General features: G+C 33.6%; 1 protein-coding gene across 2 annotated transcripts; it reads right to left on the reverse strand.

Moving 5' to 3' along the window:
* Nucleotides 1-55,715: 55,715 nt before the first annotated feature.
* LOC128990190 (tyrosine-protein kinase Dnt-like) lies at nucleotides 55,716-115,648 on the reverse strand. Of its 2 annotated transcripts, none has more exons than XM_054412476.1 (12): nucleotides 115,552-115,648; nucleotides 76,151-76,278; nucleotides 74,443-74,535; nucleotides 73,474-73,618; nucleotides 71,957-72,143; nucleotides 65,638-65,890; nucleotides 64,593-64,752; nucleotides 63,738-63,897; nucleotides 58,602-58,751; nucleotides 57,790-57,949; nucleotides 57,110-57,246; nucleotides 55,716-55,961 (listed from the first exon to the last, which is right to left on the reverse strand). In XM_054412476.1, the coding sequence occupies exons 1-12, from the start codon at nucleotides 115,613-115,615 to the stop codon at nucleotides 55,850-55,852; spliced, it is 1,749 nt and encodes a 582-aa protein (XP_054268451.1). In that variant the 5' UTR covers nucleotides 115,616-115,648; the 3' UTR covers nucleotides 55,716-55,849. The 2 variants fall into 2 exon arrangements, with proteins under 2 accessions (XP_054268451.1, XP_054268452.1); XM_054412477.1 differs by lacking the exon at nucleotides 115,552-115,648 and adding an exon at nucleotides 110,639-110,711.
* Nucleotides 115,649-144,179: the final 28,531 nt, after the last annotated feature.

A 144,179-nucleotide genomic window follows, 5' to 3' on the forward strand; every position in this document is an offset into this window, starting at 1 on the left:
AAGTTTAGATGTATGGATGTATGTATGGATGTATGTTTGTGACAAGTGAACGCATTAACCACTTGACGGATTTTGCTGAAATTTGGCATGATGATAGCTCACATTCCCGATTAACATATAGGCATATTCTTATCTCAAAAATCCTATCGGGCTCCGCCCCAGTGGCTCTATAGTTCCCCATGTTCACCTTATGAGTATTCATAGTAAAAGGGAATTAAATAATTTCGTCAGCTGTTTCAACTAAAAAGTTGATTCTATGATATGCAAAAGCATTAAAAACTTACAAGGATTACCAACAGGGTGCAGCACTATTATTTTATTGTTTTTTATCTATGAGAACAGCTAATTTGCAACCAAAAGGTGAGTGAGCGTAGCGAACGAACTTCATCCTGGAGGCGAGTTAGCGTAGCGAACGAGCTAACCTGAAGGCAAGTGAGCGCAGCGAACGAGCTCCAACCTAAAGGTGAGTGAGCGTAGCGAACGAACTTCAACCAGGACGTGATTGAGCCATGCGAACGAGCTCACTTATGAAGTAAAACGGGGCAAAGCCCGCGGGTATAGCTGAGTGAGCGTAGCGAACAAACTTCAACCTGGAGGCGAGTTAGCGTAGCGAACGAGCTAATCTGAAGGCAAGTGAGCGCAGCGAACGAGCTCCATTCTAAAGGTGAGTGAGCGTAGCGAACGAACTTCAACAAGGACGTGATTGAGCCATGCGAACGAGCTCACTTATGAAGTAAAACGGGACAAAGCCCGCGGGAACAGCTAGTGTTGTATAATTCTGGTTGTTGAAAATTGAAATAGTTATCAAAAGAATAACAGATTCTTGTTTGTTTACGTCGGCAAAGTAAAAAAGGATAGTACACATTACTTTTGCATAGTTAACATTATTTTCCCGTAGTAAACAATGTAATGATGAATGTTAGCAGGTTATCAACGTGTAACTAAAACAGGTCATTTCACAGTAGTGTAGCGAAAACGTATTATTTACCATATTTCATACAATCATTCGACCTTTTTTTTAATTTTGCAACGAAGAGTAAAATACGTTATCAGGTGGCGACATATGGCACAACGTGTGACGCAAAGTTGATTAACTTTATTGTGAGGCTAACTTGCGTTGAAAATTCAACTGGACACAGCTGTTTGTTTAATTAAGAGGACGGTTCTGTTGTATGTTTAAATTTTGCATTGCAGAACAAATATGCGCATTTAAAATTTCTGAAAGAAATTTAACATATTCGTAATACAACAAACTGAACAGGAATCTGTGTAACAATGTTAGAAGATTATTTTTGTAGTGTTTGTGTGTTGAACATTTTTATAAAAAGGAACGAGCTCGATCTTTTGAAAATCAATATCCATTGTTATTTTAAGTTGTCGATGAAATCTTCCAGTTACAGAAACTCGACGTACAAAACTGTTGATTTCTACGGCTACATCATATGATTTATAGTATGTGTACGTATAATAAGTATATACAACTAATTGAGCGGAGCGAGCGAAGCGAGCGAAGCTCTTATACGTCGACTTTTATGCATTTCGTAATACGCAAACTCCTCCTAGACGGCTGAATCAATCGATTTCAAATTTTGCATGGTGATAAAGACCATATCGGTGAGTGCCAACATCTATATGGCGTTACAAAAGTCTCTCAGGAATCCGCCCCACTGGGTCTCAAAGTTTCTATGTAATCCTTATGGAAGCAGTATTTGACACATAAACAACAACATATGATCAGCTGTTAACTTTTGAATGCAGTAGATAAAGAAATAGCTGATAGCATTATTCCACAGATATTAGAACAGAAACGGTATGGTTCATAAATATAATCAAATGACGACACTAGCTTGAGTTCCGTGACGTAGGAAGTGGTGCGAGCAGTCTGGAATGTGGAAACTGTTTACGACGATTATATTAAGGTATCTGCATTCCTAAAATTCTATGGGAAGGGAAGAAAACAGTTCCGTGACGTAGGAAGTGGTGAAGGAAGTAGTGAAGGCGAGCTGTTCGGGGTGTGGGATCTGTTTATGACCATTAGATTAAGGCATTTGCAATCTTTTAATGCTATGGGAAGGGAGGAAAACAGGTCCTTGACGTAGGAAGTGGTGAAGGAAGTAGTCAAGGCAAGCAGTCCGGACTGTGGAAACTGTTTGTGACGATTAGATTAAGGTATCTGCAATCCTAAAATGCTATGGGAAGGGAGGAAAAAAGGTCCGCGACGTAGGAGGTGGTGAAGGAAGTAGTCAAGGCGAGCTGTCCGGAGTGTAGGAACTGTTTATGACGATTGGATTAAGGCATATGCAATCCTAAAATGGTATTGGAAGGGAAGGAAACAGGTCCGCGACGTAGGAAGTGGTGAAGGGAGTAGTCAAGACGAGCTGTCCGGAGTGTGGGAACTGTTTATGACCATTAGATTAAGGCATTTGCAATCCTATGATGCTATGGGAAGGGAGGAAAACAGGTCCGTGACGTAGGAAGTGGTGAAGGAAGTAGTATAGGCAACAAGTCCGGACCGTGGGAACTGTTTGTGACGATTAGATAAAGGTATCTGTAATCCTAAAATGCTATGGGAAGGGAGGAAAACAGGTCTGCGACGTGGGAAGTGGTGAAGGAAGTAGTCAAGGCGAGCTGTCTGGAGTATGGAAACTGTTTCTGACGATAAGATTAAGGTATCTGCAATCCTAAAGTTCTATGGGAAAGGAGGAAAACAGGTCCACGACGTAGGAAATGGTGAAGGAAGTAGTCAAGGCGGGCTGTCCGGAGTGTGGGAACTGTTTACGACGATTAGATTAAGGCATATGCAATCCTAAAATGCTATTGGAATGGAGGGAAACAGGTCCGCGACGTAGGAAGTGGTGAAGGAAGTAGTCAAGACGAGCTGTCCGGAGTGTGGGAACTGTTTATGACCATTAGATTAAGGCATTTGCAATCCTATGATGCTATGGGAAGGGAGGAAAACAGGTCCGTGACGTAGGAAGTGGTGAAGGAAGTAGTATAGGCAACAAGTCCGGACAGTGGGAACTGTTTGTGACGATTATATAAAGGTATCTGTAATCCTAAAATGCTATGGGAAGGGAGGAAAACAGGTCTGCGACGTGGGAAGTGGTGAAGGAAGTAGTCAAGGCGAGCTGTCTGGAGTATGGAAACTGTTTCTGACGATAAGATTAAGGTATCTGCAATCCTAAAGTTCTATGGGAAAGGAGGAAAACAGGTCCACGACGTAGGAAATGGTGAAGGAAGTAGTCAAGGCGGGCTGTTCGGAGTGTGGGAACTGTTTACGACGATTAGATTAAGGTATCTGCAATCCTAAAATGCTATGGGAAGGGAGGGAAACAGGTCCGCGACGTAGGAAGTGGTGAAGGAAGTAGTCAAGGCGAGCTGTCTGGAGTGTGGGAACTCTTTATGACGATTAGATTAAGGTATCTGCAATCCTAAAATTCTATGGGAAGGGAGGAAAACTGGTCCGCGACGTAAGAAATGGTGAAGGAAGTAGTCAAGGCGGGCTGTTCAGAGTGTGGGAACTGTTTATGACCATTAGATTAAGGCATTTGCAATCCTATGATGCTATAGGCAGGGAAGAAAACAGGTCCGTGACGTAGGAAGTGTTGAAGGAATTAGTAAAGGCGAGCTGTTCGGGGTGTGGGATCTGTTTATGACCATTAGATTAAGGTATTTCCAATCCTACGATGCTATTGGAAGAGAGGGAAACAGGTCCGCGACGTAGGAAGAGGTGAAGGAAGTATTAAGGTGAGCAGTGTGGAGTGTGGGAACTGGAAAGCGTTTGTAGCAGTTAGATTAATGTATCCGTAATGCTGAAATGCTATGAGAAGGGATGGAAGCATGCCCACGACAAAGGAAACAGTGAAAGAAGTAGTAAAGGCCTGCAGTGTGGAGTGTGGGGAATGTTTGTGGCAATTAGATGATCGTATCTAAAATACTAAAATGCTATGGAAAGTGATGTAAACGGGTCCACGCCGTAGGACGTGGCTTAAAAAGTCGTAAAGTATGAGTATAGTGTGAAAACCGTCTGTGGCAGTTAGATTAATGTATCTTCAATCCTAAAATGCTATGAGAAGGGAAGGAAACATGTCTATGTCGTAGGAAATGGTGAAGGAAGTAGTAAGGCTGGCATTGTAGAGTGCGAGAACTGTGTTTGGCAATTACATTGATGTATCTGCAATCCTAAAATGTTATGGGAAGAGAGGGAAACAGGTCCACGACGTAGGGGTTGGTGAAGGAAGTCGTAAAGGTGAGCAGTGTTGAGTGTGTGAATGGATTAATGTATCTGCAATGCTAAAATGCTATAGGAAGAGACTGTAGACTGTAGGTTAAAATTATAACGATGCACGAATCGATACATATTTCCGATACATGCAATCACTTACAATCAAAATTTACAACTAAGTTGACAACAGCTGATTTTTACTCCATAGAGGCTAAAAACGATTTTTACTCCTTAAAGAGTCAATATGCTACTTTAGACCCGCAACGCATGCATTAAAAACGACAAAAAACAATATGATATGAACCCTTGATGACTCCGCTCAATTTTGTGGATGCCTCTGCGAACGCCACCTAGTATAAATTATTGGTGAGCTTTGATTTGTCAATTATGAATACACAATGCACGACCTGACATTCTGTAGTTTGTTCCTTAATGAAAATTGTTTATTATTTAACCAAAGAAATGTATTAGATAAAAATAAAATTGTTAACCATTATTTCTTTTTGCATAGCATTCCATTTAAAGAAAAAAAATGCATACAAAGCGAATTGTTAGCTCTGCTTTGTTTGGTTATTTTTCCCAAGTAAGTTCAATCCAATAAGAAACTTATACTTTGATTAACACTAGCATAACAAAACTACCTATCATGTTCTGTAGTTCATGCCACGAGGGATCTCTTTGTTCTGAAGATACAAAAATAATAATGACTAGTTAACACGTTGCTAGAAATCGAGCAATTGCAAGTTCAATAATAAGCAATAATGAAGTTAAGTAGTTATTTAAAACAAATAGAATTCATCATAATTTCCGATGAGTTTAAAAGACTCAATTCATATAGATTACGTACTTAACAGTTCCAAATAATCAACATTTCTTGTAAATATTTTATCATTTTCCAAAAGCTGATCTGTTTTTTTTTTTTTTTTATGTTTCCCACTTATAGCCATATTAGGCTGTCTGTGTTGATCTTCGTCAATGATAATGTTGTCTGCATGGTACCACCCATTGTCGCCAGTACGTTTACAAATTTCAGTCAATTTTATATGAAGACGACATTTTGTTTACATGAATAAGAACTACCTGATTTTCTGCATAACCTCTCTGTCACAATTTTATTTGCATCATTTGGCATTCATTTGGCTAGTTACTGTTATATCTTAAATTTAAAAAAAATCTGAATTAGAAAAAATTAGAAATAATGTATCCCTTAAATGGTAATAATGCAAATCCTTCAATGAAAGTTTAATTAAGGTTTCTTGGATGTAGTCACATTCTTTTAAAATCACTTGAATTTTATGAAAACATATATTTACTGATTAGTGTCCTTGCATTACCAGTATAATTCAGACTTAGATGGGTTTCCTTTGCCAATCATCATAAAGCTAAGTCTATGTTCCCTACAAAATAGTAGCACTTCGGCTAACATCTTGTTAATTGTTTGTTGGAATCTTCATATTGTAGCTGTAGGAGCTCTTCATTATATAGGTTGATAACGATAATAAATTGTTTTTTAAATCTCTATTTCTTCTACTTGGTGGCGTTCTATGACTTTGCTATGTTTCCACGGTTAACAAATAGGTTTTTTCAATGATTTCTCAAGAAATACAGTACTATGTAAATTCATTTTTCTTATTTGGCAAAATATATCCAATTGTCCAGTTTTTCTTGATTTTTAGCGAATTTCCCATATAGGGAATAAGCTATTACTGTATTACCCATGGTAAGACCTGGACGTGGGACCGATTTTTTTTTCGTTTTGAGGTCCCTAGAGGCCAAAAACATCATCCGTTCAAATTCATATATATATATATATATATATATATATATATATATGTGTGTGTGTGTGTGTGTGTCCGTCAGCAATATAACTAGAGCAAAAATGATCCGATTTTGATGAAATTTGGTACAAACGTGTAAACTTACGTTTATTCGAACGAGTTCGCGATCCAGCATGATCGGACCATGGGAACAGGTGTTTACGGGGGGTTTTATGGGGTAAAAATAGGTTTTTCCCATTTTTGACCCAAAAAACGTAAAATTTAGCAATTTATTTTCAAACCATTTTGTAGAGCTTAAAAAAACAAATAATTTAGTATATTGAAGCGTTATTATGCGCCTAATGGTTACGGAGAAAGTTCAAAAAAATTGTAAATTTAAAATGCCCATGTTATTCTTATGGAGAATAAGTAAACTGTTGTAGTTTGCTTGTTTATGAACATATTTTGATCAAATTTGGAAAATGTTTTAATTTCTTACTAACTATTACCATTTAAAAAAAAAAAAAAAAAAAACAGCTTTACCCTCCCCGATGCAGCAAACATAAGTACTTGTTAAACTAGTTCTATTTAATCAGGAATAAATGTTATATTTTTAAGTAGAAATTTCAGTGTAAATCCAATCAGTCAAATGAAAATTTGATTAGTCTGCAGGTTTGCCGTGGCGGGGGTATTTACATTGTAATATGTACGAATGTAAATTAAAATAGTAAAAATCAAATTTCAGCAAAATCAGTAAATGTACCCAATGCGTTTCATTGAATTGAAAAATAAATAACAGCAATTAAATTATGCAGCTGATCAAAATGTAAACAATTATGTTTTTTATAAGGATAACATGGAAAATTTCAAAGCCACTGGGGCAGAGCCCAAGGGACCTTTTTCAAAAATGTAAGGCCAGTTTGAAAATCTACGAGACACGCCTTCCCAATGATACGTCAATGGATAAAATCGGTTCAGAAATGGCGGGGTAGTTCAACCGACAAAGTTTCATGTAGCGTATTAATTATATAGATTTAACTGTCATAACCTAACCAAACTTGTTGATAATGAAACATTTTGACAAAAAGTTAGTCCTACCGTTGGAATTCGAACCTGGGACTAATATTATCTTATATTATGTATAGATAATAACACAAATAATATGTACTTTAAAATTACGAATCAAAACTTTATCATCCAATATTTTAGTAAAATTGTATGTAGTTCGTACATCTTTTTTTATTATTCTAGATGTTTTCTTAATATCATACAGTTTAGGAAGATACTTACGTATCAATGCAATGACCAGCGTTGTTACCTTTTACTTTACTACAATGTTTCCTTCAAGGCTGCTTTTCACAGAGTGCTTTTGTGTGTATGACTTTTACTATGCTATAAAGAACAGCTTTCTTCTCTATCGAGGCTGTTGACTTTGCTTTCAACAAAGGTAAGGAAAGAAAATACTACAAGTTTTCTAAAAGTAGACATTTGCATTTTCCCTACAACATTTTTACGTAGGATAAAAAGCCTGTTTTAGGCATACAGTTCTAAATATAAATTTAACTTGGCAATGCTATGTTGCTATAGGGTTTGAATAAATACATTTAAGTTAAAATAAAATGTTTGTTAAATAGTATTGATTATTTGAATATAGGGTTGAATAACCATCTACAGTAACTAATATTATAAATGTGAAAGTTTGTATGCCACATGAACGATCACGTAAAAACTACTTGACCAATTGAGCTAGGTTTTCACGAATATAACCAATACCCATGAATGGACAATTGACATAGACATATTTTCACTTGATTAATATCCTCACGTTCAGCTCCACAGGCATTTAAAATTTGTGTGTTCACGAGAAAAGTACCTTAATATTAGAATTACTATCTTACTAAAAATATAAAAGTTCGTGTGTTTGTTTGTTTTTCTGCCTGTTTGTTTGTTTGTTTCAAGTTCAATCACGCATTAAATAATGGTTGGATTAGGCTGAAATGTGGTATGGTGATGGCTAACATTCCCGATTAACATATTCTTATCTCAAATATCCTTTCGGGCTCTACCCCAGTGCCTCTGGAGTTTTCCATGTTAACATTATGAGTATTCATATTAAAAAGGAATCAATGAATTTTCTCAGCTGTTTCAAATACACAAGTTGGTTTTATGATATTAAATAGTATTAAAAAGTTATGAGGTTTGCAAACAGGGTGCAGCACAATTAAACCTTTTTGCATTTATGACAACAGCTAATTTAAGCCAACTATCAACAAAAAGCTGTGATATACAATGATAACTTTACTTTTCTCTATTGTTTAGGTGCAGTTGTAGAACATTATGGCTATGGTAGATGTGCTATACTATAGCATACCATAAATTAAGAGAACTAAATTTTCTTAAACCGTGTCCTCTCCCATTGCAAACGCAAAGCCAAGTACATACTTATACCCAACCCCGTACAAAGAAGGAGTACTATCCTAGTATAAGAATATAGCCCATCTGGTTAAACCTTTTTGTTGTTGGTTTTCTATTTACTTTGTTGAAAATTTTTAGTTTTTTATTTGAGGGTAATGTTTTGCTAAAGTAATGTAGTAAAAGATTTTTGGAATTTTGCTTGTAGTTTTCTGTTAGATTCATATAAGGAGATGTAGTGGTTCGATTAATATCGAAGAAGAATTAAGTGAAACACTTTAATCTAATAGAAAACAATATTCGAATTGGATTGCTAAACTACTATATGTTTTTTTTTATTCCTTTGGATCTACTGACTTTAAAATATAAGCCGGGGTTTGAATGTAAATAGGCCTACAGTTCTTAATAAATTCATCGTTGCAAAATAAGTCTTGTATTTACTGTATTTGTGAACGCACATCAGCACCATTTAAACATTGTACAAATTATTAAATATTGGCCTTGTTGAACATGTAAATTTATTTATACACTAGCTGGCCCGACAGACGTCGTCCTGTCCTACTGTGGTTTTATGTCAAATGCTAGTTCATTTTCAAGATGAGCTCGTTCGCATGGCTCAATCACGTCCTGGTTGAAGTTCGTTCGCTACGCTCACTCACATTTAGGTTGGAGCCCGTTCGCTGCGCTCACTTGCCTTCAGGTTAGCTCGTTCGCTACGCTAACTCGCCTCCGGGTTGAAGTTCGTTCGCTACGCTCACTCACCTTTAGGTTGGAGCTCGTTCGCTGCACTCACTTACCTTCAGTTACATTTGACAACAAATATTCGTAAAAAACAAATGCAATAGAAACCTATTTGATAGCTCTCATTTGTTATTAGTCCAGGCAAATTAGACCAAATATAGGGTGTGCTCCCCAAAAAATCGTCTAAAGCTGGAAAGTGTTTTAATACCTTTTGGGGGTCCCAAATAATACTCCTGTGAGTTTGCGACGGATTCTGACGTCTGCTTAAGTTTTGGGAGTCAAAAAACTATGAAAATTTGGCACTTTTTTCAGTTTTTCGCTTATAACTCCTAAATAACGAATTCTAAGGAAATTGTTGTTCAAAGGTGTCTTTTAGTGCATTAAATTCCGCGTCGATTGATGTTAAATACGTCAAAATCGGCTGAGCCGTTTACCCGCTGTAGCTTTTCAAAGTTGGAATATTTTCAATAACATGGCCAAAAGGTTGATTATTTTACCAGTTTTCGGCTTACAACTCCTAAACGACGCATGCTATACAAAAATGCACCTGTAGTTAGTTTGGAAAACACAAAATTCTGCGTATGATGTTTTCTTAATTAATCAATAACGGCAATTGATTGTTACCTACTTTGTATGGTCTCCATTTCATTGAAAAAAGTATTAAAGTTAAAGTTGCGAAATTTACTAAAATTGGTAACAACATAGATCCTGCCCTTAAATGGATAATGAATTATTAGATAGTGGTTTATTCCATGATGGTCAACCAGAGGTTTATTTTATAAGGTGTGATGAGAGTAAGACACCCTATGTAATTTTAAGTCTAATATTTTTGTCTGAGGTTCCGAAAATTCTAGGATTCATATCCTAACCACCCATTATACAGGGTGAGTTTTAATTGTCCCCCCCAACTTTTTTCTACATTTTTTCGAATATCAATCCCAGACCACTTCCAAACATTGTTGGGTAGTAAGTACTTCATTTTGACAAGGTGGTCATTTCCGGCCGCCATCTTGGATCCGCCATATTGGATGCAAAATATTTTTTCCACATGTGAAGGGGGTGTTGTGACCCATCATTTCGAACTATTTTTTTAAGCTAAACTCAATGCCGCAATCAATTTTTTGTTACCAAGTTTTATTTATCAAATATTGCAATTTTTTTGTTAAAAATGTCTATATTTCAACATCAAAATATCAAAATGAAAAACGGATCATGGAATTGAGTTTAACTTAAAAAATAGTTCGAAATGATGGGTCACAACACCCCCTTCACATTTAAAATAATTAATTCATCACATTTCAAAATGGCGGGTCCAAGATGGCGGCCGATAAAAATACATCAGTCATAACCAAGTGAAAATACGTCGACAATGATTGGTAGTGTATACTTATCTTTATCTAGCACTATTTTGAGATTATGGTCTTAGTTTGTACATGCACAATGTTAAAATGGGGTAAAAATAAAGTTTTAAAAAGCCCCCATAACTTTGGAATAAATGAAGATTTTTTAAAACGGTTTGTGGCATTGTAATCAGGGTAAAAATCTAGTTCGAAATATTGGGTCACAACCCCACCTTTACATTTGAAAAAAATATTTTACATCCAATATGGCGGATCCAATATGGCGGATCCAAGATGGCGGCCGGAAATGACCACCTTGTCAAAATGAAGTACTTACTACCCAACAATGTTTGGAAGTGGTCTGGGATTGATATTCAAAAAATGTAGAAAAAAATTGGGGGGACAATTAAAACTCACCCTGTATTGGGTTAACTATTTAGTTAACTCAACGGTGGTTGGGATATAAATCCTAGAATTTTCGGAACCTCAGACAAAAATATTAGACTTAAAATTACATAGGGTGTCTTACTCTCATCACACCTTATTAGATAAACCTCTGGATGACCATCATGGAATAAACCACTATCGAATAATTCATAATCCATTTAAGGATAGGATCTATGTTGTTACCAATTTTAGTAAAATTTCCCAACTTTAACTTTAATACTTTTTTCAATGAAATGGCGACCATATAAAGTAGGTAACAATCAATTGCCGTTATTGATTAATAAAAAAAAAAACATCATACGCAGAATTTTGTGTTTTCCCAACTAACTACAGGTGCATTTTTGTATAGCATGCGTCGTTTAGGAGTTGTAAGCCGAAAACTGGTCAAATAATCAACCTTTTGGCCATGTTATTGAAAATATTCCAACTTTGAAAAGCTACAGCGGGTAAACGGCTCGAATTTAATGAACTAAAAGACACCTTTGAACAACAATTTCCTTAGAATTCGTTATTTAGGAGTTATAAGCGAAAAACTGAAAAAAGTGCAAAATTTTCATAGTTTTTCGACTCCCAAAACTTAAGCAGACGTCAGAATTCGTCGCAAACTCACAGGAGTCTTATTTGGGACCCCCAAAAGGTATTAAAACACTTTCCAGCTTTAGACGACTTTTTGGGGAGCATATGTCTAATTTGCCTGGGCTATATGCATAGATTTGTTAAAAAAAAAGGTTATCATTACAACAGCTGTTTCCTTAATTTAATTTAATCAAGAAATGACAAACATGACATGGTAAACAAAATAAAACATTCTTCCATAAGATTAACATGTAAACTGCAAAGGGCCATAGGACGCTTCCCTTTTTTTGAAACGGAAACAGGCTATTATGTTATTCTAGTACCTAAGGAATAACCCTGTAAATTTTTTTTATATATTAAGATTTCATTATTAATTGCCAATATCTCCAATTATCAATCAATTATCAATTATCAATTATTTAAGATGGGGACGCCACTATGTGCGTATTTTAACCCAAATATGAGTGAAGGATGAGTGTAGGATGAGTGGCGCGATCTTGTAGTCTTGTTAGTGACTAAGGCCGACATGTTCCTTAGACACAGCTGTTAATTAATAGCCCATACAGCTAATGGCAACTAAGGGACCTACAGTTTATTGTGGAATCCGAACCACATTTTTTCCTCGTAATTAACGAATTGGTCTAATTATTTAGGATAGTACTGCGGATAGTCGTAGTACTCACTAGTGCGGACGTTAATCCACACCAGGTAGCATCGCATCCACAGTGCATCCCTATAATTATCCACAATTCGTGACCTCCTAGTAGCTGGATTACAGGACGACGCCACCATTATTTTCCAATATAAGTTATGCATAGTACAACTTTAAAGGAATATCAACTAACCACAACACTTGAGCATTAAATTGAGCCATAGTCATATATAACATTGAGCCAATAAATCTCCCCCCTCTGTTTTGGCCAGGCCCAGCTCAGATTGAATTGGTCGTAAGTAAAAGTGGGAAATCACGACTGGGATTGAATCCAGTCTGAGGCAGTAAAACAAACGTGTGATTATTTGTATCACATTTCACTTTATTGATTGAATATAATATTGTGACTTAGTGTTCTCATCTTTAAATATACTAGATAACCTGTTGCTCGAAACCGAGCAAAACTGCAGGCTGTAATGAAAGAATAACCAGTAAAAAAATAAACAGCAAGACTTAATTAAAGAGTCACTCTAAAGTAATTTCTGAATGATTATATAAATATAAAAAATATAATGTTGTAGAAAGATTATAAAAGTAGTATACGATATTTAAATATAGATCTGCTCTCGTAATGCTTTGGCTATCCTTACGTACTGTAGGCGGGTGCCCTCTATGAGAACGTAGATGTCAACCACACACTGTAGTGAGTTTTTAGACTTTTTGTAGCAAGCTAAATCGCTCTTAAAATTCATTTCAATTCTAGCTCCTGAGCTGTTGAATTCAACATAATAATTATATTAATTATATTAAATCTCTCTCTTTCACCAACCAGTACGACACGTACTATAGCATTGTTAAATTATTTGTACTACCTATATGTTCTGTTTTTAGGCTTGTTTAAATTAGGGGCGCCAACGAAAGTCTCCGGTTGGGAACATAAGAGGGTAAGCAAGTGGATCTAACGACGGATCTAGAACGGATTCGCGTTTAACATTATTAGTTTTTGGAAAAGACCTAAGATTTATTTGGCCAGGCTGTGCTCTGTTTCAGCTTTAAAAATAGCTGCGACATTTATTTAAGTAGCATAAGTAAGCATATGAATCTCACTGTACTCATCACAACTATCGTCCCTTCTAAAAATCCTCTAAAATTCTGCCATAATTTTAAAAGATTAGGCAAATAGGTTGGCAATGTGACCCTATTTCCTTATATTTTTTCCTGGCATTTTTGTTTCAATTGTGTTTCAAGCGCTGTTGGGTTCCAGTGCCAACGTCGTACTCAACTATACATCTGTGCGGGTTCACGATGACCTTCTAAAAGGTATTAGATTATTTACTCGGAGATAACACGTGTCATGGATCTTTCAATTGTAGATCCCCTGTGTGATCCTCTCATCTAAATGAGCTTCAGAGCTGACAATGGCAAAGGTGAAATTGAATTGACGAATTTTAGAAGATCCTCGCAGCTCTGTTTTCAGATTGGGAGTTTCCAATAACTTCCTGAAAGGATAGTGAATTCCGCAGATGAGGTAAACGGGTCTTTCATTTATGGTAACAATGAGTGAAAATTGAACTGCTTCGGTCTTTCCTTTGCTTAAAATGTAAGCCACCACAATGTAAACATTTAACGTTCATTTTTCTGAGGAGATGTATCCATGATGTATCACCACGATGGTACTGCCACTTTGTATCCTTCAAATGTTCCATTGGTAGGTTGATGCAAGCGGTAACGTCCGCGTTTCCTCCAGCCACTAACAGTTCTTCATCTTACTGGTGGCTTAATTTTAAATTGAGATAAAAATACGTAAGTTAACCAAACAACAGAAAACACTAATTTTGATATACATTGTAAATTACGTGATACGGTAATGCAACGGGTAGGTAACTGCACTAAGAATAATCACTTTCAAACATTCACTTGTTCATCACACCGAACTTTAACCAAAACTACATGGTAATTCAGTAAAATAAGAAGCAAGTTAAACTAATTCAAATATTACTCACAATGTGTTATTAAGTTTTGCTAGGAAACTATTTTTTGAACCAGACTTATTTAACAGACGTTTAAATGAAAATATCTATTCCGGCTTTGCTCTGTAAATTTTAAGTCCTGCAGTCTGTGTCTAACCTTAAAAAGTATTTCAAACTACGTCCATATGTTATTTGTAAACAAAGGGAAATGAGTTTGATCTAATGTCAATAGATAGCGCCTCCTTCCGAACTTTAGCCCTTAAGTGGACTTAAGTGGTGCCCTTTCTTAATTTTCTGAGACGTATTTGCACATCTACGTGAAAATACCTTTAATTTGACACCTCAAACGTTAAAATCCGTCAAACCGTTATTGAGTTATGACTGTGAAAAGAAACCTGCTTGCGTATTAATATATAGATTTGTATAACGAAGTAAAGATGATAGCATTTCGCATTTCCTTTAATACCTTTTTAAATCAGACATATGTAAAATGGCTATTAAATAGATAATTATTATGCATTGTATCATTTTCTTCGGATTTGAGGCCATCTACAAGATAAATATATAGTCATATGGTACATTAAAAAGAACCTCAGTTAGATTTACCGAATACTATTGGTAGGAAGGAATTCATGCTCTGCCCAAAAGGCCAATTTCCAAAGAGCTACAAACCCTACATACTTTCGAATTTTATATTATTAAATTAATTAAATGAACAGCAACTAGTACCTCCAATTGCAGGTGTTTATATATTTACTTGAAAGAGATTTTCACTTTTATTTATATTGAGGACATATGTGCTTTATTAAGTAAGAGGAACTGTTAAGGAATGGTAGCAAAAGGTTTGAAGAATTAATTTTTCTCATAGTTTTTTTTTCGTTATTTTGATTATAAGTTACAGTTATTTATGCTTGACTAAAATTTAAGAATGAGATTGCCATAACTCTTTGCCATGCACCTTTCAACAATATCTAGTACAAATAGATTTTATTGCTAAGGTAGTGGGAACCTCGATAAGAAGACCCTCGATAACAAGTCAATCTTGATAATAAGTGTACTATTCAAATCCCCTTGAATTTATTTTACCTCTAAACACATGTTATTGCAAACCTCAATAAGAAGTCAACCTTGATAACCAGACTTATTGTATAATCTCCATGAGAGTCTTGTTATCAAGGTTCTACTGTATATTGTTAGATTATCGTGGATCTATTGCCTCCAAAAGTACGGGCTTGAAAGTAGTAATCTCACTTTAAATTAAGTCAGAGAGTTAAAGTATTTTTAAAACACGCATCAGCACCACATGAACTCTTCTTGGTTGTCTAGAAAATCTGGCCTCCTATATGAATTTGAAAATGATTATATTTTACTAAACTAATTAGTGGTAAAAGGGGCGTGTTATTTGCAACCTAAGTAATATATTAACGATTTCATCCTGCTGATCCATATGAACAGTAATTTCTTTTTCGCTTGCTCTCCTCCGTTGTCAGGCACGGGTATTATAACTACTCACATTTCTTAAATTATAATATAGCAATGTAATTTGTTTTCGGCCTATTTCAAATAACCTGATTGATATTGTGCCTATTCACAAAGCGAGAAATAATTCTCAACTACGGTACGTATAGATGTCTTTGTTAAAGACTATACAGGGTGGTAAAAAAGTCTCAGGACAGTTAAATATTTTAAAACATAATGTATATAGAGCTACAATACTTGGTACAAAGTTACAAGGCATAAAACTCTATTTTAACACATATTCAGTGATCCAATAACTCTTCAGGGGGACGGCCCACAAGGAGTCGTAAGAAAATCTTAAATAGAAGCATAGGTCAATATGCACATCAAATTAAGGGTCTTTTTTAGTGGAATACAATGCCGCAAACCACACTTCAAAAGGTTAATCCTGCGCAAAATGGCAGATGTTCAAAGATTTCTTGAATCCGCCATTTTGAATCTTTGAACGACTGCCATTTTTTACTCAGGCATTCTTTTGAGCTTAAATTTACGGCATCGTAATCTACAAGTGAAGACCTTTAATTTGATGTGCATATTGACCTATGCTTCCATTTAAGATTTTCTTCCGACTCCTTGTGGGCCGTCCCCCTGAAGAGTTATTGGATCACTCAATATGTGTTAAAATAGAGTTTTATGCCCTGTAACTTTGTACCGAAGTATTGTAGCTCTATCTGTATTATTTTTTTAAAATATTTAACTGTCCTGGGACTTTTTTACCACCCTGATGATGGTAAATAAGACAGTCTTAGTAAATACTGTATCAGAATCGATCCGAGCAAAGTAAATGTTTATTAAAGTCTATCAGAAGGGTGCAATCAGACCTAAGCCTCAACATTCAAAGTGAAAGCTAACTTTTGACTCCCAACTGTTCATAGTCACCGTATCGTCTGCAAGAAGTTACACTACTTTAAACGTCTGGTTTTGGGAAGAGAGGGGTTGAAGGATTAATATGTTTTCAGTTTATCAAAAATTTTGAAAACTACTAAGTGTAGTGCAAAGTACGTTATGGATGGTCACAAGAGTTACATCTTAATACACATTTACATCCATTTCTAACGCTTTAAACTCATTAAAGCCACTAAATATAAAAACAATAAAGATTGAGGTACACAACTTGGCCAACAAAGCCAATCGACATAAAAATGAGTTCGAAACATTTTTCAGTGATACGCTAGCTTAAGTTAGCTTTGACCTTAAATGTCAAGGTTAGGCCGGTTTTTACTAATTTATTAAAATCGTCTGAAATAAACTTTTTAACTATACTTTTTCAATCTAAACTTGTCACACCCCGTTCATTTTCGTATATTGAATGAAATTACCATATCGAGAAATCACTTATCGCACGCATTTCCATAAAAGATTTTATGAGACCAATAATATTTGTAATGCTCGAAGATACACAAACAAATAGATATGCTGGAGGCAATAAATTATCCGGATGGTATAGAATTTGCCAATTAGCAATAAAACATTTTATGACACCACTCTTAGGAGTAATAAATTCATGGGTCGTTAAATCTGTACAACGACCCCCAACAACAGAACATGATCCTTATATTAACAGACACAAGGGAGACGATGGCGCCAGGATGGGACTGAATGTTCCGAATATATCTTTAAATGTACCCAAAGCTTTAAGGAATAAGCTATAATAATAATAAGCAAGTAAAAACTAATGCAACAATATTAGTAATGGCAATTAACGGAATAAACCCTTTTACAAACCTGATTTTAAAACAAGTTATTATGTAATAGTTTTCAAAATAAAATGTTAGATTAACTGTAATGTTAGCCAAAATAGATGGTTACAATGATTGTATAAACATTTAGACCATTTTATGATTTTTTTTTTGCGAAATCAACAGTAAATTACTATGTTGACAGCGGTGAACAGTATTTAAAGCGAATTCACTTTTTTATTCACTTTTCACGGGTATAGATTGTATATACACTCTTTATTTCAAATTGTTAATTTTAAAAACTGTGCTATTTTCTCATTAATAAAGCAGGTTTGTTAATTTTTCGACTCTTTCAATTAGGGGTTTAATTCTTTATAGTCACTCTATAACATCCACATAATAAAGAAATCTAAAGTATCTATATATATATAAAAGGCAAAGCCCTCACTGACTGACTGACTGACTCACTCATCACTAATTCTCCCACTTCCCATTTACCTAGGAGGCTGAAATTTGGTACACTGATTCTTTAGGCATTAAATAGGAAAACTAAGTTGTTTTTATTCTGATCGGACTCTCGGGCTCCGCCCCAGTGGCTCTGGAGTTTCCCACGTTAACCTTATGAGTACTCATATTTAAATGGAATTAACGAATCTTATCAGCTGTTTCAATTAAACAAGTTGGTTCTGTTCTATGATGTGCAATAGCATTAAAGTTACAAGGATTACCAACAGGGTGCAGCACTATTATTTTTTGTTTAGTTTATGACAAAAGCTAATTTGCAACCACAAGGTGATTGAGCGTAGCGAACGAACATTTAACCTGAAGGCAAGTGAGCGCAGCGAACGAGCTCCAACCTCAAGGTGAGTGAGCGTAGCGAACGAACTTCAACCAGGACGTGATTGAGCCATGCGAACGAGCTCACTTATGAAGTAAAACGGGGCAAAGCCCGCGGGTACAGCTAGTTGGTTATATATCTAATTAACAAAGATTGGTTCATAGACATACGAAACTTATGAGATTAGGATTAGTACATTATGAATATTCCTAACAAAAATATAAAAAGATTTAAATTTTTGGATTTGAAAAGTTATACAATCTTTCATTTCTATAAATAATGTACTTTGTGTAGAATTAAAAAGAGCACTATGATAGCCAAAATACAATTGAGGGGGGCAAAGAATTTACTACCATAAAGTAAATGTATTTTGCAGCGTGATTTAGGTACGTACGATCTTAATAGTAAATAGCTCAAATGAAATCTAGTATTTCACTGATGGATTTGACAAAAATATAGGATAATGTAATTATGGCTGCTAAAATACATCTTTAAGAAGTGATATTTCGAAAAAAAATTTAATTTCTATTTTTTAGCCGAGTAATAGTAGATGAATGAGTGTTAGCGCTGTGAATGAATGCAAATCTATGCTTGCATAGTTTTATCTTAAGGCAAAAGTTATGAAAATCAATCAGGTTAAAGAACCAAACCGAATCAGAAAAGAAAAAACCGATAATTTTAATACATAGATTAAGGTTTAAAAATTAGTATTGATAAAATAATACAGATAAAATGTTTTTAAGGGTTCAAAAGCATGTAAGCTGTTACAAAACGTACGATGTAATGCTAAGATATCTTTTTATTTAGGTGTGACTAGTTTCAAAAAAGTTGAAGAAAAGGTATTTTGTATTTAGCATGCGCTAATTTCTAATTGAGTGAAATGATTTGCACGGTGGTTGAACCGAAATTTGGTAAAGATAACACAACCAATCTGCAATTAGGAACAAAGACCCATGTATAATCAAGTCACATAATTGCAGTAAAATGCCCGAGGCTGGTACACAACATAAATATTCTAGGCAATTAAACAGAGTTTAACCTCAGCTGTTCTCAACATGTGTTTTGTAATGTTTTGCGTGACCACTCGTTTATTCTTCGTCTTTGAACATGTTAAAGAAATATTAAACTGTTTAATGTTATGAGTAGGTGAAAATATAGGAAATCATAAGTATATTATTAAAACGATACAGTAATATTTGTGATCATCGTTAACCAATAAAACCAAATAATTATACAGAAAAAAATAAAGGCAAATGACACATAAAAACAAAGCTCAGAGTTTTTTATTTCATCCAGTAACTAGAAGTGGTATGAACAAATTCCCTAAGGGCTTTGTACTACAGACCAATTTACAAAGGCCTACGCATTACATGTTTGCTATGCTTACATTATTTAATTACATAAAATAACTACAGCTGGACGATGCTGTAAACCATTGTAACCGATGAATAAACCGTTGTTAACTGCTATTGATGGGTCTACATTGAAATTATGAAAAGCCTACTGTAATACGAGCAAAGTCTGTATGTTTGTGTGTCAATAATATACGCCTCGAAATCCAGAGAATGGAGTCGTACTACATTTTGGAATTACTTAAAAACATGATAGGGATGTTCGTATTTCACGACACAAAATTTCATTTAATATCATTTGAAAATTAAAAAATAATTACATTGTCCTTATGGGTTGCCAAGTAACTATGTTGGTTATTGAGTGCACTGGAATCAACTCAAAGTTTTACTGTTCTATTTCTAATCCAAGAATATTAATCACACATCTTGCTTCAACAAACTCTATGTCAAAACTAAACCAATGTTTGCAAAAACATGTTTACAAAAATCATCTAACAACAAAACATATTTAAACACAAATCCTACTAATATTATAAACTAGCTGTAACCCGCGGGCTTTGCCCCGTTTAACTTCTTAATTTTCAAGATGATCTCGTTCGCATGGCTCAATCACGTCCTGGTTGAAGTTTGTTCGCTACGCTCACTCACCTTTAGGTTGGAGCTCATTCGCTACGCTCACTCACCTTTAGGTTGGAGCTCGTTCGCTACGCTCACTCACCTTTAGGTTGGAGCTCGTTCGCTGCGCTCACTTGCCTTCAGGTTAGCTTGTTCGCTACGCTAACTCGCCTCCAGGTTGAAGTTCGTTCGCTACGCTCACTCACCTTTTGGTTGCAAATTAGCTGTTGTCATAAATGTAAAAGAAATAATAGTGCTGCACCCTGTTGGTAATTTTTGTAACTTTAATGCTATTGAACATCACAGAACAGAACCAACTTGTTTAATTGAAACAGCTGTTAAGATTCAATAATTTCATTTCTCATAAGGTTAACATGGGAAACTCCAGAGCCACTGGGGCGGAGCCCGAAAGGATTTTTGAAATAAGAATATGCCTATATGTTAATCGGGAATGTGAGCTATCATCATGCCAAATTTCAGCCCAATCCGACCAGTATTTTTCGCGTTCACTTGTCACAAACATACATCCATACATCCATACATCCATACATCCAAACTTTCTCATTTATAATATTAGTAGGATGAGAAAGTTTGGATGTATGGATGTAGGCCTATGTTTGTGACAAGTGAACGCATTAACCACTGGACGGATTATGCTGAAACTTGGCATGATGATAGCTCACATTCCCGATTAACATATAGGCATATTCTTATCTCAAAAATCCTTTCGGGCTCCGCCCCAGTGGCTCTATAGTTCCCCATGTTAACCTTATGAGTATGAGTATCATATTAAAAGGGAATTAAATAATTTAGTCAGCTGTTTCAACTAAAAAGTTGATTCTATGATATGCAAAAGCATTAAAAACTTACAAGGATTACCGACAGGGTGCAGCATTATTATTTTTTTAAATCTATGACAACAGCTAATTTGCAACCAAAAGGTGAGTGAGCGTAGCGAACGAACTTCATCCTGGAGGCGAGTTAGCGTAGCGAACGAGCTAACCTGAAGGCAAGTGAGCGCAGCGAACGAGCTCCAACCTAAAGGTGAGTGAGCGTAGCGAACGAACTTCAACCAGGACGTGATTGAGCCATGCGAACAATGAAGTAAAACGGGGCAAAGCCCGCGGGTACAGCTAGTACATCATATGATAAAAAGAACAGACTTAATACAACATTTACTCTTATTAGGGGGTATTTAACAATTTGTATGCTCTCTTTTATTAAAGTTTACACAATTTGGACAGCTGTATTCATAATAAATTTAAATTCCACTGGAACAAAAAAAATTATTAGTTGTAAAAACGTGAGCCTTCTATATTGCTTTTACAATCTAAATGAACTATACCGAGCCACGATTTTCAAAATTTGTAATTTGAAAAAAAAACCAAAGATTTGTAAACGATTTTGTGCTGTGCCCAAACGGATTGCTAAAAATAACATCTCATTATATTATTATATGCTACTACGTTCATTACTGAAACAGAAAATATATATATGCATATACATTTATTAATAAGTACATGTTTTACAGCATAAAAGTACTTACAGGTACCAAGTGCATACAAATCTCTGCCACCACAGGATTTAGGTATTTACCAGATCTAGGGTTAAAACCATATGTTATTAGATCCTTTTTGGTCTATTGACTTTATATAAAGTATAAGTACGAGTTTTAAAGTTAGTGTATGGCTACTCATTTGAATAAGTACCCTATGTGTTAAAGCAAATCAAACAATTACAGTAATTTCAATGCAGGGGCGTTACAGAAGAAATTTTTCTGGAGAACACACTGCTGTTTATTGAACAAGCTGTGTATTATTTCAATAAGTGTGTGACAAAAGTTTTAAATCTTTTTAGAAAACTAGAAAAATCAAGATTCGAAAGTGCATTCGTATAAGATAAATCATCTAAGAATTTTTTGTGTTTTGGTGTTTGTTCAAATATCAAAAAAAATATACAACACAAAATATACCAAACAAAAATATACAACACAAAATATACCAAACAAAAATATACATCGTAAAATTATGTTCAACCAATTAAAAAAAAACAATGCGAATGAAATAAGATCCATAGTTTAACACATAGGCACTATTACTAGATTTACATTATATTAGTTTCCCCTCAAGCTCACTAATACTGTTCACTTTGGATACTTGAAGAAGTTTCGTCTAAATTGTTTAACCCTGCAGTTCGTTTATTGTTCGATAACGCAAGGCGCAATTGGCAATAACTTTTCACTAACATTTTTTATTAATAAGTCACTGTGTTTGAAATACGGGGTATGTAAATATCAAACTAAAACCAGTGGACCGATATTAAATATCTGGTTATCTTCAAGGAGCTTTGTAGCTAGATTATTACCATTAACCTTAGATACTCTACTTGAAACATACATTTTATTCAAGTTTTAAAGTTTTGCCAGTAAGAATTTTTTAAACAAATTGTATACATACCAGTGATTTTAAAGTTCATTTTTACGTTTCAACAGTTACGAATTGAAACAGTCATATAGTTTTTACAATATCATATTTTACATCAGTGTCAACTTTCATCTTGTTGACTGATGAGTTGTGTAAAGCTTAAGATGAAAATTCTACTTCGTCTAATGTATAGTCTATGTATATTGTATATATATGTATATTATAATTTATTTACGAATAATAAATCATAAGTTCAACTAAGTAAAAATGTATTCATGAATTGAACGTAAAATATTACGAACTGTTAATGGCCTACACAATGTTTGGAATATATTAAGCTTTCTACAAAGTTGTTACGATTATAGGAAAGGTAATTAGAACCGAATACTCAAAATTAGTTAGACTGAAATGGCACAATTACGAGGCCCTACAACCCCTATGATTGCCACCCTTATCTCTGTATCATTGCAAGGGATGCAAAAAGCATCGTATTACTGCGTAGCTGTAGTTTATTTATAATCTTACTGAGTATTAAATAACTTAAACCTAGAAATATTTACTTCAAGAATTCGTTGCCCTTCCCATAATCTACTTGCCATAAGTGTTAAATAATAGAAATTGCCATACGTAAATTCCTTATTACCCAAGAGACACGTGTATTTCTTTCTTGATTAGTGATTGTGGTGTTACATCAGTTGCGGGAATTGTATGCTATTATTTCAATTCGTTACTCTGTTTGAATAAGAAGTGAATTATTTATACTATACTATATTTTTATTAAAGCCTAACTTTACCTAAATCATTTTATTTTTACCCTAAGTTAATGAAAGGTTATGCGTTAAGAAAATTCTAAATCCGTAAAACGGGCTCACCGACAGTAAATATAAACTGCGAGTAAAGTATAATTTAGCGAATTTCCCTATAGGGAAGTTGCTATTACCGTAGGTGGCACGGTAAGACCTAGGCCCGGTAAAGATTTACTTTTACATTTTGATGTCCCCAGAGGCCAAAAACAAGATTCGTTCAAATTTGTATATATGTATATATATATATATATATATATAAATATACGTCCGAATAAACGCGATAACTTAAATAATTTTTGTCCGATTTTGAAGAAATTTGGTTTAAAGGTGTAAGGCGGGATAAACTTGAATGAGTTCGCGAACCAGCATGATCGGACCATGGGAACGGGGGGTTTTATGGGGTAAAAAATAGTTTTTCTAATTTTTGACCCCCAAAACACAAAATTTTCTAATTTCTCTCTAAACCTTTTTAAAGAGCTTAAAAAAACAAATAATTTAGTATATTAAAGTGTTTTTGTACGGTTATTGGTAATGGAGAAAAGTCGAGAAATTGTAAATTTAAAATTTTATGGAGAGTGTTGTAAAATGTTTTAGTTTGCTTGCTTATGGATATATTTTGATAAAACTTGGCAAATTGATTTATTTTATACTAAGTTATTAATATTTCCAAAAAAAATACACTTTATTAGTTTCCTTTTGGCAGCAAACCTAGGTACTCATTAAACCTAATTTTATTTAAATAGGTTTGGTTAAAAATCTATTTAGACAAATGGAAATTCGCTTAGTCGGCAGGTTTGCTGTGGCGGGGGTATTAACTATTTACAATAAAGGCCAGGTATTGTCATTATACAGTATATCTATTGGAGGAAGCTGTGAAACACAAAGAAGGTCCTCTTCACCTCAGAGTTACGTTTGTGTTGTGTTCTTTGCAAGCAAACATCTTGCTTAAGATAGGATCCGAACCATTGGGTCAAAGAAAAAAAAATGTTTAAAATAGAAAATCGTACTCGTACTTTAAGTCATAACTTACTTAGTCATTATGTTATAAAAACATTTTAAAACAGATTTTTAACACATCCTATACAGCATATTCTGCATTTCTACTATGCGATCTACCTTGTGCTTTTAACATATTATTTTTGGTAAGTCGGTGGCTTGGTCGGTAGCATCGCGGTCTAAGGCAGCCATGTCGTGGGTTCGAATCCAGTCACTGCCACTATTTTATATCAGTACAGTTCACCCTTGTACTGTACCGGCTCAACCCCTGCTTTGCTGGGTACAGTCCACGCACAGATCTGTAGTCTATGTGGAAGGGCAAATGCAAGGTTAAAAGAAGTCGCCATCCTCTTAATAAAATAAACTTATTAACCTTATCGCAAGAGGTAAAGCTTTAGTAATCTCTATGCCTATAATACCTTGTCAAATATAAAAATGGTTCTGAATAAAAAAGATGAAGTAAGTGTTGGATAAGAAAATCACTATGAAAATATGAATAGTCATTTGCTATTTAAGAAACTTCAAAGTAAGTATTCAACTTTTTTTTTAATAAAATGCAAATCGTACTGCCAAACATTTATTTAGATTTACCCATTCCATGAATCATCATATAGCTAAATATGTAATTTGTATTTTTTACAAACATACGTAATAATTAGCTAGCCTATAATATTAGGAATATTAATGTAACCTCGCCGTGAAGTTAGTGAGCTTGGGGAGGACGCACTGCTGTTATATTATTTAAAATTCTATATATTTTCTTCAACCTTTGAAATAATACTTCACATTGCGTGAAACATGAATATGACACATGGATGAAAATTTATTATAGAACACTGCATGGTTAAATAAAAATGTAAATCGACAAGTAATATTATTGTGAGAGGTGAAAAACGAAAATATGCAAAATACTTCAATAATTCATGCAAGCCACAAATGCGTGTTGCAAAGCGGGGAAAGGGAGTTAGAATTTATCACCACGCACTCATTGTTTTTATTGAGACCACAAACCACTGAGGTCGTTGTTAAGGCTGTTGAGCCAACAAATAAAACTAACATTTGTACATAGCCTACATTCAGTAAAAAAACATTGTTTACGATTTATATTTATACAAGCTTAGTCATATTGGTAAAATATTTGCCAAGGTAACGCAAATTAATAAATTAACTCAATTATTAGGAGTGGACAAAATATAAAAAAAACATGAATGTATTTATTCATAAATTGGTGAAGAAACATAACCTATTTTTACACAGAAGTGAACTTTTAATATAACATTTAATGTGAAGTGACAAATACAACAGTACAACAGCTGACCAGCTGATTTACAGCCAGTGCTGCCAACGTATTTCGCGCGCATACGACGTTGCCTGCATGTTACGCGCCCACTATTTCGTGCCTTCACGTTGCAAATCTGGAGTGAGACAAAGTATTTAGAGTGAGACAATGTTAACATTGTCTCACTGATGAGCGAATTGGCCACTTTGCTTTCTCAAATCAGTGATAGAATATTTACATTGTTAGGTAACTGTAGGAAAAATATATTTGCAACTAAATTCTTATTCCTTTTTTATGTTGGTGTGGTTGATGTAATAAAAATTGCGTTTTCGGTAAGAAGCCATTAAAAACTTGTCTTAAAATTTGCACGGAAATAAATGAAATTTAAAACGTAATTCAGCTTTAAGAGAAGGTTATAACAGTTAACAAGTAAGAATCGTATTGGTTGAGAGCTCTGATTTTACAAAATCCATACTAAGCCAAACTTATTAACTAAAAGAATTTTACAAAACGTATAATTCTAAATCTTGGAATGGTGGTAAAGTACTTATTTACACCTAAAATCATATATACCTAAAAGTCATAAAATGTGTAAATAGAAAGCATGAAGAATTATTTTTATTCTACTAGTTTGATAACATATATTCAATAAATAAAAAAGAAATGAACAGGATGTAATACATTGGTGTGTAAAAAGTACCCCTATCTCAAGTGTATAAGCGATACGAAATTCTTTCTTGGAAATTTCAACTACATTTTATCCTGGATACAAGAAAAGCCAATTTAACACTGGTAATATATCATTATTTTGTTTTCAAATCCGCGAATTTAAAGTACATCAAGAACACATCACTGGGAATAGCAGAAGGCAGTTGGCATTTCATCCAATTCTATTGGCTATTCGGTTAAACACTGTTATGAAACAAAAAGTAGTTGACAACTAAACGTTTATAAAATAAGGTAATTAAGCGATATGCAAGAAACACAAAATAACAAATAAATTGTTTTAAGCTTTTTAAATTTTAATTTGTTTTATAAGAACACATTCCTTATATATTAAAAGAACATAGAAATGCCATCACAATACAACCCGTAAATGAGTTTTACGAATACCAAGAATGTCACAAAAATTCGTACAGTAGTATGCAAAACCAAAGTTTAATTATATTTGTGATATTTGTATGAAATTTGTGTAGTATTCAAGGTTTTTAGTACTAACCGTAAATGTAAATATTTACACATTGTTAATTTTTTACGGTAGTTATTTAAATTTTGTAAAGGACAAATTCATGAAAACTATAGTTTTATAGGTTATAACCTCATTACAAATCAAACACGATATAAATTAATAAGACCTGTTAATCCATTAGTTTAACAGAAACACAAATAGTAACATACTAGTGTATTTTTGGGGTTAGAACGTTAATGATATAGTTAAGTAAATAAATATGTAACTCTAGGAGTAACTTAATCCAATAAAAACAAACAATTAATGATTTTGAGGATTTCTACAAGTTCACGTCAACTGAGATACCAATCCACTTTTGTTGTGAAAACAGATATGTCAGCAGTTCACGGTGAGATTTGAACCATCGAGTGATGAATCTTTTGACATGCGTTAACTCTTTTAGTGATTTCCTGAGTATTGTACAAGATCCACCAACGCAGAAGTCGAGCTAACAAATACACGTTTAAATCATACAAAATTTCAAATTTAATCATTAACGTGTTTCTTTTGCTCTTAAACATTGCATGGGTATGGCACAGTAATATAAAAACTTAATTTGTATACTTTCATTAATTAATAAACAATAGCATGCATTCTACAAGCAAGAATATTTAAGACTAAGCTATAACAGAAATTATCCGAATTAAGCTAAATTCATTATTGAGGTAATTAAATATGACACAATAAAACGTCAAAACTCTAATAATATCAGCGGTTGTGAGATAAATTATCACCATGCAGATTTCAAAATGTAGTATAACATGAGTAAGTGGGGGCTTGTAAGGGTAAAGGCATCAATGAATGTAAATGGTAATAATGGCGAATTGGCCAATTACGCTTTGATATTGCCCATTTGATTGAACTGATACTGGCCCCTTTCAAATGCACCACTTACGCTATAACACAAATTGCAATGCTACCAAACACGCTACTATTTCTTAAATGGGGCATAGTATTTTCGAGAAAAAAATCTTATACTAATGAAAAAAATTGTATCCATCCCATTGTTAATAAAATTCATGTTGTAATATATTAACAGATTAATTATACAATATTCCTATCATAGGTTATATGTTACGGAAAGTAAATAAAAGAAACGTCTTATAACACTTACAACATAATTTACGCTTATACTGCTACTCACAAGACGGTAAATATACAAAACAGATGGTAAGTGGTGATCGATTTCAATTGGACACTCCAATCATCATCAGACCCAATAGGCGAATGTTGGTTATATGTTGTAATGTGTAATGATTTGCTATTGAATTGTGTAAATTACATAGAATTTGATTGTTTTAAGTTATACCTAGTTAAAATAACAAATATTATTTAACATATCATACAACCAAAACCACATCACCTATCAGAAAATAAGATTTTTGTACGGAATAATAAATTAGTAGGTATCAGAAAAATAATAATACATTTATCAATGTAATGGAATTTAACTTACTGTGCCTATTTTGTATGTATCAGAATTTTTCCGCAACTAGAAATGTAAAATTTTCCAAAAAAATACATTAAATGCAAAAAGCTGGATTTAGCACACCAATGTTTGCCTCTAGGCTAAATAAATTGATAGACACTATAAAAAACAAAAAGATGCTAATTATGTATTTGCCAATTATAATAGATTATATATATTCTACAAATATATTATTATTTTATTAATAAAATAGGCATCTGATGTGTTTCAAAATCTATATCTAAAATATATTTATAAATACTTTAAATATATAATATAGTTTCAAAAATATTAAATGTATATATTTAAAATATTCAAAAACATAAATCTTTTAAATATTTAATAGGAAAAAATATGCATATAAAATATGTATATTATAGATTCTATACTTATTTTATCAATATATATTATGAATCGATTTATATACTCAAAACTTATATTTAATTGATATTTTGCATTGCTTTTTAGTAATATTTTAAACATTTCTTTTAATATATCAAACTATTATTAAAGATATATTATTTATATATAGCCTATTTTTTGAGGTTCTATGAAATACAACTTTGAATATATAAAATATTTATAAAATACATATTTGTGCTACTAGAGTCATCAAGTGGAATTCCAATAGCAGTCAAATCGTTCTACAGTTTAAGAAATATATTTAGACACAAAGTTTATCGTTTATACAACAAATTATAGCTTACAAAATATAACTGTAAAGAAATATTCTCGATACACAACATTGTTGTATATTGTAGATAGTTAAAATGTAATACAACCCTCAGAGCTTTATAGGAAGATAGAATCCTACAAGGGCTTAGACAATAACAGATATAGAGATAGGAATGCAAAGCCATCTGAAGACAATCTTACATTGGGCTCTGGGTAATGTCTTTGAGTGCAATACAATCCCAAACAAGCAGCAGATCAACGTCCTTATAACTGCAAAACTCAGTCCATGTTTGGAACCCTAGTTGACTTCTTATTCCTTTTGTTATTATTGAATACTTCTGCTTGATTTTCCCAATTAAATCCATATGTATTGGTTAATTAAAACTGTAGGGTTTTTGTGTGTTATAAACTCGGAATACCATGTAATTTATAAAATTGAATATTTGTATTCTTTATGTCATAGTTGAAAATCAGAAATCGTTCTTATTTGCTTTCATTATTGTTATTGATTAAAGTACTACTTTATCTATGTCACAACTCATTATACAAACCTAATTTACTATCAATACAACTTATGATAAGTTATAGCAAATAACTGTTATGACCCATCAACCTAGTCAACAACAAAAAATAAGGTATAAAATAGAATTTTAGACACTAGCGCATTCTGTGACTGGCTCACACAACTACATTCTTTTTTAATAAAAAAAATTGCTACAGCTGGTCCATATAGATGGGAAGTATACTTCAGTATCGAATAGTCAATGGTACTATACAATGAATTTATCTTTCTAGCTGTTTATTTAATATAATATGTTCATCTGTTCTTTGTTTATTTATATTTTGTAAAAAAAAGATCAACTACATTTTGTTGTTCATCCAAACTAGACCTCTTCTCTGTATTTTTTTAATATACTTACTTTCTACTATTCACATCACCACACACCTGCGTCCTGCCAATATTATATTAAAATATGATATCCTCCTCCGGTATAGAAGTGGTGGAGGACAAACTGAATGATATTCATGATGGTGGGGGTAGCGGTGTTAACAATTTAAAATTATACATACTTATTACTAAAAATTTTATACAGTTTTGAGATACCAAAAACTTTAATGCTAAAGTACTGAATGTGAAGGTAGATTTTCCAATTTACTTGAAGATAACAAAAACTAAATACAAAACATAGAGTTTCACTGCTTTACTATGGTATTAATAAACTAGTATAACTTAAAATCGTTTATTAGAATGTTATAAAACAAGTTAAATTAGCTGTACTTGCTAACAAATACTAATCCAACCCATACAATAATGTGAGATTAATCTTAAAACCTAAATCTGATTCGATATGAACAAAATTGAAAGAGTTAAGATTTTAAAGAGAACACATAGAATTAAGAAAGACAGAATCAAGAAGATTTAGAGGTAGTTTTAACACATTATATCGACAATCTGTCTCTACTCCCAAGACAAATTGTGCCTCACACTTTTACAAACCTTGCTGTTTAAACCTGTTCTAAAAATAAATAAAAGCTCAATTCTTTTACGGTTTATTGTTGATAGGTACGAAAACTTGTAACACTTGTGATAGCCTACTATTTTCCAGTTTTTCCTACTTAATTGTCCTTTAATTGGAGAAAATTACTTGAAAAAAACACATTTTTAAAATGTATGTTGTTGTTTAAATAATTAAGAACAATGCATCTCGCAAATAACGTTTTAATTTTAGAATAATATCCTTATATCTATTTCTAAATATTTATTGAATATATATACATTAAATACAATTATAAATAGAAAATTCGTCGCTTAAATTTGAAGTTGAAGTTTGAAGTTGACAGTTTTGTTTAACACATAACTTAATAATACTCACCTAACTTTTGTTCAAAACAATCGTATGTGAAAAGTGGTTTTTGAAGATCAATAGGGTAAGGGTACCAGAGTGCAAAAGTCAGGCGCTGAAATCCCGTTGTAATATTTCATAAATCATTGTCAAATCAGAGCCGTAGTTTTATGACTTGAAGCACGCAAGAATCTGTCACTTTCTTATTTATGACTCGAGTTCCTTAGCTCAGTCCACGGTTACCAGTAGCGTTATACTCAATTATTTCTTTTATAAAACAATTTTGAATCCGTGCTGAATTTATCAGCGTTACGGTTTTTTACTCTACTATTTTTATTGCTATACTATTTTTGTGATATACAATCGTAGTGAACAGTTTCACTATACGCCTGGAAAAGTGGTTTGAATGAGTTACGGTGCATAAAAAGTCTAGCGCAGTAATAAGCGTTGCGCATTTAATAATTCGTATCTATGAGGCAAATACTTTTAATACTTTACTTTTTTAATACTTTTCAATGAAATGGTGACCATACAAAGTAGGCATTTAAGCCAAGTATGAATGGAGATGAGTGTAGGGTAATGTTATCATCCGGATTCTAAGAACTTGTTTTGCTTGAAAATTGTTAAGATGATTTTTATTGAATGCTGCTTTCCTTAATACTCTCCGCGCATGTTGCATAGGCATTTGACATTGTGTGAGCAATTAAACTAAAGGATAATAGAGCATGCTATAAATAAAAGGGTATCTTAAGAGAAAAAAAGTTATCTATTCAAGTTAAAATAACCAGTAACATTTAAAACCATCAGCAATTTAACACGTGGATTGTTACACACGGAACATACATTTTAAAGGTTCACTATTCTTTATATCATCGGCTTAAATGACACGATTTGGACGAGATAGTGACATTTAGACATGCATATCGCTGTTCAATCGCTCTGCAACAAACGTCGATCAATGTGACAGTGGAACGATCAAATCTGTCGTAACCATGGCAACAGACACGTTGTCTGTCAACGTGATACTCATCGGGTTTGTTTCAAGGCGAGACTCGAATTAAAAATGACAACAGCCAGGTTTATATATGTGTATGTAAAACTGCAAAAATATCCCTCTACCTAATCGTATAACGTAAAATGTTAAATTAGGGTTTTTTCATCTTTGAATTTTACAGAATAACTACTTTAAATGAGCTTTAAGATATTAACTCTAGTATTATTTTATCTAATGTAATACATTTGTGATCAATTACAAAACAATAAGTAGATAAATAGTCAATATTCATGCGGAGAGTAAATAAATGTTCATACAACACAAATGTGCATTCGAAAACAATTATTCATGCTAAAATATTATTGAAGAAATTACATTAATAATATGATTGTTATGGGAAATAATGGACGCATGATAGATGCGTGAAAACAATGCAAAAATTTAATAATATTAACACAGTCACAGAAATAGTGCTTTGTTGATTATTTAAAACCTTGCCAATTATTGGTGTTAAATACAACTTTTATACTATCTGTGACTATTAATAAAACTTCTTCTGTATCCAATAGTCAATGATGTTATGCAGCTTTTCAACTAAACTTTAGTTAAAACCAAGGTTACAAAAGCAAGAGAAATACAATGAACATGTTTACACATTTAGTATCAATTATTACAAAAATTATTTGAACATGCGTATATTCTAGCTTTATTGATAAAAACTAATACAACATCAAGCTGTGGGTTATCCATTTTAAGAGGAAGAGGGATTGGAGCATAAACTTTCCTGCATTAAAAAGCTCCCTCCAACATGAGCCATAAAATTATAATTATTATTGTCTGAAACCAAACAAAGTCTAATATATAAAAAAGCAAAACCTGTTTCAATAATATATTCGTGGGCTCAACACAAAAACGAGATAAATATGTTGACATTTTACACAATACGACGATATCCTAGGTTGTCGTATTTTCTACATTTACTTTGGATTCGTATCGACAAATTTACTAATTGAATTTATTCGCCTAAACATGTTTATTAAGATTAGAGTTTATATTTGATTGAGGGTGTGTAACTCGACTTTAAGATACACATTATTCTCATTTTTCGACCTTCCCTTAAGCAGTGTAGCAACTAGCACTAGTTGGTTTGATAAAACGTAATACAACATGCTATTACTCGTCCATAAGATTTATAATCTTCGTATGCTAACTTCTACACAATTCTGTAGACGTCTTTGTAAATTCTCTGCTAAGTTTGACAAGCAAGTTCAGGACATTCGGAACCTAATACTTTGTGAACTGCTGACGGGGATGTGGACTTCGATAAACTGTGACAATCAAAACTTTGAGCTGTTCGGGCTTTGTGATGGTAAATGCTTGGGAAACACGTTTGGACTACAAAAGTCGAGCGCTCAACTTTAAATTTAGGAATAATTTTTTGCAGTATTTAAACATAATTGAGAAACATTATTAAATTTGTATTACTAAGAATAGTACGTAATATCTTATTTGATTTGATAGAGAAAATTACAAACCCTGTCTTAAATGAAAAGAACCATTTTGTCATATATTTTACCCTTCTGGTGTGATTTTCGTAAGTTTTAATAATTTGTTGGGAATATATACATTATTAAGGGTGACTTACAACTTATTGTGAATTTAAAACCAATGTGCTATGACTCTGTCACAATGATAAAACCATTTATGATTAAAGGGATTTGAATCTGATGATCCAGAGTAGATTTACTGAGCTTGATTAGAATTTTTAGACCTAATAGAGCAAATAAATTCTGTTAAATCGAATAAATTATTATTCGAATCAACATTTAATTTATACCTCTAACTCCTCAGTCAATCATTGGACCAACTTTTAAGGATCTACTATATGAAACTAATAAGCCCACACCTATCATAGGAATATAACTTTTTCGTTAAACACCCTCCTAAGGACAGGAAGAAAAGGGTTGTATTTTTCACAATTTAAAATTATCGATACATCAGCTGTTAAATTAATTTTTATTATTAGTTGTTTTGGTATGTTTAGCGAATTTTCCATATAGGGAATAAGCTATTACCGTAGTACCCATGGCAAGACCTGGACCCAGGACCGATTTACTTTTTCGTTTTGATGTCCCTAGATGCCCAAAACACCATCCGTTCATATCCATATATGTATATTCATATACATTTATTTGAACGAGTTCGCGAACCAGCATGATTGAACTACAGGAACGGGTATTTATGGGATAACAACTTTTTTTTTTAAATTGTTGACCCTAAAAACATGAAATTTAGTTATACATTCCAAACTATTTTGTAGAGCTTAAAAACAAATAATCTAGTATATTAAAGCGTTACCATGTGCCTAATAATAACAGAGAAAGTTCCAAAATATTGTAAATTTAAAGTCCCCATGTTATTCTTATGGAGAATAAGTAAATTGTTGTAGTTTGATTGTTTATGATATTTTGAACGAATTTGGAAAATGCATCTATTTTTTTACTAACCTATTAACATTTTCAAACAACAACAAAATTTTACCCTCCTTGTTGCAGCAAACCTAAGTAATCGTTAAAATAAAGCTTTTTAAATTGGGACTTAATGTGATATTTTTAAGAACAAATTTTAATGTAATTCCAATCAAGCAAATGGAAATTCGCTTATTCTACAGGTTTTCTGTGGGGGTATTTTTTAAATTAAATAATGATGGTTTAGCAAAGAAAAAATATTGTTTGAAACATCTTTTTTTAGGAACTAAGACAGCTGAGTTATCGAAAATAAAACGGTAACGTAGCTAATCACATTCTTACTGTTGCTTTCTTTATATTTTTTATGTAATGAGACCATTTTCTAACAGGGGTTTTAATGCATTCTAAAACAGATTAAACAAAGCTAATAATTTCGTAAAACATTAAATTATTTAAGACATTTAAAAAGGTCAATAAATTACGTTTATGTGAAATATTGTAATTATTGGACAAGGCTATTAGAGTATTTTCCAAAAAACAGTTTTATATCTGTCGATAACCTAAGACGAATGTGCAGGCTGAGGATACTTGTGAGCTAAGCCTGATTTTTGTGAATAGCTAACAGAAACTGTGCCCAAACGATTAAATGAAGTTGCTTGCATAAAAAAGCAAATAATAAAAACGATTTATGAAAAGCGTTTTACGAACAATATTTTAAGATGCTGTAACAACATTGAGTTCAACAATAGCACTCTTCCGAACAAAAGCTCTCTTCTGAAAGAAAAACTCCACCAAAAGACTAAAAGCTTTAGTGTTTTATACAAATAAAATATTAAGCCATATGCTACCTTTCTCCAATAAAAAAATAAGTGACCAACTGTTAAGCCAAAATTTTTACATCTTAGCCATAATCATAGCAGTAAATGTATAGAAAGTAGGAAAATATAGTAGAATGTGTTTAATACTTGCCAATTAACTTAAACTAAACCATGCATTGACAAATAATAACACCATTTCTCAACCATAAAATAAATTTTGAAGTGTAATACCAGACAAAGAAAAGAACAAAAAAGAATAATAACTTGCAAAATGCGTATAATATGCATACAAATCTTACATTCACGGCCAACGTAACTGTTTTGAATGACTAAAAACCGTAATCTACCTTCAGCCGATACAATTGCAAAATATCAAATACAATCTAAACATTTTAGATTGATCATTAATGAAAAATGGAAATTAATAACTGGCAGAAACCATATAATCGGGAAGAACTCCTACATCGATTGAGATTTACAAGCAAGGTAGGCCATTTAGCTTACCCGAGCAGAGATTATACAACAATATTAAACAAAAATCTTATTATTTATCTATTGAAATTTAGATTATTAATATTATTCTAAATTATGTTTATAAATGATGGTTAAACAAATTGAAACTGTCAAAATTAACGGTTAATCTTAAGGCTTCATGCAACTTATTTAGCTCATATGGTAGATAGAGTGAAGTTCTATAAATATTTAATGTTTAACTTTATTTTATCAGTAGAAAAAGGAAAACAAATGTTGAGATGATTAAGTAATTAACCAAATGTTTTTGATGATTTATTTGAATACAATATGTATGGTAAACCATTTGCAAAAGAATACTCCAGTTTTCTTTATCAAAATTACAGGACTACAGGTAATCGACTATCTTTCAGGTTAGCTATTTATAAATAATCGTTGGATCGTAACAGATTTTATGACCTTAGTCACGCACAATGTTGTCACTTGGTTATTTATGACTTCAGTTCCTACCTCTGTCAGGCTCTGGTTATCAAAAGTACCTCCTTCCGTCGTGAACAATTCATGTTTTTGGTGTTCTGTAAAATGCCACACAATAAAAAATAGTAGTGTATTTCACACCAAGCGGTAAGAATGGTGTTTTGTAGACCCGAGATACATTGATTGTCTGAGACTTCGTCAGTAAATTAAAAATAATGACAGCCTACGTAACATTTATACTAGATAAACAAACACAATTTTGCACCGCGCTAAATTTATGCAATACGCAAAGTTGTAAAAACCAGAGTAACTGTGTTGCTAAAAAATCTAAATTTAAACATTAAAAAGAATTGATATGTGTCGTTGCTAAGTTGATACATATAGTGATATACTTTTGAACCAAAGATACGATGTCGTCGGCTCACGTCTTGATGCTCCCACTAAAATTGGTTAATACAGTAATTCCTATACCGTACCGGTTTACCCATTGCTTTGTTTCGTAATATTATTTCCATGCTTTTCATGCCTAAATGGAGAGGAAAACTTTAAGGATAAAAGTGGACTCTACATTTGTTAAGTGTGTTTTTTAAGTTCCCAGTTTTAAAGCAAATACAAAAATACATTGAGTGTTTTGAGGGTATGGTGGATTTTTGTTATTAAAGAGTTTTCTGTATACTACATATTTTTATTTAAGAGTTTTAAAACTTTGCTTCCCTAAGGTAGTCAATGACCAACTATTTTGTGTAAGATAAACATGATACCTATTTCGATATCAAATATATGTTATGTCTCAAGAATCAAGAGTTTTGACATAAAGATCAAGTGTCGTTGTGAAAGTAGCTCAGACCATATCACTTCTGAACTGCTGATGGTGGCGCTGCATTTTGTAATCTCACAATACTAAACTTTGAGAGCCTCAGCTCTTTGGAACAAACTTGTTTGATATTGAAGAATGTTTTCAAGACACATGTGTTAAACCCAATCTGTTTTCCTGGTACTATTTATTGTAAAATATAAAAAAGTGCTCTAATGTTAGTCGGTTGTCTATGGGTCTGTTTTGTCATATTGATATCAGGTTTTATTAAATGGTTAAGAAAATTCTTGGTAGTACTGTACTTCTTAACCAAAAGCCAAAGGGTGATTTGTAATTATACTTTTAGTATCAAATGTCATACCATTCGTTAGTATCATTGTGCAAACTACTTTAAATGCACCTAAATAATGTAATGGCTAAGCATTACAAAATTACTTCCATGTTACCCTAGACAAGAAATTAACCCAAACTAGTGGCATGTAGGGACATAAATCACTTAAAAGCTCAAATGTTAAACAAATTATTGTTATACATAAAAAAAACCTCAAATCTTTCTATCTTTCACGCAGCAGCTCTAAAAATTGTTAGTTAATCATTTTATATCCCTTTAGTGAAAGCAGAATTTACCTAAATTATTTCTTGATTAGTAAACAAACTTCACGCACTCTATCAACAGAATTAAAGTAAAATAAAAATTATAATACATTATGTAATCACATATTTAATGTAACACAAATCAGACGTTTTTCAATCCCAATGCATTTGAAATGGAAGATATTTTAAGCTATTCCTCATTTTCTTGTAGATTTCGACATAATATGTTATTTTTCCCGACCCCCTGAGACCGAAACCTTTAATTGGAGCTCTCTCCCATCATCATGCAATCTGTCAAACTCTTATACTTCCAAGCTGTTTCGTACAAAATAACGATACTCTACTAAACGTACGTAATGTATTGAAAATATGGCAAACACGAATGAACTCAAATTAGCTCAAGCAAATTGAATTGTATACTATTACCAAAGCTAGTAGCAAAATAGAATTTCTTTTTTGTCATTGATTTTATTTCAAATGCATTCTATTTCAAGTTAAGCTTCCCTTGTAATCCAACCCTCTCAGCTGTTCACCTGATCGAACTCTCTTTGGCGCTTTGGCGGCAAAGTCTCAGATTGCCCGGGAACGAGAGGGTGTTTAATTACAAACTCGAAAGTTTTCCTCACAGAGGAGTAGATTGGAGTTGTGAATCTGATATTGAATTTACTTATTTTATAAAATTCCCATATTATAGGGGGGATTAAAAAACGGTTGTAGTTTGCTTGTTTACCATACTAATATTATAAATGTGAAAGTTTGTGTGTTTGTTTGTTTATTTGTTTGTTTGTTTGTTTGAAGTTCAATCACGCATTAACTACTGGTCGGATCGTGTTGAAATTTGGTATGATGATAGCTCACACTCCCGATTAACATATAGACATATTCTTACCTCAAAAATCCTTTCGGGCTCCGCCCCAGCGGCTCTAGAGTTTCCCATGTTAACCTTATGAGTACTCATATTTGAATATAATAAAAGAATTTAGCCAGCTGTTTCAACTAAAAAGGTCAATGTGTTCTATGATATGCAAAAGCATTAAAAGTTGTAAGATTTACCAACAGGGTGCAGCACTATTATTTTTTTCGTTTATGAAAACAGCAAATTTGAACTAAGCAGAAACAAAAAACTGTGATACGCAATGAGAACTGTCTGTTTACAGTTATGTTTATGTTTTTAATTTCATGAATAATTTGTGATATTTTGTGAATCTTGAAGGAAATAAATAATTTTGCCAGCTGTTTCAACTACACAATTTGTTTCTATGATATTCAATAGCATTTAAAGGTTATACGATTTACCACCAGGGTGCAGCACCATTAGTTCTTTATACATTTATGACAACAGCTAATTTGAACCAAGCAGCAACAAAAACCTGAGTGTGAGAACTTTACTTCTTTCTATTGTTTAGGTGAAGTGGTAGAACATTATGGCTATGGTAGATATTCTATATACTATAGTATACCGTAGATTATAGTAAACCAAATTTTCTCAAAACGTGTCCTCTCTCATTGCAAATGCAAAGCACGAGTATTTAACTACAAATAAGCATTGTATACCAACCCCGTACGAAGGACGGGTACTCAGCTAGTTATAAATATTTTAATAAAATTTTGCAATTTAGTTTATTTCATACTAAGCTATCAACATAAAAAACCTTAATACCTTCCTTGTAACAGCATACCTACGTACTGATTAAAATACATATTATTTAAAGAGGAAATAAATGTGAAAATTGTAATTAAATTTTTTTGTAGAAATCCAGCCATGTAAATGGGAATTCGCTTAGTCTGCAAGATTGCTGTGGCGGGGGTATTTAATCTAGGCGTTTTTATTGCATAATAATGTACCGACATTACCCAAAACACTTGTTTAATGATTAGGGGCTGTGCGTTGTTGTTTTCACTTAAATAGTAGCCTCTTGTAGTTCCAGCAGCTGAGGTTATAACTACAGCTCAATAGTCTTCAACATGCAATCGTCAACAGGCAATTTAAAAGCGTGTAATTTTGGTGAAGCACGCTAACCAAGTGGTCTAAAATTGCTCAGTCCGTGACTCTGGTCGAAGTTTTTGTCATTATCGTCGTTATCCACGTTAACCATCCACTACTTGAACGATTTGGCCTCTAGATACTCTATTGTATTTTGACCTGTCAATAATTATTGTTGATCTTTAAATTTATGACCCTGGCTAACTGGAACAACTAGCTACACAGATAAAACTTTGTTCATCTTAAATTAATTTATTTTTATTATTCATAGTTATCAAAACATAATTGGCATTCGTATTATGAATAAATTAACCAATCTATCAATTGACATATTTATTTAATTTATACATTTTTAAGTAGTATATACAATTACAAACCTATCATTACAGATGTTTTAATAGCTTTACCTATGATGATTGTTCAGAAAGATGATATTTTTTTCAAATAGTCTTAAACGTCAAGAAAAATTGCATTCATATTGATTTTTTGTACAAGAAGAATACTATCCAATACCATTAGCACAAATATAAATTGGAATAATCCGTTAGAAATAAATAAACTACCTTTAATCAGAGGGCAAAAATGTATAGTGGATACCCATGTAAACGTTGTCTTTCATAGTAGTCCAGATGGTTTAAATTCATTAATCCATTTGAAAATATATATCTTTTTGGGGGATGAAAAATTAAAGTACTAAAACAATTCTCTGAAAGTATATTGCAAAAGTTCCCAGTGCTCAAATATTGACATCGGAGCTGTCCAAGAACTCTGAGTGTTGTATTCATCCAAGTTTTCATTCAGTTTCAATTAACTCCAGCAAATTTTCTGGAGTACCCTCAGAGTTGTTTTCTGACTAACACAATACGTTAATTGCATATATTCGTTTAACAATTTTACACTGTTTTTAGATCTGTATTATAAATGGCTACACATGTTGCCACGCTCTTTAAGCTGGTTTATTTTAGATGTTTATTTTTTAATATAACCATAAAAAAATTGTGACCATTTTTTGCGTTTTACGTGTACTATAACTTGCATTAAAGATGTTATTAATGGCATAGTAAAAGGTATTTTTTATTTCCCGATTATTATTTGTTACATTCAGCTCATTCCACAGTGGTTTTTAAATTCTCTTCAACATTTTATTTGTTCATGGTATTAATAATCTTTCCTTTCTAAAATCTAATTTTATCTGGTTACCTGGGTACAGTTCTCCTGAGAACGTTAAATTATAAAAAGTCACTGGATGAAAAATCAGATATTGGTAATTAAAAAATCTACAAAAGGTATCTTTCTCATTCTTCACTTATCTATGAGTCAAATTTTGGAAGAAAAGCCTTTAGCGTACCCCATCTCTAGTGATACAGGGATCTTATAGAGATTATTTAAATTAGCCTTATGTAATTCTCGATTGAATTCATACACTGTTCAAAGATCAAAACAGCAACTCTCTATTTGTGTCTAAAACTTCAAACGCAGTTTTGTCTAGTTTAGAAATACATTGTTGTCACAGTTATTGTGTGGGTTCACTTTGCTCGCTGTACCATGACATTGGACAGAGTTAACTCTAATTACTTGGTCAGTTAAGGTTTTGTCACGTTGCTAGGTGACGAGATCTAACTAAGGTAGTTACGTAATTATGTATTATAGTCCTCGTCTACTAAGCTTCACCAAGAGATACAATGACTAGCAAATCCATAGGCTTACATACAACAAGTACAAACCTTTTAGCGGTATTTCTACAATAGTTATTTTCCTACAGTTACCTGACAGTGGAATTTTTGCACTGATCATTCCAAGCAAAGTAGCTAATTGCTGTATTTACTCATTTTTCCGCAATCATGGCATGGGATGTAAAAGCAAAGTTTCTAAACTAGAGTATAGTATGTTAAGTTGAATAAAGAACAAATATAACATAAGTACTGTGGGGCGATTAATTTTTATATAAGTATTAGTTTTTTTATTATATTTTTTTCATTAATACCATCAAAAATCAGGGCTCCTTTTACATTGCACTTGCATTCATTATTACTCTTTGTTATTTAGTCTCAATCTTTCTATATTGTTTTATCAATATCAGCATGTAAATGGTGAAAACATATCAACTCTGTAAAAATGGTGTAACTGTAAAATAAATAAATAAAGGGTTTTTTACTATAAATAAACAATCGAACTAGTTTTGAATGCTAATTTTTGCAAAGACTTGATCATGTATATTATAATTACTTTGAGGTGTAATTTAACAACAAAACAGATTTTTTGGTGCTACCCGTTATAATAAAAGTATCAACAATCCTTAAAAAAACTGTTAAAATATTTAAACCAAGTAACTAATATTAGGTAATGAATTTATTGAAACAAAGCATCTAAGTTGATCAAATGTTCAGAAAAGTTTGTCAGTAAAATCAATCGTTGAAAATAACAATAGTATTTTGTCACGTTGCAGACAGACAATCTGACGGTTGCCATAACAACGTGTTTCATCAGCTTTGTCCTGTGACAAAAACTAATGTTTTGGTGTATTGAATTAAATTCAAATCAACGCTAGTTCATTGCAACGTACCAGTGGGATGTAATTGTATTAAATAATTAACGTAAATAATGTCAAATGTTTAAACAAACTATTATTATTTTAAGAGTTATAAGAAAGTAATTTTTATAATTTCTAAGAAAATGCTGACTGCTTATGATCCAAAATTGCCAGTTTTACAATCTTGCAATGCAAGCCTGTTGGCATTGCAGGAACACTATTCACGTCATGAACGCCAATTGCTTACACATCCAGGTCACTAACGCACGTAGAACGAAACTATAATAAACTATAACGAGAGGCACTTACTATTATATTTTCTGTTAGAAAAATCCAGTTGCATGTGTTATAAAGTAAACATTTATTTATTAAACCAATATTAATATTCTGGAAAAGGTAGAAGAACCTTATTTTAGTTTAATACTAAGAATCAGGAGAAGGCACATTCCAAGAACAACAGCATAATGGGCTATAGGGCCTAAAATGAACTTTGTACCAGTCCGCCCTTTAACCCATCAAAGGATGAAGCCAAACGAAAAGGGGCAGTCCCAGTCATGATCCATGTACGTGAAGACCTATGCTAGTGTTATCAGTGTATTTAATATTGTGTAATTGACATAAGCAAGTTTTACCTTAAACATATGTTTATTCCGGGTATAATAGTGTGGACGCTAATTCACACTTGTTACAGATAAAAAGCCTTTTGATTATAACTGTTAGTATAATGGCCACTCTTTCCCGAAAACGACAACAGTTCGATTAATTCGATATGATTTATTTCTATCTGGATTCAACTATAAGTAAAAATAGCCCTGCCGTAGCAAACCTGCAGACTACCCAAACTCAAAATCAACTGATATGAAAATAAATTAGGAAGTTCATTGTCTGTACGCTGAGTCACTTTTTAAAATCTTCAACTACTACCTCGAATCAGACAATTGCAAGTTCAACATCATACGACCCTCATTTCAATTCTCTTATAAGAACCATACAAACATGTAACGAAGACACACCCTACACCCTTCTTGGTTGAATTCTATTTTAGCATGATCGAGTTTTTATTCCACAGAGCCTTAAAAGTAAAAGATTTGAGAGAACATTTACACCACACATATCGGTACAACGAATTTGAAACAACTTCTAATGTGTTCTAGGAAGAGATGAAGCATGACATAGGGCTAGTAGACCTAGTTAGATCTTGTAAACTTTTGCTAATCCCACGAAGGTACACCCATGGAATCAGCCTCACTTTAATTTGGAACGTCTACATAATATATACTAAGCAAGTCCTTTCGAGGATCATATCCTAGTTGTCATTGATGAGTCAAAATACACAGATGCCCGAGTCATGAGACTTTCTTCTACAACTTATACAACAATGCAATTTTACTTTATTGCGTCGTAGTTACGCTGTGCTTATTCTATAATTACCCAAAGTAGCTTGATAAATGATTGAACTATATCCACGATAGGTGTATAGGTATGAGTGTGACCATTAAATGTTTATTGTTATCCACGATAAAAAATGGTTTGTATCTATTACATTTGAATAACTACAAGAATAGTATTTTTAATAAATATTTAATCTCTACTCTTGTAATGTAGTTCTTCAAAATAAGTTATAGGACTACATAAACATAATTTTAACTTTAAAGATTGTCAGTAAAACCCCAATCATATTTTTACAAATACATATCGACAAGAAATACAAATTTCTCTCGTTCAATCATCCTGGTCTAAGAACACCCAGAAATAAATTAATGTTTTGCTAACTTTTCCCCTCACTGAACCTTCTTCGTATTCTCTAAAGAGTTTTGACTTTAGAAAGTTCTTTGCAGTTCTTACCTTTCCTTAGAGACATTATGAAATCTAATGCACAATGCTGTAGAATTAAGATAACCAGAAATTTTCTTGTTATTATGAGCAAATGATACTCAACTACAAGACCTTTTTACACTGAATCTTGTATAATATAATTATTAACAAGTTATTACTAAAAAAGTCAGTACTACGTTTTAATCCTTTGTAGGTCTATATAATACGAGAAGGCGTTTTCTACGAAACACTACTCCTCCGTTAATAATGGATGGATTTTTCCAAACGATATGTCAAAATTAAGTATCTTTTGTGTAGACGCCTGCTTTCACCAATTCCTGTAATAATCGTCCTCGGGCTTTGCCCCACAGGCCATTAAAATCCCAATGCATTTCTTATGAAGAAAAGATTTTGTTTACTTAAACAGACGAATAATTTGTATAATTACAGCTGTTCATGGTAAACACATGATACACACAAGAGCGTTCGTTTTCAGAGTGAGTTCGTTTTTAGTTTCGATAACTGGAAAGAAGTTATTGTTTCCATTATCTCTGAGTTGACTCTTTTAAGTCATCGGAAATTATGAGTGTTCTTCATTTTGAAATAACGCTTGTAATACTTTGCAATTGCTCGAATTCGAGCAACAGGTGCACTAGTGTTTTATATTACTCTTTAATTGTCTCAAATTTTACGTAGAGACAATCATAGAGTTATACCCCCACGCTCTACAAGCTAATATTCGTATGTTTATATAAACGTATGTAAATGCATTTATTTATAAATGTAGCGAGCTGATAACATTGCATAGTCAATCGTGATTTTACTACGATTCTATTCGATTAGATAGTATAAATTAGGATCATAACCGTTTCCTTAATTAATATAATACTGGCATTTATTAAAAAATACAAAGGCCACTTTAGACATAATAGGGTTAACATTTGGGCCTAAATGGTTAAAACTAATATGCAAGAATGCTATGCAAAAGCAGATTTTGAGACAGGGCCAGGGTTTTCACAATAATAAAGTTCACCAAAATATTTAAATATAAAACCTTTGTTATTAAAGTAAGCCTCATAGAAGATTCATTTAGTTTTAATTGTTAAGGCAACACAGTAAGTGTTATTATTCCTAAACTAAATAAGTTGTGACCCGAATAGGTAATTTCATACATTACTTATGTAAAATTGTTTAAAGTTACAAAAAGAAATGTCTCGTAATAGGCTGTCTAGACGAACCATTAGGGTTGGTCTGGACGAGGATTGAATCAACAAATGGTCATTAGTTCCACTTCCTTCTTCAACTTTATATTTACATTAAGTTTGTAACAAAATGTATCCGTAGAAATTAAATTAATAATATTTATTCCTGTTTAACCCCCTCTGTCCATATGATTAAAATGATAAAGTGATTTTCAGAAACTGTTAATTATTTTCTTTTACTCAAACTATTTTTAAGATTTATAGATAATGGTGGTCGTTTTGTCCCTCAAAGGATAAAAAACTATTTGATGGATGAAAATGGGGAGTAATAATGAAATCACAACATGTTGTTATTAAGAATTTATTTAATACTAAGACTATTAAAGAAATACCTCACTGATGTCAACTAGTGTTTGAATTGTGATGGGCTTACCATTATTTGAATTTATTAATTAACACAATATACTGTTCCATAATTTAAAATAAAAAAATCTATAGTTTCAATTATCTGTTGCACATTAACAAATATTAACTCCACATATATAGGGGTTGAATATATATCGCCATTTACTAACTATTATTATTATACCAATACCTCCAATTAAACTGCCCCAGAACCGATACTTATAAATCACAGTCTAGTTGCAAAATTATCAATCCAATTTTAACTAAATATGTATACAATTCTCAGTTTAGTTTTCATATGTAAGAATTTATACCCTAAAATCCATGTCAGTTCCTAATGTTTGTTTTTTTAGAATTTAAGTTGTATTCAAAGGTCTATCTGTGTTCAAGTGTTTAACAAACAGTTATATACTAGAAAAGTTGTGCACATAATAGTGTTTCCCACTATTGAGAGCTCTCCTCCCAATCACAGGCTTATCGGGAGAAAATTTATAAAAAAATATAACTTCATACATTTAATAAATAATATTCATAACTAAAAGATTAAAATATCTAACCAAAATGTGTTCCAACTAAACTAAAAACCTACCTAATATAACATTAGTGTTTCTTCTTATTTTGTATTACAATATGTAAAGGGAGCCTTTCATATGATCCTATTATGGCGACAACAAAGAAACACCGCCTCCATTGACTTAGAGATTTAATATTAGATAAGCTTTCTGTGCACATACGTCAGGCCGTATGGTCTACACCCGTCTTAGTCAAAGCATTCAGACTTATTTATATTTGTTCAAGGTATTCATCTTTTGATTATTTTTTCACAAAGTTTTATAATATCAAACTTTAATCTCATTGTATACATTTGATATTATTATTTTAAGATTTGTTTTATCTACCAGTTGCCTAAATACTTTTAACTGGACGTGGGTCTCACACAAAACACATATTAGGGGATATTTTTTGTATCTAAACATTGCTTTGTCCCTTCTGTTCAATACAAGACCAGAATCCTACTCCTCTCATTCAAACGCCATTTGTTTTGATAACATCTCCAAGGTTCCATTATGTAATTGCCTATTTTCTTTAGCTAATCACAGTTCAGCGTTGATTTAGATAAAACAACTCTTCCAAAATTAACATCTACCAAAGCAACATTAAGTTATTCAACTTATGAACCATTAGTAGTTTACGCAACGATTGCGTTAAGTTAGCCTTTACGACACGAGTAGAAAATTTAAGGCACGAGCCTTGGCGAGTGCCTTAAACACTTCTACGAGTGTCGTAAAGACTATTAACGCGATTTGCGTACACTACTTTACCTACGACAGTTTTTAATTACTAACAATCTGGTTTTTAGTTACTGACAATCACTACTCATAACTTCCTAGAGAGGTTATGTTTTCATTTATTGTCAGTGCCACTGAAAGTGATGCAACGACTTATTGTATAATCAGCTGATTTCATGTAATTACGTGTTTGTAAAACGTCGTTAAATAATAAGTTACCTTTTTCAGGGAATAGGTTCTGCTAACAGCACTCTTACCATAAATACTGTATCATGTACAATTGGGAAAATTTTGCATTTAATTTTTTTTTTGACAACTGAATGATTATAGTGAAAGAGTTAATTTACAGTTAGATCTCAGCATCGAATATTATAGAACATTATAAGCAGTTTGTGCTCTCATTTCCATCTCGTCAACTTCACTTTCACTAACTGATATTTTTAAAACAGTTTAATCTACCTTCCTTTAACTTACACCAACTTAGGTTAAGAATACGCGAGTATCAACAGGAACAAGTAAGATCAACAATTAAAATTGTCAACTGATCAGCTGATCAGCTGATTAGTTGAAGTTCGAACATTACAATTTTACTTCTTTTCCCTCAATTCTTGAACCTCATTGGTCCGTTACCCGTGTTGTTATGAGAAAAACTATGCTGTTATGAAATGAAACTATGCTGTTATGAAAGTAAACAGCTAAGTGAAACTTTTCAATTCCAAGAACTGAACTGAAATAGATTTTTTTAAACCGACAACAACTCTAGAGGTACGTCTAGAGAATGTTTACTGCGATTTTTTAAGCATATTTTACAATGTGTACTTTATTATTTGGTAACACTAAGAAACACTATTTTACTCAACAAACAATGGTTTGCAATTCGATTTTTATGTACATTTAGATTAGAAGTTTTAAACATGAGAACCAAAATTTATATACCAGACAGAAACATTCAAAAGGAACATGATTCACACATATTCAAACTTAACAATACAACAAAACGTCACAGTCTACACATTTTCTGAGCGATTCTCTTCCCTTTATTATTACTCCCCATAATAAGTCGTATAGGATGTGAAAACGCCCAAGGTCTCTTTGAGAGGGGCGCGGGGAACCTCCCCTAGTACTTTGGGGGTTGCCTTTTGTTCGACAATTACTAGCAGATTGCGTTTTCTCATATAGTACAAAAGAGGGATGGAATTTAGCAAGGTGGATCCATAGTACGAGGTGGTTTATAAATCCCTTGTGTATTGCTTGGGATACAAAAACGTGGTTAAAACTAAATCTAGTAAAAGTAATATTTGCTTTGATATAAACAAAACTGAAACATAAATGGTTTGTGTGAATTCATTACAATGCTTTTTATCTTCTGTAATTATTATATTTTTCCAATTGTGTTGGCCCCTCTTTTAATTTACTGACCATACTTTCTAACGTTTTCCTTTACACTTTTTTGGTCCTTCTAAAGATATAATTACTAATGCCGAAAATGCTCATGTGTATTTAGCTACATAGTAAATATAAATTGTGAAGAGTTTTTATAGTGATTATGTTTAGATTATGATACATTTATTAAAGTATTTAGGTAGTTTGCATCTAATTTGTTAAACAGAAATCAACATACCTTTATAACAAAATTTCAAAGCAGTGTCAATTTAAATTTCGTACTTATAACGTAAGTAAAAAATAAATAGAGTATATTTCCTTTTCATGTCAAAAGGTGTTCATGCGTTCTTGCTCAATATAGTATTAATCCAAATTGCAACGAATAATAAAGCGTCAATTATGGTCGTAAATAAATTAACATAAAACACTATCTGTAAAAATTACTCATTATTGCTATAATATTTTAATGTTCTAGCCAAGCATAAGCGTAATGCAATAGTTGGTTGCCAAGTGATACATAACGTAATGTAATCTGCTATTGCAATAACCATTGTGAATCAGAGGCTTTGCCACAATCAACGTATTATTTGAAACAAATACAGTGGTTTTATTTTAGTGGCTATTGACTTCCAGGTAATATTTTTTTTTATTGTGAACAAAATGAACCCCACTTGCTGTTAGGTGTTTTTATTTTACTTCTGAATTGGAGAACGCGGGAAACCAGGTGAATATCTACACCAAGTGACGTCATCACTACAGGAGAGTTTCCTGTCTGGTTGTCATGGCAACGGAATCAACTGACCATGTTGAATTGTCCACTTGACATCATCAATAACCAATATATCATTTCTATTCAAGCATTTAATTTGTTCGGCTCTATTATTATTATAATGTTGACGTAAATGAAAAAAAAAACCAATAAATAGTTAGTATTTCAATGTTTTTGTTCTCATTGGTAGACTGAAAACATAATCTGTTACCCCTCACCCTTTCCGTTATTTACGTAAAAATATAACGGTTCTGTGGTTTAATTGATCTTACAAATTGAAGAATTCTAAAATTACGTACAAAGAGGTGTACACTTTCCCTAAGTCTGTATAAACTTAGAAATTTTACCGTGATTAGGCGTAATTCCCTCGTTATTGTTTAGAACATTCGATTAACTATTTGCCAAAGGAAGCAAAACCCCTTATAAGACTTGGAAACTTGTAAGTCAAGTTTGACAGCCGAATTCAGGACAGAACGTAATACCTTGTGAGCTGCTGACGGGACGTGGACTTTGATAAACTGCAACAATCAAAACTTTGAACTGTTCGGCCTTTGTGATGGTAAGTGTTCAGAGAAACGGTTTCAAGAATCCTCTGTAAGCTAAGATAGAGTCTTGTAGGTAAATAGTACACTGGTTGTGTTTGAAATAAAACTCTAATTTTTGTGTTCTTTTTAATCATATTTCTTTACACTAAGAGATCGGTTCAAACCAAGAGATAGGCACCACGCACGATTACTAGAAAAACACCGGTATGGATCATAAGCATAAACAAAATGACGTTGTTGGCCCGAATCCTATACTAATAACATTGAACATATTTTTTGGCAGTTCCATTTAAGCAATGTTAAATTATGTTTATTTTCGGGCCAAAAACGTCATTTGTTTATGTTTATGATCCATACCGGTATTTTTCTAGTAATCGTGGCAGCACGTGTATTTTTTATTTTTTTTTTATGTGTTAGTAATGCACGTGGGATGGTTTGTGTAGTTATATTAATGACTAAGGTCAGCTGATTTTTAAATCAGCAAGGTCAGTTGAATACAGTTTCAAAACGTCAAAAAACAGCTGACTTCCCTAGGATCCATAATAGGTTAGTAACAATGTATATTAATAATATATAAGAACTCAGAATACTCACCATGCACCGTTTCTGCAACAATATACAGGCTGTTGAGCTATGATTTTAAACTTTAGAGCCGCAAAAATATGGAAATGTGGATACTTTGACCCAATTTGTGAATGACGTCATTCGCCTATTGAGTCTGATGATGATTGGAGTGCCTTTTCGAAATAGATCACCACTACCATCCCCTTATACCATGCCCTGATATATTTAACATCTTGTTTAAATCAGTAAGTGCAAATGTATGTTCCAAATGATAGACGTAAAATTAATAACACGCAATATGCTCGTTGGGAGTTGTTTAATATTTACAATAACCACAGTTTTGACATAAAGATAAAGTGTCATTGTGAAAGTAGCTCAGACCGTATCACTTCTGAACTGCTGATGGCGGCGCTGCATTTTGTCGTCTCACAATACTAAACTTTGAGAGTTTCAGCTCTTTGGAACAAACTTGTTTTATATTACAGTAGTTAACTTTCAAGAACGCTCGGTTATACGTGCTTTTATCTTGTATTATTTAGACCCTTCAGTTGTTCTAATATACACATTTAAGCTACTAAACAAATATTTACTTAAAAATAATATATAACTTTTTTTATTCAAAGAACTTAACAGTAAAATTATGAGTTAAACCTTTGGTGAAACTAATCGGTATTGTTAATGAAACAGTAATAAATCATCCACATGTGTAAATTGGCAACTAGAGGTGAAAAGTATTTCCAACGGCGTTACATTACTAAACACAAATCGTAAAATTTGTACGACATCGTAACATCTTTAAGCCTAACGTAATAATATATTTGTATTATTAAAAGTTGAAATATTTTTTCAGTTAACATTTGTTTTTTAAACTATATTTTAGCTTTTTTCATTTATACAGGTATATACTATACGTCGTTAATTCTTAGTGATGTTATGGTTTGATATTTTTAGCCTGAAGAAATTAAATAATGTACAGGGTGTCCCGGAACTGTCTACCAATATTTTAGGGCATTGCTCCTGGGTAAGAAACATACCTAAATATCATATTTAAATTGTCCGGAAGTCCTTAGTTACTCACACAGCCGCCATTTTGATTTTTTCAGTTATTATTTTTTTCTAAAGTATGGTTAAACATACGAAATGGAAACTTTGTACAAACATTTATGACAACTAGACAAAGCTACCAAAAAAGTTTGAAGATTTTTCAAATTCATAAAACAAAATGGCGGCTTTTTAAAATTTTGTTTCTTAAATAACTTGAAAATCGTTGATTTTACTAAAGCGCGCTTTCAGCATGCGCTGCAACTAACCTCCAGCGGTAACGTATCACTAAAACTGCCATATCTCAGTTAATGCTCTTCCAATCTTAAATAATAAGGTGTCAACCGATTTGTAATAACATTGCCTTAAAAAGTTACGCTTGTAAAATTTTGTTAAAATCAACGGTTTTCGAGTTATTTAAGAAACAAAAAATTAAACGGCCGCCATTTTGTTTTATGAATTTGAAAAATCGTCATAATTTTTTGGTAGCTTTGTCTAGTTGTCATAAATGTTTGTGCAAAGTTTTCATTTCGTATGTTTAACCATACTTTAGAGAAAAAAATAATAACTGAAAAAACAAAATGGCGGCTGTGTGAGTAACTAAGGACTTCCGGGCAATTTAAATATGATTATTTAGGTATGTTTCTTACCCAGGAGCAATGCCCTAAAATATTGGTAGAGAGTTCCAGGACACCCTGTATATTAAAAACTAAATTGGTCAATATAAAACAATTTTGGTGGGACATTTAAGATTCCATCTTACCGTAAACCAAGTATTCTCATATCCTTAATGTTTTACAAAACACACATACACCGATTTGGAAAAGGTTAAATTACATGAGCGAACTTCTTTAAAACGAAATTGCTTTTTTCATCACGTAACTTCAAAGGAAATGAAAGAAGTCTCAGAACGAGTCAAATGTCAAACGTTTGCAATTATCTTCTGCCAGAATGTTATAAAATATACGACAAGGATCAAAAGAGAACCCTTTGACTACTGAACTCAGAGCTCAATCTGTTCCATCTACGTTTCGACAGTTTTGCATTTGACATTTAATTACGATCCAATATTCTCTTTTATACGTCTGTAAGTTATATAATCAGTTTGAATACCAAATATGGACTATGGATCCCGTTGAATAGGGGTAATAATAGAGAGTAGTAGTACAATAATAGTTTACAGCATATTTTATGTTTTGTTTCGTTTTAATATGCTGATGTTGACTACATGTTTTTTTTTAGATTTTGCTTTGAACTACAGCGCAAAATGTGCATCAAATTTACCCATTTTGTTTGTAATACAAGAAATCATAAATTAGTTTTGAAATTGATCGTTTTATTTTGAAACCCCCTTGATAACTAAGGACAAAATTTGACTGAAGAATGCTATTACTTTTTAAAATTATTTTTATAAAAAAGGTTGGCGACCTCTTTTAACCTTGCATTTGCCCGTCCACATGGACTACAGATCTGTGCTTGGAACGTATTCAGCAAAGCAAGGGGTGAGCCGGTACAGTACGAAGGTGAACTGTACTGATAAATTTTAGTGGCAGTGACCAGGATCCGAACCTACGACATCGCTGCCTTGGGCTTGAAGTCCGTGACGCTACCAACTGAGCCACCGACTCACCAACTTTATTTTTTTATTTTCACTTACCAACTATCAATGATCGAAGGACTAAAAAGGGTTAATTTTTACCTGAAAGGTACTTCAACATGAGATACAAGGTATGACTTTGGTTGAGTTAATACGTAACACCATTGTAACATTTCATGATTTAGTCAATTTTTCAACTTTTCATAACTTTGAATTTAAACTACCAGTGCTGCTAATGTGAGAGAACGGCCATTAGAAATCCATTAGTTCTAAATCCAGAAAAATAACATCGGTGGGCCTGTTTTCTTATGGGAAACATCATTCATGAAAGTCGAAAAGCGACGAAAATAGTTCATTAGTACTATAGGTAGATTTGAAAGTGGACCCAAGGAAATGAGGTTTCGTTGAATTGTAAATATAAATTTATTTTCGTATCCTTGGAAACTGACACAAATATTTCAGAACTATCATGTTTACAGTGAACAAAGTAAAACTGCTGTTGAACCAAAAACACAAATGTGCGAACGACAAAATCAAGAGAGGTTCGATCAAGATTTTGAAGTAATGGATCCTTTCAAAACCCGGTGGACTCACACACTTCAACAAACCAATAGCCACCCTGCTCGGTAAGTTGTACAAATTGCCTGTTAGGTTGTATAGCTAATGCTGGTAACAATGTGTTTCCGCATTATCGCTTTTGAAGAACCAATGGGGGACAATACCCTTTCATTCAATTGTTCTCTAGATTGCAGTATCTTAAAACTCATCAATATGTCTCAATTGAATATTAGAGTAAATATGGAAGTTCAGATATAAAATTATTGTAACAATTCTATATGTTTAGGAGGATTATTGGATGCAACTGAAGAAAACTAGAACCATTTCAAGGATAAGATGAAGAGGAACTCTGGATCTACTCTGAACCCGTCGTTGGTCTTGAGGATCTCCAAACTCTTTTGGGACTTCACACCGGAGAGAGCCAAAAGATAAGTACATTATGTGTTTCTTTATTTATAAATTACTTTAAAATCTCAACATAATTTCACGCCGTCAACAAAATGGATACCACACAATGGACACCATACAATGGACACCATACAATGGACACAAAGCATACAAAGTAGCTGCGTCGTAGAAAATACTCGTTCGTCAGTTATCCAGTTAGTTCTCATACTTTTCGACTCTGGTCGCTGGCAATGTGACAGCTTCCAAACAGGAATTTGCTGCTACAAATCAGGAAGTTGTGCAATTGTCAGTGGCCAGGTATATCCAGCATCGGGACCTTCAAGATAGTGATCTTAATAGTTTAATTTATTAACACTACAATACACATTACATGCAACATGTCTTATGTTGATTGTAAGTGTACACAGTACTAATAATTGTTTGATTTTTCCAGCCCATGGCAAGGATAACAACCAATTCCATCGGATTTCGACCAACTTCCTGGGACTCTGTGAACGAAGACCAAGAATCACCTCGAAGGTTGTGATGAAAGCATGGTCTCAAGCAGCAAGCACGCACACATCAGATGAGTGTCTACAGGCTGTTCCTCTGGACTTGGCAGTATTGCTTGGCTGCGATCTCCGTTCTTCACTACTAAGGCACTGGCTTGAGGAACTAGGACTTCCACTGAAACTAACAACCTGTTAAGAAGTCCCTGAAATACGCTACAAAAGAAACTACAGATGACTACTCACCTACACACAGAGAGGCACAATCTTTATGGTAGCCTACGAGTTCGCAAACCCTAATAACATGCTTTATCTAATAAAGCATGTAAAAAAACAAACTCATATTGTTTACTTTTTTGGAGCTAAAATGTACTTGGGTACTAAATCAGGACCTTATTTTTATTTTAGTAGTACCTAAGGGAGTATGTTTTATCCATGGTAGTACCATGAAAAATTTAAACAAGGAAATTACTTTATTTGGTTACATATTATTCAGTACATTGGTTGGACCACCAACAAGAAGAGTTCTCATCTCATACCATTGTAAATTTTGAAGCTCGTTTTCGTGTCTAGTTCATGTCTGGTGACCTTGATCGCTAGTGTCGCCGAAATTTTTTCTATTATTTTTGGGTTAATTTCATGATTTGTGCTTTACTGTATGGTTGTATAACTAGTGGACGAGCTATTGTTTTGTTTCTTAATGACATGCTGATTGACAAGGCTTAACTCACCTTTATTTTTGTCTATGGTGTCCAGGACTCTTCAAAACACAGCAGTCTGCGAAGAGTTTGGGGGAAAGGACCCACCAAAAATAAAAAATAAAAAAATGGTGATTGGCTCTGTTGAAAACATAACATACTTTCAAAGTTTGGTGGATAATTTTTGATTAAACCCTTAATTTAGGCATTTAGGTAAATTTTGTTTACTCTTGTTTTAGATAGCCACTGAGAACTCGTTTTGTATAAATTTAGGTTTTACCGTTATGAAATTGAAATAACTAAATCACTATTGGGCTTTTAGTAAATTGTCTAAAGTGTTGGTGTCCTTAGTCAGAGCCAGACAGGCGATAACTACATTCCACAATAATCATTAGTTCATATTCAGTTAAAAAATCTCAGGCACATGCCCTTGTCTTAAAGAAAATATATAATATTTATATTATATAACAACTTGTGAAACTCACAATGTTAAGGCCCTTCAAAAAGTACACCCAAATTTTTAAACCCTAAATGCAACCAACTGCTCTTAGGAAGTTCTGAATTTGTTCACAAATTGGTACTCCTCCTCAGGTTTAAACTTATAATGGTAAACAAAGTGATTCAACTAAGCTGAATTTAAATTTCCTTTCTGGTCTGCTTTAATTTTTTTCTCTGGTTTTTTTTCAATCACGTATTCTCATTCAAAATTCAGTTATTTGTAAATTGTTTACTTTTATATTTATTTTGTTCATTACGTGATCATTTTTTCTACTCTTTGATTGAACACGTTTGTATGGGGATTGGAAGACGAAAAGTAGCACTGTTTATTTTTCATAGTCCATCGTTCGCTACGAATCTAGAAATATACATCTATATATGTAAAGATTGGCATGATTAGGTTAAAGAAACATAGGATATACAAGTAACAAAAATTTATATCAATAAATGTATGAACAGCTTGTCTTGTTATGTATTTACAAACGATATATTATACGCCTATAAATAACGATAATAAACATGATCACAATAGATCTTCAGTCAGATCTTTAAAAGATCAATACAATCTTAAAGTTGCGATAGTATTCGCGATTTCGGCTTAGATGTAGCGTCCCAACGCATTGGAGAAATCGTACAGACAATCTAGGAGTTGAGAGAAGCTCGGGCGGTTCTCGGGCTCCAGAATCCAACAACATGTCATTATTTCAAAACTGAAACATCGAAAATAAATATACAATTAATTATGGTAATAATAACAGGCATCTCACAAAGAAAGAATATGAAGGATGGAGGCAAGGCCCAGGTTTTTTGGTGCTGATATATCTTACTCAATAAGCACCAAGAATGCACTAAAAATATAATTTAATAACAATTAAATTAATAAAACTGTAACAACATTATACAGTAGATATATTAAATATTGAAAAAAATTAATATATAATAAGTTTTACTACTCAAGTTCCGCTATCTATTTTACTAGACATTTTTGTAAAGTCCATTACTTATTTCTTCGGTTTAAATTTAAATTGAAGTTTGACCATATAAAACTAAAAGTGTAGAAAATATAGTTGAATGGCGTCGTACAAACTACAGAAAAAATATCAATCAAATCAATTTATTTTTAGAAATTCTACATTAGGAAGAATGTGTGCGATAAACACTCTGAAATTAGGTCCCTGAAAAGCAAAGCGCGAATGCAGGGACCGAGTCACAACATTTATTACTTTTACAGACTGTGTAGTTACAAATCAGTAGATATATGCTAAAGCAATTATTTTTTTATAATAAATAAATCACATCTATGTAATAGAGATTTACTCCATTAGCGAGAGACTACTTGACGAACTAATTGACGAATACCTGAAGAACAAGACTACTTAAATGAACTGTCAACAAATAGTATCTATAATATACACTAATAATACAAACAATACTAGAAAGACTAATAATAAAACATTTTTCAATCCAGATAGGTCACTCACTACTACTGCATGCAAAAAAGAACGGGTCATATACAAAAAAATATATATAACAGTAATATGTCTGTTTCTTATAATAAAACAAAACAAAAATATACGGTTTTATTTTATAAACAAAATACACAGAGATACAATGTGTTTAATTGCATAGTGTTAATCTTTAAAACTAAGTTGAAAATTATTCGTCTATTTAATTATTACTCAGTCATATGACAGTTTTTATGTATAACAACGTACGTGTAGGCTATGTACGTTTCATGTATAAATGGCTAGTATGGAATAGACTTTAATTAATGCTATATAATCTTGTATCTCACAGTACGAATACGTACATCAATGAATATGCAATTTACGTTTTAGGTTAAACAATCTATACTCACAGCTGGTCTGGACAGTTTAAGGGTTGGGAAAGTCTGTAACCATCCCTCAGGTAGTCTGCCATCTCGAAAGGATCTACCTCCGAGTAAGGGTCTTGGACCAGGGTGATCAACTCCCATAGAACCACCCCGAACGCCCACTGGTAAAATGAAAAAGGGTTTAATAAAAAAACCGCTTCGGCACAACATCTATTAGCTAGACTGTCAGCCTGTTGCGGTTACCATGGTTACTATAGGTTCTGGCGCACACACGCCGTAACTACATGGCGCTCCCAGCGGTCTGCGCCAGAACCTATGGTAACCGCAGCACTGCTGACATTCTATATTTAATTCTTTTTGTCTATAGTATTAGTTACAACGTGGTTGACACCAAAAAACACCACCATGAACTCTCATGACACCGCAAAAGCCTACGTAAGAAGATCTCAAATAAAATATTTAAACATACATAGGTAAGCATTGTCAAGCCTTCCTCTGCACTTAACTCTCTCAAACTAGTTGAACCTTTTAATCAAATTATCTTTTGGCGAACCTTTATTTTCATACAACTTTCCTATATACATTGGTAATATCGTGATTCTAAAGAATTAATTGCCATAAACCGGTGGTGGTAAACATATTCCTTCAGTTTAGTCGTGGTAAGTTTTGTTATAAGTCTTTTTATCTTCAAAATCTTCGCTTACCACATCAGATGCAGCTGAGAAAGACCTGTGTACAAGTGCCTCGTAGGCTAGCCACTTGACTGGGCGATTCTCATTGTCTCCTAAGCAATGGTAGTCTGCTGGGTAGAGATCCCTGGAGAGTGCGCTGTCTGTCACCTTAACCTGAAGCTTCTCGTCAACCCTGCGGACAGTACAATAGTTATGTAAACAACTCATATTTGTACAAACTTATAAAACAAAATTGCATAGTAATTCTTCTCTGTAGTTGGGGCAGCTCGTTATGTGGTGGAAGTAGACGACTTTAAATCCCAGCAAACACAGTTGAGTATTTTTTTATGAGATAATTGAAGTGATTAGCAGCCCAAAATAACTGTATATTCCTCCATAAAGTTCAAAAGGAAGAGATTCTAGGTGGGGAGAACTTTCTTTGAATAGGTGACGCTCTCCCTGGAAAATCTGTTGGATACTTATGATAAAAATATCATCCTGTCACACATTTAGCACACAAGCTAAGGGTTAAATTAAAAGAATCATTTAAGTATTATGCAATACTGGGATAGAAAATAACGCCACATCTGTTATGGTCGCACGCGTTCCTAAGCTACCGCTTGTTATCGATTCAGATATTCAATAATTTGCCTAAGAACTTACTACTTACATACGCCAAAATATGTAACATTTGTCACATAAATATGTATCATTGTTTAAAAAAGTTTCTAACTGAAAATGTGATCAGTGGTTTTTGGACAGGTTGATTTGGACAATTTGACAATGTGACAGTCTCTATTAGATCACATAATAGTCCAAATTAAAACTGTTACTAGTAAACTTACACACAGTTTCTCGTAGCCAGGTCTCGATGCCAGATTCTCTGAGTGTGAAGGTAAACTGCTGCAGTAGCAACTTGAGTCGCCATCTCTACCAAGTCTTGGGTAATAATAGTGTAATGCTCACCACCCCTCGTTCTGCAGGAGCTCAGGAACCTGTTCATGTCAAAGAACAAACCAGAACAATTATTGTAAACAGTGGCTTATGTTATTTAGGTAGCCATCTCCAGCAAGGAAAACTTTATTATTTTTACTCAAATACCCCAGGTTGTGGTTTTAAAACAAAAATTAGTGCAGTATGACTGTTGAGAATATAGCTTTGTTGCCGAGTAAGACCAGCTGATTCCATAGCCATTATCAATGAATATAATTGTAAAGAATATCTAGAAAAGTTTCAAGTGAAAGTAGAAAAGTTCCATCTAAAAACCTATTATGTTTTCCCAGGACCGATAAAGCAAGTTAGGGTTTAATGCTCACATTTTCTTTTTATCCAGGAACCTACCAATATTAATTAACAGGCCAAACTCTTATTAACAGTGAAAATGGTGATTTTGATAGCCATATATAATAGTTTCTGAGTTTTTTTTTTAAGACGTTGGCGGCCTCTTTTAACCTTGCATTTGCCCGTCCACATAGACTACAGATCTGTGCGTGGAACGTATCCAAAAGCAAGGGTTGAGCTGGTACAGTACAAAGGTGAACTGTTCTGATAAAAGTTTGTGGCAGTGACCAGGATCCGAACCCACGACACTGCTGCCTTGGGCCAAGGCCGCACTAGATATACATTTAAATATATGTATATCTAGTGCAGCCTTGCTTGGGCCCGAAGTCCGCGATGCTACCAACTGAGCCACCGACTCACCACTATTAGTGGACTATTAGTGTATGAGTTATTTTTTTTTCGCTCCGCAACAACTACTGTTGAATTTACAGTTAATCAAGTGATTTAGTGGGTGCCTTTACTACTAATTATGTACTACTAAAAAATTAATGATTTTAACTTCTATTATATTGCAGAATCCTATTCACATATTCTCAAACAGAAGATTTCTTTTTTACAATAAACTAGTTAAATTATTCTATTTTAAAATGCTCATGGTTAATTAAGCAGATTGTTCCGTTTTCAAAAATCAATTTCAATCTTAGTAGCTGCCTTGGAACGATTAACGATTAATATTATGAGTACTCATTCAACTTTATCTTTACACAAAATAGAGTAATGATAAAAGCAGTGGCTTAAAAGGATCACTGAACTTTATTAAAACACAACTCCTATTAAATATAAATTTATGTAAAAAAAACGTAAATAAAATGTCAAAGGACTTACTGACATTTATATATTTTTAAGCAGTTTTTACACAGTCAAAGCCAACAAGTTTATCTTGAATGCATGTTTTCATTTTGTCAATGGTTTTAATCTACTAATGAAGAGATGGTAATCACTTTTAGTGTTGTAAACAAGTAGCTCGTCGCCAAGTGCTAATTATGCTGATGAACTCAATCAAGTTAATGATTTTTATAGTTAATTATATCAATCCTCTGATAGTGGTGTAATTAACACCTACCTAAAGTTAATTATGAATCAGACTGAATAAAAAAGACTTGAATATTTTTTAGGCCATTTTTAGAGATGTCTGTTTTGTAAGATAACCTTATTTATTTATTTTGTGATACGTATAGGTACATGGGAAAGTCACTTTAATGAAATAATAAACCTGCGCTAGTAAAATAAAACCAACATCAACTAAAAATCACGTCTTAAATTAAAACAATAGTTACAGAAAAACTAATGAGCTGTCAGCTATTTAAATAAAAATTGTATTTTCTGTGTAGGATGTTTTTTTTAGAACACCGCCATATGCCTTTTCGTTGATTGTTTTTTCTTGTTCTAAACGGTTCCATTATATTTATCGTCAATTTATTCGATTTTACAATACATCATTCAAATGAAAACACCCCCGCCGCAGCAAACCTGCAGACTAAGCGAATTTCCATTTGCCTGATTGGATTTACACTAAAATGCCTCCTGAAAAATATCACATTTATTCACTATTTAAATAGAATTAGCTTAACGAGTACTTAGGTTTGCTGCAACAGGGAGGGTAAAAAAGGTGTTTTTGTTGTAAAATATTAATAGTTTAGTAATAAATGAATGTATTTTACATATTCTATCAAAATATGTTCATAAACAAGCAAACTAGAACAGTTGACTTATTCTCTATAAGAATAATAACGCTTCAATTTACTAAATTATTTGTTTTTTAAGCTCTACAAAATGGTTTGGAAAGAAAATGTGAAATTTTGTGTTTTTAGGGTCAAAAATGGGAAAACCTTGTTTTTACCCCATAAGCCCCCGTTCCCATAGTCCGATCATGCTGTTTCGCCAACTCGTTCAAATAAATGTAGGTTTACACGTTTATACAAAATTTAATCAAAATCAGATCATTTTTGCTTGAGTTATCGTGCTAACGGACATATATATATGAATTTGAACGGATGGTGTTTTTGGCCTCTAGGGACCTCAAAACGAAAAAGTAAATCGGTGTCGGGTCCAGGTCTTACCATGTGTACTACGGTAATAGCTTATTCCCTATATGGGAAATTCGCTAAAAGTTTGTTCATCGAAGAAACATATCTAGGTAAAAATTAAAAATAACATAATAATAATAAATGCTCATGATGCTAATACTCAGTGTGGATCTAAGTGTAAACTCGGATTTATCAAACAAATAAATAATAACTAAACTGAGTAGCCTACAGAATACCATAATGCTGAGATTTTTTCTTATTATTAATTCTAAAAGTATAGTTAGCCTTGAGAAATCGTGAAATCAGTTTTCTTACTAAAAGGAAAAGACTAAATCAAGTAAGAACAAAATTTCTTTCAAGAGTTTGACTGAGTTTATAATAAACCCTGGGGCAAAGTAAAATAAAACGAAAGGATAATGTTCTGGTGGTTTAAGTTTTAAAAAGTTTATTCAATTATAACTATGTAAGCCAGCCCCTCGATATTAAAGAACCACGAGGCAAGTGAAGTGGATATAATGAGACCAACTTGGTTAAACTTTGGTGGAGTTTTGCCGCTTTTTCCACTGTAAGCCCATTGTTTTCGTTCAAACTGTGGGGAGCTTGTTTTAATTTGGGCAGTATTTGTTTATTGTTATCCTTTTTAGTGTTCAACATACCCCCTGAATAGCTTTTCTGTTCAAACTCACTTACAACAATGTTTTACTGAGCAGTTTTTGTTCAGCTGAGTTTTATTATACCGTTTTATTATTCAGGATATCTTTTGCACATGGTACTTATTTTAAACTCACTATCATAAAATTGTGTTTTTAAGAAATTACTATTGTGGTAGCAAAAAAAATGTGTTTGCTCAATTTTTCCAAGAATTTTTTTATCTTTACTACATACAAATTATCACCACATATTGTGTAAAAGGTCTATAATCTATTTTCTTTTAAGTCTATGTTTGGATTGCATATTTGATATGGATTGCTATGTCTCTCCTGAAAGCGTGACTGTGTTCCTGATTCATAAAATCTGTAACACGGAAATATATATTTTTTTATTGTATTTAATATGGACTGGTTATGTAGGCAGTGGGTTGTTATAGTTCTTGACTGATTTTCAAATGGTCACCAGTTCAATATTTAGGAAAACGAAGTCCAATACTGTACACAGCTGTATTTTATCATTGAGCCATTCCACTTTTGTCCTCTATAAAGAAATAGCTGGTCTGTGATTCAATACCATTGTCCAATATAGTTTTACTGGAGTGTACAGCAGTAGAGCCGCACAAAAAATTGCTCAATGGAAATTGTAACAGCTATTTCAAAGCTATATGTACGTTTATTAAATTCCATAGTCATACCGACTTATACTGTCTATTGCATGAGCTAAATACGTACCATTTTCATGCTGACGACTCCTCGTGTTGGTTTTTTTTTACCACATTTTCTACGCCTCCCTCACTAGCTTGCATAGCTTGAAATAGCCACCTATTAGTGTGTCACTGTCTCTTCAAGAACCACCATTGGTACTATTTAACATTGTTATTTTCCTTAGTATATAACTATTTTGCTCAAGGGCTAAAACCAAATAGATGCATGTGTGTGAGATGTTGGATCTCTTGCAAGCATTTTTATTCTCATTTCCTAAAAAAAATCACAGTAGTTTTTCTCTTAGTCTTCGTTTCTTAAACTTCCTCTTAGAATATTTCCATGTATTCCTCTCAGTTTACCATGTCTTCTTTAATTACCTATGTTTAGCTTTTCCAGATCTCCCATAACCCATTAATACCCCCGCCGCAGCAAACCTGCCGACTAAGCGAATTTCCATTTGTCTGAATTGATTTTCAGTTAAATATATTTTAATAACATTAGGTTTAACGAGTACCTAGGTTTGCTGCTACAAGGAAACTAATAAAATGTGTTTTTGAGTAAAATATTGATAGCTTAGTACAAAATAAATAAATTTGCAAAGTTTGATCAAAATATATTCATAAATAAGCAAACTACAACATTTGCCAATATTCTCCCTAAGAATAACATGGGAATTTTAAATTTACAATTTTTTAAATTTTCTCCGTTACAAATAATCGAACAAAAATACTTTTATATACTAAATTATTTGTTTTTTAAGCTCTTTAAAAAGGTCTAAAGAGAAATTGGGAAATTTTGTGTTTTGAGAGTCAACAGTGAGAAAAACCAATTTTTACCCCATAAAACCCCCCGTAAAGCCCCGTTCCCATGGTCCGATCGTGCTGGTTCATGAACTCATTCAAGTTTATCCCGCATTACACCTTTAAACCAAATTTCATCAAAATCGGACAAAAATTACTCAAGTTATCGCGTTCACGGACGTATATATATATATATGTGTATATATATATATACAGTATACATATATAAAAAATTTGAACGAACAGTGTTTTTGGCCTCTGGGGACATCAAAATGAAAAAGTAAATCGGTCCCGGGTCTAGGTCTTACCGTGCCACCTACGGTAATAGCTACTTCCCTATAGGGAAATTCGCTAAAAATCTATATAAAGATATATTATAATGTATACACCAATTAGAATGAGATATATTTATAGCTACATGTCAAATATTATTTGGATTATTTTCAGATTGAACGTACCTTTTTAAGTTGCCGTGTGCAGCTGAGGGATAGACCAGTAACGGTGGCAGACATGGATCTGTGTTGGCTGCCAAAACTGGCAAGATGTGTTTATGTATCAACCCGTACATTAGAGTTCCTTCTGAGAGAAACATAGACACTTGTAGCATTGATGCTTCGTCTGAAAAATAACGCAATACACCATCAGTTTACTACCAAAGTCCACAGAATATGATGATAAAGTCTATTTGTCCTGCAATATTTCTTAAGGGGTTTTATTAGCCTACCTTTTACATACTAGGCGTATGGTATTAATTACCTACTGTAATTTGAAAATGTAAGTGGCCAGGCTGTCTGTGAAAATTCTTTGAGATCTAGTAACGATAAGTAACGGCCTGATGAAACATCAGTCATGTCGTTAAACACCTCGGTAATCCGAGTCTGTATGTATTTGAAAATGTAAGTGGCCAGGCTGTCTGTGAAAATTCTTTGTGATCTAGTCACGATAAGTAACGGTCTGATGAATCATCGGTCATGTCGTTAAAAACCTCTGTAATCCGAGTCAGCAATTTAGAGTCCTAGCCGACCTTAGTAGCATAATCAAATTCATATCTGGTATAGGTCAAAATCCCTATTCCTATGGGTCACATTTTGGTTTTGCTATGTTAGTTAATAATTTAAGCTAATTATAAATTTTCCAATTAAAAAATACCACATTATCAGTCCACATTTTTTTATCCCACGTAACAATTTTGATGCTTTAAAGGTCAATTCCTTTATGCCCCATTTTTATAAAGACAAATTAGCATTAACTGAAATAAGAAAATGATCAGAGTATGACAATTTGTAAATCTCAGAACCCCAGCGAGGCTTTACCTGAGACGGTTTTGACAATGACATCCTGAGAGTGTATCTCCCCCTCCCGGAGATAATTCCCTCTGTACACTCGGCCAAAGGTGCCTTCCTGGAGAAGCTTCTTGGTAAGGATGTTACGCCTTGGAACGTTCAACTTCCGCACTCTATCCGCGGGCTCCAACTGAAAATGTAACACTGTTATGAAATAAATTCTCAAATTTTGAAACCCACCCTAAAGTGTGTAAGTGATTTATAGATTGTCACACTACAGTTCCAAACTTCGTAACACGTATTTAAAACAGTATGATATTATCTTTTATTTTTACAAAATGAATGTAGTTTATGACTGAAAAATTCAAAATATTTTCCATCAACGTTATCTTTTTAGTTCAAAATTGATACTACAGTATTTTATTCACTTTTACAAAACAATCTTTAGGTTAAATGGGTCTTCTTTGTAGTCCTACTTCTCTAAAACGTACTTTTTACCTTTGAGAATCTTAAGCTAGATGTAATGACATCTTATATGTTTAAACAAATCTCCCAAAGATTGTGTCTATATTCTATATTTATTTACCTTTATTCAGGGTGATTGGTATAAGTGTGCCAGCTATTTTATTTGAAAATTATAAGAGAAAAAAATGTTAAATTGTAACTGCCTTGGACTAAAAAAAAAAATTAAATAAAAAATCCAATGCAGTTACAATTTAACATTTTGTTACACCTCTTATAACTTTCGAATAAAATAACTGGCACACTTATATCAATCACCCTGTATACATTTACAACATTCTTGCTTTTACAATCTTTTATACGGAAATAGCTACGATAGTCTTCATAATAAAAACCAGTTATAATGTTTCGACTGTTAGAATAGCAAATCAATTAACAAACTAGTAATTGGCAGAGGTATTCTATAACTATTATTTTATTAAGGATTGGTTTCCTTTTCATTGCACGGAACTATTTAAGATGTATTTACACTTTACCCTTTATCATTTAAACAATATATTTTTTATAAACCTTTTTTTTATATAAAACATATCCAAATTTCCCAACCACACACCTGAGGCACTTGTATGAGGGGCGAAGATGCGTAGTAGGAAACCCTAGAAGATCCTCTGGTGGACGCGGGCTTACAGTAGACATGGTGAGTGCTGCCGTCAGTGGCTACGTAGCTAGTGGCGTAAGGGGAGGGGGTAGGAGTAAGTGGGGGTTTGTGGCAGCTGGCTATGGTAGCGTAGCTGCCACTCAGCCCACTGTTGAGGCGGATGAACACATTAGGGTTGCCAGCGTAAGCACCACTTGTATAGCTTGTGCTGAAATACAAAATTGCTTGACTATACATTTGAACAATATCATACAATATTTAAAAGAAAAATAAATTGTTTAGTCTATGTAATAGTATATTACGTTACTAGTCCTGAAAATAAGTGTTTACCGGACGAGTGTGGTTGTTCCCGTGCGAGACGAAGTCGAGTACGGGATTACCATAAGAGTCCGGTACACACATTTTGGACGAGTTACGTACGATAGTTTACGCCATACTACTAAATCCGTACAAATCCTTATATATTTCCACCAACTAAAAGTCTAAAAATCATTAGTCATAACGAAGAGAGGTTATGTTTTTGTTTATAACCACTCACTACCATCTAAATACAGTATAATCAGCTGATTGGTGTCCGGTAATAGTATATTACGTTACTAGTCCTGAAAATAAGTGTTTACCGGACGAGTGTGATCGTTCCCGTGCGAGACTAAGTCGAGTACGGGATTACCATACGAGTCCGGTACACACATTTTGGACGAGTTACGTACGATAGTTTACGCCATACTACTTAATCCGTACAAATCCTTATATATTTCCACCAACTAAAGGACTAAAAATCACTAGTCATAACCTCTGAGAGAGGTTATGTTTTTGTTTATAACCACTAATTGCCACGAAAATACAGTATAATCAGCTGATTGGTGTCCGGTAAAACTCATTGCAGAACAGTATTACGCAATGAAACCCCATTTGAATAAGCTGGCGGCAAACAGCTGTTTTCTGGACTAAATCCTTGCGTGGAAAGTTCATCAAAATAATGTAGTGTGGCGTAAAACTAATTGCAGAACAGTATTACGCAATGAAACAACATTTGAATAAGCTGGTGGCAAACAGCTGTTTTCTGGTCTAAATCCTTTCATGGGAAGTTCGTAAAAATAATGTAGTGTGGCGTAATAGCTATTTACCTTACAAGTGTAGTAAGAGCGTTTTTACATCATGCAGGTGAAGGTTGTGCAACGAGTGGAAGTGAGTTGCATAATTTACCTAAGTGATGTAAACACGCTCTTGCGTAACGTGTAACTTACAAGATTTTACCTGACCCGACAATATACAGGAGGTTACGAACAATATTAATCATTATCCATTTCAATCATCTTCTAACACTAACGTTCATTTACAAACAAAAGCTAGGTTAGGAAAATTCTTCAAAACATAACAATAAAATTCAAGAGCACAGCTGATTTCTAGCGTTGAATGTCGTTGGCTCCATAGAGGTATATTTTTTAAGTTAATCACTCAATTTTATTTAAATGGGTTTCATTACATCACCGAGTGAGTTTTTGATACTTTACATCACTCGAGAAGTAACGAAGTTATATACATCACACTTGGGATAGGGAAGTTTAACATGGCGGGTTAGGTAAAATATAATTTGGTATTTTAGGCAGTTAGTTACGTGTTATACTCTTTAAAAATCAAGTAGAGCGGGGAAATCATTCAAAACTCACATAAATTAGGCCCCTAAGCACTTGTAGGGCTGTGATTTACTGCAGATACTTTTTGTGTAAACATCGATACTGACTATCCTCTATCATATTGATATTTCTGTGTTAGTGAACCTTGGTAAACAGTATCGTTATTTATCAAAAGATGTAATATTGAGTTTAATTGTTCAAGTTCAAATCCAATCCTAAATATTCTCTTTCATGAAAATGCCGTTTATAGATATGCATTATCTGCAAAAGTAGTAAAGTATTTAGGCTTTTAATAAAGCTTTTGGTTAATAAAAAAATTAATAATTTGACTTATGTCCATTGACAATATGTGGGTTAAAATTTTTTTTTTTATATAGGCTAAAGCTTGTGCAAAACGTTTAATCGTAAAGTATGCCAACAAGACTTTCATTCGTTCAATAAGGCGCGAACCAGGAGTATTGGGATTAAGTCAAGAACAAAGAACTCTAAAACTATGCATTTAAATAGAGATATTAACCAAATGACTCTAGTAACCTAAGCCTTTGTGCGACGTAGACTAGTATTCCTCGAAAAGAAAATATTACCTTTCTTCGTTGTTTTAAACATATGTTTCCTTTTTAAATGCACATTTACTACCTATTATTCTAAGGTACAATGCATTAGAATGTAAAAATAATATAACTTATGTTTGATGAGAATACAATAAGAATACAAAAAAGGGTACATATTCTACATACTACTTCTAATAAATCTTGTTTAAATTTTTGGGTTGATCATATTATTAAAATTTAAATTTTTAAAGGTCAAAAGACCACCAATGGACCTGAAAATATACACTTTCAAGTTAAAAATAAAATTATTAACATGCTAACAATCTAAACTTGTTAAATTTTGCAGCAAAAAAGATACAACTTGTGTATAAAAATATCTACCTTTGATTTGTTGACCCCACTGTAAATTAACTATGATTTATATAAAAAATAAGTTTTTCTCATTTGATACCACCGTGTTAATAGTATTATCATACTACCATTATTATTTTTCTTAGCTACAATTTTATTCTCAGTGCTAGTTATGATTATTTTCACAGTTAATTTCTGTTATTAACTTTTTGGTTTATTAAAGATTAATATTTTTGGTCTCTCAGGGCAGTGTAGAGTTAATTAGTTTTGTGATCATAAGTAACGTCCTTTGTTCCTTTAACACCCCAGTTTTTCTAAGTTTGTTAACAACACAATAACCTTAACCGATAATCTTTATCCATCACCTCTATACAAGTGTCTACCTAAAAAAGGTACATCCAAAACTAAACAAACTCATCTTTAAGATCAATTCCCTCTTAAATCACTCTCAGTACATGAAAGATTACTGTTACCACGTTTTTACAACCGTATTCTTATCACGATACTCACACTACCAAATAAGTACCATAGCCATAAATTTCACACAACTGAAAAAAAGTTACGTTTGACTATTCTAGTGTCTACACCGGAATCCAGGAGTAATGCTGTCGGTGGGAGGCTAGGTCAGACGTTGGCCAGAGAACCGACGTTACTACACTGTTGCTATAATCTTGTCATTCATACAAGTGAAATGTAATACTCTAAGGGGCGGTTTGGGAGCTCGAGCCCAGCTAGTACGCGCCTAGTGTTGGACGCGCCTAACTTTAGTCCCCGGACCAGAAACCAGGCTTGGGAGCTCGCGCCTAAGTTGAAATGGTCGTAGATCAAGTATAGTCGCGCCTAAGTTGCAGCGCGGCTAGATAAACAGGGAATCGCGGGGAATTCAGGTTTTGACGTTGGCAACGGCCATTGCAGAACCCGTTACCGTTGACAACAACAAAAGATGAACACTTATTGAAGATGGATACAATTTTATCTTGGTACTACTAGCTGTACCCGCGGGCTTTGCCCCGTTTAACTTTATAAGTATTCGCATGGCTCAGGCTTGATATAACCAGATCTGGGTTTATAGGGCCAGATTTGGAATTATATATGGACAGATCTGGCTTGATATAACCAGAAATTTCCCAGTATAATATAGGGGTATTGACAAAAAAATAATAAAAAGTAATTGCGGAGGTTATGATTGTGTGAAGCCAAGGTAAATGTAAAAAAAATCTTTTAATACAGTACTTAGAAAAAATTGTTGTCAATTTAAAATCTTTTTTTACATGACACTCTTTTATCTAACTTTCCTAGGGAAGTATCTATTACCATAGGTAGCACTTAGTTCCGGGACCGATAAACCTTTCCATTTTGATGTCCCTAGAGGCCAAAAACACTGTTCGTTCCAAATTTTATATATGTATAGCCTATATATATATATATATATAAATGTATTATATATACGTCCATAAACGTGATAACTTGAGTAATTTTTGTCTGATTTTGATAAAATTTGGCATGAAAGTGTTAGGCGCGATTCTCCATAATGAGTTCGCGAACCAGCATGATCAGACCAAGGGAACCCGGAGTTTTATAGGATAAAAATAGTTTTTTCCTCAATTTTAACCCCTATAACATAAATCTTTGTCTTTAAAATATTTTAAAGAGTAATTTAAAGAGTAAAGAGTATTTTAAAGAGTATAAAAAACAAATTAATATCTTAAAATGTTTTGTACGGTTATTGGCTACAGAGACTATTGGTAAAATTGTAAATTTTAAATTCCCATGTGATTCTTATGGAGAAAAAGTTAACTGTTCTAGTGTGGTCGTTTATGGATATATTTTTATGAAACTTGGGCAAATTTATTTATTTTTTATAAAGCTGTTAATATTTTGTTAAAAAATACACTTTATTACCCTCCCTGTAGCAGCATACCTACACCGTAGGTAGTTTCAGGTGCTTGTTAAACCTAAAGTTATTTAAATAAATTTAATTGAAAGCTCTATTAGGTTATTTGGAAATTCGCTTAGTCTGCAGGTTTTCTGTGGCGGGTTATTGATATACTGTATATATTTTCTTATACTCCAAATAATCTAGGTACCGTACTCCATTTTGATGTAACTAGCACTTGGTCAATGACACTGAACTGAGCTTTATCACAACGCAATTAAAAGATAACGATTATGACTGTGAGCTATTTGCAGTTTTTTATGTTTTGTTTACTATCTCTTCACTCTTTCGTAGGGGGTGAGTGGGGGGTATGCATGTGGTTGCTAATTATTTCCTTACTAATAAAATATTTATAATTAAGTTACGGGGGCTTATTATAGCCAAACTCTCAGTTGAAAGAAATTCTATTTAGGGTCCATATTTGTATTGCAGTTAACAGTAAAAACAAAAACCAAATAATCTTTCGTTAAATTTAGCTTTCTGCAAGATTTTCGTTTTATTTTGAACAACAGAGAACTAAAAAAAAGTTTTATCAAATATACTTTGAGAGGAATGAAAATGTTCGGAATTTAATAACGAATTCCAATATAACATTCTTTTAGTTAATATGAAAACAATTAACTTGCTAATGAGCTAATACCGGCATGATGTCGACTTAGACCTGCCCCCTGGCAGGCCTAAAGCTGGGGACTAAACTCACTGATTTTTATGACGAAAACATATCTCTTAGTCCCGAAATTGGTCTCCCAAACCCACCGAGACTATCTCTTAGGCTGGCGCCTAAGTCTACTTGACTCCCAAACCAACAATTTAGGCACGAGATTATCCCTGCACAAGTTAGGCGCGCGCCTTACTGATCCCGAGCTCACAAACCCGTTTTCGAGGCGGCAGCCTAAAATACCGGAAATATCCGGATTTAGTCGCGGACTAGCGCTAATACCGAGCTCCCAAACCGCCCCTAAAACGATCACAGCGATATCACCAAATGTATATCCTGGTATTGACATTAGCAGATTCAAACTCAACTTTATTTGATCAGTGGGGAACGGGACGATTGGCACACATTTGTGGATCTTCTGCCCATGGATCCAGCACGAATTGGCACAATAATTTGAGCGGAATAAGTAGGGTCAACTCGCCTGCTTGGAAAAGGCACGATTGGCACAACCGCTCGACCAGGTAAACACCATCGAACGAGGGAAAACGGGAAGTTTAAAATTCCCCGTCAACTCTGCTGCGACAGTCATTTGCCGGTAATATCGCGTATTTTCAATGGTTAGGTTAGGTTATGTTAGCTTAGGTTAGCTTAGGTTAGGTTAGGCTAGGTTAGTTTAGGTTAAGTTAAGTTAGGTTAGGTTAGGTTAAGTTAGGTTAGGTTAGGTAGCTAAGTTAAGTTAGGTTAGGTTTAGTTAAGTTAGGTTGGGTTAGTGTAGTTTTATTTGGGTCCAGCAGAGGCATAGTGACCGTAGCAGCAGATTTGTCGCTCAAACTTACACCATGGATGAAGTAATTGCTAACTCTAATAAGCACTACAGCGGGGACTTTGTGGGGACAAAACAATTTCCATTTTCCCGCATTCTGGCTACCTGCCTACTACTTCCTTACCGGTCTGTTGTGCCAATCGTGCCTTTCCGAACCTTACAGTTTGACCCTTCTTAATCCTCTCTAATGATTGTGCTAGTCGTGCTATTCCAAATCGGCTTAAAATGTGTGCCAATCGTTCTACGGCCTATCAGTGAGAGAGTCCTTGGTCAGGTATTGTAATCCTACCTTACCAACCCAACCCCCCTTATACTCACTGCAGGCTATCCTGGGTGCGACTCTTGGTGTTCCTCACGTAGCTGAGGAAGGAGACGGCAATGACACACACACTGATGACGCAGGCGCAGGTGACAGCAACATAGAAGGTGGCGTTGGTGGAAGTAAGGGTGTCAGGGTCCAGGCGAATGGAATCGTTTCGTGGAGAGGGTTCAGTGTCGTAGTATTCTGTAAGGTGAGGTACAGTTAAACCTTTTTTTGGGAGTCTAGTGCTTAGAAGTAGTTACCTTCAAATCAATCAAATCAATTCAAATTATCCTTTATTCATTTAAGTACAATTGTACAGGAATAGAGTCAGATCTTACAAAATAAAATGTTTTACATTGAACTAAAAATAAGACTATTTCTTTTATTTTTGCTCCCAAAACTCTTCAAGAGAATAAGGGGCAATTTTAATCAAATACTGTTTCAGACAATTTTTAAACTTTTTTGTATCATTTTCAGTTAGAAGTGCTTTTGGAAGATGAGACATAAATTTATTTCCTGTGAATTTCGTTTTCTTTTTATAAAATTCTAGATTATGTCTATCAATTTGAAATTGAGAACGAGTGTTATAATTATGACTAATTTTGTTTGATGCCTGAGTTTTTGTAATATTTTTCGCATAAATAATAGTTACCAAGATATATAGTCCATGAACAGTTAGTATTCCAAGATCGGTAAAATTTGTTTTACCGAAACTTTACCAGGCCATTTTCTGGTAATTACCCTTTTTTAAGTTTTTTGATGTAGTTGCTCCATATATACTGATTCCATAAGCTAAATTAGAATGAACTAAGGCATAATATATTGCCTGTACTAATATATTGCTTACTACCTTTTTTCCACTATACCTGGGTAAAAATACCGTCATATTCTTAAGAATTTTAGGTTTCTGACAATTCCTCGACCTATTGTTTTAGAACCCACCTTTTAAACCAAACCATAGTTGAATCTTGAGTGGTTCAACTATCTATAAAATAACCAAATGTTTTTAGGTAAGGTGCAAAACAATACGCACGACACGATTTTATTTGGCTAAATAAACTAGTGAATAGCAGATATATTAGGTAAGTAGGATTTAGGATTAATATTATTAAATGATGCAGTATCGTAAAAGGAAACAATAAAAACCATGTTCTTTTGTCATACAGGCAGGTTGACTATATGTAGTCGAGATAATCCAATATAAGATCCCAGTAAAGGTATTGTAAACGAATTACGTTTGATAGTAAACGAATTGTTAAACTGTTATAATTGGGAAATCATGGAAACATTGAAACCTCATAGTCTTTTAGTTGACCACTGTTCACCTCAAATCACTCACTAGGAGTGTGAAAACGAAGAAAGTCTTTAAGCATGTTGAAATATCGTCATTTTATGTTGATTCGGATATATCTTTATTATCAATAACGTACTATAACAACTATACAAAACATTGCCATATGATAAAAAAAACAATTAAAAGGATATAAATGTAGTACCCTAGATTCAAAATTACTAATATCTATTGACCAACCTCTCAGACAGATCTTGTTCCTCCTGAACAGTAAGGATGTGTCGTTCTGTATCCTACTGTAGGAGGTGACATTTAATTGTAGTATTATCTTCACCTCAGCACTCCGTATACCCGTACAAGGCAGGGAGACGCTGAATGTTTGTACCTGGAAATGTGCGTAGATATAAGTTCTTGCCTTTTCTTAACCTAAGATTTTTTACTGAGTAATAGATTTGTTTCGTATTGTAAACTAGCTGGCCAGACAGACGTCGTCCTGTCCTAATGTGGTTTTATGTCAAATGCTCGTTCATTTTCAAGATGAGCTCGTTCGCATGGCTCAATCACGTCCTGGTTAACATAAGATTAACATGTAAACTGCAAAGGGCCATAGGACGCTTCCATTAAGGGTTTTTGAAACGGAAATAGGCTATTATTTTATTCTAGTACCTAAGGAATATCCCTGTAAATTTTCATGCCAATTGGTTCAGTAGTTTTCTAGTTATAAACGCTGTAAGTAAAACTTAACACAACTTTCTTTTATATATTAAGATATCTCCGGATCATCAATTGCTTGAAAATTTAATGATGGATCTTGAGACAGCAGGTGACATTACCTGTTTTTACCACAATGTGCTGTAAACGGCTAAGATAACACGTCTATTCAACAGAGTGTATATACAATAAGGTGTAGTAAGCTTACGTCCTATGTATCTACTGCTTCAAAGCAAGGTGGATAACGTTGGATTGAGTACGAAAAATGACCATTGGATAAAAAGCCTAGAGCTAATTGAATAGAGTTTTGATACATCTATCTTCACTTTAAAAGTCTAAATGTCTGAAATTCAAGGAATGTTTTAGGGTCACGATTTACATAAAAATCCCTTCTTAAATCCCATATAAAAATAAACCTGAACTCTACTGCAAAACAAGAAAATACAACTATAACATTACCATTTAAATTCACCTACTTACACATTGTAGATGGTTTACCTGTGTTGGTATCACGCCACGGGGAGTGATGTTAAACAGAGGTTCCAACATGGCGTCTCTATTGTTGTACTCCACCAACCACACGTACGGAAGCTACGGACCATAACACTAATTAGCTAAACGTCAAACGCATCAAAGAAAGTGTTTTCAGAAGTTTTATTTTATTTTGCATTAACTCTTTAGTTACTAATTGATAGGAATTTTGGAATTACATTTTCTGTTGTAAAAGAAAATATTGTGTCTGCGTGTTCTTCATACGTATATGAAGAGGTATTGTATAATAAATCGCTACATTAAGACCTTATGCAAGCTTAAGTGTTTATCCAAAGATGAATGTAATTGAAGAGTAAGTTTTGAATACAGTGAGATTAAAGGGAAAATTTGTTGTTTACAGACCAGCTGTGTTTCTTTTTTTAAACTAAAAGCATTTATTTAATGTTTAGCAAGTTCAGCTGAATACTATGTGGACTACATATTATAAAAGACCTCTAACATCTCTAAGTAAATTGCTTGTATAAGTACCAGGCAAATTCAAGTTACTAAAAACATATTTCATTTATTACCCATTCATATCAGATTAATTATTAATTTTCATATCTGATAAGAAAATAATGCTACTGGGAAAACTTTGCCCAAATATAGGTGTTGGAATTGCTATAACACTTTCCAGGCTCCAAAACTAAGCCCAAAAGATCTTTGCACCAAACTTTGAACCGTAAAAAATCTGGTTCAAGCCTTATGAATTTTAAATTATTTTGCTGGTAGTGTGAACAAATCAAGAACCTACAATTGCACCGGTATTGTGTTGCGAAAAGACCAGACGTAGAAACCAGAACCATGGACGCTTGGCGTAATACTATCACTGAATGGTTGAGAGCAGACATCGTATAGATTGAAGACTATTTAGACACAAAGTAGATTTATTTGTCCATTGAAAAGTTAAATAGGAAGGTGTTGGTATTGCTACAACCAGCTGATCTCTAGTTAAATTAGCCTAACAATAGGCTGAGATTGAATGTAGATAAAGTGAGATGCCTGGTGTAACTGAGATCAGCTGTTTCTTTAGTCAAAAAGGTTACTACCGATTACCAAACGCAGCCGGGTTCATTTCTTTCAACATATCCAAAAAACACATTTATTCAGGATAGAATCGGAAGCTTCTGATTATCAGGTGAGTACAATAACTAGACGAACTCCTAGTGATTCTGTAGAAGGGATAAATAATTGATAATTGATTGATTATTGATAATTGATTAATTACCTCACGATCGATAAAAAAGTACAGTTTCTTGTATTCTCTTTACTATGACCTCATACTGTAATTAGGAGTAGATTTCCTATTCCAATGTTATATTTGTGGTCAGTTTTATAGTAAAAATCGATGTAGTTGAGTTGAGCCTGTGATCAAATGTGTATGTGTAATAGGTTACACAACATATTGCATTCTAGAATATAGTGAAAAGGCGTCATATTACAAACTATTTGATATTTTTCAGCACTACTGAAATCATGTTATAACAATAAAAAAGGAGAGAAAATATCATTTTTAAACACTAACTTCGATGGATAAAAACAACTGATTACCTCTGGTAAACATGTATTGAAAAGTCAATATTGCTATATAGCTTACGACAATACTAAACTAAAGTACAAAAACTCGAGTCAATTGTATTAGTAATAAAGAATTATAATTGCTGCAACCACTCACCGGGTTTCTACCAAGAGACTGCCATGAGAAGTGAAGTGCCGTGATGTTGGCTGGTACAGGAACAACAAAGTTCATTGCGTAAGTGTTAACTACACCATCTCGTACGTAGAACAGCTCTGAAGATAGGCCTGCAAACAAATTAAACATAATTTGAATTTTAAAATAAAGTTCCATTTCATTAATTTTTGTGAAAAAGATAGTTTATTGATGGGTTGTGTGCGAGGGGCCTTTGGGTTAGCGTATTGAGAAGGTGCGAGGAAACAGATTTTTAGTGCGGAATTATTTGGGGGTTTTAGACCGCTTTACTTAAAAATTTTCCAGGGTTTATTTTGTGAAATGTAACTTGGTTTCACGCCCAAACCTTAATAAATTTGCTTTTTTTAGAGTTTACTCTTTAAAAACTGCTTCGCTTTGTTTTCAACTCGTCACATATTGACACTTTAATTTATGTTCGAACATGTTCCTGAGGTTAAATATATTTGCAATGGAGTTGTGTACTATACCACAAAAAAATGAATTTATAGAAATCTAAGAACTTTTGAATGAATTTATCACATATTAAATTAAAATATGTGTATTTGATGTAAATAAGATTGACAGTGTGATTCTATTAACAGTAAAGTTTGTATATTTAACAATGTACACCCCACTAACATTTTATGAATGAAAAATAAAAATAGGTGAAATTAAATGTATTTTTAAGACGTCAAAATATTTTATTCACGGTAATTACTACTTAAACGTTAAAGGTTCCATGAATTAAGAGGAAGAAAAATACGACAAGGGCTTGAGAAACTTGGTAAATGACAAGCTAATTAACATAAACAAAGACGTCTAAATGGAAAGGACTGGGTGGTGGGGGGAGGGGTTTATGAGCTACTGGGGATGGGGAAGTCGTAAAGTTCACTACCCTTGCTCCTGTGATAACTTAGTTTCTTGTTTGATATTTCAGTGTTCCGCTCCTCCTGTATGTATTTTGGAAATAAACAAAGGTAGTAAATTTCGTGCTGTACTTCTTCATTAGACAAATTCAATACAATCTCTTGGGGTCTGTTTAGTATTTTTTCCAGAGTGTTCTAAAAGAAAATTAGATTGTAACCTTCTCAACTAATTTTGAGATTTCAAATCGCCGTATGGGTAAATAAAGAGGTTAGTTTCAGTGTGTTTTAAGAAAAATAAATCTCAATCATAAAAACTACATGTATTATAAAATACGTTTATTTGAAAATTAAGTGTTCATCTGTCCCAATTCATGTGTCAATTTCTTCTCATAAAGCCGTATATACTCAACACAATAAATGGCTAACACTATATTCATGCATCGATGAACATTTTAATATAACTCGCCTATTGTGACAAATATTTTATAATTTTTTTTGTAGTTTAGTAAAAAAAATTATTATATACTATTTTGTGTTAATATTAATGAAATATAAAGGTGCTTAGTACATAACTAAAACAATTTTTTTCTTTTACTACACATTTTGTACATATGATATTATTTTTGTTTTACTTTATAACTCTTTAACTTTTATTCTTTGTCTTTGTCTTTACTAATAAATCAAATATACACCGAACAACACAATATAATACATATTAATAATCTGCAGTCATATTAATTTACATAAAGCATAAAGATATGGAAATTTCATATCTAAAATGGTATATAATAACTCAACTTTGATTTTTAGTTTAAAAGCTTCTGTAATCAAAGCCTTTTAATAAATTAAAATCCTCTTACAGTAAGACAATTAATATACAGTTAAATTCCCGTTGCCTTTACAGTTGCAAAAATTAACATAAAAATAATATTGTAATCATCTCCATTAAAGTGAAAAGGAAAGTTAAGAAACTGACAAGAAGGTCAAGTCTGAATGCTAATTTTGTACGCTTTGCATAAATTTCCCGGAGACGAGATGAAGGGAATAATGAGCTGCTGAGTTTGCGAAGTTGTCAAATAACAGCTAATTTACATAGAGCAGCAGGCCAAGGGGAGGCATAAAAGTAGGGTACGCTGTACTTCAGGCCACCAATCAGAGAGCAGCATTTCATCCCCACCCCTCCCCCTAGGCCACGCCCCCTTTTGTCCCACGTGGTCGCCCTCTGGTGTCCCACGTGGTCTAACCTCACTTATGTTTTCGCGCCAAACATCCCACGTGGTCGCCCTCTGGTGTCCCACGTGGTCTAACCTCACTTTTGTTTTCGCGCCAAACATCTAACCTCACTTTACGTATTGCATACGTAGGTTCCTGCCAAACGAAAAAAACTTCACCTTCCCGCTAAGTAACATAACCTCACTTTCGCGCCAAACGAAAAAAACTTCACCTTCCCGCCAAGTAACATAACCTCACATTTATTTTCGCGCCAAACGAAAAAAATCACCTTCCCGCCAAGTAACATAACCTCACTTTTATTTTCGCGCCAAACGAAAAAATCACCTTCCCGACAAGTGACTTTCGCGCTAAACGAAAAAAACCTTACTTCTTCTCCGCCGATTCCCGCCAAACAACGTAACCTCACCTTCCCAGCAAGCTTCACTTTACGTATTGCGTAGGTTCTCGCCAGCTTATGTAACCTCCGTAATGATCAACTCTTGCCAAATGAAATAGCCTCCACTGAGTTATATGTCCTGAATAATTACACAGATTGATTTAAAATATGTTTTAATGCCGCTACATCTACGATTTATATTTACATACGTTTAAACATATTTACAAATACTACAAATCTTCTTCTTCTTCTTCTTCATCATCACGGTTCTGTAACAAAACAAGGAAGTATTAAAGGTGTGTATCCTGGTTGCTGATTGGTTGTTATAAGCTTGTACCTGATTGGTCATAAATAGGTGATCTGTTGTGTGATTGGCCAATTTTAGCTATTTAAACTTTTCAGTACTTATTTTCTTTCACTTTGCTCTTGGCAATTGAACGTGTTGGACGTGTGCTCTTGTGTTTGATGTTTTGAGGTTATGTTTGCAAGTTATTTCTAGTGTTAAATGTTAGTCTGATTATTTACGGTACATCAGTGGTAAGTAAACTTTGTTTCTTTATTGTAACGTATTGTGCAATCGGTGTGCTATATTCAGCTTTGTGTGCGCGCAGCTGTGTCCCCACCACATCTTGTGTCTCAGTGTTGTGCAATCGGTGTGCTATATTTAGCTGTGTGCGCGCGCAGGTCGTGTCCCCCACTAGATCTTGTGTCTCTGCGTCCCTTTTACTTTGCTCTAGGCGTTTGACGACGATGGATGTTAGTATGGCCGATAACGTATCTGATGAAGTAGTTGAACCCGTAAAAGTAGTTGAGCCTGTTACTTTGATTAGTACTGATCAAACTTATGTAAATAAATTTAGATTGTATGGGAGTAAAACTGTATTTAAATTCACCAATCCGCCTCCAGAAACTAATGAGATTGATTGGTTGAGACAAGGGTTTGCACAAATTGTAAATAGTATGAAAGAACAAGCTTTTGAAAATGATCAACTTGGGTTTACCTTGGAGAGTCTCAACTTGAAATCAAAAGCACCCGGCTATGTAAATTTTCGTCCGGCTACTGAAATTGATGAAAACGTATTGTGGCAAATCTTTGGTGGTATTGTGCAATCAAACTCTGAATCTATCAAATCTACCGACACCTTTAAAGTGGAATGCACTAGAATTAACCTTCCTGTAGGCTCTGGAAGGGTAAGGCCGGGGTTTTACAATACGTTTGATGAGGAATGCAAGGCAAGACGGGGAATTGTTGTTATAAATAATAAAGATAAATTGTGTCTTCCCCGTGCAATTGTAGTGGCTATGGCCAATGTAAGTAAAGATCCTGACTATAATGCAGTTAGAAAGGATAGGGCAAATAGGCAAACAATCAGGGCCCAGGAACTTGTGCGTCGAGCTAGAGTTGAAATGCCAGAGGGTGGAGCTGGCATCCCGGAGCTTGAAAAATTTCAAGGGTTTTTAAGGGATTACAAAATTGTCGTGTACAACTATGACAGCAAAGGTCGTGATGTCTACTTTGAGGGAAATGTAGAAAATGTAAAATTCACACTAAATTTACTGTTTCACGATGGTCACTACAATGTGATTAACAGTTTGACTGCTGCTTTTGTTTGTACATATTTTTGTGAAGCATGCCATGTACCCTATGATCACAAAGGAGCCCACCGCTGCTCAAACATCTGCTCACAGTGTCAGACCATCTCACCCCCTTGTGTAGAGGAAAATGGCGGTATTCTGTGCCCTAAATGTAACATGACCTACAAAAATCAGGGATGTTTTATCGCGCATGAAGCTGATAGGTGTAAAAATGTAAAGAAATGTCTCGATTGCGGGAAACTGATTTGGATTAGAGAACGGTCCAAACCTCACAAATGTGGTGAAGTATACTGTAAACCGTGTGGTTCTTTTGAAGACCCTAACCACAAATGTTATATGAAACCTGACACGAGAAAGCCCAAGTCAAAAGATTTTCTGTTTATTTTCTTTGACTTGGAAACCCGCCAAGATGAGTCCCTGCCCTCAGATCCCGAGTCTAAATTGCATCAAGTAAACTTGTGTGTGTCACAACAGTTTTGCTATCAGTGTATTGAGGCTAAATTTTGTATGGCTTGTAAAAATCGAACAAGAGTCTTTAAATCTGAACCAGTCACTCAGTTCATGGACTATGTGATGCAAGTCCGTAAAAATTTCAAAGATGTCTGTGTTATTGCTCACAATGGGCAGGGCTTTGATTTTCAGTTTTTGCTCAAGTATGTGCTGGAGGATACAAAGTTCACTCCGAAACTTGTAATGCGGGGAACTAAGGTAATTTTGATGGAAATTGACAATGTGAGGTTTGTTGATTCACTTAGTTATTTCCCTATGCCTCTTGCTGCTCTGCCCAAGGCCTTTGACTTGCCTCCAGAAAAGAAGAAAGGCTATTTCCCCCACCTCTTCAACACCCTTAAGAATCAAAATTATGTGGGCCCTATGCCAGCAAAAGAGTTTTACTGTCCGGAATCTATGTTTGAAAAATCACACAAAGATTTTGAAAACTGGTATAATGATCAGGTTGCAAACCGCGTTACATTTGACTTTAAGAAAGAAATCCTCGAGTATTGTATCTCGGATGTTGATATCTTGGCTCAAGCATGTTTAAAGTTCCGTTCAATTTTCCTGCAAGAGTGTAATGTTGATCCGTTTCTCGAGGCTGTAACCATTGCCAGCGCATGCAATTTAGCTTTTCGCAGGAACTTTTTGAAGAAAAATACTATCGGCATCGTTCCTAAAAACGGCTATAGGCTTACAGACGCTCAATCGGCTATTGCTTTACAGTGGCTATCATGGGAAGAGGAGAAACGTGGAGTTAGAATAGAACACGCTGGACGTGGAAAAGAGGTTAAAATCAATGGAATGAAAGTTGACGGGTTTGACGGTCAAAATATTTATGAATTTCAAGGCTGCTACTGGCACGGATGCCCTAAATGCTTTCCCTACGACCGTGAACTTGCTTTGAAAGAGGATCCCTCTGACTCACTTCACTTGCGATATGAACGGACCAAATCGAAAATAGCAAAGTTGGGCGATAACGTCGTACAAATGTGGGAATGTGAGTTTAGAAAGTTAAAAAAGACAGAAAACATGAAACATTTAGACAAGTTGCCGATCCTCAACAATTTACCTCTGAATCCGAGGCAAGCTTTTTTTGGGGGTCGAACCGGTAATGCCAAAACGTATCACAAATGTGCTGAAGGGGAAACTATTGAATACGTGGATGTATGCTCTCTCTATCCCTGGGTATGTAAATACGGCAAGTACCCTGTAGGCCATCCGACAATCTATGTAGGTGATAGAGAGTGTAGACAGAGAGGTCTTAATGTCGAAGGCCTATTAAAGTGTAAAGTACTCCCACCACGCGATCTTTACCATCCTGTGCTCCCAGCCAAAATGAATGACAAGTTAATGTTTGTTTTGTGTGCGACTTGTGGAGATGGTCAGATTCAAAGTGATTGCGACCACGAAAGTGGTGACAGAGCACTTATTGGGACCTGGACCATGGACGAAGTTCGTAAAGCTGTAGAAAAGGGTTATGTTGTACTCGACATGTATGAACTTTGGGAGTATAAGGTAGCCACATATGAAAATGGGGGATTGTTCACTGACTTTATAAATAAATTTTTAAAAATGAAACAGGAAGCATCCGGGTTTCCAGGCTGGTGTGAAACAGAGGAGGACAAAAACAAGTACATTGAGGATTATTTTCAAAAAGAGGGCGTCCAACTGGAAAAAGTCAAAATTGTAAAAAATGGTGGCTTAAGGTCGTTGGCTAAACTGATGTTGAACTCGTTTTGGGGAAAATTTGGACAGCGTGAAAATCAGACCAAAGCTACGATTGTCAGGGACCCAAAAACACTTTTCAAAATGTTAACTAGCTCTGAAATTGATGTAAATAGAGTACAGATTGTCAATGATGAGGTTCTTGTTGTTAGCTGGGAGTACATTGAGGAGGTTGGGGAGCCATTGCAAAATGTAAATGTTGTGTTGGCAGCTTACACTACTGCTCAAGCGAGATTGAAGCTCTATGAGCATCTAGATGCCTTGGGTGGTCAAGTGTTGTATTATGATACTGATTCTGTATTGTATGTATACAAGGGTGGTTTGTACAGAGTTCCCACGGGAGATTATCTAGGGGAAATGACCGATGAGTTGGCCGAGTATGGACCAGGTTCATACATAACAGAGTTTGTATCTGGAGGGCCAAAAACCTATGCATACCTCGTGTGGTCAACAAACAAACAAAAATTGATTCCCGTTTGTAAAGTAAAAGGGCTTACATTAAATATGAAAACTTCTAAAAAGATTGGATTTGACAGTTTGAAAGAGATGGTCCTTGGTGATGCTGCACAAACAATGGACATTGAGGAAAATAGAATCAGACGAACAAAGGATAGAAATATAGTTACAATCAGTGAGGTCAAACGGTTTAAAATTACGGGGCCAAAAAGGAAACATGGTAGCAATTATGATACACTTCCATATGGGTTTAAAATTCAAAAAACTCACCAAGATCTCAACTCCTGAATCACTACTATCACTGTCACTCAGCTCCTCCCAGTCCCCAATATCCACCTCGTTCCACCCGTTCCACCCTCCCGGGCCCCAATTGACCCCAAATTCCGAATCTGTGTCTGAATCGTTGTCTTCTTCACTCAAATTCAAAAATTCACATACTCTGCGATATAAATAATGTTGAACAAAATCACTAACGACCAGCATCAGAGAGATCATGTTGGACACTGAACACATGTTGCACATGCTGCACATGTGTTGCGCTCCCCTCTCCACTATCACTACATACCTTTATGGTGGCATATTCTATGTTTCTTGGTGGTAACGGTGGTGGCCTGAGATCCAAGGGTCGAAGTTCTTCGTAGATTGGCTCCACCGGTCTAAGAAATACCACCCTTGTCTTGACGATAAATGGCGACGGCTCGTCGCGCTTGATGGAGAATATCCAGCCAAAACACGATGCGAAACACATGGTGGCTGGGATCCAACTGGAGTGGGGCTATTTTTGAATGTGTTTGTACATTGAGGCGCTCAAATCTGGAGGGACTTGAGCTACTCCTTGTACATGTGTGAATGATGGTCACTGGCGCGGCTGACTAAAAAGCCCGTAAACCATGTGTGAAGGTCACTGGCACGGCTGACTAAAAAGCCTCTAAACCATGTATGAAGGTCACTGGCGCGGCCGAAAGGCCCGTAAACCATGTGTGGAGGGGTGAGTGTCATTCCACTTGGAACCTTCTCGCCACCATGTTGTCCCTACTTGAGCTCTCAGCTAGAACAATTACTGATAACATGTTTCTTTTAAATGCTGTAAAGCAAGCAGCAATCCCACCTGTGATTAAAGATTACATATTCAATTACCACCATGAAAACTGTGGCTATGTCTACTACCATATTTGTTTTCTCGACAATGAAGAGTTTTGTAAGGATTGTGGAGAGGCAGCGAATATTTCTTTTCGACGGTTTGGAACAATTGTATGTGTACCAAAATTTAAGACTCCAAGAGATAGATGCACCATCTGTGCAGCACGTCTATACAATTGGACCAGATTGAGAAGATGTTCCTGTCTACAATCCTTGATCCCATCCTTGAGAAGGTGGTAAGAGAAATTTTGGGGAACGGAGACGGCAACTAGTTTGTTTTTGGAGGCCGTCACGAGCTGCGGCGGTGGAGGGGCTGCAGCTTTTCTGGGGGGCAAATAAAAAGACTATTCTATTTGGAACCTTCTTGCCATCATGTTGTCCTTGTCTGAGCTTTCAATTAGGGAAATTTGCACAAACGTTATCCTTTTCCCTTATGTAAAAGAAAGTGTTGATCTTCCATCAACGCTAAGGCAGGACATTTTGAACTGTCATAGAGAAAACTGTGGTTATGTAACCCTAAATTACTACGAGTCTTTTAGAGGCTCTAGTAGGTTATGTATTGACTGTGGAAGAATGGTTGATCTTCCTTCTCGCTTAAAGCGAAGAGGTAACTACATGTATCCAAAGTTTAAAGTCCCCAAAGAAACTTGCCGCATTTGTATGAATCCGTTATTTATCTTCCATAAAGTCACTTGTAAATATTGTAAAAACTAAATGTTTGTAAAACAAAAAAAAATAAACGGAGACGGCAACTAGTTTGTTTTTGGAGGCCGTCACGAGCTGCGGCGGTGGAGGGGCCGCAGCATTTATAAAAACTTAATAAATTATCAATACACTGTCAAGTTGTATCATTTTAACAATGGATGTCAGACGTGCTATAGCTGAAGAGCTACACAAACCTGCTAGAAAAAATTACACTAGACGAAAAGTGACTCTTAAAGGGTTGAATGATTTGTACCAGGCCGATCTCGTAGAGATGCAGCCTTATGCAAAGCTAAATAAAGGTAATCGGTACATCATGACTATGATCAATTGTTTTTCAAAACTCGGGTTTGCAGTCCCGTTAAAAGATAAGACAGGTCCGGCAGTTGCCAAGGCACTTGAACCTATTTTGATAAAACATAAGATGAAACACTTTCAAACCGATCAAGGAACCGAATGGTTTAATAAACATATTGGTGCTCTCATGAAAAAGTATAAAATTAACCATTATTCTACGTTTTCTGATTTAAAAGCTAGTATCGTGGAAAGATATAACAGAACTTTGAAACAGTGGATGTGGAAAGAGTTTACCGCAAAGGGTACATATGAATGGTTGTCATTACTTTCTGATATTCTCAAACGATATAATAACTCGGTACATAAAACAATTGGTATGAAACCAAAAGATGTGAAACAAAAGAATGTAAAGGAAATATTAAAAAGGATAAACAAGAAGGGAAAAAGGGTGGCACCAAAATTTAAACTGGGGGATAGTGTTAGGATTAGCAAGTATAAAAGAGTTTTTACTAAAGGCTATCTGCCAAACTGGACAAACGAGGTTTTCACCATTTACGCCATCAAACCGACAAAACCACCTACATATGTACTCAAAGACCATAACGGTGAAATACTAAAGGGAGGGTTTTATGAACAGGAGCTAAATAAATCAAAGACCGGAGATGTATATTTAGTTGAAAGAGTGTTACAGCGGAAAGGAGATAAAATAAAAGTCAGATGGCTTGGCTTTGACAAGAGAAGCGACACGTGGCTTAGTAAAAGCGACATTCTTATTTAGAGCATCCGGTGTCGGTTACGTGTAGATCAAGCAGCTGCATCCGGGCGTATTTATAAACGATAGGGTGAGTGTGATACATCAGTTGAACACGATGCGTGTGGCGCAGCAGAGTCCCCCTTTGACGGTAAAAAACTATGACGAGTATCTCGGCGAGGGTCTGGCATCTAAAAATAAACATGGCCATCTGCTACCAGACTCAATTCGCGGCATCCTTTCAGGCCCCAGCAACTCGGGTAAAACAAATGTTGTGTTTAATTTATTATTCGATCCAAACGGTCTTGTTTTTGAAAATATCTACATTTTCTGTAAATCCCTGAATCAGCCCAAATACCAGTTTTTACCATTGGCTCTACCTAAGGAAATTGGTTATTTTGCATATGGTGACAACAACTTGGTAGTTCATCCAAATAAGGCTAAACAACATTCAATAATGATATTTGACGATATATCCTGTGAGAAACACAACAACATTACAAACTATTTCACTATGGGTAGGCATAACAATATTGACACCTTTTATTTGGGTCAGACGTATAGTGCTATACCAAAGCAGCTTATTAGAGACAACGCAAACCTTTTAATACTATTCAAACAGGATGATATGAATTTACGACATGTATATAGCGACCATGTCACTACCGACATGCCATTTGATAAATTCAAACAGTTGTGTTCACTGGTGTGGAAAGACAATCATGGGTTCTTAGTTATCGACAAGACTCGAAACACTAATAAAGGAAGATACCGTATAGGATTTGACAGTTTCATTGAGGAGTTATAATGGTTAACATCTACACCTACAACGACCTTAGAGGTTACGATACCAAACTTCATAATGTTAAATCTAATCTTTGCACATATTACTATTCCGATAAGAACAAGTTTTGTGGAAACTACTGTAGCAGAAAAGGACGTCATGGTCACAAGTACAATAGGCGGTGTTGGAGACATAAAGTGCCAAAACAGAGCGCTGTACTACCCCCGGTTATCTTGTTAATGATATCTGCGAGTGAACGTATGTATAACCGTGAAATCTGGATTAGATTTTTGGAAAAATGCGAAGAAAAGAAAGTTCCTCTTGAACTGGTGGTCTATCATGAAGATATGAACAACTGCACAGTTAGAGAGTCCCATAATATAATTTCGAGATTTAGACCGTTTCCGGATATTTTTGGTAAGGTTTTACCATTGCGCAACCTTCATGGTAGCATAAACTTTACTCAGATTTACCTCCGAATGCTCGAATACGGTTGCAATATTCCCCACGCAGCAAGATGTATAGTATTGACTGAACGGACTCTACCAATAAGATCACCTCTGACGATTTATAAAACTGCGATGGCGTCGAAATGCCATATCGATGTGAGTTATAATGTAGCATATGGTCCGGTACCTCCGGGATTACCGAGATCTCGTGGTAAACCTTATGCCGGGGTAAACAACTTGTGCCAAGGACTGTTTACAACAGAATTTCTAAAGGCTGCGTTGCCAACTTTACAACAATATAGCGAACGTTTTGGAATAAGTTTCAATAATGGTGTGTATACGATAACTGATCGTCAACTGTTTGACCAGTGGCGTGAGTTCACTGGAGCGAATCCAAGTGAATTTTGGTTATTGAACTCGTTTCTGTTGCACCACAATGAGATGAAGCGTCCAATGTCTTTTTTGCAGAGGTATATGGAAAAAAGTGACGTTAGTGAGCGGTATACCGTAGCGGAAATACCACAATGGAGAGATAACTGGAAAAGAACGTTTGTTTTTCGGAATTGGTCAAAAAGGTACACTATTCCGCAATTTGATCTGGTGACAAAGAGATACTACCGAGATATAGATATTACCTCGGGCATATCTTTGAAAGAAGTGGTGCACTACCTACGTAAACATAAGAAACGTGCACTATTTTTTCGGCAGATTGAATTGCCTTAAGAGGCTAGCTGTGGTGTTTCAGGCTCATTATCAAAGATGACGCGGAAGAATAAACATCTCACTCTGCAAATAGCAGAGTTGAAAGAAGCAGTTAGGCGTAAATTTAGACAGTTTAAAGATGGTAGTGTGGAGAGTGAAAAACTGCTAGAGCAGCAATACAAACCGTTAATTAGAGAACTAAAAAAAGGCGAACCAAAAACAGATGTTAAAATTGAACAGCCCTCTAAAGAAGAGCCAATGGACTATGAGAGTGATGACGATGATTACGTTGGACAACCGTTTAAACCAGAAGCCATATCAACACCTAGAGCTGAAACTAGTCAATTGGAAGAGGTTGTTTCGTCTCCATTAGGCTTTCAAACAGCATCTAAGTACATTGAAGAGCAGTTTGAGAACCCGTTAACTAGAAAATATATGACCCAGTTTATACGAGACGCCGGTGGAAAACATAGAACTATTGACCACGACTATGGTCCAAGGTTTGATGAAAGAGGAAAAACTTTAATGATTGGAAACAAGGTGATGGAATTTGACACTGACGGTACCATTATTGTTAACAACACGAGATACCCACCTTCCGAGGGGCTCTATGAGCTTATATTTAAAAGACTGCCAAACAGCGATGTGTATGCAGAGGACGATCTAAATGCTTACAAAAGTATATTGATTGCGTCAAATGCTCACAAAAAGGGTTATAATTTTGACAATCAAATCAGACGTGATAGTAGTTTGAAATACAGACACGTTATCAAAGATCTGTTTCCCGTCAGACAGGGTAGAGGAATGTCGTGGAAAAGTACAAAGTCTCGCGATATAGTGCATTGGGATAATCCCAACGAGTTGGTCGATAGACTAAAACTGTTGGTAGCATCAGCTGAAACGGGAAATACTTCACATAGTAACGAGATTGTAAACATTGTAGAGGAACTGCACGAAGCTGGATACATAAAAGGTAGCGGAAACAGTCGATACAAGTCAGTCTCACGATGGGCATAGACAAGTTTGGACGTTATACTAAGAAGGAGAAGGGTCTTGTTGGACCCAAAGGCGTAGGCTTTGCATTGTCACAGGATGGTAGCTACGATATGCAAGGTAAACGTCTGTGCAATGTCGACGATCCAAAAGACAATCTTGATGCGATGAATTTTAGATCGCATGCGAATTCACTTTTAAACTGTATGACACTGCAAAGTGGTCATTTTGATGCTCAAAACACACGTGTATGTAATATAGCTGATCCAGTTGATGTTAAAGATGCGGTAACAAAACAATATATGGATCTTCATACCCCGCTTAAGTTCTCTGACGCCACCGCATACTCGATACACCATTACCGGCTGCAAGATGTTGCTCCACCAAAGGCGGATGGAGATGCCGTTAACCTATTATTTCTCAAGGAAAACACTATAACACGAGGTGTGGGGTCTTTTGATGCAAAACAGTTGGTCATACAGAATGTTGCCTCCCCAGTTGGCAACAAAGACGCTGTAAATCTCGAGTATTTCAATAAAAACACGTTGCAAAAAAATAAAAATGGAGCTTTTGATGTTAAAAATACAGTTATTCAGAATGTAGCACCCCCCAGTAAAGGGGGAGATGCCGTAAATAAACAATACTTGGACAATCACACACCTTTACAAGGCGGACTAGCATGGAATTTCAAGAATAAACGGTTAGGACAGGTCTCCGATCCTGCCCACATTCACGATGCAGTTACCTTGCAATATCTACAAAATAATTCAATTTTACCCGATAAAGATAAACATTGGGACGTTAAAAGTAAACGGCTGACAAACATAGGTAAACCACGGTGGTTAAACGATGCTGTAAATAAAGAATACGTCAAGGAAGTCGTGGCAGATCTGGCCTATACACTGTACAAACAGATAAACAGGGGGAGGGCTAGTTATCCTAGTTTTGAAGATTGGAATACACAGGTTGTCCGGGAGCAGTCCACATGGGACGATCTATTTAAAACATTGTAGTACGTGTCAGTCTTCAGTTATAAAATGGCAGGGAAGAGGAAAACATCGGTTAGACGCAGACGAGCAGTCACAGGAAGAGGTATTATATCCTCCGTTGTAAACAAGGCTGTAGATTTGTTACCATTTGAAGCTCACTTACCTGGTTATAATTACTGTGGGCCAGGTACAAAATTAGCCAAAAGATTAGCTAGAGGTGACAAAGGAATCAACGGATTAGACGAAGCTTGCAAACAGCACGACATTGCGTACTCGCAATACAAAGATTCCGAGAACAGACGGCAGGCCGACGCTGAATTGGCCGAGCGCGCGTGGCGACGATTTAAATCCTCAGACGCATCTTTGGCTGAAAAAGCAGCTGCTTGGGCTGTTACTACAGCCATGAAGACTAAAACAAAGTTAGGGGGTGGTAAAAAGAAGAAGAAAAGCCCAGTTAAGCGTAAATCTCCCACCAAGGGAAACGGGTTGTACCTTAGACCGTACCCAAAGGGTAAAGGTTTGTACCTAAGACCTTACCCAAAACAAGGGGCCGGTAAGAAAAAGACAAAGAAAAGAGTAAGTAAAAAAAAAGCTCGATCCCGATAAGGCCTTTGACAAATTATGATTTATTACACTATGCAAAAGAACTACGTATACCACACTTTAGAGGAGTTTATATGAGAGACACTCTACCTAGCGCACCAAAAGAAAATGAATCGGCTATTGTAAACTTGGATTCTAGTTTCGGCAACGGTACTCACTGGGTGTGTTATAAAAAGGTAAAAGATATCGTGTACTATTTCGATAGTTTTGGTAATCTCAAGCCACCACGTGAACTTTTACAGTATTTTGGTAGCTGCGACATTTACTATAACTACGAGCGGAAGCAAAATTTCAATTCAGTTGTATGCGGACACTTGTGCTTACAGTTTCTCGACAATGTTTAGCTTGAGTGGAAGGGGTTCCTATGTTTCAAAAGATTACTTCCCACCTGTTGACGTTAGTGAAGGAGAATGGGAGATTGGCCTTATAGACTTGATGACGTTTCACTCGATCCCAAATATTGAAGCGGGTAAAAATAACAAATTTTATTACGGCGATGGTAAAATGATTGAAATAGCTGAAGGGGCATATGAGATTGAAGATTTAGAAACTGCTCTAAAAGAAAAAGTAGGGAAGGATGTGGAATTGGAATTGAAAGCAAATAACAATACGCTAAAATCGGAAATAAAGTGTAGCCAAGCTATTGATTTTACACAAAGTAACACGCTTGCTCCTCTACTGGGTTTTGATAGTAAAATTTTGAAAGCAAGTGAAAAACACGCTTCCGACCGAACAGTAAGCATCATTAATGTAAACGTAATACGCGTAGAGTGTAATATAGTTCGAGGTTCGTATGACAATGGAGCTGAGGGCCATGTCATACACGAGTTCTACCCAAACGTGGGTCCGGGCTATAAAATAGTGGAGGTACCCAACACAATCATTTATTTGCCTGTGAACGTCAAGAGGATAAACAACGTTACAATCACTCTCAAAGATCAAAACGGTGAGAGAATCAACTTGAGAAACGAAAATATATCCATCAGGCTGCATATAAGGAGGAAAAATGGGTTTGGTATTTAGGGAGGTCACAAAATCTTTACCCATCAGTAAGCGTCAAGACACTGTACGGTTAACATCAACCAACACAAAGTTTTTGCGTTCATTAGGATTTAAAGTTCAAGATGTTGGACATAGAAAATAAAGCAGAGTACAGTGATGTAATCACAGGTATTGAGTTTCACACTCATAAACCGTACGCTTCATCGACCTTTAAGAATAACGATGAAATACGTATACCAATCAGTCAACAGGACATAATAACTGCACCGTTTGACAGTACTCTCCATATCGTGGGCAGAGTTAGCGGAAAGAAACAGGATGGAACTGCTGCAGAAGTTCATTTTGTCAATAATGCTGTGGCGTTTCTTTTTGATGATATTAGATATGAAATCGGGGGTGTCGAGGTCGATCGAATAAAAAATGTAGGTATAACAACCACCATTAAAAACCTGTTATCGGTACAACAGGGTGAACTGGAAAGTTTAAAAAACGCTTGTTGGTTAGGTTCTGGGAAAACGGAGAAAATTACAGAGTTTTCATTCAGTGTTCCTTTGCACATGTTGCTAGGGTTTGCCGAGGACTATAAGCGTGTAATTGCTAATGTCAGACAAGAATTGATTCTTTTGCGGTCATCGACCGATTTAAACGCAGTACACAGTACAAATGCTGCTGAAGTAGTTTTGGAAATTACAGGAGTATACTGGAGGGTGCCACACGTTACCGTATCTGATCCTTACCGTTTGAAACTACTAAAGATGATTGAAAAAGATACAAAGGTACATTTACCGTTTAGATCGTGGGAACTGCACGAGTATCCATCAGTACCACAGACCACTTTACAATCGTGGACTGTAAAGACCTCCAGTCAGCTTGAAAAACCCCGTTACGTAATAGTAGGATTTCAGACTAGTCGCAAAAATGACATAAAAAAGGACATGTCATGTTTTGATGCTTGCGATCTAAAAAATATTAAAGTTTATTTAAATTCGCAGTACTATCCATATGATAACATTCACGGTGATTGGTCTATCTTCTATGAAATGTTTTTCCGTTTCCATTCTTCGTACTACGGGAAACAAAGCTATCCAGCAGTGGACAAGGAAAAATACAAAGACAAAGCACCCCTGTACGTTATTGATTGTTCAAAGCAAAATGATTCCATAAAATCAGGCCCTATTGATGTGCGAGTAGAGTTTGAGTCTAGTACAGCCTTTACAGCAAATACGTCCGCGTACTGTTTACTTTTACATGATACTCACATGACATATTCATTACTGACAGGTACTGTTAATAAAGTAACCGTTTAAAGAAAATTTAGTATGAGCGATGACGTCGCAGGGAGCGGATGTAAGTATAGAGCCGATGCTCATTCCCAAGAGCAAAGAACCTATAAATTTACTAACCGGGGTTTTCTTGAAATCAGACTATCATTTGGATAATGACCTAACAAAATGTGTCGTGACGGGGATTTTTCTAAATAGAGGGCTCGGAATATTATTTAAAGGCAGAAAAGGTTGTGTTTATTGGTCATACGATGCATTTTGTCAGCTCGCAACTCACTTTAATGACGTCACCCTTGCACTCGAGGGTAAGAACCAATACTCGTTCAAAGTAGATACGGGGGAGGATATTAGGGTAAACATGGTCTTTGGGCATCAGTATGCTTACGTCTCTGACGGCGAGCACTCTATAACTCTCAACCAGAATGAATGGTGCATGTTTATTAATAACCTCCCTCTAATTTACATTTCACTTAGGGAGCTTTTTTACCGGGACGATTTAATCAAAGAGTGTATCAATCAAGTCCTTTCCGGTGTGAACGAGTGTACAGATCAGTTGCCTACTTTAATAGCCGAACGTTTGTTTAACGAGATATCACTGTACAAAAGGTGGCCAAATGGCGTTTGCAGTAGTTGAGTTTCAAGCCTTCACAGATAATGATAACAAATTTATAATTAAAGAGTTGGCCGTTGTCGGCGGCTCTTTGAACTGCCAAATTATTTTCAAACCACCTTATAGTATCACAAATTTAAATGATAAAATGCAAAGAACCGCTCGCTGGTTAACTCGGCATCACGGTATCCGTTGGAATGAAGGGTCTGTACCATACAATGAAGGTTTAATTACAGCACTTTGCATTCCTTTTAAAATTATTTACACAAAAGGTAGGGAAAAGGCAGAGTTTTTGCGAGGGTTTCATCCCAACGTACGGGAAATCTCTGGCCCGCCCATTTACAATTTCTGCCTACCAGGAATAAGCTGTGTCACCGGTGACCATAAAAGGTGCGCTTTCAGCGCAGCCTACACTCTACAGTACTACTTAAACCTTTCCCTCCATGAAACCGGTCAGTATGAGCTTGGAGATGGAGAACGCCTGGTCACTGTTGTCTCAGGAGAGCAAAGAGCCCCACGGGGTTCTAACAGACAAATTTGTCATGAAATTTAGTAGATTTTTAGATTGGGAAATTTTATCGTCCCATTATGATTTTTCCATTGAAATGCTCAGAATATACTTTCACAGAGTGAACTGGGCTCCAATTTTAAAGCGCCAGAAATTCCCCGAATACTTTCTTCGGGAAATGGCTGTAAACTTTGACGGATGTTGGAGTATTGTATGTAAATATCAAAAGTTGTCGGAATCTTTTATCCACGACTTTGCAAATAAAGTAGATTGGGATAATGTAGTCTTATATCAAGATGTAAGTAGTAATTTTGTAGATAATCATTTAATGTACATGGATAGAGATGTTCCTTATTAAAAAACGGATTATAGTTCGAGGTGTTTCCTTGTGTGTATGTGAGTATGTGTACTCGCCCAACAGGCAGGCTTAAAACCCATAAGTCCAGGGGCTGGTACGGAGGTTGGCCTAAAAATCGTAAAACATTGCGTTATCCTCCCTATGTGTGAGTGTGTGTGTGTGAGTATGTGTACTCGCCCAACAGGCAGGCTTAAAACCCATAAGTCCAGGGGCTGGTACGGAGGTTGGCCTAAAAATCGTAAAACATTGCGTTATCCTCCATGTCACCTAATTTCCCTCTCACCTCGGACTATAATCTGACAAAAAAATAACAAAAAATTAAAAAAATCTCTGTCATTCTTAGTAAATAAAATGTCGTAGGCTAAAATGAACGGTTCGCCTAGTAAATGGCCTGATGACTTTTAAAATGAACAGGTTGACAGAGACAAAAAAAAACATATAAAAGTAAAATATCCTTTGTCAGTGGCAAAAAGGGTTAATTGAAAGGCTTCACCGAGTAAATAACCCTTTACATTTGTCAAAGGACCAAAAATTGGGAGGTGGCAAATCAGTTATGGAGTGGCCATCACCGTAGGCTGCGATGGTTGGGGCAGCCTACCCCAGAGGTTAGGACTCTTGGTGAAGCTCTGGGTTAACAAAAAGAACGCGCTGGGACCCTACGGCCTAGCCTAACAGCTTACCGTGGTGTGGAAACTGGGTCACTTGTCTAAACTCCAAAGAACAGGTAGAATCTCTCCACAAACAAAACATTTGAGTTTGTCAAAGTCCAAATCACAGATATTTGTAACAAACCAACCACATTCTTCATCAGCACCATCAATCAAAAATGAATTACACACTCTGCAGCAAATGAATCTATTGAATATCGGATAGTACCAGAATTTCACTAAACACTGTCCGTACTCCATAGTCCACGCGGCGGAAGTACCTGGAGGGTTCTCTCCCTCCTGTCAAAAGTACCTAAAGGGGGGATCTCCCCTTGTGATTTTATATTTAGAACAAGGGTGCCTATTTAAGCACAAAACACGTGCAAGCTTCTCAAAGCCATGGCTCCTGTCAACGTGTGTGTTTTCCTACTGATACTAGTGTCCTCTTCTGACGCTGCTCCAGAAAAACGTCCAAGAGTAAGTACTAGTAACATAAAGTACTAAACAAAACACACATTAAAATGTAAACTGATTTGAGTTTCTTTTCAGGAAGAATCCCCTCCTAGGACAAGAGACAGAAATTATATTTTAACAAGTACAACCTTTTTAAGTGACGAGCGAGCTACATCCGTTATCCAAGCGGTGGGTTTATTTGTATGATTTTTGTTAAACTTTTATCCACCATTTAAGCTGCATTTACAACATGTCTATGTTATTATTTAGATGGCTGAAGACCGTACATCTCCGATTGACAGAGCTCTTGTGGAAGCCGAGGATGCGGCTAATAATTCACGCGTGAGCTTGGACCAGCCTCCACCAGTCTACACTACATTGACCCCTGTACAAAGATCTCAAGAACCCCAACCATCAACATCTTTAGGGGTGCCAAGAGTCCTTCCACAATGGATGCGAGCTCACCCTGAACCATCAACCTCAACAGGAAGAACTAGGGTAAGGAGATCGGGATTGGGGAAAATACATATAAGTATACATTTAGGCATACAATAAACACTTACCTATGTTTCCAGATGCGACGGTCTGCTGCTCGGTGTGTATCATGCCAAGTTGAAGCCGATCGTCAACAAATTCGAGAGTTTAGGCTGGCCGACTTTTTACAAAGATGGAGTGGTAGCCGACCAGAAGGTTACGATCTAATTGACATCTTGACAGTAGTACAGACTGTCAGAGTGGAATTGCAGGACACACTATGGCTAACTAACCACTTTATGGAGGATACAAATGTCCCAGAAATGATCCGTATAGCCCCCGCAATTTGGGAAGACATCCGCGACTCGTTGGAAGCAATACTAGTTTCCACTGGAGAGCGAATAAACAGAACCAGAGATATCGATAGCGATACCAGTTCTAATGAAGAGTTACCCTCTGCAGGAACAATCAGTTGTCGTATTTGTTTTGAAAATCTACCGACTATAGTATTAATGACTTGCTGGCACACTCTTTGTAAAAATTGTGCTAATCGTATTGTTAGGTGTCCATTCTGTAGAAAGGCCGTCCTCGGCAGGAAAGAATTATTTTTCTAAGCCCCGCCCTTGCGCTCCCCACTACCCCGGTATAAAACCAGAGGCATCTGCCGAGGGGTAGACACTCTCCACATCCCCTACAACAAGGTAAATATCGCTGCTGTAGTTTACTAATGTAGCTTGTAGTATAAAAATAACAGCATGGGTCCTCTTTGCTATCATATTTACATAGTTCCCATAGTTTTTAGGGATCGACTAGGGATCGAACCAGCAACCTCCAGATTTGAAGGCAAACACTATAACCACTCGGCTATCCAGACAATATTATTACGACAATATTATATGGTTTTAGATGGATCTTTCTACAAAGCTGTCGTCTTGCGAGGTGCTCTCTTCCCCTTTGAAAGTCCCCATCAAAGATCTGACCGAGCCGGCGAAAATTCAATCTGCTAGACGAATCAACACGAGATTTGGAACCATGGTGATTGTACTACACATCACCACATCTGCCGGCGAGGAGAGGGTGACATTTTTACCCTCGAGGTTCACCAGCCTCCTCACAGACGAGGACCTAGAATTTTTCACAAACTCTAAATTATATAGTGTTAAATGTACGGGGATGGTGGGGAATTCCCCAAATGTGCTTATTTATAAACATTAGTTTTTAGCATGTAGTTCAGTAGTAGTAGTAGTGCTCAGTAGTTTTAACACTTCACTCAATTCTTTATAAATTAGTAATGTGTCTTATAGAATAAATATTTGTAACATTATAACTGCGTTTTCAATTCCAAGTGCACCCTCAAAATAAGGGAGGGGGGTATTATATGGTATAATACTAAGCCAGTTCCTCTGGATACAAGTACGATACGATATAATACCTGAACCTGGGGGTGTCCTTCAGACACTCGGACAGTCCCAAACCCTGTCCTAAAGGGTGCACAACAAGTTTTCTATATACTATTTGCTAGGGACATGGAGGGAAGTTTTTTCGTTTGGCGAGAAGGTGAGGTTTTTTTGTTTGGCGCAAAAGTGAGGTTATGTTACTTAACGGGAATTGGCGCGAAAGTGAGGTTATGTCACTTGGCGGGAAGGTGATTTTTTTCGTTTGGCGTGAAAGTGAGGTTATGTTACTTGGCGGGAAGGTGTTTTTTTCGTTTGGCGCGAAAGTGAGGTTAGATGTTTGGTGCGAAAATAAAAGTGAGGTTAGACCACGTGGGACACCAGAGGGGCGACCACGTGGGATGTTTGGCGCGAAAACATAAGTGAGGTTAGACCACGTGGGACACCAGAGGGCGACCACGTGGGACAAAAGGGGGCGTGGCCTAGGGGGAGGGGTGGGGATGAAATGCTGCTCTCTGATTGGTGGCCTGAAGTACAGCGTACCCTACTCATAAATGAGAAAGAATATTACCTGACATAAGTTTCGTTTTATTACGAAACATAACTCATCTGAGTTAGAAGCTTTATAGAACTTGTTTAAATTTATACTAACTTATTTCGGCTTGAAATAACAAACATTCTATAATTGCGTTATCAAATTATCTTATGCTTTTGTGAAATGTTTTATTCACTTTTCAATAAACTTACATGTAACTTAAGTCAGTAGTCCTCACACCCATGGTTTACCTATTTACCAACGGGCTGCAATATAAAGCCTGTTTTAACATACACCTTTAGTATAATTAGCCTTATTGCTGAGATCAACTTTTGCTCCTCTACCTGTCTTTCCTAAAGTGTCAGATAACAAAAATTCTATTAAATAATTCCCTAAGTAATGTATCCTCATGTTACCTTAATAATTTTGCTTTTCTATGGCAGAATTGCTTATGCAAGTGTATTTTAAAAGCTTGGAAAATTACAGCTAGGAATATTAATAATTACTTCCTTTGCCAATTATGATTTACTATTGAATTTTAGAGCTCATGAAAAAATTCCAAAAGTATTTCGCTTTCTATATTTAATTTATTAAGAATATAATATGCTAGCAGAGTACCCGTCCTTCGTACGGAGATGACGTATAAGTATAAAATACTTATTGAAGTTATACTAGTGCTTTGCGTTTGCAATGGGAGAGGACACGTTTTAAGAAAATTTGGTTTACTATAATTTAGGTATACTAGAGTATGGCACTTCTACCATAGCCATAATGTTCTTCCACTGCACCTAAACAATAGGAAAAAGTATAATTATTACAGCTTTTTAATGCTGCTTGGTTCAAACTACCTGTTGTCGTAAATGCAAAAAGAAATTATAGTGCTGCACAATGTTGCTAAATTTTATAACCTTTTTTATTGCTATTCAATATCATAGAACCAACTTTTGTAGTGGAAACAGCTGGCAATATTATATTTTGTACCTAGGGCCGAAAATGAGGTTTTGCCGGTTTGAGATAGTTTTTAAGTTCGAGACGAAAGCGAGAACTTAAAAAGATCGAGAGCTGCATTCACCACACTATACCCTATTACATTATTCACCACAATAATAATGGACATTGATTGTCAACACAACTACAACTTTGAGGTTATATGAAGAAATAATTTGAGGAATCTGCAAAAATAATAATAAATAGTTGCTAGGCAGCGTTGAGAATAAAACAATTCTATTGCAATTCTATGGATACTGATTGTGTATTTAATATGCATTTATGTTTTAAGAAAGTAAGCGGGCAGATGATTTTGCGGCTCTAGGGAAATAAAACTGCTCGGTCCCCAAATGACGATGACAACTGGCATGGCCAGCAAAACGAAACTTTCAGCCACCAATTAACGTATGTAAAACAGCTAAAAACTTCATAGCGTGATGAAAAGTTATTTAATTCCTTTTAAATATGAATACTCATAAGGTTAACATGGGAAACTCTATACGTCTATATGTTAATCAGGAATGTGAGCTATCAACATACCAAATTTCAACCAAATCTGACCTGTAGTTAATGCGTGATTGAGTTTCAAACAAACAAACTTTCACATTTATAATATTAGTATGAAGTATGATTTTTACCATATTTTCTTATTATATATTTTAAGTATTTAGCAAAAATATTTTGTATGAAAAAATATTAGATAACATCATTTTTAATTACTGCAACCATATATTTAAGATAAACCAGTATTACTAATGTTTATGAGAAACCAGTACATTCTCAAAAGAATTTTCAAAAACTTCTATTGAGGATATGAGTCTAATGATGTTATTAACTAAAACATCATCCCTTTAGGCTGAAAGCTCCAGTAACAGGTGTGAAATGCAAGGTATGAACATCCTCAGGGAGCATCATTATCGTTGTAGTTAGGTAAGCTTGGGTTGCTGCGGTAATGAAGACAGTGATAACACTGAAATATGTCGGGCTGACAACTCACATTCAACCCCACATATGTGATAAGGGCTATAATAAGACTACTTATTACTATATACGGAATATCACCAATTCGTTTAAGGACTAGAACAATAATTCTTATACAAAATGCACATTAAATCTCATTGTAATAATAGCTAAGGTGATGGAAAAATCCGAACACTAAATAAAACCATTTATGTTATAATCTATGATATTATTTGGTGGACAAATATTATAATAATTTAATGTGATCACATGTGACAACGGCTACAAAAATTAGCCTATATTAGACGTTTCTTCGCTCATTTACCATTGTTAATAAACTTTAACACAAATACATAACAATTAACTAGCGAAAGTTATTTTTCTGTCAAATTTAATAGGCAGCTTAGGTTTTTAAGTGTAGAATCTATTCTCTTAAAATATCGGAGCTTAAATATATGGTGAGAGTCGAGGGCAATAAATATTTGGACAATACAAACTAAATTTCAAATTTCGTAACTAAACAATCGGAAAACTTTTATCAAACGCTTTATAATGAGTAGAGACGCAGGCCTAACTTTCGGGACAATAATAAACCAACTTCACCTAATTTGCATGGTATTGGGTCTTGTTTAATGTAAAATGGATCCAACCGTACCCTTAGCCACAAACTAGACTCACCGAGTCATGGAAAGGGATATTTGTTTTTCTTTTAATGGCTACAACATCAGTTCAGAACAAAAACTGTCTAATTAGTTATATGGTATTTAAAAAAAAAAATTATGGAAAGTACTTTTTGAAGATTTTTTTTTATAAATAAGAGTTGCTTTAAATTCTTAAATTTCCCGAAATACTATCAAATACTTTTTTATTTGTATCATAACTAAATACCAGTTTTATTTTTTTTATAGACAAAAGGTAATTTGGAGCTTCTACGCCTTTTTTACATTACAGGCCTTAACTTCGGAATTTGACCGAATCATATTGACCTACAATGTTTAATGTACAATCGTCATCATGTTAGTTAACATCATTTGTCTATATGTAATCACGTTTTAGACGTATAGGTTCCATCGTTTGATACAAAACTTGAATCTTTTTGTGGAGGACTATAGTCGTTTTTTAGTGATAATAGCTCATTATAGAGGTAGTTTTATTTTTTTGAATAAATGTATCCTCTGTGATACTTTTAATAAGGACCTTAAGTCATGTAAAACTCACACTGTATGTTCCATCACACTTGGAATGTAATTTAATTAAGTTATAAATATAACCCAAGAAGCAGCCATAAGATTATAATGAAACCGGTGCATGAAGAAACATGTCCACGTCACTGGACCGGAAACTACCCAGACTGCTCTGCGCTGCTCATTAACTTCCGTCGTCTCCCTTCAAATTATGCACCTACTTCACGTCACATAGAGAATGCAGTTTCATGTTACTCAAATTAATAACTTTAATGTAGAGCAAGATTATAGTATTTCAAATTATGAGGTATCGTTAACATGAAAACTAAATAAAGCAATGAAATCATTTTCGATTATCGATGTGTTATTTATTTATTTATTTCCTCTCAACGGTTACACCATTTTACAGCAAATACTTGATATGTAACATGTTGTATCTAATAGGCCACAAAATATTAAGCAACAGTATATACGTTAACTTGCAACTGAAAACTAAAACAAAATTAAGATGATTGGTTTTATTATGACCAGATAAGGTTAGTAATAGGTAGATATTTTCAAGATACCGTTTTCAGTGCCTCTACATGATACTGGTTAGAAATAAATATAAATTTATAACTTTCAAATTGCACTTTCATATTTTAATTAATTTTTTATCCATTTACGGCAAAAAAGAATGCATTATACTCAAATCAATGCCTACATTGAGTTAGATATTTCATATACTAGCGGAGTACCCGTCTTTTATACGGGGCTGGTGTATAAGTATAAAATTCTTATTGCAGTACTCGTGCTTTGCGTTTGCAATAGGAGAGGACACGTTTTAAGAAAATATGGTCCTTTTAATTTACGATACGCTGTAGTACAGCACATCTACCATAGCCATGGTGTTTTAACACTGTCCGTGAACAATAAAAAGTGAAATTATTATATGAATACTCATAATACTCATAACATGGGAAACTCCAGAGCCACTGGGGCGGAGCCCGAAAGGATTTTCGAGATAAGAATGCGTCTATATGTTAACCGGGAAAGTAAGCTATCATCACACCAAATTTTAGCCCAATTCGACCAGTATTTTTCGCGTTTACTTGTAACAAACATCCATCCACCCATTCATCCATACATCCAACGAAGAATATTGATATTGACGGAGTAGTGAGTAATATAAACTGTATTTACAAGAAAACTTTCTTTCAGTGGAATGATTTAATCATTTACCAAAAATGTTCTACAACTTTAGAACCTTTGGTAGAGTAACCACAGTCAAAGAAAGAGTATTAGCAGTTAACTTCAAGAAACTAAATATCATCCACATAGTTTATTTCTAATTTGGTTTTAGAATCATGTTATTTATCTCACATTATGGAGCATTTAGTTTTAAAGTGTATATAAATTCTTAACTAAGAAGTAGCACTTGCTAGCAATCTTACTAAATTTTTCCCGTTATCCCGTCATAAACAATAACCTACATTATAAAAAATTATTAATCAAAGCCATCTTTCACTGATTGAGCTTCATTAGGTGAAGGGTGTTCATTCAATTGACTGTACAAAGCAACGTAAGGTCAATCTATTCAACGTTGCTGTTGGATTGAAATCTAGTAGCCACTAGAGACTAAAGCTGACGTCACAAGTTGGATCAGCGCATGTTCTACTGCAGAGCTCGTTACTCTAGTGAATCTGTGCTTGCATTTTTAATTGCCAAGTTTGCTTTGCACTTATTTGTTATATCCACTGCAACATTTATATTTAGTGCAAATTAGCAGGTCAAGGGTAAAATTAGTATTCAACTTATACGTTTTGCAAATTATTTGTTCGTTGCATATTAAATTTATAAAATGGTAAAGCATATTAACAGGTTCAGTGAAAGTGGTAAAAAATGTGTAAGTGTAAGAAACGGTAGTGTAAGAGTAAAAAATTACCCTAACTTTTGCATGAAAAGTAAAGAATATTTGTCATTTCATTTTAATTTCATTTCATTGTCAATTTAAATTCAATAGGCTCACCGTAGTATTATTTTAACGCATATTCCATACATTAACACATGCTACAAAAAAGATATTACTAAAACATAAAAAAATTAAATTTTAATTGAAAATAAATGTAAAAAATACATATTTCTATGTTGTGTTTGTACTTATGTAGAGTGTATACATCGTCACAACAAATCTATATAATTACACACATTAACGGACATAAGCAATACAACACAGTGTTTTGAGTTCAACTAGGTTTTAATAATACATCGTTAAACTTTGGTCGTTAATTGAGTGGAATGTGTAAGGCATTGAATTATATGCCACCATCAACTTGGCTTAACTATTCGCCCTGAAACAATTTAAATAATGTATAATTAATATCGGTGTAAGATTTATTTAAACATTCTAGGTACATTGCCAAACAATTATATACTTCCCAAATAATAACTTAAGTGTCGAAACAGTGTTAAGTGTTTATTTCTTTGTGTATAAAAGAAATAAATATCCTAAAGTAAGATATTCATTGTAACAAAATATCCTGAGTATGAATCAACGATAGCCAACAAGAGGGTAGAACCTTCAGTATCTAATAGTCAACGGCAGAACCAAATGTTATGCACATCAGTTAACTAAAATTATTCAACTTTAACCTATATTAAAATATAGGTGGGTTAGTTCAAATGGCTATAAATTGTCCATTGAACTATGTAGCTCTAGAGTATGTTAAAGTACGAGTGCGGTCAAATATAATTAAGTCTGACAGAAATTAAGTCCATTAAGTCGCACCAACAGAAATTGTAAAAAGTGTACTTGATTTTGTACCAAAAACCCCTCTCCAAACGTAGAATTTTTATCTCATAGCCAGAATTTGTACTATGTAAAAAAAAAACATGTCATTCAAGAATCTTAAATGATTTTTTTAAGAGCTGGCGTATCAAAAGGGATTAGCATAAAATAATCACGTTTAATATTTGGATAAAATTAAAGGACCATTTCATTTGAATAACAAATGCCTCTCATAGTAAGTTTTCTAATGTTATCTAGGGGTTAAGTTTTATAAAAATAAGGCAATGACCAGTGGATGGACCAGTGTCCCCTAAGGTCGTGAGGGATGGGGGGGGGATACATGCTACGTCAGGGGATAATCCAGCAGTTTAGCTCGGCGAGAGAGGTACCACACCTCATTACGCTGATGATACTGTTGTGCTGTTCACTAAGTTTCCCCTCCATCAAACAATGGCGACCCAACACCTTTGAGATAACCACCCCGAAATGTAATATGTTTCCAGCTTTGTCTGCTAAAAGATAGTTTTATAAAATAGATTTTTTATATTTTTACAAAGTTGTTGGACCATTTTATTCTCACAAACAAAACTGTTATCTGCTGAAAAAATACTGAACATGTTCTACTGATTAATGAGTATTACAGAATTAATGAAGTTTAGGTGAATTTGTATTTTAAAATAGGGTAACTATGCTTACATGACATTTTAATACAACCAAGATTGGTATCTTATTGAGTTAAGCTCAATGTGATCACTATAGGCCCAATCAGTAATCAATCTCCAGCCATACTATACGTTGATTAGCATTTCTGGTGTCATCCTCTCAACTGTAGCCACAATCCTCTGCCTTAGGTCCCGTAAACTTTGCACTCTTACCCGGTACAAAATATCTTTGATAAACCCCCATGCAAAGAAATCCAGGGGGCTGGATCTGGTGATCTTGCCAGCAATGCAATAGGCCCTCTCCAACTATTCCAACAACCAGGGAATTACTTATTAAGAAAATCCCAAACATCATTGTAGTAGTGTGCCAGAGCACTACTTTCCCCAAAACAAATTTGTACTGGCATTTTGTGGTACTGTAAAATTGTGTAGCATGGCCAAATAAAAGTGTTACTGTTTGTTCTATTAAAGAATGACCCTATGATTGTGTTATGCATCAGTCCTAACCAAACATTTACTTTTGAAGTATCTCTTTCATGCATTCCTGAAGTATGCAATTATCAATTAATGATCTATTATCAATTATTTCAGATATGGACGACACTATGTGCATATTCTAACCAAATTATGAGTGAAGGATGCGTGTTGGATGAGTGACGCGATCTTGTAGTCTTGTTTGTTACTAAGATATGCAATTTCTTGATCCCCAAATATGACAGTTGTGTCTATTTACTACTCAACTAAGGTAAAAAAGGTTTCGTCCACTAAGCTTCGTCGCTAAATAGGCTGATATTAACATTAGTGGCAAAGTTGTTGTCATTGCAAGAAATTATTCAGCTTGGTCACATGGAAAGATTTCATTTTCCTTGAATTCTAGATTTAGAGATCGCGATTGAAATACGACCGTTATACGTTGTTCACACAATCTTGGTTGTTGTTATGTTGGCATAGATATTTTATATCACAAATACATTTTAACATCATACAAGATAGTTATTTCTTGATGCCTCTAGCCCAGACGCCCTGTAGTTTTATCGTATAAGAATAAGTTATGTTAGTTAAATAATACAGGAATTAATTGTTAAGATCAACTTTATTAATAACTGAATTATGCTTGGCAACTACTTAGTTGGTTTCGTGTAACACACACTAGCGCAATGTGTATTATCTTCCATGAAAGTTGGAGAGAGTTTATACGCAGATACTTAACCATTGTGTTACATCTAATCTCCTTAGTTATAGTTTGTGTTTGTCAAAGTGGAATACAGATATAACCCGTCTCCATGCATTTGTGGCAGGTTGCGTATGCAACTATATACATATTACAACACACAATGTATTTACATAGATTTTGAATATTTTTTCCATGATACATTTAATTTGTTTTCATTGTTCTATCAATGAAAAATTAAGTAGGAACACTCTTCATTTCTTCAGAGAGTATTTTTAATAGCCTACAGTACATAGCTTATTTTTAAAGTATAGCAGAAGACGGTTACAAATAATTTACCCCTTGCTTTGCTTAATGTTTTTCTTGCACAAGCTTTTGAGGACAATGTGGCCAAGCAAATTCAAGATTATTAACACTGCAATCCCCAGATAGGTTGTACATGTATTATCAATAGCTTTTTGCACTAATATTGATTAGCGATTTTCCACGATCTATCCACGATAACCAGGTTAATAAATTTGGCCTAATAGTCGGTTAGGTCTAACACGGATTTTCTTTTGTTGAAGGTTTCCCAACAATACCTAGATAATAACTCAAATTAGGATAAATAAATGATACATTATCGCTCTAAAGAAGCATTTAACAAAAAAATTTATTTTTTTACTTTTTAAAGTATTATGCTATAAAATTATAGTCAATTTGATTATTTATACATTTCATTATGAGGGGCTTTCAAAATGTTTTTAATGCATACTAGTGTACAATTATTTTAGCTATCTCCAGATGAATTACAACAAAACTTTGAGCCAATTTATCATTTAGTAGAAATGCATTAAACCAGGAAAGAGTTTGATGAAAAAAGCCATACACGGTTTTCACTATAATAATTTAATGTCGTTAGCTTTATAAAAGTAATTATTTCATAACAATTCGTTTAAATATCGATGATCCCTCATTTCACTCCATGTCTGCTTGTTACTTTGTAAAATATTATATTGTAAGAATATACTGTAGTTCTTACTTGAATTTACATTGAATTGCACCTAAAACATGAAATCCTATTTTTTTCTGTTAAAGGAGCTTATTAAGTGATCATTTTAAATTGAATCTTGTAGGCTATACCGACCAATTATAAAGTACAGTAGAACAACAAATGACTGCAGTAGAGCCTCCTGGGAGACTGGTCTGGGACTAAGCTCAACTCTGCACCAACCAAAACACACTCAATCTTTACAGACTACTCGATGCTTCGTACTTTACAATGTAATACATTTTGAAACTTGATCAACTGATTGGGAAAATCCTAATCGCAGTTTTTGACAGTTGATTGGGGGTTTTCCGGAAGTAGATAAGATTTTAACTAATAAATTCTTGATTATTATATTTTTATGAAGAATTGAATTGTTTACAAAAAGTACTAATCAAGATCTGTAGCTAATTTTCTATTTGAAATATAATAGATAAATAGTCATACTTGGAGTGTGAAACAGTCTAGTATTCTATTTGGTTTTTGATTAAGAATTCAATTATTACATTAGATAAGACCATTCGTGACCTGTATCAATTTCTATTTAAAACTTATTCAGTTAAATGTGAAAACTTGTCCAGTTAAAATTTGGCGAAGTGTAAAAAGCCTAGTAGGCCTGTTCTATTTTCTCCCTTTTTTGTGGTATAGTTTTCAATGAGTTCTGTTTTCAGCTTGGCTTGTTTGTAGTTAATGAATTCAATACACATTAATAACACTACATACAGTCTGTCAACTGCAATTTCAGCTACCTACTTTTATTCCGAATTTTTTCAGAAGTTTTGTCAATTATATATGCAATATGAAGTACATAACATACAAAGATATACTCTGCGGCTTTTGTGCATCCCTTTTTTTAGAACAAACATTTCTAAAAAACCCAATAATTACGCTAACACCACTTGAACTGTTGCCATACAGCATCCTTTAGGCCCAAATTGTTCAACAATCTTCTTTATTATTCCTGTTTATTAAGTTATTACTCTGTGAATATCCGGCTAATCTGCAATCTCATTATGTATTTATAGTTAATTTTAGTTAAAAAAAAGCAAATATTCAAAAGTAGTATTCAAAGAAAATGTCAAGCCAAGGTGTGCAAAGGTGTTAAAATTAGCCAAAAGTGGAGGGAAATGAGGGCCAGGAAGGTGTGAAGTGTGCATTCACACATGACACCTCCTCCACATAGGGTCAAGAGGTCGGGGAGGACCCCCCCCCCACCAACCGCAACACATGTGTTTTGACATCTGCCATGTGTGGGGCTCGCAACTGGCTTTAATTAAACCCAACACATTGTCTATCTTGTGATTTGTGTCAGCTATGTACTAGATTCAATGTTTTGTTTTGTTTCTTGTTTAGGATTTCACAGTTATATTATTTTTACTGGCATTTGACTTTGTTTTCAATCTAACGATATTATGATGTTTGAGCATGAAATTAAAAAATATGAATAGGATTTAATTTTTACGAATTCTGTTTCGATTATAATAAGATGCGTTAAGCCTAGGAACCGGCTAATCTTAGTCAGAAAAACAGCTGTCATTGAGTTCATGAGTTCATTCAATACTCCATCATTGGCTCATTTTCGACTCAATGGTCCTTGGGGTGTTGGTGAGGTAAAATTATCTCTAGCAAGAAAATTTAAATAACTTATTATACACAAAAAATATTGTCAACTCTTTTTCAGCATTGGTATGTTTTCTTTTCTATGCATGTGTGACAAAAACACTAATCTTTTTTCCCAGCCGACGTCGTTAGGATATGTGGTTAGGATATGTGGTTAGGATATGTGGTTAGGAAATATGGTTAGGATATGTGATTAGGATATGTGGTTAGGATATGTGATTAGGATATGTTGTTAGGATATGTAACACGATTTAGCTTGTTTTCAAGCAAAGTTAACTTTTTACATTGTAATATAATATTTTCCAACATGCTACACTTTGACGTATACCCCAGAAAATCCAAGGTTCTCAACAAAGTTTATGAAATCAAAATGTTTACTTTCAACATTTGTAATATTCAAATCTATGTAGAAGTTACATTTTGCTGCTCGAGGAGAGGTTTGTATTTGGCGCCAGATTCGTTTTGGAATATACCTGCTTTTAAAGCAAATATTTGAATATGAATGATGCATATTTCATGAGGGTAAAGTGAGGTTGCTTTTGAATTGATACGGCAACTTCCGAGGTAAACTACGCGTAACGCCGGGAGGGGAGAAATGGTAGGAGAGGGAGACGCTGGGACAACTTCAACATTTGACGTACATTTGTAAATAGGGTAAGGGAGAGGGAGATCTAAGTGAATAAAATATAAGAAACACGTAAAATGTGTAAAAACTTACTTTTAAGGTGCATAACATTTCTTTAAACATTTAAATTGATACTTAAAGGTAGATCCTAAGTAATATAACAATTAACATTTAAATAACTTCTTGATCAGCATTGTACGTGTTAATAAATGTACGGAAATAAATAAAAGAAACGTCTTATAACACTTAGGACATATATTTACGCTTATACTGTTACTCAAAAGACGGTAAATATACAAAAAAGATGGTAAGTGGTGATCGATTTCGATTGGCCACTCCAATCATCATCATATTGGGTCTGATGATGATTGGAGTGTCCAATCGAAATCGATCACCACTTACCATCTTTTTTGTATATTTACCATCTTGTGAGTAACAGTATAAGCGTAAATATATGTTTTAAGTGTTATAAGACGTTTCTTTTATTTACTTTCCGAAAATTAAAATTTAGCTAGTCTAAGTGTAACACATTAGGTTGTCCAACGCCGATTCAAACGAGCCTTCGTCATTTTCTGTACAAATTAATACCTTGTGAATGGTAGTATGTCAGGCAAGAGTCTCTAGTCTTTCCAGTCGCGGTGCCCATTTCCTTTAATTGTACGAGTAATTATTTTGTCGAGAAAGTACACTGTTCCTCGTTTAGTTATTAGGTTAATCATAACCTACACTATATTCTACATTCAATCAGACCTACCTGTATTACGTAATTGATATTCCAAGAATTCAATTACGTAATACAGGTAGGTATGATTAAATTTAGAATATAATTTAGGTTATGATTAACCACATTTTAGCCTTCGAGATACAGATATACCCTGTAACAGAGTCAAAAACATGCTAAACAATCGTTTTTGCATCGAATAAATATAGATTAATCTATACGCCCAATGTTCAAGGAATCCATCTCACCACTTTAATTGACTCTTCGAGACTGTAGAAACAGTTTCATAATATTTTTGATCATCCGAAGTTCACGGTAATTTAATCTGCCCCCATGTAAAAATCAATAAATTTAGAGTATTTTGCTTATTATTCTTCCAAATTTAAAGTGATAGCACATTGGATTCCTGAGGTAAAATGCTACGTGTAATTTTATTTCGATTATTTTATTTAATACAAGTAACAAAAATGCTCTAAACTATTGGTTATAGTTATTGTTATGGCATAATCATCCCTATATTAGTTTTCGATAGAAAATTCATCCTATTTGAAGATCAAGAAGTTTTGTTTCCATCTCACAGCAATGTAAGGATTCATATACAGAGCAACGCTCGTCGCTCGCTCAGCCAGTTAAGCTGAGTCGAGACTCAGGTATACCTTCTGAAGTGGTTTTCCAAAAATCTAAAATAATATATTCAGCCATAAGCCTACAATTTGAGGTCTTATAAGATATTTCTATGATGCATTTTGGCCTATTTCACTTTTTATTTAATTTGTATTACTTAAAAATAGTGTATAGTTAATTTTCAAACTGTTCCTCTATACAAAATCTTTGTATTTTGAAAAGTAAATAGTTATTACTTATAAACTTGTTTGTGCATGCATACAGTCCCAGAGTAAAACGTGTTTTCGGCAAAAATGCAAACATATAAAATATTCTCACGTTTTCTTATACCCAAACTAAAACTATGCGCGTAATGACAATTTCCATTCAATAACGAAACCTGGATCTAGTTCTTATTTTTGGGTTCTTATACCTATGAGTTGAGACTAATTGTCACGTCTTACTTCAAATAAATGATTCCAAGTTGTTGTTGTTTTTTTTTTTGTTTTTTTTACTTTAAGTTATAGAGGTGGGGCATTGTTAAAATGGATTTCTTAATTCGATAACACGCTAGTGTGAGAGTTGAAGAAATAAGTTCAAAAATACATAGTAGAATGTTTAAACCGTTCTTGAAAGAAAAATCGAGATTAAAATTTTGGTCCTTAAGTTTCATTAAGGAATTATTGATAATAATGCATACACAGAGAAATGTGAAAACCCATTACCTAATAATTTCCTGACTTCGTCTTGACTGATGAAGAGGTTGAATTTCGCTGTCACTTGCAGGAGACAAGCGAGAAGAAGTAGAGCGGACAAAACCATCTCGGTAACGACCACTAAACATGAATTCGATCATCCAAATAAGCCAGACATCAAAGTCTAACTATGTTATAGAATGAAAAGCTATTGCAATGTATTCATTTTAAAATAAATGTATAATTAGTATGTCTAATTTGGTTATTAGTATTGAGAAACTTTAATAATATTAACCATCGTTAAATATCACTTGACAAAAACGTACCCGATGAATGAATCACTTTAAAACTTCAAATGCGTAAGAAAGATCCATTAAAATCTTCTAGACCATACGTAAAAGTGTAAACCATTGAAGGGTGACAGATAAAGGCTCCGGCACCGCGCGACGGCACTCTAGCACTGAGCGTCCCGACGCTGCGTTCGCACGCACACTCTCGCACACCGGCGACGCGCGCAATCAGCTGTTGCGCTTATGACCCGTAAACGTACAACAGTTTGTTGAAATTGAAAACATATCACGAATTGGAAACAATTTAACTCAACGTGTTGAGCATTTTTCATTTGTACCAGAAAATCGTGCACCATTAACTCGAAATGAACTACCTATACGATTAAGCCTATATTGTTGTATTTTTCGAAATAAGCCCCTACTGGGAAGCATCTGATGTTAATGATCGAATTTAAGGCTGCTTAAATTCTTAACGCAGATAATTATAATGTATAAAAATAATTTGTTCCTACAGTTACCTGACAAAAATGGCTTTCTTGTACCGATAAGTGATTATAGCACGCAAATAGTGTTTGAAAGACAAATTATTTCTATGCTTTAAATTAACTGTAGGAAAAATATAATGTGAATTTGTTCAATATTAAATAGCTAATGACGTTTTCAAGCACTTTCGTATATTATGTTTTTGTTTGTAGATAGTCTCAGTTGACTACCAATGATCAGAATATAAACTATTGGGTATGGAAATAAAAAATTACGAACTAAAATTATCAACGTATCATTCTCAAGTTTGTTATCCTGTAAATCCTTGTTAAGATGTAATAAGTAAGAAAGGAATCCAAGTCAAAAAAGGAATAAGTATAAACTATCATATGTTTTTTTTTTTTTTTGTTTTACAAAGAAATATTTATATTCTGTACTATTATCGATTAAGCTCCATGTATTTACAAAACATAGCATCTCCCATTTACACTGTATTTAAAGGGCCACCCTAAGCAGAAAACATTATCCACATTTTACCAAACGTTGAAATTACTGTATTTCAAAAGTATTATGTGACCCCTTTAAATGTTTTTGGAAAACACATACATTACGCTTTCACACACAGTACATTATTTACATATTTAAGTATGAAAAAATGTGCATCCTGTATATTAACAGTAGTCTTGTAAACAGACATAGATTTGTGCTCTAAAGGTGTGTGTTCAAACCTAACTCAATGATAAAAAACCTGTAGTTACATGAACTAATTTTATGAATACAATTAAGATTTAATGTATAAATCAAAATTGGATTTTTTGTCATTTACGTTTATTTTTTGAAGCATTTAATCCATTTAGCATTTCCATCATATTTACATTAGGAGTTTTGCGTGCCGTGTCAACAGGTGTCGTGCGAGCGTGTTGGTTGGTGCGGCATGTTACTGGGAAATAACTCACGAAGAAAACTTAATTAAAAATGGATTTCATAATTACTTCCAAGCGGATTACTCGAGGTGTTCGCTGTTTTCCATTTGCGCGCTTAGTTCTTTGAAAGCTAAACGGATCGCATTTAAAAGTTAAATAGCGTTCGCAGGAGGTGAGGTTTTGTGTGAGGGATTTCGTTTTAATTAATTAAACAAAAGTTCAATTCTTTGGGATGAAGGTATATAGTAAATGGATGAGCTGAAATTTGGATTTTGATGTTTGGATTTGATGAACCTCTGGCAAAACGTCCGAGTAAGTTTTAGATTAAACTCAACTCAACTTTTGTACCAAACTTTCAATTATAGAGTATATTATATGATTTTAATTTCACATTTAGTTCTAATATTGGCCAATATTAGTATTAGTATGATAGCTAAGTATGTTAAGTAATTTTAATCATTAAGAGAACCATCTAAAGTGCATTGTTTAATACGTTCATACAAAGTTTTCGACGTGGCTCTAAAACTTAAATATCAAATCTAAACTATTATAAGTGTCCCTGTCACTACGGATGGTGAAACGAGCGAATCAACGTGCACGAGAAATTCTCGGGAAAACTTTTAACACCAACCCTTAAAGTCAATTAATTTCCCCCGAAACGTGGGTAAATTTTCTCTCAACCACGGAGAGCGCTAACAAACATGTACGTAAAACAAATATTGTCGCTGTAGCGATATAATCTCGTTTTCCGCGAATCGCTTCTCTGTGAAACATCAAAATTGCATGACCAGTAATGTAACATCAAAGGGACAGAAAGAGGACAGAGAACAGAGGGAGAGCATTATCATGTCCTTTGATTGGACGATGTGCGAGTGCTCCTGTTTGTATGTATAACTGGCCATCCGATATTACCTATCTCTCTACATATATGCTAGTGTTGCTTGCTTCCACTAGGATTTCAAAGGCTTTATTGGGCTAATGAGTGGATTGGATAGAATTTAGTGATTTATATGTTAGCGTGTTATTGTGTTTGATATTCTGTAATAGATTTTAATTTGTATTGATTAAATGTGACAGGATACATCTTGTATGCGGGTTTCACACAAACATATCATATAATTGGGGGTTTAAAATATTGGCAATGTATATCTTTTGTTACAACAAAGATCTAACAAAATGGACAATTTACGATTAAATTGGATTTTGTGAGATATTATCAATCATTTATCGCTCGATGACAAGCTGCATCTTGGTCCAAAGTTGAGCCAGCAGCCTTTGGAAACAAATCGCCTACTTGTATACACTTGAAACAATGCATAATAGAAATCAACAATTATCAAAACAGCACAAACGCCAAACATGATCCGAAATAATTACTTATCACACACTTATGAGGTCAACTAACTACACTTCACATCTAAATCGCTATTCACACAACCTATAAACAATGAATATTATATTTAAGTCACTTGTAATACCAAGATAATTTTTGCCATTTACTAAGCATTTTTGTCAAACTGTCAATCTTTTCAGAGCCTAAATATTGCACCATTTTCTCTGTTGTTAACATTTCTTTGAGCCACGTCAATGACATGAGAATTTCAACAGTTGTGGTCAGTGATTAGAGAAGAAGTGAGAATTTCAACAGTGGTGGTAAGAGATTAGAGAAGAAGTGAGAATTTCAACAGTGGTGGTCAGTGATTAGAGAAGAAGTGAGAATTTCAACAGTGGTGGTCAGTGATTAGAGAAGAAGTGAGAATTTCAACAGTGGTGGTCAGTGATTAGAGAAGAAGTGAGAATTTCAACAGTGGTGGTCAGTGATTAGAGAAGAAGTGAAAATGTCAACAGTGGTGGTCAGTGATTAGAGGAGAAGTGAGAATTTCAACAGTGGTGGTCAGAGATTAGAGGATAAGTGAGAATTTCAACAGTGGTGGTCAGAGATTAGAGAAGTGAGAATTTCAACATTGGTGGTCAGTGATAAGAGAGAAAGTGAGAATTTCAACAGTGGTGGTCAGTGATTAGAGAAGAAGTGAGAATTTCAACAGTGGTGGTCAGTGATTAGAGAAGAAGTGAGAATTTCAACAGTGGTGGTCAGTGATTAGAGAAGAAGTCAGAATTTCAACAGTGGTGGTCAGAGATTAGAGAAGAAGTGAGAATTTCAACAGTGGTGGTCAGAGATTAGAGGAGTAGTGAGAATTTCAACAGTGGTGGTCAGTGATTAGAGAAGAAGTGAGAATTTCAACAGTGGTGGTCAGTGATTAGAGAAGAAGTGAGAATTTCAACAGTGGTGGTCAGAGATTAGAGGAGAAGTGAGAATTTCAACAGTAGATGTCAGTGATTTATAAGTAATATTGAATAATATTGGTTAATAAAGATAGTAGTATAATGTTCAAATTGTATAAAGTGGTTTTACCATAAGCATTCTATTCACATAAAGGAACACATTTTTAAAGATAATATTATTTAACATACGTGATGTATTATTTTACAGATGTAGTAAAATACACAGACATGGAGAACACAATATTATCACAAACACAAAATCGTTTAGCTTTAAAGCAAACACGTTGTATAAACAGTGTATCTCGCATGTAACAATTGTTTGCCCGGTTGAAAATAGCAGTTGCTTCTGTTGATTTATATTTCATTTGTATTTATCTGCGAAGCAGGCTGTTGCATTTCCATTTATCAATACAAAACATAAATTTAAGTTTAGCGATCCAAATTTGTAATCATTAGGCATTCCTTCTTGGCAATAAATACACGCAATTTTACACCGAATATTGTTCAATTTGATTTTCCAAATAAAAAGTGAATGAATTATTTATTCACAACCATTTCAATCACTAAAATTTACATCAAAGTATTATTATTTTTTACAATATTTATTCTTAACACTTTAATTCATTTGTTACTTTAGGGTATTTATTTTTAATATTTTCATCTCAATTTTATATTTATGTCTATACAGTAATCCAATTAGTGACTTTCCATTACACAGGGGAATATACCAAGGAAACAGAATGAAAAATCATGTAAAAAAATAGTGGTACGTTTTCTTCTTACCGTGTTAATTTATCCATAGACATTACTTGAAATTCTAAAAAAAATTGGCCTCTAAAGCTGTTTGTGCAGCAACTGATAAAAACTCAGTTTATATTCAAGGTTTATATCCGTTGACAACACATAAGTACTGTAATTATACTGCAGTTGCTTATAGTTAGTAGGTTATTTATTTTTTACTCACCCAATAGTTTTCTAACTTCATCTTGACTAATGAACACGTTGAAACGTGAATCGACCCCAAACATGGAAGCAAGTAGCACTGTCAACAGCTTGCGAATCATGGTGGATATAAGATAACAAAAATTAAATTGGACTCTTTTATGATCACAAGATATTAAATGTACTCTCTTAACCTTTTTTCAAACATCATATTAAAAGTTGTCAGTAATAAGTAAGATCAAGTCTTAATTTGCTCTATGAAACATTATAAATAGGTTATTTATCGTTAGTGTAAATTGAAAGTGGCAAAATATAAAATGAAGATGTGTTTAATTTGCCTCGTTACTGTTAAAAGCTTTATAACTTTTTCGGAGCTCTACAGCTATATATTTCATAAATAGTATGACATTTTATTTTTGTTAAACATATAACTTATTTTACACCACTTCATAATCTAAAGTCTTATATAAAACCACGCACTATCAAAAACAACCATCATAAAATTTAAAAGGATGAATTAATTGTGCTACAAATCTTGCACGGTAGTGCCAGTTTTTTCAACAAATTGAATAGACGCCATCATAATGATTCGATCACAGACTCGGTCATCAGATTAGGAGACAATCTCCCGCGAATACGTACAACTTTTCAGACATCACCCGCCAAAACGTCCCGACGCTACTGAAGTTGGCGCGTCGCCGACTCCCCTGGAGCGCCTGCGTTTCTCCCCCTCTGCCACCTCCCTCCAAAATACTCACACATATACGTTGACACACACACACGTGTGAACCTAATGGGGTGAGACGGCTCTTTCACACCCACTCAATTTAGTAATTGGGCACAAGAAACGTAATAGACTTTGTTTTCAGTCGATCTGACATGGCGTAAAAGGACTTTGACAAAAAGTCGATGGAAAGAACATGCTTTATGAAGTTATCTAGTTTTTTTTTTTTACCTCGTGTATGTCATGAATGTAATCGTCTTGATGGTTAAGCATTATTTGATTTGTTTATTTTATAATGCATGATACAAGATGTTTTATACTACATCATAAAAACTTCTATGAATAAATTAATGATTAGCCTGTCAAGAGTACCCTGTGTTATTAGCATTTAACAAAAATATTTATGTCTATATGTTTTTCCAACACTTTTACATATTCATTGACTGATAGGTACTTCCCTAAAATTCATCAGTAATGACTAATCAATTTTATAGTTAAAAAACGATAACAAAACAATTATAAGTGTATTTATCACCGGGCACTGTAGCAGTATGTGGCAGTATTTATTATTTAGCTTCGAATATACTTATTAATATAGTTAATTTGATCCTTTCAATCATTAATAGTAACTATTTATTTATTATTATTACTATCTACTACACGAGGAAATTTCGTATTGTTCATACTTTATTTTGTAGTAATTAGTTAAATAAGTGTATTAATTAACACAGAATTTTTAATGATCATTGAAACATACAGTTCATAGTAAGATTAGTGTATTACAATATGCAGGGTTGCAGGAAAAATAACTAATATTTTAGTGATAAATCAGTAAAATAGTTTAAATAAGTTGGTTGAAAAAACCATAAAAAATTATCGTTTGGAATTGTAACTGCAGAATCATCTCGGAATCGCTAATTTACGCATTAGGGGTTACAAACAGCTCCATTCTCACAAAGGATTTCCAGAGATAAAACCGCTTGTTATTCTGGAAAAATTATGAAGTCTTTCTGTGGTTTGGAAAACACCTCATAAATCTTTCCCCTCTTTGCTATGAGACCACCCTTGCGCAAACATCCCTATTGCTGTATGTATTGCTTTAGCTTACTTCCCTCTTACTGGCTATTTTTGAAAAATGGCTCAAATTAGTTGTATATAAACCCCAAATTTTTGTAATATGGAATACATTTAACAACATTAAATGAAAAAAAATTATCGAAAATTATATTTAATGCAGGAGCAACATACTATTGTTAAATAGTATTTGATTGACAGGAAATAACCTTTCAAAAAATATCTAAAAAAAAAATTGGCAATAGTTAAAAAGTGATATTAATTTGATGTTCTAAAAGTAAATTTAGTGGGTATTGTAGAACTTGTATTGTATACGATCCACCTCTACCAAACGTCTAATTCTATTGATTCAAAATATGTTAAGCCAAATAAAATACACATAACATAAAAAATAAGGAAATTATTGGCCCAAAGATATACCGTAATATAACAATATAAATCACATTAACACTAATAAATATTTTCTACCTGAAAATTGTTGTTAATACATTTAAATGAAAGCATTATTTTTAAAAGTTGTGTTTTGATACTTACAGTAGTTGTTTTAGTCTGTTTTGAGGAAATATGTGATCTATAATTAAACGTAAAAAAACTCAAAGCATAATTCCTATACTATGTTTTTGTTTTGCAATGCTAAAACCTGTCCCACTAAATTAAGACCCTACAACGATTCTCAAGCTTGTTTCATCAAGTTAAAGAATCCGTTTACACCATGTTGTCATACAACATGTAATAGATTTTTACTTTAATATATGATATGTAGATAAAAGTTTCATAATATATTATTAGCTATTCAAAAGAGGAAGTAAATTGCTTTACTTTATAATATCAGGTTCACAATTGATTCTAAATTACGTCTCTGGAAGGAAAACTTCTGAGTTTGTAATTAAACACCCTCTCGTTGCCGGGCAATCTGACACTTTGCCGCCAAAACGCCAAAGAGAGCTTCGATCAGGTGAACAGCTGAGAGGGTTGTATTACAGGGCGACATTACAGTTGGAATACAATACCTTTGAAATAAAATCTACGATAAAAATGTTTTACAATAGTACATTACAAAATTAGGCATTTCAAATTCGTTAAAATTATTTATACAATGTTATATGTGATTGTGATTGTAATGGAAACAACAATTATGATACTTTCAGCATTTTTTACTGTTATTGGTCTTTCCTTTCATTCCATAAGTTGTAAGATAATTCTCTAACACTGGATTGCAGCTCATGGTGGCCTGGGTTTCGAAGGGGTTTGTAATTCCATATTTTGTGTAGTTTTATAATATTTTACTTGTTAACTACAGTTAAGTTATATTGCAACATTTCAAGTTGTAGGTAGAAATAGTGGCAGCACCTGAAAAGAGGTTAAAATGCTTATACAAAGAGTATAAAAAGCATGGTGAACGAACTTGATATTTTGATGTTTTCAAATATTTTTTTATTGTTCCATATATTAAGTTATTGTTTTAATGGTCCACAATGTATTGATTCCAATAAATTTTCTAATTTCTACAGTGTAATGTAATTTTGGAATAATAATTTTATTATAAAGCTTAACAGCCCGAATCACAAAGAAAGGAGAAACACAATCTCACAAATCATCAAGTCTCACAACTCCAAACTATATGGACACAAAGTGAGATAGGTTTGCAACCCAATACATTATCGCGTATAATACATATTTTCATCAGTTAATAACGCCTGAAAAAAGTAATGTTTGAAGGGAGTCTCTCATTTCCTAAGTCTGGATAAACTGATAACATTACAATAGGGACAAAGAGATTATTGGGTTTGGCTGAAAACAGTTTCACAGACTGAAAATATTAAGGTTTTACTTTGGTTGGACTGGGTTAGAAGTATGTACTAAAAGTATAGATTCAACTGTATAATGTGAAGATAAATATCTATACTAACTTGAATAGACTATGTTATTTATCTATTAAAAATACAAAACAAGCGATCCCGAAATTAAAGATTGATTTAATTGTAAATAAAAATAAAAGATAACAAATATAGCTTAAATAATTCAGATATGCATTCTTTATTGCGGATTTATTTAATAAAATATGTACTGATGTAATTGAACAATACAAATTCAAAATAATCACAAATAATATTTGTGAACTAATAATTTTATAAGATTATTCGTGATTAATTTACTTTGAAATATGTTTAACGTTTAATGTTAAGGTACGGGGTTTAAAAAATATTGAATACAGTACGTTTGAATTGAATTGAGAAACAGCGTAATGCGTTATCCACTAATTTCAATCTCGTCAATACCAATGGTTTTGGCTTTTTGGCCAAATAAAACCCCATAGTTGACCAAATACAATATACAAAATGTACGATGAATGGATATCTTTTATAACAGAGTATTACGTCTCAGCTTTTAGTGAATAATGCGTATATACTCACGTTGTTTCAACTTCATACTTTCAGACTACGTTACTAATGTTCATAATGTTTACTAAAAAATTACACAAACATCTTATTTTGAATAGAGACAGGGGTCGTAGGCCTACATCTATTTACCATCCATTGGCGTCTCAAGCTAAGACTTTGAAATACACTAAGAGGATATCCTTAACGAAACAAGCCTCTTCAAGTCTCTGGCGGCGCCATGGGCGGAGTCGTGAGGCAATATTTCTGTGAAGAATGGATAAGATGGATTGTAATGGCACAGGCTGAGTACTGACCAATAATATATGTGTACGGAAATGGATTTCTAATACAATGTTGGATCCAAAAAACAAAACTTCTCCATCAAAAATGTCTTCTATTTTAATTTGAAATCCTTGTATTAATAATGTTAGAATTGAACACCAATAGTTTTGAAAGGTGGTGATTAGAACTTCCTGTTTATATAATGCTCATGGAAATGTGGAGGGAATAATTTCTTTCTCTAATCTTATCACACTTTCCTACAGGTTCCTTTAAAAAAAATATTTTATATGAAATTTTAGGTACCCTATATTGATGATACCATTGCAACGACGACTGTAGAACTTAGCAACTTTTTGGGAGATAACATATTTTATTCAGTCGTTATATTATACTTCTTTTGTAATTAATGAAGCATTAGTTCTTACGACTACGGTTTCTAAACACTAACTAAACAATGGTTCAATGGTGCGCTATTTTATGCTATTATTGTCTCTAAAATAAAGTCGGAACTGGTAAATAAAAGGCAAAGGGGACGTTGTTTGTATTTTAAAACAGTATCCAGACCCGGTATGGATCATAATCATCAACCATATTTCATGTTACTAGCCCGAAAGTAAACATTATTTAACATTGATTAAATGGAACTGTCTAGACCATAAGTTTATGTTATTAGTATAGGAATCGGGCCAGTTACGTAATTTTTTAAGTTTATGGTTCATACTGGTTTCTGTTATAGTATTCGTGAGTATCTCTCTCTCTGCCTTCCATGCAACTTACGAGTGATTTGTTATTGGGTGATTTGTAAAGTAAAAATAAAACTCCAACAACCCACGAAAGGTAAAATGTTTTTAAATATCTCATTTCCTTATACATTTATTTTTACTTGGACATAATAATGTTTTGTGTTTGTAAAAGAAGTTTGTAAAAGACAGAATTATAAAGATCGAGATTATTTTGTCAGCATTAAAATTGATGGCAAATCATTTTTATAGTTATGACTTACTGGTGACCACGATATGGATAAAACTTGTAAATTCCTAAACTACTAACGTTCACAATGATATAGAATAGAAACGTGTAGTTTTGGATAAAGACAAGATGATAATAACAAAACTCACATTTCAGCTCCAAAATTAAACACAGGGGTAAGGAAGGGTTCAAAGGTATTCTTACATGTTACATGTTATGTTACTACCCTGACTGCTGACCAGACAGGTAGGTGCCCGCTGCTTTGATACAGTTTTGATCAAATATGACCTAACATGCAGGGCACGTACCAGAAGCTGACACAACACTTGGATGTGCACACCAATCACATGTTACACTCAATACCTTTTTATGTTTCTTTTGTTTTTATGGCCAAAATCTTCCAATTGCCAAGAATGATCTTATGTTTTCTGATGAAGTAAGTCTGTAACGTACACGATTTTCAAAGAATCAATATGTGTACAACCTTTTAAAATAATAATTGTATGAAAGTTAAAAATTGTAACATAAAATTGGACATAAATTGGGTCATAATATCAGTGAAGGATACAAACCCCTCAAACAAACCCTATTGTGCTGAATAAAATCAGCTGTTTCTTTAGGTAACTCATGTAGCTCAAACTATTAAAGAATTGATCCAAGTCCGAACCACTAAAGTTGCTGAACGGGCAACATACAAATTTCCAGGACATTAATTAAAAAAAACTATTTAAGATCAAATTACATGATAAAAAAAAACATTATTCCACTTTGAGTTTTAAGGGAACACACAAAGTTTTGCATAAGCAGTTTAAAACACTGCCAAAAATAAATAATATAATACTTACCAGTACAATGATAGAACAACAATTGATGAAGTGATAAAGGTTCGTTTTTAAAACCGTTTGTACAGGGAAAAGCAGTATAAGGTTTTTAGAGTAGAGCTATTCAGTCACTTTGATTGGTTCTCAATATATTATTCATAGGCCGACAATCAACCTAAGGACATTTACTATTGACACAGCTTTGATAACTTATAGATGCACGACAGGAAATTCTGGGATGTTTGACGTGTTTTATAAAAGTAACATAGCTTAATGGCTTCCATGTTGCTAATCTAGTTTAATCATGCTGTAAAAGTAATGGTATTGTGATTGGTTTTATATGTTGTCGAGGTGCTATCACGTGCTAAAATATTTATCGATTACATTGGTTTTGCAGGTTATAATCTATTTACAATGTCTTGATTCTTTATTCAATGTTTTCTTTTCAAAATTATGTTTAACACTAATAACTTTATGTTTATACATTTTATTTTACCGATTTCTCAAAATAATCTTCAAACACTTGAATTTATTTGGTCTTTTTGTAGATTAAGTATTATTCATGTTTTATTAATTCGTTTTTAGTGCATTATGGTTTATAAAGTGCCTGCGTAATTGGTCATGTAATATTACTTTCTGACCACTCTGTTAGTAGCAGTTCCAAAGTTTTACTGTTTTACATGTATAGCTTACAACTATATCTATGACTAATAAGACAATATTCATTGAACATTAATACTGTGCTTTTCAGTTGTCCAAATTAATATTATTATATAATCTTTTTAAGACTTATGTGTAGTTATTTATTGATGACCTGTGGTAGTGCCACAAATATAAAGATCGAGAACGTTTTCTTATTATGTAATGTTGGCCGTAGTCTTTATCATATATTTGAATAACTAATAACTTTGTTGTAGTTTTTTTACAAATTAGTTGTTACCTATGTGAATCAACAAAACTCAAAGTCAAGTAATTTTAAATTAAGAGTTTTTAATGTATTATTCACTTTTGAGAAAATGTCTGTAATAACATCACAAAAATAGATATTGACCAAAATAGTTATTGTATTTGTAATGTTGGATGTAGTCTGTATCGTATAGGATAACTAACAAAACAAACTTCATTTGTGGGTTATTTAAAAAAAAATAGCGTATTATCTAAGTGATTACACACTACACAGGACTAAATTACAATATATCAAATCATATCATCGGGCAGCCCTAGCAGCATAGACACTTAGTGTCCACAAGATAAACTTGGAACCCAAGAAGCCATTACCATAACCATATTTTCACCAGTTTATGGAGCCTGAACAAAAACAATCATAGTAGGGAGCCTCTGAGTCCCCAAGTCTGGACAAACTGCTAATAATACAATAGGGACAAAGGGCTTATTGGGTACGGCGCCGCCCCTCAGACTGTTGACGCAGTGTTTCCATTCTTTTATCTGTAAACATAAAATACTAAGGGTTACTAGGGTAAAGGAGGAATCTATAAACATGGAAAAATTATGTTACAAAAGGTTATATTAAATTAAGTATTTTGTATTGTAGTTTTCTGTCTAAAAAGAGGGATTGAACCTTTTTTTATACAATAGGAGAAAAGACATGTTTATCTTCCTATTAAATAAAATGGAAATCTAGCGATTCTAAGATTGTACATACCAACTATACACGGGAAATAGTTTGTTACTTAAAACATTTTCTCACTAATTTATTCCTCATAGTTCCAATTGTATTTGTACAGAAAATTAATAACGAACATAAGATGTTAAACCAATTAAAATCTGATGCATATGACGTGGGGAATAATTGTAAACAAATTATAAGATTGGACGAACAAGCTTTTCATTGCGATGAACATAATTTTTCAACGAAATAAGCAAATATCTGTTTGGCATTATTGTTGTCATATTGAAAGTTTTAAAATGTTAAAAAGACTAATTGAATTTTTTTGCTCAAACATATTATTGATTTTATTGCCATATATCATTATTAAGACCCCACTAAGCCCGCAATTGTTTGAAAACCTATACTCAAAAAAATCTTTAGTTAAAAACCAAGACAATACACTAGAAAGTTTTATCTTTTGTGTAGCTAGTTAACCTTTTTATGGCTGAGGAAAAAAACACATATTTTATGTTACATAATTGAAATTATTAAGGTCCTTAAAGTTATTTAGTACGCTTATTTATATGGATTGGTAAAATACAACAGACTAGGCTCCGTCAGTAAAATACGCCTTGGGCGTAGATGTCTGGCAATATTTCAGTAAATAAGATTGTCTTCAATGACAGGGGCTAACTATTGATTGAGAATCTATGGATAGATAAACAATGTGTTAAGATTTTTTAAGGGCATTTTACTTTAGATGCTTATGAACAGTTTTGTTTATTATTTTAACATAATTTTGCTATTTCACATTTAAGTATCGACTTTTAATTTCTAAGGGAGCAACAAAATTACGAGTTTTGGTATATGTTTATTTACTTTTCACACATTACTATAGCATTAGGTGTCTTTTCTTATAATGGCTTTAAAACGAACCTTTTTTATATTAATTTAGTGCATTTTTCATGAAACTAGATGCATTGTTAAACCATTTCAGTAAAGTTGATTAAGTTTGATGTAGCACAATTTGAAACATTTAAATAATCAATGGATAAGCCAACTAAAGTAAATTTTAATATGACAAGAAAACACAGATGTCAAGAATTGCGCCTCAGGGAAAATAAAGACAAAGTGGTAAAATTTAACAGTTACTATGGTACATAACATGACATAGTCTACATAAATTGTGCTTTCTTACATATAAACAAACATGACAATTCACTAACTTCCTATTGATAATTATTTATAAAATGTGTGTTTTTAGTATTCGTTGTTAATTACAAACTAATTCGTTGATAAAAATCTCTAAGGGCTCCTAAAAAGTTATAACACCATCAAAGTGTGAAAAATACACATTAACAAAAGAATAAATATAAACATAAAAGGGTATGGAATATAAATGTGATTTTCTGTTCTTATCCAAGTGTTGTGTCAGCGTCGGGAGCGTGACCTGAATATTACCTGATCCAAAACAGTATCAAAGCAGTGGACTACCTGCCTGGTCAGCAGTCTGGGTAGGACATAACATGTAACTTGTCAAGATATGTTTAAACCGTTTTTTATGATTGTGTAAGGTATTAAGTTGTAAACTCTCGTCAGACTGCTAATCTAGTGTCATATTTAGCTATACCTTTGTGTTTTCTTTCTGTAACTTGAATGAAATTCATATTTTATTTCAGTCAGTAGAACTAAGCAATAATTTTGAATAATATTGTTGAACTAAAATTGTATACCTTGAAATGAGTATTAAAGACCCTTTAATACTTTTAATACTTATAACATGAATACCTTTTATGTTTATATTTATTCTATTGTGAATGTATATTCTCACACTTCGATGATGTTATAACTATTTAGAAGCCCTTATTTTTGAGGGTTTCGAACTTCAACACATTATAATAATTACAACGTGTTAGGAGACAACAGGGGCCTGTTTAATTTCCTCATAAATATATTTCTTTAACAACAACAATCACAATCACAAACTCATACTTCTATACTAATTAATCCCTATCAAGATATAAAACAAAATACATTTTCTACGACATGACAGGGTTACATTTGTTAGTGTTAATGTTTTGTTAATTGTTTCGTAAGATTGTAAATGTTTTTATATCTTACGTTTTAGGTGCTATGTTATTTGTTAGTATTTCAATTTTGACGAACTCCACCATGAGGAATATTTAATCTCGTCTTGACATTCTGCTCTGATTATTTGGTTTTGTAACGCTTCAGCGAAGTTTTATCTGCTGATAGTTTCAGTTACTTTTATAAGATTACAAAACATCCTGCTTAGCTTAGATATTCATAAAAAGATAGTAAAAACTGATTTTTAATACAATTCAACACATTAAAGGGACGATTTTTATATTAATAAGTTGTTAGGATACAATATAGTAGCTGTATAAAAACAAAAACCTTTTTTAATAGCTTAAATACTTTTAACAACTTTTATAAATCACTTACAACATGCATGGTAGTAGTTTGAGACTTTTTAGAGCTAAAGCAGTTCGTCACTTTGATTGGATCTCAATATTTTATTCAAAGCTCAACAATCTGGATGAAGGACGTTTATTATTGATAAGGCGTCGGCCTCTTATCATCGCGGCACGGCAGGAAAATACAGGCCTCACGTGTATGATAAACAACTCATAACTAGAATAACTTTCATGCTTCCAACAGGGCTTTGTGTTGCCAGTTGAAAAAGTTGTATGTTTATTGATTCCATTTGTATAATCATGAATATAATCCTATAATGCATTTGTATTTCCAAATTAATTACATGTATATTTACATTCCACAAAGTCTTGGTTACAAATATATTCCTAACGAAACATTTAGTATTTTTTATTTTGGTAAGCTCCATTAGTGGTACTGTTGTATAGGTGGTATGTATTTCAGAAAATACAAATACCAACCTAAAGCATTCTAAGAAAGAAAAACAGATTTTTACGATTACGCTGAAGAAAATTTTGTAAAGCACTAATGAATTTTGTTCATATTACATAATATTATTATTTTTGTTTGATAAATATAAACTTATCCTAAATTAGTATATTTAAATTTATATTTACCGTCATTTCCTAATTTAGAGAAAAACAAATAGAAAGTACGTATTTAAATAATCTTAATTTATTACCCATCGACATTTACTCTCTACACAGTAAAATTTTAAGAATTTAGTTGTCTTCAAATATGTCTTTTAGATTTATGTTGACTACGGCTTTATATTATTTGTTGCGAAATTATTACCTCTTTCATTCAAGCTCAAAGGACATCTGGAAGTGTATGTATATCATACAAACGGTCTCACAGCTGTTGGCAAAGTTGGAATCGTCGCGATAAATTAACGAGGGTCATGGGGCTCAAAATAAACGGTAAAACAAAGGAAGCAACTTTGCGTAGCTCCCTTGGGTCTAGAGATTGCAGAGAAACTTTTCATGGAGTAGGCATAGAACGTATATGCTTCTTTGTTGTTGTATTCAACGTAAGATTCATTACGCTATATTTTACTACTATTCATGCAAATACATATATTTTTTCTATTAATTTTTACTTTTTACTGTTGATAAATTTCAAATCAAATCAAATCAAATCAAAATTTTCTTTATTCACTATGTACACAATGTATACTAAGTACAGAATGGCGTCAACAAGTACTATTATAAACTAGTAAGTACAATAATATATAATACAATAGTAAATTAAAATTATAAATACTGTAAGAAATTAAATTAACTGTTACAGACGACATATGCTTAAAAAAATTCATTAAAACTGTACAAAGGTTTAACAATAATAAATGACTTCAATTTCTTTTTGAAGGACCTAAATTCAGTTATACATTTTATGTTGTCTGGTAATGAGTTATAAAATTTGATGCCTGAATATGTAGGCTTCTTTTCATAAAACGTTAGCTTATGTCTATTAAAACGAAAATTATTCTTATTTCTAGTTTCATATCTGTGGTTAAAACCTAGCATACAATGACTATTTAGATTTTTTTAATCCACAGAATCAGATCATAGATTAATTGGCTGTAAACTGTCATTATTCCTAAATTTGAAAAATGTTCTCTGGCTGACTCAAACCACTTAAGTTTCATTATTATTCTTATTGCTTTTTTTTGTAATATAAGTATCATGTTTAAATTTTCATTAGAGGTGTTACCATAAACCGACAAACCAAAAGAGACATGAGAGTGCACAAAAGCAAAATAAACTGCTTTAAGAGTTTTAATATCACAAAATGGTAATAATTTTCTAAGGATGAAAATACCTGTTGACAATTTTTACAGACGAGATACATGAGTGTTCCAGCTAAGAATTTGGGACTAGAACCTAATTTTAAATTTATATTGTTAGCGCCTCTTTAAACTTAATTTAAATCAATTATACATAATTTAAATTAATTATTATCTTATGAATATAGTTAATTTAAATCCAGGTATATTTGTGTTTAAAATGAAGGTTCATTCACAATATCCGGAGATTTGGTCAAATCTCTTATCTTAAAATAAGATCTAGCCGTTGTCTCGTTAGAATAGTTAACATGTTTTGTGAAGTTCATTAAATAAGCAAGCATAACCGTTTTAAATTGTAAACTGGACCAAATAGGAAAATAGACTGCATGTTTAGGCATTTTATAGACTTGTATTTAATTTCATGGCCTATGATATTGCATTTAAGTTAATAGCATTTAAAATTTTAATTGGTACAATGCCTTTATAATTCAAACCATAGGGCAATTTACAGTGTGGTTGAAAAGTCCCTGTGTAATGTTGTTTTACCAATAATAAATAATAATAAATTAATTAATAACAAACTCGACCTATGCTGCTATTTAAGAATTTTGTCTGACTCCTCGTGGGCCGCCCCCTTAAAGGATAAAAGAGATAATAATAGCTTAAAAGAGTATACATTTATGACTATAATTGATATACTAAGTCTCATCACTTTATCTATATTAGTAAAAAATATATTACACCGTTCCGGGAGTTATCAACCACACTATATTAATCAACAGTAAATTATATAATTAAATGCAATGAATGAGTGTGATAAGTAACTTACAAAGATAAAAAAAACTCAAAGGTAATGAATGAAAAGGTCATTTAAAATAGCTGATTGTATTAATAAGAAATAGGGAAACAGATTTTAAAAGTAGTATATTTTAACGTATATATAATCTTTGTATTAACAACATGAGCATAACAAATTTTATTTCCAATACAGTTTTTAATTAAAAATTTCCAAAATTACTGAGGAAGTCATAATCTAAGGCTCTTCCTATATTTCTCCAAACCAGAGAACATCTGTTGACAATGTCGCGGAAGGGGGGAAGGGGGGAAGGGGTGAAGGGGGAAGGAGGTCGCATAAATCGCGGAACTCCCTCGTCATCCCTTATCCGGTGAGGAAAGAATTATCTTTCCTGTGAGCCCCGGAGCACAAACCCCCATACATCATTGACTCGTCTCTAATTAGAAAACCATACGTGTAAATTATGTTACAGGTTCGGTTACACCCATTCTCGAACATTCAAAGACTTTGTAGATCTGGTGTTATAAAAATTTGAGCTTGATGGAAATTTTCTCAAAGCAGTTTTGAAATCCTCCAAAAATCGTTATATTTTGTGTCGCATAAAGCTTTGTCGATCTCTGGACCTTAAATGAAACTATATTTTTCTTTCGAATTATTATTTTTTTATTTATTGTTTGGTTGTAAAAAGAAAAATAGAATACGGAAATGACTCTAAAAAAATTAAAATATTTAGTGTGCTATAAAAATCTGCAATGTAAACTACTTTTATTTTAAGGATGTTTATCATAACTTCATTCCAAATTTATTCCACCTGATCAACTTTTGCAGCAAGTATACATATACTACTAATTACGCAAAATAGATACAACCAAATAAAACCCTACTTTAACATAGCAAAGACCGAACGTAGCCTCTAATGTTATTTAAAATATCGAATACAAAATTATATACAAAACAAGACTTATTTTATGTAGTCCATTTTGGTGGTAGAAACCCCTAAAATTTGCTCTAAAGTAATCAAAATATTGTATTTTAAATTGTGGTTTCTGTACTTTTCTGTATTTTTCCTCGTTTGGAGAGTATCTTCTCTGGAAAACAAATATAATATATTACAGATCTTAACATATTTAGTTAAAACACTAAACTAAAAAACTAACTAATTAAACTAAATTGGACTAAATTTAAAAAAATGTGTTTTACTTTCCTTCTTTCCTGAAGACATGTAACCACCTCTTATTTTGTTCACATGGTTCGTACATTATTCTTATGACAAGAACCACTTTTAAGACCATATTGGAATTAGACGGACAAACTGACACATTATTTCGAATAACATTTCAAGAGCAAACTGATGACTTTCTCAATAAAATTAGCAAGTTTAATCTTTTTAATCAAGTTATTTGACAACGAGTTATAGTTAAATTTATCACCACCCGTATCGGGATCATCGACAGTAACTCACGGTGTGACTCAAGTGTTGCACGCGTGTTGATAATACAATCAGGACCCCTGGGACGCTCCCTGAGGTCCCATTATAGCTCAGACACTGCATCTAGTATCTACACTACTGATGTAAATACCCCCACCGCAGCAAACCTGCAGACTAAGCGAATTTCCATTTGACTGATTGGATTTACACTGAAATGTCTACTTAAAAACATAACATTTATTCCTGATTTAGATAGAATTAGTTTAACAAGTACTTAGGTTTGCTGCATCAGGGAGGGTAAAACTGTTTTTTTTTTTTTTTTTGTAAAATGTTAATAGTTAGTAAGAAATAAAAACATTTTCCAAATTTGATCAAAATATGTTCATAAACAAGCTAACTACAACAGTTTACTTATTCTCCATAAGAATAACATGGGAATTTTAAATTTAAAATTTTTTGGAATTTTCTCCGTAACCATTAGGCGCATAATAACGCTTCAATATACTAAATTATTTGTTTTTTAAGCTCTACAAAATGGTTTGGATAGAAATTGCTAAATATTATGTTTTTTGGGTCAAAAATAGGAAAAACCTATTTTTACCCCATAAAACCCCCCGCAAACCCCCGTTTCCATGGTCCGATCATGCTGGATCGCGAACTTACGATCCAACTCATAAAACAATTGAAGAGCTACAAAGAATCTTTCTAATCCCACAGTATACTAGATATTTAAACTACAACCACTCTGGTGTTTAAACTAATATTTTTGGACAGTGAATACGTCATTAGTGGCTGTTTGAAATTATCTAAATTAACATTGCTCTTATGGCGGTAAAATCCGAGATGGCCGTTCCAAGCTTCCATGTACTCCCTTGGAGAACAATTTAAAATTACAAAGAACATTTCTAATCTCACAGTATACTAGCTATTTAAATTATAATCACTTTTGTGTTTGAAAAATATTTTTGGACGTTACATAACTCTTCGGCAGCTGTCTCAAATTATCCAAGATGGCCGCTAGCCTCCAAGGACTCTTAAAAGTGATTATCAAGGTACCGTTTTATCCATTTTATATCAATGGCTATTAAACGTTTGAATGGCCATTGGTGGGTGATATTCTTCAGCACAAATATCGTCTTTAGTGTCAGAAAGATAACAATTTTTGAATACTAGACAAGTTAAAGTTAAGAAAAGACCTAAGATATCGGATGAATGTTTGATCACATGGTCCGCAATCTTTGGTGTTTGGTAGGATTTCACGGTTCTTTCCTGTTAAAGAGAACATTAATTATTATCGATGACTTTTTCTCGATATATCGATATTTTTGTTTTACCGATCCATCCATTACATATTGACAACTGATCTTATTTAGGCTAAAATAGTCTATATTATATGGATTGAGAAATGAAACTGTTCTAGGCTAACCTAACATAACCAACCAAACTTGCTGTACTATTTAAAATTCCTTTTGATAACAGAAAAGGCAAGTTAAACATGGAATGTTACACAGCAAGTTTGGTTAGTTATTTAGGTTATTTTTTAGAACAGTTTCATTTCATTATTGTTTGTTGATACTGAACAATATTTATCGTAGTTGTCAGCTGATATGTTTCAATTTGTTAATATCGATATATCGAGAAAAAATCATCGATAATAATGAATGTTCCCTTTAACAGGAAAGTATCGATTTCACTCGATCCTTATGATCAATGCATTTACGAGAAAGAAGCCCTAAAAAGATTCTTAAGGTTTTAATTACCAAACTAAACACTTTCTAGGATGATTATTCAGAGTTTTCAAAGTATAAGCCGTTTCTCTGTGTCCCTTAAACCGCACGTTTTTTGGTTCTATCATTTCATAGAATGTACAGCAAAAGGCTTTCAAACTAATATGTGCCATTACATACCTCATTGGTGATTGGAGGGGTTTTAATTTCAGATAGAAGACCCTTACACTAGGCCATCCACTTGACCAACTGAGTAAATATCTAAATCGAAAGAAAAAGATGTATTCGTCGGTACTTTGGTTTTATACCGAGGCCACTTATTTTACAGCACACATTATTTTAGGTTGGATTATCATAAATATGTTCCAAATACATACTATACCAAAGTACCTATTCGTCTTCCTACAGTTTATGTCAAAGTATTAGTAATTGGGATCCTTATTTAAACAAAGAACTTGGTTGTATGTTTGCAAAAGGTTTCGTTTACTGAGTTAAACTGTCTGTGAAATTGAGCTATTTGGGTCTGACAACAGGGTATTTTATGGATACAATAACGTATAAAACGTCGTTCCAGTTGAAAATTGGCTCAAAATTAGTACAGAGAACTCATTATTTGGGACACGTTGTGTATACACTATAAAATTGATTGATACTAACAACTAACTAACATATTGTATTTGATAAAAGCATGCCTATGTATATTTATATGAGTCAATATCTCATAAAAACTTGCTATGCATAAGAAAATCCTTCGTAATTCGTTTCTTGTGTTAAACAGAAATTGAAATTGGTCTCGGAACAAACATCCCTTATGTATCCAACAATTAAATATTTAGACGATTATTAACTAATATAAATTTATAATAGTGTAATATAAATTTACTTCAAGTAAACTAGGTAAATTTATAAATACCGTGTCCCAACGAAGGTCTATTTTTTGTACATTGACTTTAAATTGTTAAGATAATAGTCAATGACATATCTATCAGAATATTCTTTTTTCAATTATTAATCTTATTGATCCTACTAAATAGACATTTGAATAAGCGAAATCTAAATATAGAGCTAATAAGGATCACTTATTTTTGAGAAAACCGTAAGTTGTAAAAATATGACATGAAATATTATGTTGTCTTACATATTCAAGAACACACTTACAGTTCAACTTAATTGAACAGCTTGATTTACCATTGTTTAACACAACGAATCATGAGGTTAAACCTGACCTTAGCACTTGAAACATTACTAGCTTTTAAATACATTTCCATTTTAATTTGTTATAGTATTTTAAAGCCGCTGTTATGCCAGTCTTTGTCTTCGTATTAAATTATGTTCATCGATATTTCATTAGTATTTATTGGTGTTTTTAAACGCGCAAAAGAAAATTTTTAGATTGGGTTGGATTGGACCATTTCACGATATGAGGAGTCAAAGATCAAAAGTAATTCCCGCCAATATTTCCCGCCATGACTCAACATATGACACGTGGTGATAATACAATCAGGGGCTGGAGACAGTCCGCGGGGAACCATTACACGCCCCTTGGAATATCTGCTTTGTATTTATCCACTTAAGACTCAGTAAATATACATGAGCGGCTATTAAAAGTAAATTAAATAACCAACATAAAAAATCATCAGTAAAGAATTGCGAGTACTCTCATTAACTCTCAATCAATAGATGGAATACTTAACAGAATATATTTATGATTTATGAGGTGCAAACTGCTATTCCACACGGGTTCTAATAAAAATACTATTTTAATATTCGTACACTTCTTTTTAATGCTTTTAGAATAAAGTTTAGCTGCCAAAACACTCTTGTTATTAATAAGTGCCTGCCACGAACCGCCTTAGAACTAGTTTTTCATAATTAATTCATTGTACCGTACTCAGAAAACAAAACAAAAGTAAAAAAAATATATATATCTGTAAACTTTGTCATTTTTTTGAATCTATTGGTCCTCGCCGACAAGTTTTGTAAACTTGGCGAGGCCATGCTTGTAACATCCTTAATAAATATATTTGAATTTGAATTTGAATTAAAGGTTCGTTTTGATCCATAAAGAAAAATTAAGACAATTTATAGTGTGTAATATAACACAGTAATTATTGCATTGAGATATCAGAAATACCAAAATAAAGATCCTAATTCAGACCTGTGTGTTCAATACGTAGTTTAATGATGCAGCCAACTGTTATTTAAAAATAAGTTATACTGTAAAATCCAGGCATTTTTACGGGATATGGTGATACGTGTATTATTAAATACAACTCCTATATTTTGGTTGCTAAATTTCCAAAGAGGTAAAAAAATAAAGTCCTCTTAAAATGTTTTAAACTTGGACTTTTGACAGGCTATTTTCTTAGTCCATCATTACACATTGACACCATCTTCCTTCATCCTGCAAAGTAATCAGACCAATAAAGTAACATGTTCTAAAAATGCCACTTTCGTAATAAGACTTGATGGCGTGTCTCCAGTAAATAAACCAACGGGAATGAATGAAATGTCGTTCCCCAGGACTATCTACTTCAGATGTCTCTAGTAGAGGGGAAGTAACATATGGCTGGATAATAAACAGTGATGAATGGGGTAGAGGTGATAAAGATTTGGGTAAAAATAATCAAACTGGAAGTAATTATGTTTGTTATATAGTGGTGACAAGCGGGACTGTTTACACATGTATCCTTCACGAAAGATGTCATTTTGTGTTTCAATTCCTCAGAAATATCCTTTCATAGAAATTTGAAAGTGTTAGTAATATTGTAAGAATGCATTTTAGTTTATTTTTACCTTTTGACGTGGATTTGACAAAAAAAAACATTTTAGGATGAAAAAAGTTATTTTGTTTGCAAAATTAATTGCGAAAAAGTAAAGATACAGCAAATTTGTTGTTCAACCAACAGAAAAAGTTGAATAAATGTATAACCTATATTTAACTTTGAATCTGATAAAGAATTTTACTGCCAATAAGAAATAAAATTGGGTCGTCTTTTGTAGTACAACGATTACTAAAATTTGTATAGTTGTTTAAAATTATAATTGGTTCGTATTAATTCCTTATTCAATTTAAAACTCACAACGAATATTCCATTTAACTCAATTATTATAACAATTTAAATGTTTTTATTTTAAAATAATGTTTGTCAATTTAAAATATCCATTTTTTGTTTAATCTAACATTTGTTTTGATACTTTTTATTTATTCACGATTGAGGTCGCAGAAATATCTTCCGATTCCATGATAAATAAGTTGACATTTTGCTGTATTAGAATATTACTGTTGGTTGATCAAAGATTTAAAATCATAAAGAACCCGGTTATAGTCAATATTCCTTAGTTTTTTATATCACAGAAACATATTCATTAATAAGGGAAAACAAAACAGTTGATGGCTCATTTGTTAGGTTAAGCTTTTTAACTGACAGAATATGAAAATGAAGAATCCATGGTTAAAAATGTCTGTAAAAAATGCTCTTTACATGATCAAAACTATAAATATATGCATCATTGAAGACGTTAACCCACGGTTTCGTTTCAAAAGAATTTTAACACTTTTATTTCGATAAAGTATTATCAACAGTTACAGAGACTAAATTATGATATTAGAATTAATTGCATTATTTCTATACAAGGACGTTCTCTGTCATGTACTCTTAGACAAAAAAAAAGATTGCATGCAATAATATGTGTATGCTATGGACAATAAGAAGGTTCATACCGTTACACAATCTACTGCAGGATCTTTTTGGCTGGCGCTGACTTGGTTAAATAAATAAAGGGCAACCCTTTGTCCAACCCTGTTATTAGCAATTTGTGTAGGAACAGAGGGGGTTGCCTCGCCAAGGGAGTGCTTCCCCGGAAACAGTGGTTCTTGACTATGTAAGCGGAAATTTACGGATATTGTAATATTTTGTTTCTTTTCAAAACTTACAACATCCAAAATCATTAAAATGCAGATACAACATCTGAAATTGCATCAACGACTACAGATTAACGAAATTTTTAATTTTTTTGAAAAAGCGTTGCCAACTACTCATTCTGTTAGTATAGTTTTTAAAGGAGAACTGAATGTAACCTCGTGTTAAATATTTAATTAATATATTCGATTACTTACCGTATTTTATCAGGTTGAAATATCTTCTTATAAAAACGTTCTTTAATTTGTGTTTAGAAAGTTGAAATTACAAAAAAACTTAATAAATGACGCATAAGAAATATGAGATTTTGACAACGTTTAAGCTCAGAATAAGATGTCATGAATTATAAAATATTCAAATCAAACAAACTATAAGCTTAACATAGCTATACATAATATTTGATATTCATCCTGTTATTCGGAATTTGAAATGTAACACTTTGAATAGGACTAATTAATTGTGAAAAAAAAATTGCTTTTGCAGTTAAAATGCAAATATACTTTTAGAAACTATATACATTTAAAGGCTTTTAAAGGTTAATTATCTTTTGCACTTTATAAAAAACCCCAAATAAAATGGCTTCATATTTTAAATAGAACCTTTGGATATGTTATTAACTAATACATAAATGACGTATATTGCAATTACAAGTAACATACAGAATCCCAACTGCAACATAATAAGCAATGCCATATAAGTCTTGTACAGGCAACAGTTTAACCAGTATTTAGATCAACGTACATTCATCTTAAAGATACGTAACCGTTGTGTTCAGTTGTGTTTGTGGTGTTAACAACGTAACCGCAGCATAAAATATAGTTATATCGTGAAATAGTGTTCTGCAAACCAGTTCTGTGGTGTTCTGGCTTTGACTATGCATAATACTACATATATTATATACATAATACATATACTACATACATATATTACATATATTATATTGCATAATATTGCTTTGACATAGAATTCCAATGTTAAACTAGTAAGAAGTCGTATTAAATGTGTCGTATTAATTAAATATGAGTTATTTGTAGTGTATTTAAAGTTACTTGTGGTTTATTAAAAAATAACTGTACTGAGCAAAACTATCTTATATCGAGAAAGTTATTCTTGAACGTTGGAAATTGGAAGTTAGAGTTTAAGTTGGAAGTGTTGTCTTTGTGGTATAAATTATTTTTGGAGTCTAGAAAGGTTTATTTGCGCCCTCAGACAACCAATCGTATGTTAGTATATATTTAGTATATTTAGTAGTTATATTAGTATATATTTAAAATGTATTATCGATGTTGATATATAAGTCCTAATGCCTTTAAGACTTAAGTTCCACGAGTGTTCAAGTTTAAAATGAACTAACGGGTTGGTTAGAGTTCAAAAAACGAATACGTGATAAAATTGAATACTCCATTTACCAACACCAAATTGTAGGCCTACTTGTACCAAACAACTTCTTTTGACGGTCTTCTAGAAATATCTTCAATAACTTTCTTCTGGAAACATTTTATTTAGCCAAACAATATTTGAATATTTTTTAATTTTGTAAACTAAATAGCACTTTAAAATGAGCATATCTCAATTGAGGCTGATTTACTTATAAATATTATTAGGAATTTAAGCTTTCAACACAGAAATCTGACCTTGCTAATCACCTTCCCATGATTCACTAAAAGTACATTAAACTTACTAAACTCGATAACAATCTCCTTCGGTTAAGTAAGAACTGCATCATCTAAAATTGAATTCAATATTAACTTTTCAAATCGTTATTTTATGAAAATCTACAAAATATAATAAGTACAGTTTTTGTTAATAGGTTTGACCTTGATTGTTTACTTCCACGTGGTCGCATGATCGAAACTAATATTTTGAGTTATCGCGTTCACTACGATTACGTCTTAACGACTTCTGCCACGAAACATCACAGTGAGCTGTTAGAGTTTAACTCTCCAAAACTTTGAATGCTTTCTTAAATTTAAAACTGACTTTCTCAAAACATATGGGACTTGCATTTACCTCATTTGAATTTGCTAGCCGTAAAAAATATGAATCTATAGCTATAGCAGTTAGGTAGTTATTTGTTTAAAATTAAGTAAAAATATGCAAGTCATACTTTTTACAGATAAGTAATCAGAATTAAAATGAAGGTCAACTGTCAAGAAATGGTTAACAATGGTTATAAAAAAATATATAAACATAACTTAGTTGAGCCCCAGTAAAATATGAAAATATTAGTCCAGTTACCTAATAACGAGTGGACGAAACCCCACGACGGGTGGTACGAACGGGTCGAACGGGTGGTACGAAAACTGCTCATTTCAATAGGGTTCAGAACTAATTTTGAAGGTAAACGAAAAAATCCAATACCGGTACTCTTTTGTCTTCCAAAGATTATGCTCGTTTCCGACAGTTATTGGGTGAATAAAACTGCCATTTGCAATATATTTTTTATTGTGGAACTTCACCACAAAGATATATTTAACAACGTCTTACAGTCTACAATGATAGATTCAATTGACTGTTAGAAAAACAACTGTAAGAAAAAAAACTTATAAAATATTCTTATTGTAAATTATATCCTATATTTGTATATAGTATCCCCCTATTAAATATTAAAGAATTACTTTAAATTTGTTTATTGATGGATAATTTGACAATACATAAACATTGTATTGGTCTATTGATACCATACAGTGAAACACCAATGATATTTTTGAAAGCTAGTTTTATGGAAAAAGCTCGATTGAGTCATCGAAGGAATGGGCTTTTGTAAAATAACATCATTCCAGTTCCTTAACTTTTGATCATTCCGAAATAAAATGACATATTATGTAAAATAAAACACTTTGTATGTTTACATCAATTATCATAATATTGTAAAAGAATACATTAAATTATAACTTTTATATAAAAACACTCTATGACATTCATCTAAAATATTGACAGTATGTTACTAAAAAACTGTACAGATGGTTGGTATAGAACACAGATTCTGTGCGCTATGTCGATTCATGTAACCCTAACACCTCAAGGGTAACGAAAGACGTTTGAACATCATTATTTCGAGAATCAATTCAAGAATATTATAAAGCAAAGGTATCAACCCCTGATCCCCTACAATAGATTGTATCTCTTCTTTATCACGGAGACCCTCTTTTTGTCAAAACCCTGGGATTTACACCCCATCAGAAGAGCTTTTCACCGGGGATTGAAGCATCAGAGGGAAAATAAATACATCTGTTTATTACTTTAATACCTTGCGGTGAAAGAATTTACTTTTTCTTTATTTGTGGGTCTTTGTGATTTAAACTAGGGAAATTAAAGCTGTAAAAAATCTTGTGTGCAGTCATTGTTGACGTGTATGATAAAGCTTTAATTTTCCTTTACATATTCTATTTATATATTATAAGATTATTTTGTCCATATTAAATCATGTATAAGCTGGAATTATTAAAATGGTTAAAGAAAAAAAAACTACTTGTTATAATTTGCTTGGTTTACTTTCCTCAAACACGCATGAAATTGGACCACCAAAAACTAGAAAAATAACAATATTCCCAGTTTATGCGTTTTACGTTTTAAAACTGTGTTTTTTTTTCTTTTTGTACTTCAGATTTTTTGGTTTTGAAGTGATTTGCAAAGATACGGTGCAAACTTCTGGTAAATCGACCGTTAGGTGTAAAATTATATGTTGCATAACAATTAACATATCAACAATAAAATATGTTCAACCCATATTTTACATAAGTACCCTTGTAGTCAGTTGCATTTACCAAGACAAACCACTCTCTCCATGAATGGGTTTCGTTTACAGAGTTCAACAGTGCGCGAAATTGAGCAATTCTGGCTGCCAACGGAATGGTTTATGGATAATGCAGCATTTGGTATTTGGATTTCTAGAATGTCTAAATGGAATACCTTAACTGTACACCTGAGTTATGTAACACCTTTAATTTTGTTGTTACAAACTAAAATGCAAGTAGCTGCTTTAAGCTATAATAACTTATAAATATTTATTTTAGTAAGCTGAAAGTCCTATTTAAAACAATTGCCAAAGTACTTCTACGGAAAGTAAATAAAGATACGTCTTTTAACACTTAAAAAATACAGGGTGTTTTTTTAAAAACTTGCATCTTTATTTATGTAAAAACCGCAATAGATAGAAAGATGCAGTTTGCGGGAATCATCTATTGACGTAGGGGGACCAATTGTTTTGAATTCAACGTTACATTCACATTCCCCCCCTTCCCCCCCCCTGCCACCAACTTATTTTTTTTAAATAGCAAGGTACCCCTTGTGACATATCAAATAAAAGAGCATAAAAAAAGAAAATGTTTGATGAAAAAAAATTGAAAATCGGTTCATAAATTTGTGAGATATTGCCCCCCTCACCCCCCCGGAACTTAATTTTTTTTAATAGCAAAGTACCCCTTGTGACATATCAAATGAAAGAGCATGAAAAAAGAAAATTTTGGTGAAAAAAAATTTAAAATCGGCTCATGAATTTGTGAGATAATCACCCCCCTTTTCCCCTACCCATAACTTGTTTTTTAATAGCAAGGTACCCGCCCTTGTGACATATCAAATGAAAAATACATTTCACCAAAATTTTTCTTTTTTCGTGCTCTTTCATTTGATATGTCACAAGGGGTACTTTGCTATTAAAAAAATTAAGTTCCGGGGGGGTGAGGGGGGAAATATCTCACAAATTTATGAACCGATTTTCAATTTTTTTTCATCAAAAATTTTCTTTTTTCATGCTCTTTTATTTGATATGTCACAAGGGGTACCTTGCTATTTAAAAAAATTAAGTTGGGGGCAGGGGGGGAAAGGGGGGGAATGTGAATGTAACGTTGAATTCAAAAAAATTGGTCCCCCTACGTCAATAGATGATTCCCGCAAACTGCATATTTCTATCTATTGCGGTTTTTACATAAATAAAGATGCAAGTTTTTAAAAAAACACCCTGTATATTTACGCAACACAAACACACACAAGCATATAACGCACAAACACATAAACACACATATACACATACATACAACACAAAATAACATAACATATAACACACATAACATAACGTAACATAACATAACATAACATATAAACAAACATATAAAGTACTTCTTACAATCAAAGAGTGTAGCCACTAAAATACATACTGTCGAGGATTGTTGATAAAACTTTATGAAACGACATTGAAAAAAATCTACTCGTGTTAATGACAACACACAAAACAAAAACATTGATTTTAAAGAGTGATACACACTTCTCATGCTGTTTTAAAATCATCAACTACATTTTTACGTATCTTTAATGCATGGTGACACTTAATGTGCTTCTGTTTACTAAATGTTTATAGCTTATTTTATGGTGGACTTTAGCATGCAGTTAACGGTTTTGTTAAATAATGATCGAATAAAAGCTTACAGAATTCGTTATTGATTCTTATAGAATGGATAACTATGATGGAGTACTTAAAACGTATGACAACACCTGGTGATTGCGTGTTTTTTTATTATTTTTTATTTGGGATGAACGAATGGGCGTTCCCCAGTTATCTACTTCAGATGTCTTTACAAGAGGGGTGAGACTGACATATGGTTGGGTAATAAACACTGATAAATGGCGGCGAGGTGATGAAGTAGAAAGCCTTAAATAATCTTATCTGATTTCCAGGAAATACGGATTCCAGAATAATAAGCAAAAGAAGATGAGAAGGTGAACACATATTTTATTCGTTGAAAACTTCAAAAGTTGTCCCTGTATTTAAGAAGAATGATCCCCTTAACGCAAGTAACTACCGGCCTATTTCTGTCCAGCCTTGTTTTGGTAAAATCTTTGAGATTATTTTTCTTAAAAGACTGCTAAGCTTTATTGAAGCAAATAACATCTTGTCTAAAAACCAATTTGGGTTCAGAAAAAACATGTCTACCTGTGATGCCATTTTCGCCCTTTTAAAGGAAGTATATAACCACCTTGACATATCTGACAATTCAATTCAATTCAAACTTCTTTATTCATTATTTTGTACAATATATACATCGAATAGTGTCAGGTTGTACAACAACTCAAACTAGCCTAAGTGACAATCTCATCCACTCTATGCAGGAGACTGAAAAAGTGTTTATATATTCATTATGACTGTGATGGGTGGAAAAAATCTTCAAAAGAATACGGAGCTATTTTAATCAGATATTCTTTTAATCTTTTTTTAAATTTGTTTCTATTACTTTCTTTTTTAATTTCTTTTGGAATTGTATTTAAATATCTTTGACCGATGTAGGAAGGTTTCTTTTCAAAAAATTTTTTTTGATGTTTATATGTTATTATGGAGTCTTTATGTCGTGTATTGTATTTATGAAGGGTTGAAATATAATCTGAAGGACGAGAATCAGCTTTCTTAATTGCCATTAAAATGCAGTCAAAAATATACTGTCCGTAGACTGTCAAAATATTGAGTTCAACAAAGTGTTTTTTCACAGAGGCATCACGCTGTAGTTTTAGCATTATTCTAATTGCATATTCTTGTTTTTTTAATATATTTTCAAGATTAATTTTTGAAGTTGCTCCAAATAAACAAATCCCAAAAGCAATATGGGAATGTATGTATGCAAAATAGATTTTACGCATTGTTTCAATATTACAATAAAAGGACATTTTCCTCAAAGCAAATATTCCAGAACTAATTTTTGGTAAAATTTTGTCCACATGGTTATTCCAATCTAAATGCTGATCAATAGTTAAGCCAAGAAACTGAGCATTTGGTTTTGTTATAATTTGCTGAGAATTCAAATCTATCACTGGTTTTCTCTTATTTCTGTTTTGTTTTGTTTTAAAATTAATACAATTAGTTTTTCCTACATTCAAAAATAAATTATGATCCTTGAGAAATTTATTGATGTTTTCTAATTCTAGTTTACAATTTACTTCAGTTTCTTCCAAAGTCTCTGATGATAATTTCAAGTTTGAATCATCGGCATATAAAATTAATTTTGAATTAGGTTGGAATAATAAGGCATTTTCAATGTTTTTCATATAACATAAAAATAACAGAGGACCTAATATTGAACCTTGTGGGACGCCAAATTTAACAGGGCGAGTTTCTGAAGATATACTAATAAGTTTATTTGAGTTTGATAGAAACGTTACTTCGACATACTGACTGCGGTCACAAAGATATGACTGAAACCAATTTAGAGAATTTTTCGATATTCCTAAAGATTGTAATTTTTGTAATAAAATTGAGTGCTTTACACTGTCAAAGGCTTTAGACAAGTCCAAAAAAATGCCAGTTGTAAATTTTCCTTGGTCAACAGACTCAATTACAGATTCCACAAATGAGACTGCGGCACTAACAACTGATCTACCAGATCTAAAGCCGTGTTGAATATCATCCAATAAATTGTATTTTTCTAAATAATTACTTAACTGGATTGAAGCTATTTTTTCAAAAACTTTAGATAAAGATGGAAGCAGAGATATTGGACGATAGTTGTTTACATCTGAAGCATCACCTTTTTTTGGTACCGGGATAATTTTAGATTTTTTAAATTTAGTTGGATATGAACCAGTGATAAATGAAGAATTGATCAGATGACTTAGAATTTTACTGATATCCCTTTTCACTTCCTTCAACACAGTTACTGGGACCTCATCATACCCACTCGACTTCGTACTTTTCAATGAGGTAATGATTTTTTCCACCTCATCACTGTTTACAGGAGTAAAACAGAACATAGGTTTAAGTAGTCTATCTGCTATACTTTGACATTTCGAGTTATTTTGAATATTCAAAGCATTAACATTTGGATTACTGTCTTTAACTATACTAGAAAAATAGTCATTAAAATAATTAGACACAATTTTTGGATTTGATACTTTCTTTCCTTCAATATTTAACTGAACATTATTGACTCTGTTTCTGGGCTTATCCCCGACCTCTGAGTTAATCAGACCCCACACAGTTTTTTGTACATTATTTGAGTTATTAATTTTCTTCTCAAAATGTTCCCTTTTTGATTTTACTAACATATGCTTGAGGTTACATTTCAATTTTTTACATAATTTTGATAACTTAGAGTTCCTAGTTCTTCTAATTTCTCTTGTTAATTGAACAATTTGATTATTTGTACTTCTGATGTCTTTAGTAGCCCAATTTTTACTATTGTTTTTTAAAGTGATTAAAGTTTTAGGAAAAGCTTGATTGAAAATGTAATTAAAAGTATTGTAAAACAAATCATATTTAAATTCAACAGGGGCAAAATACACATCTTCCCAAGATTCCTTCCTTAATAGATTTGAAAAATTACTAATGTTTTCAGGAGAAAATTTACGCATCTCCTTTTTAAAAGGTTGTTTCTTTTTTTGTTGTTGATTTGGAACATTAATTGACAAAATTTGACCGTCGTGATCAGATAGACATGTTATGATTCCTTCTACCACCATGTTAGACTTATCTATATTTTTAACAAAAAAATTGTCAATAGCAGTTTTTGTGTTATCTACTACCCTGGTGGGAAAATCTACCAAATAACACATAGCATTACTTATAAGAATTTCTGTCAATAATCTATAATTTCTATTATTTTTCAAAACATTAATATTTATGTCACCTCCTATTATTATTGAGTCATAATAGGCACATAGACATAGACATAGACATAGACATAGACATA

This window comes from Macrosteles quadrilineatus, unplaced genomic scaffold (assembly GCF_028750875.1).
Source record: "Macrosteles quadrilineatus isolate MER2022 unplaced genomic scaffold, UCM_ALF_1.0 Scaffold_3__2_contigs__length_128488019, whole genome shotgun sequence".
Taxonomy (NCBI): domain Eukaryota; kingdom Metazoa; phylum Arthropoda; class Insecta; order Hemiptera; family Cicadellidae; genus Macrosteles; species Macrosteles quadrilineatus.

Coding starts and splice junctions, on each gene's coding strand:
- LOC128990190 (XM_054412476.1), bottom strand. CDS start 115,615: ATGTTTGGGGTCGATTCACGTTTCAACGTGTTCATTAGTCAAGATGAA. Junction 65,891..71,956: donor CGCACCCAGGATAGCCTGCA/GTGAGTATAAGG, acceptor TTTGTATTTCAG/CACAAGCTATACAAGTGGTG. Junction 63,898..64,592: donor CATTGTCAAAACCGTCTCAG/GTAAAGCCTCGC, acceptor GTTATTTTTCAG/ACGAAGCATCAATGCTACAA.